Here is a 144,179-nt window from a genome sequence, read left to right as displayed (position 1 = left end):
TTAGTAGTTGGCAGGAAAAAAGACAGATGCGCAAGGGGAGAGCCAACTGTGCAACAGCCCCAACAAACAAATTTCTCTGCAGCACCTGTGGAAGAGCCTGTCACTCCAGAATTGGCCTTTATAGCCACTCCAGGCGCTGCTTCACAAACCACTGACCACCTCCAGGCGCGTATCCATTGTCTCTCGAGATAAGGAGGCCCAAAAGAAAAGAAAGTGTGAAATTATCCACTTTGGTAGAAAAAACAGAAAGACAGTATTTCTTAAATGGTGAGAGGTTGGGCAGTGTTGCTGTTCAAAGGGACCAGGGTGTCCTTGTTCATGAGTCACTAAAAGCAAGCAAGTAGGAAGGCAAATGGTATGTTGGTCCTCATCACAAGGGATTTTGAGTACAGGAGTAAAGAAGTCTTGCTGCAATTGTATAGAGCCTTGGTGAGACTGCACCTGGAGTATTGTGTACTGTTTTGGTCTCCTCCTCTAAGGAAGGATATACTTGCCATGGAGGAACTGCAATGGAGGTTCATCAGACTAATCCCTGGGATGGCGGGATTGTCTTTTGAGAAGAGATTGAGGAAACCGGGCCTGTATTCCCTAGAGTTTGAAAGAATGGGAGGTGATTAGATTAGATTAGAGATACAGCACTGAAACAGGCCCTTCGGCCCACCGAGTCTGTGCCGAACATCAACCACCCATTTATACTAATCCTACACTAATCCCATATTCCTACCAAACATCCCCACCAGTCCCTATATTTCCCTACCACCTACCTATACTAGTGACAATTTATAATGGCCAATTTACCTATCAACCTGCAAGTCTTTTTGGCTTGTGGGAGGAAACCGGAGCACCCGGAGGAAACCCACGCAGACACAGGGAGAACTTGCAAACTCCACACAGGCAGTACCCGGAATCGAACCCGGGTCCCTGGAGCTGTGAGGCTGCGGTGCTAACCACTGCGCCACTGTGCCGCCCAGGTGATCTGATTGAAACTTACAAAATTCTTACAGGGTGTCACAGGTGGATGTAGATAGGATGTTTCCCCTTGGCAGGTCAGTCGAGAACCAGGGGACAAAGTCGCAGAATAAGGGGTAGACCATTTAAGACTGAGATGAGGAGGAATTTCTTCACTCATAGGATGGTGAATCTTTGGAATTCTCTATCCCAGAGGGCTGTGGAAGCTCAATCATTGAGCATGTTCAAGACAGAAATTGATAGCTATCTAGATACTAATGACATCAAGGGATATAGGGATAATGTGGGAAAGTGGCATTGAGGTAGATGATCTAATTGAATGGTGGAGCAGGCTCGACAGGCTGAATGGCCTACTCCTGCTCCTATTTTCCCAGAGACAAGAGGGCAACCAACTGAGTCTACTTGATTTATATAAATGAAAATATTAGCCTGTGATTATCTACTTTTCTTATATTTTTCCCTCCACAGATTTTGAAATTTGCTGACAGACATTTGCATTAAGAGACGAGAATGGGATTCGAATAAATGAGGGAAAATGGGAATTATACTCAAGCAGATTTGACGCCAATAATGCTTTTAAATTTTGGAAGGTTGATTTCAATATAAAAAGAGTTAGAGAATTTAGGGAGTTACGTAATTAATGATGATAGTACATTTAACAAAATTTTTTTATTTCTTCACTATATGCTGGTTCAGTTGCTGGTTGCATTATTAAACTGAGGAACCTGGTTCAAAAGGAAGTTCTTTATTCACATACCTCTAGATTGTGTGTGGACTTCTTCTAATGCTCCTGCTTGCCTCAGCTCTGGACTCACATCTAACTCTAGTTTCTTTCCTATCTCCCCTCATGCCCCCTCGGAGCTCATCTTGTCCACAAAACCCACCTCCTACTCCCTCAATCCTATTCCCCACTAAACTGACAATCACCCAACTTCCCCTCCTGGTCCCCATGTTAGCTGAAATTGTGAACCATTTTCTCTCTTCAGGAGTTTTCCCTCTCTCCTTTAAATCTGCCATCATTGCCCCTCTCCTCAAAAAACCCTTGACCCCAGCATCCTTGCAAACTATTGTCCTGTCTCCAACCTCCCTTTCCTCTCCAAATCCTTGAATGTATTGTCTCCTCCCAAATCCTTTCCAATTTTCCCCAGAATTCCATGTTTGAATCACTCCAATCAGGTTTCTGCCCTGCCAAAGTACCAAAACAGCTCTTATCAAAGTCACAAATTATTTCCTATGTGACTGTGACAAAGATAAACTCTCGACAGTGTCATGGTCAGGTGGGAGATGACAGGGATGGTTTCCTTTTTTTCACCTCTCAAATGACCAAAGACAGCTTTTTTTTAGAAAAAGCATGTCTTTTTAGCCCCTGATTTAAGGAGGCCCAAAAGAAAGAAAGAAAGATACACTCAAGAAAAGATAGAGCTTATAAAAAGAACATGCATTAGGTATGATGATTTATAAAAATTTCTCTGTTAAACTTACTTTTCCCTGGGGCGTAGATTTGAAATGGTGCAGGCCTGTTATCTTTTCCCTTGTTCACTGAAGAAGGACTTGGGAGGTTCAGGAAGACCGATACACTGTTGCAGACTGCTCTTGTTTATATTCCAGCCAAACATCAATGGCAAAGTCCTGGTACGATTTCTCAGTTTGGGAGTTCAAGCCAATTCCAGTCTCTGCTGATATGTAGGTTAAACATGGTGGTCTTAAGCAGGGTTCTTCCTCTTCGCTGGAATAGATAAAATCCTCAATTTGAACTAATAACTGAATTAACCAACACTGATTCTGCTCCGTTTGTTCCAGAATGCACTGCCCACTTCTTTCTCCTGATTGGTCAGTTTGAATCTGGGCTGCTTTGGCATGCCTCAAGTCTGTTTGGGTTTGTTTCATAAGTTCATTATATAGTTCGTAATTTCTCTTTGCACGCTCATGCGTGACACAAAGTTGACCACACCATCCTCCTCCAACGCCTCTCTACTGTCGCCCAGCTGGGTGGGTCTGCTCTCACCTCTTTCCATTCTTATCTAATTGTAGCCAGAAAATCACTGCAATGGCTTCTCTTCCTGCTCCTGCACTGTTACCTCTGGTGTCCCCCAAGGATCTATTCTTGGCCTCCTCCTCTGTCTCATCTACATGCTGCCCCTTGGTGACATCATCCAAAAGCACAGCATTAGTTTTCACACGTATGCTGATGACACTCAACGAAACCTCATCAGCATTTCTCTCAACTCCTCCACTGTTGCTGAACTATCAGACTGCTTATCTGATATCCAGTACTGAATGAGCAGAAATTTCCTCCAATTAGGTATTCAGAAGACTGATGCCATTGTTTTCCGTCCCTGCTCCAAACTCCACTCCCTAGGTACTGACTCCATTCCTCTCCCTGACAACAGTCTGGAATGTAGCTAGTCTGTTCGTTCACTTGGTGTCACATTTGACCAAGAGATGAGCTTCTGACCTCATATTCCTGCCATCACTAAGACCGCCTATTTCCACCTCCATGACATCACTTGACTTCACTTCTGTCTCAGCCCATCTGCTGCTAAAATCCTCATTCATGCCTTTGTTACCTCTAGACTTGACTATTGCAATGCACTTCTTGCTGGACTCCCACATTCAACCCTCCATAAACTTGAGGTCATCCAAAACTCTGCTGCATGTCTTAACTCTCACCAAGTCCCATTTCGCCTATCACCCCTGTGCTTGCTGACCTACATTGGCTCCTGGTCAAGCAACATCTTGATCTTAAAATTCTCATCCTTGTTTTCAATTCCCTCCATGGCCTTACCCTTCCCTATCTCTGAAATCTTCTCTAGCCCCACAGCCCTCCAAGATATCTCTGATCCTCTAATTCTGGCCTCTTGAGCCTCCCCAACTTTAATCACTCCACTATTGGTGGCCGCTGTCACATCTCAGGCTGAAATGAATCACACTTGAAATCACAGCTTTAACTTTAACAAAGTGTTTTATTGAAGACTTTTGTTGAATTCTGTTCCCTGCTCTCACTACAGCAGCATAAACTTATCTGACATTACAACAACCCCCAGGTCAGGTTTTTTCCCCAAAGCACAAAGCTACTTTCAGTTTCCCTTCCAAGTACCATATATTCTCTAATACTCAAGCCCACACATACAATCATGACATTCCTCCCTTATCAGACCAAAACATGTCCATGATTTTTGAACATAATCACAACGCATAATTTTCATATCGTTTTATGGTCTCCTCTCGCGCCGTGGACTTCCTGTTGTCTCAGGAACTCTGGTCACCACATCAGGATTAGAAAATGTTGTCGGCCCCTCTAGAACCGATGTTTCTCCCTTCTGGATAGTCAGCTGTCTGCCTGCCAACAGCATCACTGGCTTGGACATCTGAATTGCTGGATGTCAGCTTCGTCTCAGCTCCTACATCTGGTTCATCTGCTGCTGTGTCTTTGTCACCATGATACTTTTTGATGCATGAAGAACTTCTGTTATACAGTACTCCTTCTGGTGACTGCACAGTCACACTGTTTCCCTTCTTGGCAATAACCATGGATAGCTTGGGATAATATGGTGTATCCATCTTACTTGGACTCTCCCGTCTCAGCAATACTTCATCACCTGGCATCACATCAGATTGTCTCGCTCTCCTTCTGTGATCTGCATAAAACTTTGCTGCACCCTTTATCTCAGCATCATGATCTCGAACCTCCTGCTCAACTCTAATGTCCCTCAGCTGTGGTATCTTGGTGTGTATTATGCATCCAAATAACAACTCAGCTGGGCTCTTTCCATTCATCGTGTGTGTAGTTGCTCTATACATGGTCACATAAGACAACATCTCCTTCCAGTCTTTACCCTCAGCCTGAGCAATCCTTATCCGTTTCTCTAAGGATTGGTTTTGTCTTTTTGCTTCCCCATTTGCCTGTGGCCATTTAGGTGTCACTCTGTAATATTGAATACCTGTGACTTGCATGTAATCTGCAAAGGTCTGTGAAATTAATTGTGGCCCATTATCTGAATACAAAGTGACTGGTAGACTGTGCCTTGCAAATATTTCAGGCAATGCAAACACCGTTTTCTCTGCTGTTGTAACAGTCAATTACCACTAGTATAGACTCTCCTGATGGAAATGGGCCTAAGAAGTCAACTGCAACATCCTCCCGTGGTCCAGCCAGTAACAGCGTGCTGTGTAAAAGCAAAATACTGCGGATGCTGGAAATCTGAAAGAAAAACAAGAAATGCTGGAACCACTCAGCAGGTCTGGCAGCATCTGTGGAAAATGAAGCAGAGTTAGCGTTTCGGGTCAGTGACCCTTCTTCGGAACTCAGTGTGCTGTCTACTAGTTCTAGTGGATTGGGTCTACTGACAAGTTGACATCCGTGACATGTTTTGAAAACTGTTCCACATCTTTCTCCATCCCTGGCCACCATACTTTGGTTTGTAAGGTTTGTTTAGTACCAACCACTCCCAAGTGACTCTCATGAGCTAGCATCACCAGTCAAGGCCTATGCTTTTGTGGCACTATAGTCTGTTACCTCTGAGAATACACTTCCCAATTGTGCACAGTTCATCTCGTATAATAATGTATGCTCTGAATGGGCAATTCTCCCAATTTCCAGCTTGAGTTCTCTGATATCATTCAATTCTGGATCTTTGTCTGACGCTCTTTCGATCTCTCTGGTTGCGATTGCTGTCAGTGTAGCATGAACTGCCACAAACCGCACAAATGATTCAGCTTCCTTCTCCAGTGAAGATCTGTCTGTTTGATCCTCCCTCAGTAGTCATGACAGCGAGTCAGCATGTTCATCTTTCCAGCAATATGAACAACCTTGTACTTATATTGCTGGAGTCTCAAAACCCATCTTTCGATTCTGGCACATGGTTTGGATCTGGGAGAATAAATCATCTGTAATGGCTTGTGATCCTTCATTAATTCAAACTCAATGCCAAACAAGTATGCATGGAATCTTTCACATACCCACACCAATCCTTTCTCCGTCTGAAAATATCTCCTTTCCACATCTGTCAGAGATCTGCTCGTATAAGCAATGATTCTTGGGCCCTCAGCATGCATTTGCACCATCACTGCTCCTAATCCTAATGGACTAGCATCTGCAATGACTTTCATTGGTGCTTTTGGATCATAGTATCCCAGCATTTGAGCACTTGTCAAGCTGTCTTTTAAAGCTTTGAATGCTGCTTTCTGTTCTTCATCAAATCTGAACCATTCATTATTTCTGGTTAACTGCCTCCATGGATCAGCCAGGGTAACAAAGTTTGGGATAAACCTCGCACAGTAGCTCACAAGTCCCAGAAAACTTCTCACTTCGCTGACATTTCGTGGTTCATGTGCCTCTGCTATTGCTTCTTTTTCGTCTTTGGCAGGATTGATTCCACTGTTTGTGAGTTTATGGCCCATAAACTTTATCTCTGTCATGCCCAGCAAGCACTTGTCTGCATTTACTGTAAGCCCTGCTGACTGCAATCTAGCCAATACTAATCTCAGCCTCTCATCATGTTCTTCTCTATTGGCTACATGAATAATGACGTCATCTGAAATATCAGCTGTTCCTGGGATCCTTTGTATCACCTTATGAATTTTGTGTTGGTAAGTCTCTGGTGCCGCATTGATGTCAAATAGCAATCTCTTGTCGGTAAATTCCACAATGAGTGACAAAAGTTGTCACCTTCCTTGAATCAGGATGAAGCTTCAGCTGGTGGTATTCCCATTTTAAGTCTAAATTAGAGAATAACGTGCTTGTTGACAACTCTTGAAAGATTTCATCCGCAATGGGAATTGGGTGACGTTCTCTCACTACTGCTTCATTAACCTGTCGCATAGCAACAGAGTATGATGTCACAATTTGGTTTAGGCACTACCACAACAGGACTCAACAATGGAGTTGGTCCTTCAACTGGCTCTATGTTGCCTTGGCCAACCAGTTCCTTGATCTTTGCCTCAACCTTCCCTCTCAGACCACAAGGTGTTCTGCGTACGGGCTGAGCTATAGGCTTCATGCTCTCGTCAATTGTTAATCGCACTTGGCAGTTGTGCAACTTCCCAATTCCTTGAAACACTGATCCAAACTCTCGAAGCTCCACACAGGAATTCACAGAATTCACTTTCAATCCAATGTGTAGCACCCCCAAGGCTTGGTCAGTTTCTCTACTCAGAAGAGGCTCACCATCCTCATCAATCACTAAAATTCTGCCTGCACACTCTGATCTCCAGCTCCCACACTCATTGTGAAACATCCAACAGTTTGAAGTGGGGTTTTAGATGTGTAAGGACAAAGCATTTTGACACATTTTCAAGATGTGCACTTGATCCTCTTTGTCTTCATTTCCTCCCACAGTGCTCTGCTGATGACTTTACTTTCACTGCTTGAATCTACAATAATGATCACTTCAAAACCCTCAACAATTACTACAACTTTCTCATGGTTGCTTCCATTGACAGAAAACATGTATCCACGATTGCTATTCGTGTCCTCACTCACTGCATCTTCTTCAACTTGTCTTACAGTTGTACTACTTCCATCTCTCTTTCCTTTACATGGTTTTCCAGGCTTGCCACTCTGTTTAACTTTGCTTCTGCACTTCTTGGCAAAATGGTCTCTGCCCCACATTTTATACATATCTTTCCCTTGGCAGGGCAGCAACCATCTTTTCCATAGTGCCCCAAGCTGCCACATATGAAACATTCTCTCTCAGACTTTTGCTGTTTACATTTATACATACCTGGATTCCATTGTGTCATTCGATTAACCTCACATTTTGTTGTACCGATGGTGGAAATGGGACCAAATTTCATGCTGTGAACTTGTCCATCCACTGCTTCCAATGCAGCCGCTATCTTCAAAGTGTCATCCAACGTTAAGTCACCTCTTCTTTCCAGCAGCCTGCGTCTCAATTTATCTGACTTGCAATGTTGGACCACCTGATCCATTATCTGATTATTCAGATCCATCACAACATAATTGCATCCATACGCATCTGCCTCAAAAGAGTCACAAATTGAGCTACTGTTTACCCCTCTTTCAGTCTCATTTGACGGAAAACACGCCTTTGGAATATGGCATTTGGCATCACCACATAATTGTCCTTCAAAGCTTTCACTGTACATTCATAATCTGCCTTTTCTCCCATGTCAGGCAATATCTTGAAAGTCTCCCTCACTGACCACCTGAATTGAACAGCAATCAGGCCCATTGCTGTGCTTTCTGGACCTCCATTGCCCTGTCCAAAAACAAACCACGACTGTCAGCATATGCTTCAAACTCCTCCAGCCACGTTTTCCATTTCACACTGACTGAACTGGCATCACCTGTCAGATCAAATGGCTGAATTCCCTGGACTGCAGACGTATCAGCTTCCGCAAATGCTGTGACACAATCCTAAATATCTCTAAATTTACCTCGGTGCCAACGTCACATCTCAGGCTGAAATCACACTTGAAATCACAGCTTTAACTTTAACAAAGATTTAATAAGTGTTTTATTAAAGACTTCTGTAGAGTTCTTGCTTACTGCTCTCACTACAACAGCATAAGCCTATCTGACCTTGCAACAACCCCCCAGGTCAGGTGTTTTCCCCAAAGCACAAAGCTACTTTCAGTTTCCCTTCCAAGTACCATATATTCTCTAATACTTAAGCCCACACAAACAATCATGACAGCCGTGCCTTCAGTTGCGTAGGACCTAAGCTCTGGAATACCCTCCAAACACCTCTCAGCCTCTTGCCTCGCTTTCCTCCTTTGAGAAACTCCTTAAAACCTACCTCTTTGACCAAGCTGTCGGTTATCTGACCTAATATCCCCTCATGTGGCTCAGTGTTGTATTTGGTTTATATTGTTCTAGTGAAGTGCCTTGGGACATCTCATTATGTTAAAGGCACTATATAAATATAAGTTGATGTTGTTGTTGACTGCATTTGACAAGTTATGTGAGAAAGTTGTCTTTGACTCATGCAAAATCTACCTCCTGGGTTGCATGTCACAACAAAAAAGACCCAATATGTGACTTGGCATAAACAACAAAGGATTATCCTTTTTATCTTATTGTTCACAAATAGGAAATAAATAATTTGTATAGCGTTATATTTGTATAGCAAGTGAGATAAAACAGTTAATCTGTTGTTGACAGTACTGGTTGAGGGGGGAATGTTGGCCAGGATACTAGCAGAAGCCCCTGCTTTTCTTTGAATAGTATTGTGGGATTTTTTTTACACCTACCTGAACAAGTCGATAAATAGGCTAGATGAATTGTTGGTAGTCAGAAAATAAATCTTCTTCTTTGGCCTCCTTGTCTCGAGAGACAATGGGTAAACACCTGGAGGTGGTCAGTGGTTTGTGAAGCAGCTCCTGGAGTGGCTATAAAGGCCAATTCTAGAGTGACAGACTCTTCCACAGGCACTGCAGATAAAATTGGTTGTTGGGGTTGTTACACAGTTAGCTCTCCCCTTGCGCCTCTGTCTCTTTTCCTGCCAACTGCTAAGTCTCTTTGACTCGCCACTCTTTAGCCCCGTCTTTATGGCTGTCTGCCAGCTCTGGCGATCACTGGTAACTGACTCCCACGACTTGTGATCAATGTCACAGGACTTCATGTCGCATTTGCAGACGTCTTTAAAGCGGCGACATGGACAGCCAGTCGGTCTGATACCAGTGACGAGCTCACTGTACAACGTGTCCTTGGGGATCCTGCCATCTTCCATGCGGCTCACATGGCCAAGCCATCTCAAGCACCGCTGGCTTAGTAGGGTGTATATGCTGGGGATGTTGGCCACCTCGAGGACTTCTGTGTTGGAGATATGGTCCTGCCACCTGATGCCAAGGATTCTCCGGAGGCAGCGAAGATGGAATGAATTGAGACGTCGCTCTTGGCTGACATACGTTGTCCAGGCCTCGCTGCCGTAGAGCAAGGTAATGAGGACACAGGCTTGATACACTCGGACTTTTGTGTTCCGTGTCAGTGCACCATTTTCCCACACTCAGAAAATAAATCAATGTTTTAGCAAATGCCACAATTCCAGATGTCTTCATTATAGGGAGTCCAGAAATATCACTTTACTTGAATTTCATTTACAAAATCAAATACACTCATTATAAATCCTGGCATTGCAATTCCTGTTCTACACTATAATCTCTTTATGTGCTGGAGGGGCAGTATTGTGAATGTTCAAGTATTTAAACCTTGCTTACCTCAAGAAGAAAAAAAATAGGAGCCCCAATTTTAGCTTGGCGCTTAAACGTGGAGTGCAGGGGACAATCTGTTTGGCTCCACAACCCCACCATTGTATCAAGCCAGAGCCAGTTTAACTCCTGGGCCTCATTTTAATTTCTCTATGCTGACTCCCATCCAGACCTAAAGGGAGTGATGTGGAGGCCAGTGGGCAAGAGTAGGAAATCGCAGCGCTGCAGGTGCCACCACCAGAGAGCCACGAAAACAGTCCCTGGCAAAACTTTCATGGCTAGGGGAGGGGGAGAGCCTGAGGCAAGGTTTCCTCATGGGACCAGGAGGGCAGCCTCAATGTTCCTGAAAACATGTGAGTTAAAATGACGAGGCTTTGAAATGCTGCGAAAATGAAGTGGGTAGCACCCAGCTGCGATTTTAACTCCTGCACGCACCATTCCTGCCATTAAAAAGGTTTATTTTATACCCGAGTAGTGTCTAGAGTTCTGGCGAATAAAATGATGGTTCATTAAAGGATGTAAATGGGGACAATCCAATCAACTTTATGGAGGAGATAAATCCATTTTAGTTCTGTTGGTATTGAAGAGCAGTGTGTTAGGTTTACCGTGTGTTGGTAATGCCAAGCTTTGGGGCAGCACAATCATGTCTGCTATTACTTTAGCTCCTGTGATATGTGTTTAAAGTCTGTCTGCTCAATATGGAATAACTTGCGCAATATTAGTAATTACTATCAATAGATTAACTCTATAACATATAGAATTGCCTCTGATATCTCTGAGGTTGTAATGGTATTGACAGGTACAGAATGAATTCCAAATCGTCGGAATCCCAGCAAGTTAAATTTCCAGGACCAGGAGAGAGTTCTTCAAGACAGCACTTGCATTGGAGTTGCCAACTCTGGTTCAACGTTTTCCTGGAGATTTCATTACATGACCTCCTGCCTGCAATTGCTCTGTCAAGTCAAACAGCTTTATTCTATTTCAAATATTTTTCTAACTAATAAATGTAAGTGTTCAGGGAAAATGAAAAAATAAAACACAATTATTTTAGGGCCCCCATACTTTTCCTCCCCAGGTTAATCTTCAATTCCTTGAAACTCCAGTAAAATCCTGGAAGGCTGGCAATCCCAATTTATATATCGACATACAGATAAGTGCAGAGCCGCAGTCCCAGCATCAATCTTAAAGTTATTGACTGGGCAGGAGTATACATATTCTCAAAACTGTTAAAATAACTGTATAAATTGATAAAGAGCACAAGAAATCCAAGGAATCCTTTTGAAAACCCTTTAAAGCAGGTTTGACACTGCAGGTTTGTACTCCAGGCAATGTCAATTTCAAGCATGTTTACCTGCCTCCTTAAAGACGTCTTGTTTGGATTTAGAGTCAAGCCAGGATAAAACTCCAGAATTATACTGTCCCTTTTACATCACTGTTACATATAAACTATTTCACAGCACCAAGAGAGCAGCAACATAATTGCACCCAAGCAGTCAGTTTCAATTATCACAGTGTATTGTAACTGACCACAACTGTCTGCACAAAGGAAGAAATGGTCATGTTATTACAATGCTGCATAATCATAATGACAGCACAATGTAGCAAACTCTGTATTAGAAATGCCAGCCTAGAAAATTGAATAATTCAGCTATATGACATTCTGAGAAATGAGACACGGTATTCGCCAAACATTATTTCCATCATTATTGATTTGAAAGCAAACTCGATTTTTAGGCCCATTTGTTCTGTAGCTGTCTTCAATTTCATAACATCAGCTACAGTTTTCCCATCAACAAAGGGAAAGATGAAACTGGCAGGGGAAAGTTGCACATTATCTGTGGTGTATAACAGCTAAACTTTTGGCTTTAGCAGTTGGAGTAGGGGTATTTTTAAGCAATTTAAGCAGGATCATTGGAATTTTTTTTGTTTAACTTGAACCTGTTACTAAACATGAATAGCTATTATTTAACTGAATATGCTCAGCCAAGTCTCACACAAGTATCACTTGTTTATTGTTATGTTCAGCTTAATCTCCTAAGTTCTGTATCTGTATTTGTAGTATCTTATCGCATGAGTTTTGGAGTGGCGCAGTGGTTAGCACTGCAGCCTCACAGCTCCAGCAACCTGGGTTCAGTTCTGGGTACTGCCTGTGCAGAGTTTGCAAGTTCTCCCTGTGACTGTGTGGGTTTCCACTGGGTACTCTAGTTTCCTCCCACAGCCAAAGACTTGCAGGTTGATAGGCAAATTGGCCATTGTAATTTCCCCTAGTGTAGGTAGGTGGTAGGAGAATTGAGGGAAGGTGGGGATGTGGTAGGGAATATAGGATTAAATGTAGGATTAGTATAAATAGGTGGTTGTTGGTTGGCACAGACTTGGTGGGCCGAATGGCCTGTTTCAGTGCTGTATCTCTCCATGATGAAAATATTGAAAACAAACTGAAATGTCCCTCTTTGTTTGTGCAAACTTGCGAGACATCAAAATAATTAACAAGGCAAGTCAGAGATTATGTTGGAATAGAAATATACATCATACTTTATTTGACCAAATCTTAGAAAGACAGCTTAGAATTGCTCTTTGTTGTGTGACAATCATGAAATCAAATGCTTAACAAAGCCAAGAATGAATACATACAGAAATAATGAAATCCTGTCTGAAAGTTTCCACCAGCCAGACTGGGTTTGATTTTAGCTCCCAGGTGGAAATGGGACAAAGTGAGTCTGGGATTGGTAGCAGGGACCCTTGGCCAGGTTTGACAGCCGGTCCTCATTAACATCCTGCATGTCAACTTCCCAACCAGAATGACCAGGAAACTGGAAGGAAGTAGCTGCCTGGCCATTAAAATTGGGCAGCATGAACTTGACACTGAGGACCCAGGGAAACAATCTCTGGAGCAAATTGATTCCTCCAGAAGGGGAGTTATGGCCAGGGGAAGGGTTACCATTAGGACAGGAAGATAAGAGATTTCCTTGTGGAGACTGCAAGGAAACTTGTAAAAATAAAAGTTAAGAAATGTACCAAGATAGGCCTTTTTTTTTATTCATTCATGGGATATGAGCATCGCTGGCAAGGCCAGCTTTTGTTGCCCATCCTTGATTGCCCTTGAAAGGTGGTGGTGAACCACTTTCTTGAAGGGCTGCAGTCCATCTGGTATAGGTACACCCATGGTGTTGTTAGAAAGGGAGTTCCAGGTTTTTTACCTGGCTGCTGTTCCTGGTAGGTTTGATCTGGCAGGGAAGCCACCACTACTCCTGCACTCAGGTAAAAGAAAAATACTGCGGTTACTGGAAATCTGAATAAAAACAGAAAATGCTGGAAATACGCAGCAGGTCAGACAGTGTTACGACCAAGGTGAGAGGAGTACACTGTCTTTTCTAGATCCACTTCTCCACAGGTCTCAACATCTATTCAAATGTTTATCCAGTTACTGATACAACCAATCATATGCTCTATTTTTTATCCCAGAATAAAATTCACCAACCAGGTTTCTTTAATAAAAACAAAATTATCAGTTTATTATAAAACAAGACTTGACCAGTAATGAAGCAAAGCATTAACACACCGATTAAAATATGAAAGTTCCCTTTTTAAAAATTCTCAATTACACTCACAAACACACTGGAAAACAAAAGAAATTCACTGTACAGAGGTCTGTTACAAAAAAAAAGACAAAAAATTACTTTGGTCAAATACTTGTTAATTCTTGATGAAAAAAGAAGATATGGAAGGAAGTCAGTTGTCCCTTTTTTGGTCTGGTATCTGGCTATATGGAGATGGATCATTGGGTTCATTTCAGAAGCATTCTGTTTTGGAGATGTTGTCAATTATTCTAGTAGGCTTTCTCGGAGAAATGTGGCATCAAGGTTTTTCCACCAGCACACACCTGAATCACAACATTTTTTTTCAGCTCCTAAGGAGCTATACGGCACTAGGCATTTTTTGTTCTTACGCACTGAATCTTGGCAGGATTTCTTCAAAAAGGTCGAGGAGGAGGGGAGCTGGGTGCTTTCTTTTTTCCTTGGCAGGACAACACCAACTGTCTTCAAACAGTTCTCACCACAACTAACTGAAAACATTGTCCAAGCCCCAAACAGAAAGTCATCCTCTGGTTCTCTAATCATTTTTCCCCAATTCACCAAGGGTTCTGATGTTTTTCTGAGCCCAAATCACAGGTGGCCTTCAGCACAGATGGCTTTCAAACAACATTTTGTCCTGTCAGTGAACTTGGTAAAAAAGAAACATCCATGGAATCCTTTCAGTTTTAACACAAGTCCTCAAAAAATAAAAATATTAAAAATAATGGAAGCACTTTTGTAACAACTGAGAAAAACAGAGTTAGCTTTTCAGGTCTGTGACCCAGTTCTGACGACGAGTCCCAGATCTGAAATGTTAACTCTGTTTTTCTCTCCACAGAAGCTGCCTGACCTGCTGAATATTTCCAGCATTTTCTGTTTTTATCCCCCACTCAGGCCTCAGGTTAAAATAGCAGTTTTGGCCCTGTTGATGTCATTGGGGCCCATATTTATAGGCATATTTATAGAGGATGGCAATTTAAAATTGCAGTTGGCCAGAGAGGGTCAGGAAAGAATTAACTAAGCCTCCGCTTGATTTTAACAGCTGCTCCATCTGGTACAGAGCTGCTGGCTCCTCCTGCCTTGTTGCTGCTGCCAGGCAACAGACAGCACCGAACTCCCTCTGTGGTGACAATAAAAATAAGTCAGGTCACCATGACGTTATCAGGCTGCGACTTTTGAATGTTAAATATGCCCCTTGTCTTCTTTTGGCAGGAGTCTTGCCCAGAGCCTGAATTGCTGCCGTAAATATTACAGCAGCTGGGAATAGATATAAACAGATCAAGTTAATGGGCAATAAGGTGGCAGATGGAGTATAATGTGGGGAAGAGTGAGGTTATCACTTTGGTAGCAAAAATAGAAAAGCAGAATATTTTTTGAAAGGCATGAAACTTCGAAATGTTCACGTTCGGACAGACTTAAGTGTACTCGTACAAAGGACACACAAAGTTACCATGTAGGTACAGCAAATGCAATTAGAAAGGCAAATGGCATGCTGGTTTTTATTGAAAGGGGACTGGAGTTCAAGAACAAGGAGGTCCTTCTACAATTGTGCAGAGATTTGGTGAGATCCCACCTGGAGTACTGTACAGAGTTTTGGTCTCCATATCTAAGGAAGGATATACTTCCCTTGGAGGTAGTACAGCGAAGGCTCACTAGATTGGATCCTGGGTTGAGATGGTTGTTCTATGAGAGGCTGAGTAAATTGGGCCTATACTCCCTGGAGTTTAGAAGAATGAGTGGTGATCCATTAAGATTCAGGTTGTCGTAAAAACCCACCTGGTTTACTAATGTCCTTCAGGGGAGGAAATCTGCCGTCTTTACCCGATCTGGCCTCCATGTGACTCCAGACCCACGGCAATGTGTTTGACTCTAAACTACCCTCTGAAACGGCCACTCAGTTGTATCAAAATGCTACAGAAGAGTCAAATAAGAATAAATATGTATGTACCACCCAGCATCAACCTTGGCACTGGAAACGACAAAGGCACACCCTGCCCAGTCATCTCTGTAAAGTCCTCCTCAACATCTGGAGACTTGTACCAAAATTGGGAGAGCTGTCCCATAGACTAGTCAAGCAATAGCCTGATATTGTCATACTCATAGAATCATACTTTACAGCCAATGTCCCAAACTTCTCCATCACCATTCCTGGGTATGTCATGTCCCACTGGCAGGATAGACCCACCAGAGGTGGCAGCACAGTTGTATGAGGTCAGGAGGGAGTGGCCCTGGGTGTCCTTAACATTGCTCTGGACCGCATGAAATCTCATGGCATTTGGTCAAACATGGGCAAGGAAACCTCCTGTTGATTGCCACCTACCGTCCTCTCTCAGCTGATGAATCATCAAGGGGCACTTGCTTAGCAATAACCTGCTCAGTGAAGCTCAGTTTGGGTTCCGCCAGGGCCACTCAACTCCTGACCTCATGACAGCCTTGGTTCAAACATGGACAAAAGAGCTGAACTCAAGAGATGAGGTGAGAGTGACTGCCCTTGACATCAAGGCAGTATTTGACCGAGTATGGCATCAAAAAGCCCTAGCAAAACTGAGGTCAATGGGAATCAGGGGGAAAACCCTCCGCTGGTTGGAGTCATACCCAGCGTAAAGGAAGATGGTTGTGATTGTTGGAGGTCAATCATCTGAGCTCCAGGACATCACTGCAGGAGTTCCTCAGGGTACTGTCCTAGGCCCAACCATCTTCAGCTGCTTCATCAATGACCTTCCTTCAATCATAAGGTGAGAAGTGGGGATGTTCACTGATGATTGCACAATGTTCAGCACCACTCGCAACTCCTCAGATACTGAAGCAGTCCATGTAGAAATGCAGCAAGACCTGGACAATATCAAGGCTTGGGTTGGTAAGTGGCAAGTAACATTCATGCCACACAAGTGCCAGGCAATGACCAGCTCCAACAAGAGAGAATCTAACCATCTACCCTTGACATTCAATGGCATTACCATTGCTGAATCCCCCACCATCAACATCCTAGGGGCTACAATTGACCAGAATCTGAACTGGAGTAGCCATATAAATACCATGGCTACAAGAGCAGGTCAGAAGCTAGGAATCCTGCGGTGAGTATCTCACCTCCTGGCTCCCCAAAGCCTATCCACCATCTACAAGGCACAAGTCAGGAATGTGATGGAATACTCTCCACTTGCCTGGATGGGTGCAGCTCCAATAACACTCAAGAAGCTCAACACCATCCAGGACAAAGCAGCCCGCTTGATTGGCACCCCATCTACAAACATTCACTCCCTCCACAACCGACGCACAGTGGCAGCAGTGTGTACCATCTACAAGATGCACTGCAGCAATGCACAAAGGCTCCTTAGACAGCACCTTCCAAACCTGCGACCTCTACCAACTAGAAGGATAAGGGCAGCAAATGCATGGTAACACCACTACCTGCAAGTTCACCTCCAAGTCACACACCATCCTGACTTGGAACTATATCACCATTCCTTCACTGTCGCTGGGTCAAAATCCTGGAACTCCCTTCCTAACAGCACTGTGGGTTTACCTACCCCACATGGACTGCAGTGGTTCAAGAAGGCAGCTCACCATCACCTTCTCAAGGGCAATTAGACTTGGGCAATAAATGCTGGCCTGGTCAGAGATGCCCACATCCCATGAATGAATAAAAAAAAAACTCCTCCATATTAAAAACCATTTGGAAGAAGCACTGAGGGTATCAAGGGCATAGAATGTACTCTGGGTGGGGGACTTCAATGTCCATCACCTAGAAGGATTTGGTAGCACCACTACAGACCAAACTGCCTGAATCCTGAAGGACATACCTGTTAGATTGGGGCTGCGGCAGCTGATGAGAGAACCAACAAGAGGGAAAAACCTAGTTGACCTCGTCCTCACCAATATACCCGTCGCAGATGCATCTGTCCATGACAGTATTGGTAAGAGGGACTGCAAAGTCCTTGAGGAGATGATGTCCTGTCTTCACACCGAAGACACCATCCATCGCATTGTTTGGCACTACCAGCATGCTAAATGGGATAGACTCACATTAGATCAAATAGCTCAAAACTGGGCATTCTTGAGGCACTGTGGGTCATCAGCAGAAGCAGAATTGTGTTCACCCACAATCTGTAACCCCATGGCCCAACATATCCCTCACTCTACCTTTACCATCCAGCAAGGGGAACCAACCTTGCTTCAATGAGGAGTGTAGGAGAGCATACCAGCAGCAGCATCAGGCATTCCTAAAAATTAGGTGCCAACCTGGTGAAGCTGCAACACAGAACTACATGCATGCTAAACAGTGGAAGGAGCCTGCTACAGATAGAGCTAAGCGATTCCACAACTAATGAATTGAATCAAAGCTCTACAGTTCTGCCATATCCAGTTGTGAATGGTAGTGGACAATTTAACAAGTAACCAGAAGAGGAGGCTTGAAAAACATCCTCATCCTCAATGATGGTGGAGCCCAGCAGGTCAGTGCAAAAGACAAGATGTTAAGATTGTGCTATAAGCTATGGTTTTTCTGTATATAGATTGACTGTTGAATGTACTAATAATAATCCAGCGCGTTACATAAAAGGGAAAATGATCTAGGATGTGCACAGATTGGATTCAATCATTTTTCAGATGCCACATGGATGTAGATTTTTTATTTTAAAAGAATGCAAGAGTCTTTAATCAATAGTAACATTAAAACCTAATTAATTGTAAGAAATTCATGTTCACTGTGGACCAGTTCAGGCTGCAGTAAACTTGACTGGGCTCCTGGGACCTAAGAGTAAATGTTGAGGAGAACGGGGAAATTATAAATTAATAAAGGCTTTTCGTGCAGTTAAAGTAAAAACATTGCATCCACTCCTTCAGTACCCTTATATTCCATTTTTACATGCAGCTTTACAGTGCAATGAGAGGGAGAAATAATTCCCCAAAACAGTAGTATGATAAAGATAGCTGACCTTAGTCAGACCTTAGGCCTTAGTTTGAAACAGATTTCCTATTGCTCAAACATTGTGTTTTTGGAAACAGTGACCGGGCTTCAAAGCATTATCTCCAAGTCAGTCAACCAAGCAAACAGAGCCAAATAATAACAAAATGTTACCCAGACTCAACAGCAGTCATCCCACTAGCTAGCAGGTCAGCCCATAGGAATGCATTGAAGGAAGTCAATTCCTAGTATGTCTTCCCTAGTGAATGCCCCATTTACATGTTATCTACTGTAATATGCTACTGTGGCCAAACTTCAAATTATTAGCCCTGCAAAAAATGTTTAACATAAGGATGTTCATTTTTTCATATGAAAGAAAAACTGCTTGCACATCGCTTTTGCTTTCAGTCTGATTCTAAGAGGCTGGTGCATGAGATCTGGCTCCCAACATTTATATTGCAAATAAAAACAGAAAATGCTGGAAATGCTCAGCAGTGCTGGCAGCATCTGTGGAGAAAGAAACAGAGTTAACATTACAGGTCTGTGATCTTTCATCAGGACCTAATGATAGGTCACAGATCTGAAACACTGGGGCTCAACACCAGCAAGAGTGAATCATCTCAGGGGATGGAGGCGACGGCATGGGCAGGGGCTACATGGAGGACCAGGTGAGGGTAGTCATTGAGGGAAGGGTGGGTTTGATGCATTGAGGAGCAGGGCAGGGCAGGGCAGGGTGGAGTGGAGCGTCTAGTTGTTGAATGGCTGATGTTGATGGTGAAGATGCATTTTGTCCGCTTTGGGGGTGGTGGGTGGATTAGATCAGTATAGTGTGAAGATATTTGGCAAGGGCCTAAAGGGAGGGTTGAGTGCTGTCGATGTGGGGAGCTGTGGAGAACATTGAGGGTATCGGCTAGCGGAGGGAACAGTCACAGTCAATGGGGGCATGTGGATTCTGTTGGGGGAAAAGTCAAGACTAATGAGTGGGTATTCGACAGCTTCATGTGGAGGGCAACAATGATCAGTTGGATGTGAGGAGGTTCAAGGATAAGAGTTGGCATGTCGATAGTAACGGGAGTAGGAACAGCGGGGAGGGATGACATGAATACATTGATGATTACACTGTGCATGGAAATGTGGGGAGGCTCAATGGTAATGAAGGGAAGGGTAACGGTAACATTGGGTGGGTCAAGGGTGATGGGTTCAAGCTGGAAGGTTGCAGGAGGAGGTTGGAAGGTGGGGAGACTTGCCCTGAATTCCATGCGCACTATTTTCTCCAATGATAATGGGAACCATGTGGACACTCAAGGATTGCAAGGAGAATGGGAGGAGGCAAATGACAGAGGGTGTGTCTTCTACCTGCTGTAATTTGAAGGCAGATATAAGGGAACTATTCATTGTCTTGATATTTCAGCCCACTCGCAACAGAGGGTTGAATCGCTATGCTCTGCTTATTTATTGTTCAGAAAAGCCACAGCGACATGGGTTTCATATATCCAATTTGCCTAGTACCACGGGAAGAAGAACAAAGAGAGCGAGACTAAAGAGGGCCCTTTTCCTTCAACTCATGATTCCTGAGCACCAACAACAGGCAGAACAGGAAGGTGAGGATGCTCCGAATGGTAACAACCAGGAACGACCTTATCGAAGACGGGCACTGGTACGACATCACATCCTCAGGACAAGGAAAATCTATCTTTGAATGTCAGAGAGGCAATGCCAAAGATGCCTAAGGATGTCACATGTGAAATGGTCACAGAAATTTGTAGGACCCTGCAGCATGACTTACAGATCTGTTAGCCTTACATCAGTCATTTGGAAAATGATAGAATCTATTCTAAAGGGTGTGATAAATGGACACTTGGATAATAATGATCTGATTGGGCATAGTCAACATGGACTTATGAATGAGAAATCATTTTTGACAAAACTGTTGGAGTTTTTTGAGGATATTACTAACAGAATTGATAAAGGGGAGTCGGTGGACGTGGTATACTTGGATTTTCAAAAGGCCTTTGATAAAGTCCCCCACAGGAGGTTGGTTAGCAAAATTAAAGCACATGGGATAGGAGGAAAGAGACCTGCATGGATTAAGGATTGGTTAACAGGCAGAAAACAGAGAGTAGAGATAAATGGGTCATTTTCACATTGGTAGGCTGTGACTAGTGGAGTACCGCAGGGATCAATGCTTGGGGCCCAGCTGTTCACAATATATATCAATGATTTGGATGTGGGGACTACATGTAGTCTTTCCAAGTTCACAGATGACACAAAACTAGGTGGGAATGTGTGTTGTGAGGAAGATGCAAAGTGGCTTCAAGGGGATTTGGAAAGACTTAGTGAGTGGGCAAGAACATGGCAGATGGAATATAATGTGGAAAAATGTGAGGTTATCCACTTTGGTAGGAGGAATAGATGTGTAGAGTATATCTTAAATGGTACAAGAATAGAAAATGTAGATGTTCAAAGGGACCTGGGTGTCCTTGTCAATAAGTCACTGGAAGCTAACATGCAGGTGCAGCAAGCAATTAAGAAGGCTAATGGTATGTTAGCCTTTATCACAAGAGGATTTGAATACAGGAGTAGTGAAGTCTTGCTTCAATTGTGTAGAACCTTGATTAGACCGCATTTGGAGTACTGAGTGCAGTTTTGGTCCCCTTACCTTAGGAAGGATTTTATTGCCATAGACAGAGTGCAATGAAGGTTCACTAGACTTGTTCCTGGGATGGCAGGACTGTCCTATGAAGAGAGATTGGGGAAACTGGGCTTGTATTCTCTAGAGTTTCGAAGAATGAGAGGTGATCTTATTGAAACCTACAAAATACTTAAAGGGAGAGACAGGGTAGATGTAGCTAAGATGTTTCCCCTGGTTGGGCAGTCTAGAACCAGGGGACACAATTTCAAAAAAGGGGGAAGTCACTTAGGACAGAGATGAGGAGAAATTTCTTTACTCAGAGGGTTGTGAATCTTTGGAATTCTCTACTCCAGAGGGCTGTAGAAGCTCAGTAATTGAGTATGTTTAAAGCAGAGATTGACAGATTTCTAAATACATAAGGGGATATGAGGATAGTGTCGGAAAAAGGCACTGAAGTGGATGATTAGCCATGATCATATTGAATGGCGAGCAGGCTCGATGGGCTGAATGGCCTACCCCTGCTCCTATGTTCCTATGTTCCTATGACCTGAAGCTGCTTGGCTTCAGTGGGAATCCCACGCCAGTTTCCCTCAAGGTGACTGCTGCACTCAATATGTTCTCCAGCGGCTCCTTCCAGGGATCTATGGGCGACATATGTGGCATCTCACAGTCTGTGGCCCACAGCTGAATCAAAGAGGTGACCAATGCTCTTTTCCGATGTGCCAATGATTTCATCTACTTACCTGATGACAGCCAGGCAGCAAGATCTGCGACCTTCAGCACCATTGCTGGGTTCCCTAGAGTGCAAGGGGTGATCGACTGTACTCATGTAGCCACTAGAGCTCCCTGGGACCAGCCTGTTGTCTTAGTCAATCATAAAGGCTTCCATTCTTTAAATGTACAGCTGGTTTGTGACCACAGGGGAAGAAACATGCATGTTTGCATACATTTCCCAGGGAGCTGTCATGACTCCTACATTTTGAGGAACTGCCAGCTGCCAGCAGTTTTAGAGGAACCAGTTGAAGTACGTGGTTGATGACACCAGTACATCATCCCCAAAGTGCTGCTGAAGAGAGGTACAATGTCGCTCACGCATCCACCAGAGACATAATTGAATACACCTTTGGCATGCTGAAAATGCGATTCCATTGCCTTGACCGATCTGCAGGGGCTCTTCAGTGCGTGCCACAGTGGGTGTCACAAATAATTGTCTGTTGTGCCTTGCACAACTTTGCAATTAGACATGGCAACATTCTCAGATGAGGATGACTATGAAGAGGAGAACAACAATGACAATGATGCCGTCATTGATATGAAGGCCATGGAGAGACATGAAGGGGCATCAGGGAGAACCTCATTTATGCAAGTTTCAGCCAACAATAAGCCACATCATCAAAGAATGTTGGGAGGTGAAACAATTCCCCACAGAAACTCCTTTTTATATGAGGTCTTATTCCTCTTTGCAATCTTAATGAAGTGTTGCTGCACTTTCATGTAATTGTAAGGCATGACAGTATTGGAAAAAGTTATTAATCATCAATAGGAAAATAGCCATCGTTGAAGAGTGAAGGCTAATATTCCAATGAGATATGGACACTGGACATTTCCTGAGATGCTTTGCAAGCATCATTGCATTCCTGCCATAGGCCTCCAAAAAAATCTTTGCATCTATCTGTAGCCAAGCAAAACATTGCTGAGAGTGGATCAAATTTTGCATGAAATAAAAATGTTTTCCTATATCGTTGAAATAGTGACACCATTGTGATCAAAACTGTTTCAATTTCCTTTTTCTCCCACTACGTCTAGATGTTACCCGGACATTAGCCGCTGAGGTGGAGGCAGTCTGCTCAGTGTGCTGCCCCATTGCTGTGGATGACCATGACAGGCGTCCTCTGGAGGAACGGGGCCTTGATGGCTCCATCCTACTGGGGGTCTGCAGCAATGGTGCTTGAGTACCCCCATGTGCTTGCCTGCTGGAGGGGGTCAATGTCTGGAGGGAGGACGAGATGCCGCTTACCCTGGGGGTGTCCTGAGAGGAAGGCCCCAGGGCACCTGGCATATGCTCCTCCTCCATCTGTGTACACAATGTCACCTGCCTGTCTTCCTGAGGGGAAGGAGCACCGGGAGGGATGTCCAGGTTCCTCATCCCCCTCTCGCTTAGACTCTGCTGCATGGAGCCCACGGCAACAACGATGGAGTGCAGGTCAGATCTCATATGGCTCGAGTGTTCAACCAGGCTCGCCAAACTCTTGACTGAGGAAGCCATATGCTCAAATGCCTGGGACATGGCAGACATCATGGTTTGCATGGACTCCTCCATGGCATGCGCAAAGCCACACATGACCTCAGGCATCTCCGACATATTTTCCATATGGTTTTGCTGCACATCCAGCAGATTTCTCCTTGCAACAAACAGAGGATCATCATGGGCGTGGGGCTGAGCAGGGCCCTGGTCCTCAGCAGTCCTCCAACTGTCCGTGGACCCAACTGGCACATGCTCCCTGAGCTGCTGGGGCGTGTCTGTGTCATACACACCAACTTGTGACCCACATTCTAATCTTAAACCCCCCGCAGACCGTGTTGATGTATCTGCGTTGGCAGAGGTGGAAGAAGAGGCAGGTGACAAGTGCACTCTCTGAGACATTGGTTTCATCTTCCTTCCTTGGACCACACGGCGTTCTGCTACTCGAGTGTGGGCACCTGCAGTGGAGACAAACAAACGCACTTTTAAGCATGTGCTTCGCATGAGTTCATATAATTTCCTTCAGTTTCCACATATGGCTGCAAGAGCAGAGATAACACTTCATCCTTACGCCTTGTGGTTCCTGCCTCGCCATCTCCGCTCGCACTGCCTCCATCCTCTCTCATGATCTCTGAAGCCTCCTCCTCAGCCGTGGTCAGCAGCCTGATGTCAGGGATCCCTCCTCCCATCTTAGCACACTCACACTGATTGTGGAATCGTTTATCCTGCACCAGACAGTGCAGATTTAATGACATGGCAAATGATGCATCATAACCATTGCATGCATGCATCAACATCACTCATTCTGCATTGGCTTTTGCAGAACACATCCAATCATATAAACAATGCTAATCTTCATCATTTAGTGAATGGCACCAAGACTGCTCACACATTCCACGGCATTCTTTGTGTACCCTCTGTCTTAAAGACACCAAACCATGAAAGAAATCAATGGAGCAGCCTCGCCAGGACAACTTACCCTCGCAGATCTGAGCAAGTCATTGATTGTCTTGCGGCACTGAACCCATGTTCTACGAGTTACCCCACAGTCGAGACCTCCTCCGCTACCTCCATCCAGGCCGCATTGGTGAGGCGGGAGGGTCTTCAGAATCCATCTGCAGGGAAGAGGACCTCCTGCCTTTCCCTGATGGCCTGGAGGAGAGCCTGTGGGACGGGACGCTGCCTGCTGGCTGCCGTGAGATTCACTTTGGCTGCAGGGAATATAAATTATATGAAGTTGGTGGTGACTTTCACAAAATAAGGGGGGCAAAAGCATTTTGATTCGAGCAAAAGTTTCAATTTAAGTTATTCTGAAGAAACTTACATAAAAGGAAGACTGATGCTCCTTGAAGCTATAAGCACAGAATGTTTTATATATGTGGTGATCATGGTGCGTAGGGCAGTGATGGTGGGTTTCACCAATGAAAGGCCACCCCCGCTACATGATCCCACGTGTTCTCAATGCCGTCAACACATGGCTAATTTAAATACAAAATCGCGTGGAAAATGTGATTTGCAGCGGGAGCGGAAGTTATGACAACTTCCGGTCCTGCCTTCTGGAACACTGCGGCAAGATGACTTATGACTCTGTTAACTCTGTTTCTCTCTCCACAGATGCTGCCATACTTGCAGAGTATTTCCAGCATTTTCTGTTTTGATTTCAGATTTCCAGAATCCGCAGTATTTTGCATTTATATTGCAAAATCTGGTTTCCATAAATCTGCAGCAAACTTGAAAGAAAACCATTAGAAAAGGCCCTAAAAACCTTCATTTTTATAACACCTTATCACTGCCCTTGGAGGCTTTTAAAATTGCTTTAGATGCAGTAAATTACTTACTGTGAACTACACTGGTTGTTGTTTATTGTCATTTAGGTGAACACAGCAAGATCCCGCAAACTGTTATGAGCTGCGTTCTCAATTGATCAGTTTTTGGCTGACAGAGGAATATTAGCCAGGACACCTTTGTGCTCTTCTGTAAATTGTATTACACGATCTAATTAACGACCATCAGAACCAAGTGATTGGATCTTAATTTAATCTCACATTTAAAGACTGCACCTCAGACATTGCCGTACTCATTCAGTACATGGAGTGTCATTCTAGATTATGTGCTCAAGTCCTGGATCCACAATGTTGTAAATCGGAGACACTTATCCTCCTAACTGAGCCAAGCTGGAAGATATTGCAGCATACTGATATGTTGTTATTCATTTTTCCTTAACAAGGGCATGCATGGACCATCAAATACTTTGTGACTTACCCTATGTGTAGCTAGTCCGGGCAAGGCCAGTAATAAATATTATCCAAAATAACTCCAGAAGGTGATGTGAAGCTGAGCAGATAAACAGAAACAGGTTATAAAAGGTATAGAGAGGGTGTGGAAGCTGTGATGTGTGTAACAGCCTCAAAGTTATTGCTATGGCAACAGGGTCAGATCCATATTAACAAAGATGGGGGCGAGAGCACAACACTGCAGTGATTTTAGTTTTAACAGTAATGATAGTCTTTCAAATTGTTTATCTTTAACTGTTTAATTTGCAGTATTAAACTTTTGCCACTATGTTTAAACATCAAAGTAGGCACTCAGAATTAATTTGTAATTATTGTTTCAACCTGTTCTTGCCCACAGGACTGATTTTTTCCTACCTCGACTCCTTTTTGCTCCCCCTGTCCAGTCCCTTCTTACCTAGATCTGGGACTTTTCCGATGCCTTCCACCATTTTAGCAGCTCCCATTTTCCTGGCCCCAACTGTCTCCTTTTCACTATGGACGTCCCATCCGTCTACACCTCCATCCCACACTGGCAAGGCCTGAGGGCCCTCCATTTCTTCTTTGAACAGAGGCCCAACCAGTCCCCATCCTCTGTCAGACTGAACTTGTTCTAACGTTGAACAATTTCTCCTTTGACTCCACTCACTTCGTCAAATAAAAGGTGCTGCTTTGGGAACTTGTAGGATTCTAGCTATGCTTGCCTTTTTGTGGGATATGTGGAACATTATTTGTTCTAATACTACCCAGGTCCCCTCCCTCACCTCTTTTTCCAGTAGATTGATGACTGTATTGATGCCTTTCCTGCATTTGTCCCAAACAGGAAAATTTCATCAACTTCCAATATCCATCCTTTCCTTGCTTTCACTTCGCATGTTCCATCTCCAACTTTTCTATTCTTCAATTTCTCTAAATCCAGTTCTGGGTTAGACTATTGTTCAATATCCATGATAAGCCCATTGACTCCCACAGCTACCCTGACCATATTCCACCCACCCCACTTCTTAAAAGGACTCTATTCCATTCTCCCAATTTTTCTATCTCTGTTACATCTGTTCCAATGATGCACCTTCCATGCCTGTGCTTCCAATATGTCTTCCTTTGTACTGAACTGAGGATACCCCTCCACTGTGGTTGGGAGGGTCTTCGATCATGGCCATCCCATTTCCCACACTTCTACCCTTGCCCTCAACTTTCACCCTATCAGTCAACACATTCAGCTTATCATCCTCTGCCATTTCTCCCACCTCTAGCATGATTCCACTATCAAGCACATCTTCCCGTCCCATCCCCTTTTAGCATTCTGAGGGGACCATTCCCTCTGCGACACCCTGGTCCAGTCCTCAACACCCACAACCCTTCCCATGGTACCTTCCTGTGCAAGTGCATGAGTAGAAACACCTTCCCTTTTAACTTATCCCTTCTCACCGTCCAAGGCCCCAAACAATACTTGCAGGTGAAACAACGATTTACTTGTACTTCTATCAATTTACTATACTGTATGCACTGTTTGTGATGCAGTCTACTCTACGTCAAGGAGACTAAATGCAGATTGGGTGATTCCTTTTCATAACACACCTGTGCAGTTTGCAAGTGTGACCCTGAGTTTCAGGTCATCTGTCATTTTAATTCTCTGTCCCAGTCCCACTCTGACCTCAGCCTCCTACACTGTTCCAATGAAGCATAATGTAAACTTGAGGAATAATACCTCATCTTTCAGTTAGGTACTTTACAGCCTTCCACATTCAACGTTGACTTCAACAAATTCAGATCATAATCATTCCAACCAATATTTCCAGAGGGCAGTTGTTAGTTTTTTTTTATTATTCATTCATGGGATGTGGGCATCGCTGGCCAGGCCAGCATTTATTGCCCATCATTAATTGCCCTTGAGAAGGTGGTGATGAGCTGCCTTCTTGAACCGCTGCAGTCCATGTGGTGCAGGTACACCCACAGTGCTGTTAGGAAGGGAGTTCCAGGATTTTGACCCTGCGAAAGTGAAGGAACGGCGATATAGTTCCAAGTCAGGATGGTGTGTGACTTGGAGGGGAACTTGCAGGTGGTGGTGTTCCCTTGTATGTGCTGCCCTTGTCCTTCTAGTTGGTAGAGTTCGCGGGTTTGGAAGGTGCTGTCTAAGGAGCCTTTGTGCATTGCTGCAGTGCATCTTGTAAATGGTACACACTGCTGCCACTGTGCGTCGGTGGTGGAAGGAGTGAATGTTTGTAGATGGGGTGCCAATCAAGCAGGCTGCTTTGTCCTGGATGGTGTCGAGCTTCTTGAGTGTTGTTGGAGCTGCACCCATCCAGGCAAGTGGAGAGTACTCCATCACACTCCTGACTTGTGCCTTGTAGATGGTGGACAGGCTTTGGGGAGTCAGGGGGTGAGTTACTCGCCTCAGGATTCCTAGCTTCTGACCTGCTCTCATAGCCACGGTATTTATATGGCTACTCCAGTTCAGTTTCTGGTCAATGGTAGCCCCTAGGATGTTGATAGTGGGTGATTCATCGATGGTAATGCCATTGAATGTCAGGGGGAGATGGTTAGATTCTCTCTTGTTGGAGATGGTCATTGCCTGGCACTTGTGTGGCACGACTGTTACTTGCCACTTATCAGCCCAAGCCTGGATATTGTCCAGGTCTTGCTGCATTTCTACACGGACTACTTCAGTATCTGAGGAGTCACGAATGGTGCTGAACATTGTGCAATCATCAGCGAATATCCCCACTTCTCACCTTATGATTGAAGGAAAGTCATTGATGAAGCAGCTGAAGATGGTTAGGCCTAGGACACTACCCTGAGGAACTCCTGCAGTGATGTCCTGGAGCTCAGATGTTTGACCTCCAACAACCTCAACCATCTTCCTTTGTGCTAGGTATGACTCAGCCAGCGGAGGGTTTTCCCTCTGATTCCCATTGACCTCAGTTTTGCTCAGGCTCCTTGATGCCATACCCGGTCAAATGCTGCCTTGATGTCAAGGGCAGTCACTCTCACCTCACCTCTTGAGTTCAGCTCTTTTGTCCATGTTTGAACCAAGGCTGTAATGAGGTCAGGAGCTGAGTGGCCCTGGCAGAACCCAAACTGAGTGTCACTGAGCAGGTTATTGCTAAACAAGTGCCGCTTGATGGCACTGTTGATGACACCTTCCATCACTTTACTGATGATTGAGAGTAGGTTGATGGGGCAGTAGTTGGCTGTGTTCGACTTGTCCTGCCTTTTGTGTTCAGGACATACCTGGGCAATTTTCCACATTGCAGGGTAGATGCCAGTGTTGTAGCTGTACTGGAACAGCTTGGCAATGGGCGCGGCACGTTCTGGAGCACAAGTCTTCAGTACTATTGCCGGAATATTGTCAGGGCCCATAGCTTTTGCAGTATCCAGTGCCTTCAGTCATTTCTTGATATCACGTGGAGTGAATCGAATTGGCTGAAGTCTGGCATCTGTGATGCTGAGGACTTCAGGAGGAAGCCGAGATGGATCATCAACTCGGCACTTCCGGCTGAAGATTGTTGCAAATGCTTCAGCCTTATCTTTCGCACTGATGTGCTGGGTTCCCCCATCATTGAGAATGGGGACATTTGTGGAGCCACCGCCTCCAGTTAGTTGTTTAATTGTCCACCACCATTCACAGCTGGATGTGGCAGGACTGCAGAGCTTAGATCTGATCCGTTGGTTATGGGATCGCTTAGCTCTGTCTATCGCATGCTGCTTATGCAGTTTGGCATGCAGATAGTCCTGTGTTGTAGCTTCATCAGGTTGACACCTCATTTTGAGGTATGCCTGGTGCTGCTACTGGCATGCCCTCCTGCACTCTTCATTGAACCAGGGTTGGTCTCCTGGCTTGATGGTAATGGTTAAGTGGGGGATATGCCGGGCCATGAGGTTACAGATTGTGGTTGAGTACAATTCTGCTGCTGCTGATGGCCCACAGCACCTCATGGATGCCCAGTTTTGCAATGCTATATCTGTTCGAAATCTATCCCATTTAGCACGGTGATAGTGCCACACAACACGATGGACAGTATCCTCAATGTGAAGGCGGGACTTAGTCTCCACAAGGACTGTGCGATGGTCACTCCTACCTATACTGTCACGGACAGATGCATCTGCGACAGGCAGATTGGTGAGGACGAGGTCAAGTATGTTCTTCCCTCGTGTTGGTTCCCCCACCACCTGCCACAGACCCAGTCTAGCAGCTATGTCCTTTAGGACTCGGCCAGCTCGGTCAGTAGTGGTGCTACCGAGCCACTCTTGGTGATGGACATTGAAATCCCCCACCCAGAGTACATTTTGTGCCCTTGCCACCCTCAGTGCTTCCTCCAAGTGGTGTTCAACATGGAGGAGTACTGAGTCATCAGCTGAGGGAGGGTGGTAGGTGGTAATCAGTAGGAGGTTACCTTGCCCATGTTTGACCTGATGCCATGAGACTTCATGGGGTCCGGAGTCAATGTTGAGGACTCCCAGGGCAACTCCCTCCCTACTGTATACCTCTGTGCCGCCACCTCTGCTGGGTCTCTCCTGCCAGTGGGACAGGACATAGCCGGGGATGGTGATGGCGGTGTCTGGGACATAGTCTGTAAGGTATGATTCCGTGAGTATGACTATGTCAGACTGTTGCTTGACTAGTCTGTGGGACAGCTCTCCCAACTTTGGCACAAGCCCCCAGATGTTAGTAAGGAGGACTTTGCAGGGTCGACAGGGCTGGGTTTGCCGTTGTCGTTTCCGGTGCCTAGGTCGATGCCGGGTGGTCCGTCCAGTTTCATTCCTTTTTATTGATTTTGTAGCGGTTCGGTACAACTGAGTGGCTTGCTAGACCATTTCAGAGGGCATGTAAGAGTTAACCACATTGCTGTGGGTCTGGAGTCACATGTAGGCCAGACCAGGTAAGGACAGCAGATTTCCTTCCCTAAAGGACATTAGTGAATCAGATGGATTTTTACAACAATCGACAATGGTTTCATGGCCATCATTAGACTAGCTTTTTAATTCCAAATTTATTAATTAAATTCAAATTCCACCTTCTGCTGTGGTGGGATTCGAACCCATGTCCTCAGAGAAATACCCTGGGTCTCTGGGTTATTAATCCAGTGACAATACCACTACGCCACCGCCTACCCTAGCTCTGCTATTTCCATTTACACCTCTTCTAAGCATCTTTTGTTTCTTTACTTGTCCTATTGCCATTCCCTTTGCCCATGAACCATTATCCCTTTGCATTTAATCTCGCCTGCCTTCCACCCTATCACAGATCTTCTTTTTGTTCTTTTCTCCTCTCCTCCCTTTCCCTGCCTCTATACTTGCATAAAGACTGCTACATCTCCAATTTTTTCCAGTTCTAATGAAAGGTCATTGATCTGAAACATTGACATTGTTTCTCTCTCCCTAGACGCTACCTGACCTGCACAATATTTCCAACATTTTCTGTTTTTATTTCCGATTTCCAGCATTTTGCTTTTGTATTAGTCAGCAATTATGTACGTCACATAGATAGCTGCAGTCTGTTGCAAATTCCAACATATTCATGGGTCCTGCACAATGGCACAGATAAGATGTCACACATAGAATCCTAGAAAGTTTAAGGCATAGAAAGAGGCCACTTGGCCCATCATGTCTGTGCCAGCCGAGAAACGATCCACCGATTCTAATCCCAGCTTCCAGCATTTGGTCCATAGCCCTGCAGCTTACGGCACTTGAGGTGCATTTCCACACTCCATTTGAATGTGTAGAGGGTCTCTGCCTCAACTCCCTTTCAGGCAGTGAGTTCCAGACCTCCATCGCCCTCTGGGTGAAAATGTTTTTCCTCATCTCCCCTCTAATTTTTCTACTAATCACTTCGCCACCCTCGTCACACACCTCTCTGCTAAGGTGAATGGACCCTTCACCTCCACTCTATCCAGGCCCCTCAAAATTTTGTACATTTCAATCAGCTCTGCCCTCAACCTTCTCTGTTCCCGGGAGAACAACCCCAGTCTATCCAATCATTCCTGATAGCTGCATTTTTCCAGTCATGGCAACATCCTCGTAAATCTCCTCTGAACCCTCTCTAGTGCAATTACATCCTTTCTGTAAGGAGGTGACCAGAACTGCACACAGTACTCAAGTTGTGGCCTAACCAATGAGTTAAACAATTTCAGCATAACCTCCCTGCTCTTATATTCTATACCTCGTCTAATAAAGGATTCCATATGCCTTCTTAACCACCTTATCGACCTGTTCTGCTACCTTCAGGGATCTGTGCACATTCACTCCAAGATCCCTCACTTACTCTACACCTCTTAGTATTTTCCCTTTAATCGTGTAACAGATCAAGGTGAGGTGGTATTGAGCTCTTGGGAGGTTCCATTGGATATTTGAGTGACCTTTGCACCTGACAACCTGACAGCATTCACAATGTGACAGAAATTTTTTGCCTGCAAAGCAGAATCTCCTAGGGAATTATTGGACTTCAGATTCCCCCATTTAAGCAATTCAGTGATTTTTTTTTTTCAAATCTAAGGCACTCACAACCCAGCGCTAATTTGCAATTTTGTTGCCCTGCATGATGGTCAGAGTAGACACATATTTTTATAACCTGTATTTTCATAAAGGCATTTTGGCTTAGTTTCCCCATTTTATCTCCTTCTCTTCATCATTTAGCCTGTCTGTCATTGTTCTTCACCCTTCAATATCAAAGAAGTCAGCCAATGACACTTGCATGCGAGATTGATTTAAATGAAGGATATTTGTCCAGAGTTTGTCTTATTCTCTCTGCCCCCACATCTGAAACCATTGGAAAGATGAAGTTAGGACATCTGGAGATGGGAAACGCTGCAGTGGATGACCTACGATATCTGATGTCCCCATACCAAAGATCTGAGCTTCCCTCAGAGCATTGCTACTGTACTTTCTTAGCCAGAGAAGTTAGCAGATCTTCCCAGTCAACCTGATTCACCTCAGCGTTCTTTGTTCACTGTGGAGATAAGTGTTTCTCTGAGCCCTGGGACATAAATCTGATGGTTGCATTCACCTAATTTAGCCTGTGAGCAGGTGCAGCTTCATGGGGTGGGGTCGCCGCCATGGAGAAGTGACTACTTGGAGCCATGGGGGAGAGCGGTCTAAGCAGAGAGGACCAAAGATTGTGGACCATCCAAGGTATGTGGCATGCCCGCAATCATAAGTACTGTCCCTTAGCTCAAAGGGCAAACACATGACCTGCTCCCTATTCACTTCTTGATTGGCCCTCTCTGCTCTAAAACCCATGACATTATTTCCCAATGCCTGTGTTATTGAAAGCATAGGTGGAAAACCACTTTTTGCTTGCCTGGAGGAAAATGGTACTTAACTGATACCCCTGAGCCCTCAAGAAAGAATCTGGCTCATCGCTTTTAGTATTGTCGTTACAGAGAGGCAATGTGCTTCCTTGGAATCTAGTCAGGATCAGTTTCTTTGTACAAAATTTGTAGCCATTATCTCACTTTAATTATAGCCATAACAAAGGGAAGTTTTAATCCCAAAACACCTAACTAATAAAGGATGAAAAAGTCCATCTCTATAACAATATAGATTACATTCTGCCATCTTAACTGTGTCTGTTTGTTGGGTTTTAACAGGATGAATATGGATAATAGAAACTTCAAGGGCACAGCACTTCAGAAACCATTAATTATTTTTGACTGGTTTTATGATAAAGTAAGTCTGGTTTTATTCTTATTAATATTAATGCACTGAAGTTTTTACTGTAGTTGCACTCCTTGTCTGACTGGATACACTATCTGCTATAAGATGTCTGTTTCGACTGAAGCAAAACAGAACACTGTGTAATATTCACACATTTGTACATATGACTTAATGGTGTGGTGCTATAACATGTGGACCAGATCCTTGGTCTGTGGTGAGTTTGCTGATAACAGCATGTAGAAAGTTCTACAACTAATTTCAATGAATTTAAAATTAAGACAAAGGGAAAAAAGAATATCAGCCAGGGTTCCTGCTATTGGTCTCAATCCAGTAAACTGACCAGAAACCTCAGTGAGGCTACACTTCTGTAATGGTTTCAAATATATTAGTAGAAAATCAAAAATAATGCAAATTGACAATGATAATCTCTGCTGCACCTATTGAATCAAATTCCCTTTTCAATTGTGCACCTGTGTCGGAAAAAGCTGGCCTCACAACACAACGCAAGATCAGTTCATTCACATAACTTACTGACACTGCAGCCATGCCTCTCATAGTGCACTGTGGGTGCTAGAGCCACATTTACAGGTATAGGCTGTTTCTGGCTTCCTATTGTGTGTCAGTCACTTTCCCAGTGTGAGGATTAGCAGCATGGGGCAACAGGAGCAAGGGTCAAGGGAGGGGGTGGAGAATGCAAGGGATTGGGTTTATCACACAGGGACCTGGAGGCCAGAGGTGCAAAACAAGCAAAAGTCAGAGGTGCTCAATTTTTTGCTTTATTTAAAGGCAGCCTCCTCTTCAATGCATATTCTAGTGTATTATAGGGCAGGTGCCTAACTTAAATAAAATTTAAGGATCTAAGTGCACAGCTTGGTCACTTGGACCCCTTTGTGCTTGTTGCCTACACTGAGGCATAGTAAGGATCTTGAATGTGTTATAGACCACAGGTCTCCTATTTAATATTCCAGGCAGTGTGCACCTGATGTGTTCCATCACATTGAACCATATCCATGCATGATTTATGAACTTCAGGGATTTTATTTTTACTGTGACAGATTAACACAAATGGCATTGTTTCAGTAAGTTTCATATAACGCTGTCTAGTAGAGGAATAGCTGGGGCCATTGAACACCTGAAACACTTTATTTCATTACATGGGAGTGTGAGAATGAATAAAGAACAAACATACATTTACAGAGCACCTTTCGTGATGCCCTAATGTGTTTTGTTATGACCAAGGCAGGAGTAATGCACTGTTAATTCAGTCCCACTACTCCACAAGTCATAGCATATTAATAATGTTTCCCACCTACCAGAAGTTAGCCAAATTAAATACTTTATTTATCCCCCAGAATAAAGCAGACAAAACCAGGTTTCTTTAAACAACAACAAAATTAACTATTTATTAATAAGCCAAGTTTTAAACGATAATGAGATAAATCAATATGTATGAAAAGATTTTATAACACCTTATTCTTCCTAACTCTCATACACATACCCATACATTCAAAAATCAATGGTTAACTGGTTTTTAAAAGATATTTTAAATTACAACTGTTTCTTAGGAATGATAAAATAATTAGTTGTCACAATCTGGTAGGATATTTCCAGAGCGGTGAGGTGTCCCAGAGTCAAATAGTTGGATGCCGCTTGAAGTCTGTCCAGGTGAGATTAAGGAGTGTTGCTCCACAGAATGTAGCAACTCCTCTTTTCCTGAGTCTTTTCTCTCTCTTCAGGCAGGTCAAAACCACACCTTAAATGTAGTATTTCTTTCTAAGAGATGCAAGGCTTATTTTTCAGAGAGAGTAGGTCTTTTCTCTGGTCTACGAACACAAGTCCCAGCCAGCTCACTGCTCGCTGCTCCCAGCTCCCTGGTCTGTTTCACTCTGAAAAACTGAAAACTAAAATCTTTCAACATCCAAATTACAAGGCAGTCATAAATCTTCCTGTTGCTTGGATACAAGTTTTACAGTCTGCACACTTCAAACACCAAGTGTCAGTATTCAGTGTTCACAGAAATTCCTTTTTCTCAGCTCTTAAAGGCACACAGACCTCTTAATTTTTTTTTTAAAAAAACAAAATTTGTGACAGTTTCACAGCTAACAAATTCATTTTGAAGAGTAGTCACTGTTGTAATATAGGGAAACTGGTCAGCCAATTTGTGCACAGCAGTGAGGAAAATAATCAGATAATCTGTTTTTGATAATTATTGTCTAGTCTGTTATGTTTTCGCCAGTTTACTGGATATTTTATCTATCTGATTTATCTCAGAGTAATGCAGTTATGACACTAGTTCTAAATCAACAACAGGTTTATTTACAGCACTTTTAAATATCTTAGCACTTACAAGATTTCAGTGCAATGTTTTTCTCAGAACACAGTCTCCGTTTTACTAGAACATTCCAGCCCTGTCTTTTTATTTTCAGTTTCATCAACTCTTAAGCTCCACCCATAGGCTTAAGCAATCAAACACAGTGAACGCTGATCAGTGGACAGACTAATGCAATCAAACCCAGATCAATCAAACCATTGAACACTACGTAGTACGCCAGGAGAATTCCCCTCCTATTCATCAAATAATGCCATGGGATCCTTTACATCAACTGAATGGGCTGACAGATCCTTGGTTTAACATCTTAAACAAATGATGAGTCCTTTGTTATGAACACTGGACTTTGTAGCATGATTATGTTTTTAAAAATGTGATTTTTAATGTAACGTAAAAATGAAGTCGGAGGAGACATGTGACCTCACATCAACTTTGTTTAAAGACAATACAGGAATCTTGGTTACCAGGACAACAAAGAACCAAGATGAAAGACCCTTTTGAAAAGCAGAGAGTGCAAGTTTGTAACACCTGATGGATAATGGGTTTCACTTCCACAGACTCTCAAATTATAAACAAGGAGCCAGTGGCTCTGAAAATGCAAATACAAGCTGTAATTGCTAATGCCTGGAAACAAAGGAAGGGCTGGGTGGTTCTGCTGTCACCATACTTGTGGACTCTGCATATTGAAAAGGCAAATAACTACTGACTTTTGATTCTGGATAAAGTGTACTGAATTTGAGAAATCTGTAGGATGTAAGTAAGGCTGGAAGTCCAGCGGTGGCAGCCTCAGAAGAAGAGAGAGAGTGATAACACCTGCTCTCAGAACACTGATACAATGAAAGGCTGCGAAAACTTGAACCTGATTTGAAAGTTGAGGTTTGCCGAGAAGAAAAAAGACCAACAGGATCACCAGATATCACCTTATTCAAGGAAGTCCAGGTTGAAAGTGCTCGGAAGAAGTTAGCAAAGAGGACATTGACTTTGAGAAGGTCTGGGAGATCCAACCCATTGCAACTGGGAGGGGTTTGGAACTTTTAGCTGAATAGTTATTGCTTTAAGGAGGACTGTATAATGTATAAATGTGGTGTGAGGTTTTCAAATGTTTTAATAAGTGAAGGAAAATACCTTTCTCTGTAATTTGGAGTATTAGCTACTTACAAAGTAATGTTTATTTAATAGTGCTCTTTTTTAGTTTAGTTGTTATAATAAAAGTCTTAAAACATGAAATCTCATCATGTAATCCTATAAATTGGTCTTGGGAGTTCATAGCAACATAGGGTCATAAGAAATAGGAGAAGGAGTAAACCAATGACCCGTCAAGCCTGCTCCGTCATTCAATATGGTCATGGCTGATATTGGGTTTCAACTCCACTTTCCTGCTCACTCACCCATCTACCCTGTCAAGCCCCTTGATAATCTTGAATGTTTCGATGAGATCACCTCTCATTCTTCTAAACTCCAGAGAATATAGACCCAATTTACCCAGCCTCTCATTATACGACAACCCTCTCATCCCAGGAATCTTGTGTTTTAACGTTAACGGTCTCACTGAGGTCATAATACCTCCAAAAGTGCAGCATTCCCTCAGTATTGCACTGAAGTGCTAGACAAGATTATGAGCTCAAGTACCTGGACTGTAGCTTGAACTCACAACCTTCTAGTTCAGAAGCACACTTCTGAGCTACCCAACTGCTGAAGGGTTGGGGAAATTGTTCCAGCTGCATTAAATAGGGGAGGCAGTGGTGTAGTGGTAATGCCACTGAGCTTAGTGACCCTTAGGGGATGGGTTCAAATCCCACCATGGTAACTGGTGAAATTTAAATTTAATCAATTAATAAAACTCTGGAATTTAAAGCTAGTCTCAGTAATGGCGCTGTAACACTACCATCAATTGTTGTACAAGCCCATCTGGCTCTCTCATGTCCTTTAGGGAAGAAATCCGCTGTCCTTACCTGGTCTGGCCTGCATGTGACTCCAGACCCACAGCAATATGGTTGACTCTTAACTGCCCTCTAAAATGGCCTAGCAAGCCATTCAGTTGTCAAGAGCAATTAGTGATGGGCAACAAATTCTGGCCTTACCAGTGATGTTCACATCCCAGGAAAGAATAAAGAAAAATTCCACATTCTAAATCACTTGTATATCTAGTTTTCAGAATGAGTTCAAATTTAATTATTCCATCTATATAGTATAATCAACTACCCAAGTGGATGTTTTCCAGATACAGTCATTCATTGCTGTAGAGTGATTGAGAGCAGCCTTGAGCCACTAAATCATGATGTCACACCACTGGCTGCCGGATGAAATTGTACAGAAACTGACCAGGATGTCACTAGCTTTTGCATTACTTTTTTTCTCACAGGAGTGCACAATAGCTATGTACAGCCAGAAAAGTCATATACTTAAATCACCGGTTGAAAAAAAAAGAAATGTTCTAATTAAAAAGCTTTGGTGGCACTAATAGATTTCTGATGTACTTTAGTTGCATCATCTCTGGACAAAATCATAAGTCCAAAGCAGTAAATAGCTGGTCTCAGAAGTGGAAATCACTCACTTTTAAAGTTGCTAACTGGGATCACAAATATAACAGGTATGTGGAATAGACTCCTAGTTAAAGCATTTTGTGGTGAATAACATATTTGAAAGTGAGCAGGATGAATTGCTGGTTAGGAATGTGATTGCTAGTTATAGAATGTTAGAACATGGAAACAGGCTGTCTGGCCCATCAAGTTTTATTGGGACTCTTTTCTCCACATGAACCATCTAGTCTAATTCAATTATCCTGCTTATTTCCCATACTTCTCAATAGTTCAAATAACTACCTAATTCCGTTTTAAAAGAAATCTCCAAACTCTGTTTCTAAATGAGTAGCCAGCTAAAGCTGCTGGTGGTGAGTAATAAATTAAACTATCTCAGAACACTAAAACCAATAGCAATACCCTACTGCTAGTCAGACTGACATTAGCTAGCTCAACGCAGACCAGGAATTGAATTGGGAAGAGCCTCCAGCTTCATATAACTCAGTCTTTACCAAATGAGCCGTTCAGGGAGTCATGTTTGTATATGTTCGTAGTAATATTATTAAACTCAGTCGGGCCCATCGTTGACAAATGTGGAAGTATCACAATTAAACTGAGCAATCTCCAAAGTGAAAAAGGAGAAAGAGGTTGACAATACAAGAGAAAAGAGAAGAAAACTTGCATATAACTTTGGATAATCCTACTACTGGAAATAAGTGAAGAAAAAGCAAGATTTACATTTATATAGCACCTTTCACAACCTCAGGGGGTCCCAAAGTGTTTTACAGCCAATGAAATACTTTTGCAATATATTCCTTGTTTTAAGTTAAGTACAACTGAGAGGTTAAGTGGATGCCCAAAAGCCATGTCAGCTGAAAAAAATCATTTGTATCTAAATTGTCAATATGTTCTCAAATAGTAATATTTCAATTTGATATGTACTGATGAATTTTATAGGTAACACATGTTCTAATTTTTTTAATGGTGTATTTGGATTATAGAGTGAAGCACCAATGACAGAAAGATGAAGAATTAAATGCAATCAGATAAATGCTGAGGTTTTCAATTCTAATTGCTAATCATTAGTTCCACTGACATTTTGCTTACATTCTGGTCATCTATTTTCAGCTGCTTGAAGTACAGTAATTTGAGACTAACACTGACATAATTCAACAGATTTTGGAAATAAGATCAATATAGCAAAACAACAACTTGACATAAGTTGTAATGACAGAAACTTGGGAAAATGTAATGCTGGAAACAATTCGATTTGGAAGGTGTCATTTCAAAATTCAGGTTAAGGCTAGCTGAAAGCTACAGCATATTGTAATTTCTCTGGCGTAACTTTCAACCTTAGTTTTTAATCCTCCCTTCTTGTCAGTTCTGATAGATGCCCAACCACCTAGTAAGAAAGACCTCTGTACATAAACTGCTTATATCCATTGAACAAAATGTCTTGACGAATGTAAGGAACAGAAAATAAACAGAGGGATCTGGAGGAAGCACATAGCACGGTGGAAACTCATTGGGTTCTGCTGACTTCAGTGCGGAAAGGTTAACAAAATGCAAATCAATATTGCTGTACAAAGATTCATATAAAACATAGAAAGCCATATAATATAATATAAAATAAAAACAAGAAATGCTGGAACCACTCAGCAGGTCTGGCAGCATCTGTGAAAAGAGAAGCAGAGTTAACGTTTCGGGTCAGTGACCCTTCTTCGGAACTGACAAATATTAGAAAAGTCACAGGTTATAAGTAGGTGAGGTGGGGGTGGGGCAAGAGATAACAAAGGAGGTCGAGATTGGACCAGGCCACATAGCTGACCAAAAGGTCATGGAGCAAAGGCAAACAATATGTTAATGGTGTGTTGAAAGACAAAGCATTAGTACAGATTAGGTGTTAATACACTGAATATTGAACAGCAGCAAGTGCAAACCTGAAAAAAAACAGTGGGTAAGCAAAATGAACAAACTAAGATGAAATGAAATAAATGCAAAAAAAAGATTGTAAAAAATGTAAAAAAGAATGTAAAAAAAAAAGGAAGAAAAAATAACTAAAAATGAAAGTAAAATGGGGGGCTGTCATGCTCTGAAATTATTGAACTCAATGTTCAGTCCGGCAGGCTGTAGTGTGCCTAATCGGTAGATGAGATGCTGTTCCTCGAGCTTGCGTTGATGTTCACTGGAACACTGCAGCAATCCCAGGACAGAGATGTGAGCATGAGAGCAGGGGGGAGTGTTGAAATGGCAAGCAACCGGAAGCTCAGGGTCCTGCTTGCGGACTGAGCGGAGATGTTCCGCAAAACGGTCACCCAGTCTGCGCTTGGTCTCCCCAATGTAGAGGAGACCACACTGTGAGCAGCGAATACAGTATACTACATTGAAAGAAGTACAAGTAAATCGCTGCTTCACCTGAAAGGAGTGTTTGGGGCCTGGGATAGTGAGGAGAGAGGAGGTAAATGGGCAGGTATTACACCTCCTGCGATTGCAGGGGAAGGTGCTATGGGACGGGGACGAGGTGGTGGGGTAATGGAGGAGTGGACCAGGGTGTCGCGGAGGGAACGATCCCTTCGGAATGCTGACAGGGAAGGGAGGGGAAGATGCGACTGGTAGTGGCATCACTCTGGAGGTGGCGGAAATGGCGGAGGATGATCCTTTGGATATGGAGGCTGATGGGGTGAAAAGTGAGGACAAGGGGAACCCTGTCACGGTTCTGGGAGGGAGGGGAAGGGGTGAGGGTAGAGGTGCGGGGAATGGGCCGGACACGGTTGAGGCCTGCCCATTTACCTCCTCTCTCCTCACTATCCCAGGCCCCAAACACTCCTTTCAGGTGAAGCAGCGATTTACTTGTACTTCTTTCAATGTAGTATACTGTATTCGCTACTCACAGTGTGGTCTCCTCTACATTGGGGAGACCAAGCGCAGACTGGGTGACCGTTTTGCGGAACATCTCCGCTCAGTCCGCAAGCAGGACCCTGAGCTTCCGGTTGCTTGCCATTTCAACACTCCCCCCTGCTCTCATGCTCACATCTCTGTCCTGGGATTGCTGCAGTGTTCCAGTGAACATCAACGCAAGCTCGAGGAACAGCATCTCATCTACCAATTAGGCACACTACAGCCTGCCGGACTGAACATTGAGTTCAATAATTTCAGAGCATGATGGGTCCCCCATTTTACTTTCATTTTTAGTTATTTTTTCTTCCTTTTTTTTTTACAATCTTTTTTACATTTTTTACAATCTTTTTTTTGCATTTATTTCATTTCATCTTAGTTTGTTCATTTTGCTTACCCGCTGTTTTTTTTCAGGTTTGCACTTGCTGCTGTTCAATATTCAGTGTATTAACACCTCATCTGTACTAATGCTTTGTCTTTCAACACACCATTAACATATTGTTTGCCTTTGTTCCGTGACCTTTTGGTCAGCTATGTGGCCTGGTCCAATCTCGACCTCCTTTGTTATCTCTTGCCCCACCCCCACCTCACCTATTTATAACCTGTGACTTTTCTAATATTTGTCAGTTCCGAAGAAGGGTCACTGACCCGAAACGTTAACTCTGCTTCTCTTTTCACAGATGCTGCCAGACCTGCGGAGTGGTTCCAGCATTTCTTGTTTTTATTTCAGATTTCCAGCATCCGCAGTATTTTGCTTTTAGCTTATAGAAATCCATATGCTGGGCAAGATCAATATTTATGCTGCACTCAGAAAGGTTGATCTTGCCATGCATATCTTTCCCACCAGCAACTTATCGTCTGAAAGATTATGCAATTAAAAATTTTTAAAGAAGCACAATTTTAGTTTGTGATTTTGGCCAAAAATAGAAGAAATGTATTCTTTTGTCAGGTCCACCATGCTGGATAAGGACTACAAATGAGCAGGATGTCCACCTCTCCTTTCCCTAACAACAAAGAGTTCACATGTGATAGGCTGATGACCAGGTATGACATTGAACCAGATGCCAGATTGACAATCTTGATGCTGATATTTTTATTTGTTAAGCAGGGTCAGGAAAGGTAAGGAGGGATGTCTCATTTATTTGAAAGTACATTTACAGGTTCTCAGTGCTTTTACCTGATATAAGTTTATCATGCACGTTTGTTGGAATTTTTGAGGTATGTAGTTTGTTACGACTGATGTGAGAGAAGTGCACGGTCTTTCTAGTTCAACTGCACCACAGGTCACAATATATATTTAAATTTTTTCCTAGTCACTGTTATGATCAATCATAAACTCTATATTTATCCCAGAATGATATACATCAACCAGGTTTCTTTAATAAACAATAAAATTATCAATTTATTATGAAACAAGTCTTAACCAATAATGATGCAACGCATTAACACACAGATTAAAATATAAGAGTTCCTTTTTTACCTTAGGCCCCTCATATAAATACAAATATAGATATACACACACACATCAGTTAACCTAAAAAATAAGGAGATTTACTCTTCAGAGCTCTATTACAAAAAAGACAAAAAGAACACTTTGGCCAGATACTTGCTAATCCTTGAAGAAAAAAGAGAAGATATGGAAAGATGTCAGATGTCCTTTGTTTTGTTTGGCATCCCAAGTACATGTAGACAGCTTCCTAGAGCAGTTCTTGTCTGGTGGCGTTGAAGCTCAGTTTGGGCAGGCTTTCCAGGAAAAATGCAGCAACAGTTTCAGTCTGTTTCTTACACATGCTTCTCAGAGCTTCTCAAAGAGATGGGAAACTGGCAGGCTTTTTAAAGAGCTGGAACAAGCTTTGGTGGTGTTTGGTCCCTTGGCATGTTTTCTCCGACTGCTTTTCAAGCCATTGTCCATATCCCAACTGCCTGTCCAAAGTGAAACCAAAAACATCTCAGGAGTCAAGCCTCCTGACCCCTATAAATACTGACCTGTCACTTCTTTGTAACCATCTTTCCCCAAGACAAAAAAAACCCTGCTGGGTAATTATATGAAGACAGGTGCCTTCCAGTAAGGGCTTGCTTTTTATCATTTCATGATTCTTCCAGTAGCTGTTGTTTACAAGCTCAGTCCAAATGACCTTCTAATGACCTCTTTATAAAAAAACAAAGTTCCAGCATCTAAGAACAAAGAACAAAGAAAAAAGAACAGTACAGCACAGGAGCAGGCCATTCGGCCCTCCAAGCCTGTGCCGATCTTGATGCCTGTCTAAACTAAAACCTTCTGCACTTCCGGGGTCCATATCCCTCTATTCCCATCCTATTCATGTATTTGTCAAGATGCCTCTTAAACGTCGTTATTGTATCTGCTTCCACCATCTCGCCCCGACGGCAAGTTCCAGGCACTCACCACCCTCCGTGTAAAGAACTTGCCTCGCACATCCCCTCTAAACTTTGCCCCTCGCACCTTAAACCTATGTCCCCTAGTAACTGACTCTTCCACCCTGGGAAAAAGCTTCTGACTATCCACTCTGTCCATGCCACTCATAACTTGTAAACCTCTATCATGTTGCCCCTCCACCTCCGTCATTCCAGTGAAAACAATCTGAGTTTAGCCAACCTCTCCTCATAGCTAATGCCCTCCAGACCAGGCAACATCCTGGTAAACCTCTTCTGTACCCTCTCCAAAGCCTCCACGTCCTTCTGGTAGTGTGGCGACCAGAATTGCACGCAATATTCTAAGTGTGGCCTAACTAAAGTTCTGTACAGCTGCAGCATGACTTGCCAATTTTTATACTCAATGCTCCGACCGATGAAGGCAAGCATGCCGTATGCCTTCTTGACTACCTTATCCACCTGCGTTGCCACTTGCAGTGACCTGTGGACCTGTACGCCCAGATCTCTCTGCCTGTCAATACTCCTAAGAGTTCTGCCATTTACTGTATACTTCCCACCTGCATTAGACCTTCCAAAATGCATTACCTCACACTTGGCCGGATTAAACTCCATCTGCCATTTGTTTGCCCAAGTCTCCAACCGATCTATATCCTGCTGTATCCTCTGACAATCCTCATCACTATCCGCAACTCCACCAACCTTTGTGTCGTCCGCAAACTTACTAATCAGACCAGCTACATTTTCCTCCAAATCATTTATATATACTACAAACAGCAAAGGTCCCAGCACTGATCCCTGCGGAACACCACTAGTCACAGCCCTCCATTCAGAAAAGTACCCTTCCACTACTACCCTCTGTCTTCTATGACTGAGCCAGTTCTGTATCCATCTTGCCAGCTCACCTCTGATCCCGTGTGACTTCACCTTTTGTACCAGTCTGCCATGAGGGACCTTGTCAAAGGCTTTACTGAAATCCATATGGACAACATCCACTGCCCTTCCTTCATCAATCATCTTCGTCACTTCCTCAAAAACCTCAATCAAGTTAGTGAGACACGACCTCTCCTTCACAAAACCATGCTGCCTCTCGCTAATAAGTTCATTTGTTTCCAAGTGGGAGTAAATCCTGTCCCAAAGAATCCTCTCTAATAATTTCCCTACCACTGACGTAAGGCTCACCGGCTTATAATTTCCTGGATTATCCTTGCTGTGGAATCTTTTCAGTTTTTAAAACACAAATCCTCATAATTTAACAAAAAAAATGGGAGCACTCGTAACAAGTTCTATAACGAACAAAAAAAATGAGAGGATTGTATTTAAAATTGTGAGAATCTCATCCTTTTTTTCCTATAATTTGCTGTCATATTTCTTTCATGTGTAAGTCTCGCCATATCCCAATGATTGCACTGCCACAAAACAAAAACAGCAACACCCATTTTGCCAGATGGTATGCAATAGAATTTGAAACCAATGACAGTGAGACTGCACTTATTTAGGTATCGATGTGATTTAGATCTCTGTGAATTGAAACCATTGTGTTACAATGCTGTGATATCACAATTTATTAAATAAATGTAATTTAACAGCCAATTTTCATTGATGGAGATAAACAAATATAAGCACATTTAAAGGATTACTAGCTTCATACAAAAGTGTTTGGTAAACTTTTCTTTTTTGCAAAAAGAATGAAACAAAGATCATGATTGCATGATTGAGATTGAGTAATTTCCACATGAAAATATTGTGATGCAAATTATTTTTACCTTCCTTAAGCAAAAAAAATATCCTCTCCAAACTTTCCCTCCACTCCTCCCCATAGGTATTATTTCCCTAATGGGATAAACTTCCATTGCTTCCAGGCACCCTTCATATTTCAATACCAGCAGGTTATCTAAATGGCAACATCACAATTAAACACAATCCTGTTCCTTATCCACTGTCTACAAATGGACAGTTCCTTAAGGGGTTGTTGTATGGGAGCCGGAACCCTGGTAACTTTTTCATGCCTAATCTAAGATCCTGATGTCAACTGTTGCACATCTAGTTCTGTGAACTGTAGGTAGCTTATTCAGCATAGGTGGGGGACTGAACAAAAAATGTTTAAATGAACACTTTTCATATATACAGTGGGCTTTAAAATTTGACCCTGTAACACATACATCTTAATATTGCCTGCTGCTCAGTGTGAATACCTATCTTTTCAAAGGCTTAGTACAATTTAAATTGATGAAAATAATTGGAAAATCTTAGATTTGTTATAATAGATAGCAAATACAGAAACATTGCAAATACAAAATGTTTCATGAGGCTAATATGCTGAAATGGGGATAGAGCTTCTATATTCAATAAAAGGCACAGTGGCGCAGTGGTTAGCACCGCAGCCTCACAGCTCCAGGGACCCGGGTTCGATTCCGGGTACTGCCTGTGTGGAGTTTGCAAGTTCTCCCTGTGTCTGCGTGGGTTTTCTCCGGGTGCTCCGGTTTCCTCCCACAAGCCAAAAGACTTGCAGGTTGATAGGTAAATTGGCCATTATAAATTGTCACTAGTATAGGTAGGTGGTAGGGAAATATAGGGACAGGTGGGGATGTTTGGTAGGAATATGGGATTAGTGTAGGATTAGTATAAGTGGGTGGTTGATGTTCGGCACAGACTCGGTGGGCCGAAGGGCCTGTTTCAGTGCTGTATCTCTAATCTAATCTAATCTAATCTAAACCCTTCTTAACATTTACAAAAGTTAGTAAAATGGAGGGTGAAAATGCATGCAAAAACAGCCAATCAAGATACACCTGTAATAATAATCCTCTAACGCTCCTTACATTCTGAATGAGGCAACTAACCAAAAAGTTAATTTGTCCAGTTGTTCAGCGAGTAATAGTTAAGCAATGACAATTAAGAAATGCTCATTTACCCACAATGCCCTACGTATTCCCTTTCTTGTCATGGCACATTTATCGATCCAGAATCTAATCGGCCCAGTCGTACCTTTTCTGTTTCAACTGCAATTCTTATTTTTCGATTAAGTTGCATTTGAAGCAGGGAAATAACAATGCGTAGAGAAGAAGCAGTGTGTATGTGGTATAATCCAAATGGCTGCATATTTTGTCTCAAGTATCATTTTGAGGAGGGGGGTGGTGGTGTTGAGTCCCTGTAATAAGATTACTGTACAGAGAAAGTAGGTGCTTAAATCAAGCAAATAGATAAGATTGGAGAAATTGGATTGTTTCCACTGGCATACATCACTATCTGCCCTTTTGTTACGCCCACTAATGACAGGTGTAGCTTTAAATTCAATACTTACCTTTCAATTGCCTCATTCTCCACAGCTAAAAAGTCTGCACCAGTTCTTCATGATTAGCCTTTAACAAGGCTGTAATACGAAAAAAGCTGACTTTAAAAAAAAACTTTGCCAATTTTTATGAATTCATTCCACTGAAATCGCAATTAGAGGAAGGGTATTAATTAGAAATAAAAGGGAAATAAGGCCAACTGAGATTAATTAGGTTAAAATAGGACAGACAGTACTCCCTTAAAGAAACCAATCTGGCATCATCCTGTGGAGAAATCCCACGATCTTGTCTGCCATCAAAGGCTTAGCTTATCTAAAACTGTCCACTGTTTAAAATAAACAGTGAAAAATAGAACTTCATGTAATTTGTGCAGCATCTGTAGTTTATCTCGAGCATTTCCAGTTTGCAAAAGGATGTTACTGGCATCTTGGAACATTTGTGTTGCACATTTTGTTTCGATTATAACTCCACAGATGTCGACCTGATGTATGGTTTTTAGGCTGTGCTTTAGCTCTGCTTTCTTTCCCCTTTATTTTCTCTCCTCTTCTTCTGAAGGCAGTGACTCATGCTAGAGTAAAGTTTCGCAGGCTCTGGGAGCTCTGCAGTATCATTCCCAAGTGGTAGTTCTTCATATATGAGCTTGTGCAGCCATTTTTCTAACCAGGAGAACAAGTGCACGTGCAACTATCATACCACACAGAGAAAGATGCATATTTTTCCCATTATCTCATAATCAATGGAAGCATGTGCAAGGTTGCATTTATATTATTGCTTAGGGAAATCAATAAAATGCAGAGCAAAAACTCTAATTCAATTGTTCTAAAACATTTTACATATATATATATATATATATATAAAAGAGAGGCAAAATACTGTTATCAATATATCAAAATGACTCAAAGGCTCAGCTGAAGCTTCATTTACAAAACACTTGGATTCCCAAATGAAATTTGCATTGCACGAAAGTCTGAGGAGGCAAAGGTCTGAAGCACACTCTCAGGATACAGACAACAGATGTGATTGTGGGAGTGCTGCTTATGAATGATACTCAGCAGAGTTGGGCTGTAAGATGCTGAACTAAATTACATATGGCATGGAAAATGATAAGGCTCCAGCTCAAATAACTGAGGAGTTTGTGAGCTGTATAAAGCTCTGTGGGGATAACTTTCATCTGCCTACTGCCCTGCCCATGCTGAAAACTACCAGCATAGGACTGAGGAGGCCCGAGGCCCCACATAGCCAACGCTCTAAGACAAAACAGATGGAAACATTATTTAAATACTTTAATTGGGGACCCTGAAGTAATTTTTGGTTACCAATGGACAAAGTGTGCCAAACATAGAGTGGCCCCTTAAAGAAACCACTGTGGATCAGTCCAAAAAGATAGCAAAAACCTCTGTGCTACAGGCAGCTTGCCAATTAAATTTGAATAAGGCCTGATGGTGAAAATGGATCAGGCTACTGCCATCAAGCAGATAATTGTTCGGCCCATTACCTGCCTGATGTGTATTTTATAACTGATCTCCATGTGTTGAGTTCATAATAGCCAAAGGTGGGTGATGTATCAAGTGGATAATATAGTTCTGCTTGGCTTTAATTTTTAAAGAATTATAAACTTATCGGTAGCTGCTTTTATTTTTAAGCGACCAAAATGTGAGTCTCCACAAACGTGAGCAAAAATTAGACACTAATAAAGAGTATGTTAAAGTTATTAACTTCAAAATAATTTCTTCCAGAATGTCACCTAAGTGTCAGTCACAAGTCTGGTTTGGGATCAGCAATTGCATTAAACGGAACATTATGGGCTGAAGTTTACCAGCCCCTCGATGCCATGGGTCATGATGGGGAGGCCCATAAAATGCTAGTGGGAGCAGCCCGCCATGACCCACAACACCGTGAAGACCCCGCTCGGTGTGGCCCCCACCCCCAACTTGCGGGGCCTTCATTAAAATATTTAAATAAGCATTAATAAAATTCAAATTAACTTACCTGCCGACGGCGGCTGTCCCATGTCGATTTTATGGCCAAGCAGCCGCGAATCGCTCGCCTTCGGAACTCCGTTGGAGTTGGAAGGTGAGACACTGGTGGGGAGGGGGGGAGGAATAAAATTATCAGGGCAGGAAGGATGGGGGAGTGGGGAAAACACCTTTTATTGGCTGTGAGGATGGTGGGAAGGGGTTGAAGGGCAAATGTGAAAAGGTTGGGGGGAAAGTTCAGGTTGGGAATAAAATAAGTTTTCTGAACATAGGGCAATGAAAAGACCATTGGCAGGGGGTTGGGAAAGGGTCTCCATCTTCTAATTATTTATTAAAAGCAAATGAAATCTAATATTCCTTTAAAAATGTAAATTTTTGCTAAGGGCTTGAAGCCCTTTACGGGTGGCACTGGCTACTGCGCGGTGGCGCCGGACACCGTTGCCGGGGACATAGTGGCTGCCCCCTCTACATCATCGGAGCGGCCGCTCCGCCCCCTCCATTGAAATCAGCCCCCGCGCGTTAATATCGGAAGGCCCACTTCTTTATTTATATCTATTTCTCCATGGAGTTTAGTGAAGCCAGGCATTTTGGCTCCTTAGATGCAAACTATAAGGTGAGTTTTCCAGTTAACAGTATGATTGGAGCTGGCATAAAGCAAGCAAGCGAGAGCCAGGAAATGAGGCAGGATCCTCGCTTGAATAGTGCATCATTAAATCTTCCAGCTGGCCTTTTAGAATCATGGAATTTACAGCATAGGGTGCCATTTGGCCCACTGTGCCGGCACCTCCACCAGTGCTGCTGCCTCTCCAACTAAAGCTGCCCATCCTAATCCCATTTCCCTGCCCTTTCCTGTATCCTTTTATATTCTACCTTTTAGAATAGTTAGCGAATTCACTTTTAGGTGACCTAAACTACTCTCATATTCTGAACATTGAAGGCCAGTCATATTCTGCATTGCTCAGGAACTCTGTTTTTATACTATATTGTTGGGTTTTTCATTGCTACAATCTAAATTCTTAAAATGGGTAATAAATTATCTAGGACTCTCTATGTGAATTTGTTGGAGGCAAAAGGAAAGAATGAAAAGAGGGATGCTAGGCAGATTAGTTTGCACCAGAGGTGGAATACACACACAGACACACACATGCACACACACCGTTATGACCCCGAGGTGGGAGGAGTGCAGTGTTTTTTCTAGTTCCACCTCTCCACAGGTTACAACATATATTTAAAAGTTTATCCAGTTACCAATATAGTCAATTATAGACTCTACTCTTTATCCCAGAATAAAATACACCAACCAGTTTCTTCAATAAACAACAAAATTATCAGTTTATTATGAAACAAGACATAACCAGTAACGAAGCAAAGCATTAACACACAGAGTGAAATATGAAAGTTCCCTTTTACCTTAGCCCCTCACACTCACTCACACGCACACACCCATTAACCGGAAAAAATAGAGATTTACTTTTAGAGCTCTGTTACGAAAAAAGACAAAAAAAATTTATCCAAATACTTGCTAATTCTTGAAGAAAAAAAAAAGATATGTGAAGATGTCAGTTATCCTTCTTTTGGGTTTGGCATCCCAAATTTGTGTAGATGGCTGTCACTGGGATCTTTCTCTGGAGCAATTCATTCAGGTGGCGTCGAGGATTTATCCGGCAGTTTTTTCCAGCATCTCAGGAGAAATGCGGCAACAGGGGTTTCTAGCATGCCTTTCAAGATGAATGTAGCATCAATTTCTCTATTTCTTACACTCGCTTCTAAGAGCTTCTCAAAGAGATGGAAAAACTGGCAGGCGTTTCAAAGAAATGGAACAGGCTGAGCTAGGGTTTTGTTCTTCAGGTTGATTTTAAAACTCCAACTGACTGTCCAAAGCAAAACTGTCACAAATAGATGAGAACCCCCTTGTAAATTGTGTTTTGTGCACTTGGGTATTAATGTCAACCACCATTTTATACAGCAAGTTAAGTTTTAGCTGTGTTCCACTTGTTAAAATAGAGGAGGGAGATCATGTGGTACAGCTTGTCCATGAAATCCCTATCCAACAAGCCTGGACTTGAAACTGTAATAGTTTGAGGGTACAGCCTGTCTTCAAACCCACAGCTGCCTTGTGCCAAAGGACACACTTCTCCCTGAGACCTCTCTGAAAGAAGCAGACTGTCTTCAAGTTGCATTTACTTCTCTCTCTACACATCACAAGCTGCAAGAAGCCATAAAAATTAAATAAGTCACAGATGGCGAACAGCGAAGAAAATTAAAGACACAGTCGACAAAAATAGCAAGAAAACCTACTTTCTGTTAACTTCCTCTCCATCTAAGGAAAAGGTGAGTTCAGCAAAAATCAAACTACCTCCATTTACATCTGGAAGTGCAAAGAAGAAGAAATTTGTAAGAGAAGAGATATTTCCAACAGTTCCTCCCCTATTCGGCATTTCTAATCAGTGATCTCCAATTTTTGGACTCTTTTGGATAATTTTAACAGACACTAGTTTTAACTGAAATCCATATTTGTTAGTAGTTAAGAGAATTTTCTATTTAATAAATGTCCTTGCCTTGTTATGCCTTTAACCTTTCCCTGAATGTTTGTAAGCATGCATGGTGAAGTTAAACCCCTTTCCGAGTTTAAGAGTGTGTTAATATATCCCTACTTCTTTGTTTTAACTTTAAAAACCATGTTGTTGATGTGGTCATTTATTATTAGGCATTTAAGGGAGGGAATAAAATTCAATCACTAATCTATTTACGGACAGGTGGATGAAAAAATAGGGAAATTTGTTCAGAGAAACAAAAAGATTAACTACCTGTTCATAACAAAGCCAAAACAATATCTCAAGAGTCAAACCTCCTGACCTCTATAAATCTTGACCTGTCACTTCTCTGTAAACATCTCCCCCAAGTCAAAAAGCCCCTGTTGGGTAATAATCTGAAGACAGGTGACTTCCAGTAAGGGCTGTTTACAAACCATGTCCAAAAGACCTTATGATAAAAAAAACACAAAGTCCAGCATCTATGGAATCCTTTTTTCAGTTTTAAAACACAAGTCCTCAAAATTTAACAAAAAATGGAAGTATGTTCATGACAACACACACACACACAAATGTGACAAATCTGTCACCATTGGCTTAGTGGCAGCATTCATGCCTCTGAGTCAGAAGGTTTTGGGTTCACAGTCCTACTGCAGAAACTTGTGTACAAGGCACAGTGTGGCTTTCGAGCAGAGAGATCCACCATTGACATGCTGTTCTCCCTTCGCCAGCTACAGGAGAAATGCCGTGAACAACAGATGCCCCTCTATGTTGCTTTCATTGATCTCACCAAGGCCTTTGACCTCGTCAGCAGACGTGGTCTCTTCAGATTACGAGAAAAGATCGGATGTCCACCAAAGCTATTAAGTATCATCACGTCATTCCATGACAATATGAAAGGCACAATTCAGCATAGCGGCGCCTCATCAGACCCCTTTCCTATCCTGAGTGGCCTGAAACAGGGCTGTGTTCTCGCACCTACCCTGTTTGGGATCTTCTTCTCCCTGCTGCTCCCACAGGCATTCAAGTCCTCAGAAGAAGGAATTTTCCTTCACACAAGATCAGATGGCAGGTTGGTCAACCTTGCCCGTCTAAGAGCGAAGACCAAAGTATGGAAAGTCCTCATCAGGGAACTCCTTTTTGCTGACAATGCTGTATTAACATCCCACACAGAAGAGTGTCTGCAGAGACTCGCCGACAGGATTGCGGCTGCCTGCAACGAATTTGGCCTAACCATCAGCCTCTAGAAAACGAACATCATGGGACAGGACGTCAGAAATGCTCCATTCATCAATATCGGCGACCATGCTCTGGAAGTGGTTCAAGAGTTCACCTACCTAGGCTCAATTATCACCAGTAACCTGTCTCTCGATGCAGAAATCAACAAGCGCATGGGAAAGGCTTCCAGACTGGCCAAGTGAGTGTGGGAAAATGGCGCACTGACACGGAACACAAAAGTCTGAGCGTATCAAGCCTGTGTCCTCAGTACCTTGCTCTATGGCAGTCACACCTGGACAACGTATGTCAGCCAAGAGCGACATCTCAATTCATTCCATCTTCGCGGCCTCCAGAGAATCCTTGGCATCAGGTAGCAGGACCGTATCTCCAACACAGAAGTCCTCGAGGCGGCCAACATCCCCGGCATATACACCCACTGAGCCAGCGGCGTTTGAGATGGCTTGGCCATGTGAGCCGCATGGAAGATGGCAGGATTCCCAAGGACACATTGTATAACGAGTTCGTCACTGGTATCAGACCTACCGGCCGTCCATGTCTCTGCTTTAAAGACGTCTGCAAATGCGACATGAAGTCCTGTGACATTGATCACAAGTCGTGGGAGTCAGTTGCCAGTGATCGCCAGACCTGGCGGGCAGCCATAAAGGCGGGGCTAAAGTGTGGCGAGTCGAAGAGACTTAGCAGTTGGCAGGAAAAAAGACAGAAGCGCCAGGGGAGAGCCAACTGTGTAACAGCCCCGACAGCCAATTTTATCTGCAGTGCCTGTGGAAGAGTCTGTCACTCTAGAATTGGCGTTTATAGCCACTATACTGCAATCTGGCTGAAATGACCTTTGCATGTTAATCAGCACTTTTCTCCTCTTCCCAGATTTTTCAAAATCCTTTCATAAGCAATTAGATCCATTAATTATTTCTTTGAACCAGTAGTTTGTATATTTTGTACTCATAACCTTTACCTGCTGTTCTTGCCTCTTCTCTTCACCTTTGTTTTTAAATTCTAACCTGAGTCTCTAACTCAAACATTAGTCTCTATTTTCTATTTTCAGATCATGATGGACCTGATGTGGATTCTCAGAAATGTCTCTAGTTATTACTGATTATCAACTCTTGCAGTTTCTCAAATCTAAGTTTTGAGTGGGTCTATCCCTGTAAAGGGTCATATCATGCACGCATCCCTATGTGTCCTGTCATACATGTTGCAACATCATGGCTTCTGGAGATCAACCACCTGCTGTCTCTGGAGTTAATGCAACAAAAGCACATTTTTTCCTATTATTTAAAACTTTCAGATCTACCGTCTTATTATGGGTAGCGCATATAATCTAGTGAAAGGTGTCCAATTCCTGGCACTTTAGTGTTGAGAATGCATCCTTTCCATGTTCTAGTGTTGTGTGTATGTCCGTGCCCTCTAAATATTCTTGTTATTATCGTGGTAGATTTGGAACCAGCTTCTCATGATGCAGAACAGATGGAGAAGACATTGGCCTGGATTTTTGTTGTCAGTGGCAAAGGGACAATGCTCATAAAAGCAATCCATTAAGGTCCAACAGGCTCTAGAGTGTAGATTCCCTCTTCTCCAGCATCAGTTTCAATTTGGTGCATTCTATAGAGGATCTGTGATGTCCAGCAACAGGGCAGGTAGCATGCAGGCCAATCAGCCAATCAGATTAATGAATTCTCACAGACAGCAAAGCATTACGTAAAAAGCAAGGCATATAAATCTCATTTTAATCATTGTACAGAAAATGAAATAATTATTGAAACAGGCACATGGGATTAATGGAGAAATATAAATATCAGAACAAAAACTTTTTAAAAATAATAATTTTTATTTTATTTAAAATCTGCAGTTTTCAATTGTTCCTCTGAAGGGATGAGATACCAACCTTTAAAAATTAGTTTTTCAGGCCCAGGGAGGTTGTGCAAAAGTAATTATGACTTAGTACTCTGTTAAAAACTCATGATTGAACAAAGCTTAATATTTGCATTGAATTTATGATGAGAATAGAGTGTAAATAGTTGAAATTCATGACCAATGATTTCCAATGAGTCCATCAGTGAAGACTGCAACAGCAGGGCATCTCTGGCAGCAACTTCTGGATTTCCACATTTAACAGTGCATATGCAGACACCAGAAGGTGCTCACAGTTTTACACAGCCTCACCGTTAACACCACCATAAAGTTCCAGAAGCAGTGCACATCCTTGGAGAGAGATTGCAGGAGTCCACCTCCAGCATGAGTGCCATGATATCTCAGGCCTTTGCACCTCCATGAAAGAGTGGCACCTGCATGGATCATCAGACTTGGCAGGCAACTGAGTGCATGCAAGCCCTCACCAATGCCCTTCACATTCAGTCTGCCCCTTTAAATAGGATGGAGGGAAGCCTTGCCTTGGCCATTCAGCCAGCCACTGGCAAAACGTGATCACCTGGTCCACTTGGAAGAAGGTCTTCTTCCAGGAGACTGCAGATGTCAGCAACTACCTGAGCCTCCTGAGGCACTGTTGCTTAGTCATGCTGAGAAGGTTGATCCTTCATCTCCATACCATGCTGGCAGTATCACCTACTTGGAGCTGGAGCTCTGTGTCCATCCTCTCTGTCCTGTGGAGTGGCAGGTGGCTGAGGAGAAGGTAGCTGCTGCTCCTGCTGCTGCTGGTTTTGGTGTAGCTGCTCCTGTGTTTCTCATCAGAAGTCTAGGGTGGAGTTGCTTAAGCTGCTCCCCTGCTGCAATGAAGGCTAGCAGCTGGCAAATGCAAATCAAAGTGAGAAAAGTTGAAGATAACAGAAATTACCTTCAAAACATTGGAAAACACCTCTAAAGCAGTGAAATCACACTTTCAGAACAAGTCTTGTGAGCAAAAGCCTTTCAGCTAGGCAAAGAAGCAGCTGTCCTGTTTCAGTATTTAAAGGCTTTCCACCATGTCACTTTCATAGTCATCAATCCCCTTTGTGCTCGTGCCTTGTTGACCCTGGTGAGTTTCAGACAGCTCGGGAATCCCGTGCACTGACAGTTAAAGCCAGAATGCAAGGTTAAATTATATGTTAAATTGTCTTTTTACATACTTTACAAGTGTCAGTTGTGGCTAAGTTAGAAGCTCTTGCCTCTGAGTCATAAGGTTCTGGGTTCTAGTCTCACTCTGGGGCTTAAGCACAAAAATCAGTCTAGTATTGAGGGTGTGCTGCACTGTTAAAGGTGCATCTTTCAAATGAGATGTTAAACTGAGGCTGAAACTGCTGACTTTGGTGGATGTAAAGGACCTCATGGCAGCATTTTGAAAAGAGCAGGGGAATTAATACAGAAATGAGCGCGATCATGTCAGGTTTCTGACACAACAGCATTTTTTGATGTTTTAACCCTTCTGGATGCACTGACACTCACCCCACCCACCATACACTTGCAGGTTAAAATTCTGCCCAAAGTCATTCTCAGTGGGATTAAGCACTTAACTGGCCATGAATGTGAATCCAGTTCTCTTCATTTATAAAGAGCCAGGCTTGACCTTTATTCTATCAACTTCCCCCCAATTATTTTGTCCAGGAATAATTCCCTCATCCCACCATGTACAGGGGAGACCTTCAGGTCTCAACAACAAATTAAGATAAGGGATTTTAACTTATCCCCAAATCCCTGCGATTATAATTGTAAAACAGGAAATATTTTACATTCCCTCAAATTGATCTAGCCTGTTAGAATATGAACAAAGAAATTCTATTAAAAACATGGCCTCTCCAAATAGAACATGATTATCTGCTAATAAATTAAACTATTTAGAAAAGAAAACACTTCGAACTAGCAAAAACAAACAACTAATAGGTAAAAAAAGGATAAGGACAATTACTGCATAGCCCAGGAATCAACAATCAAGAATAAAAATCCATAAGTTAGACTAGTGTCTAAGAGACAACAATTCTTGTTTGATATTCAAGATTTTATTCCTTTGATCAAAAGTGAACTGTTGGATTCTGCCTTATATCACATTTTCAAAATTTATATCTTCCTCCATTATTACATTGGGACAACTAATATATCAGTACAAAACATTGATATTAATACAATTCCATGTTTTAATCTGTTCAGTCCAGTATGTTATCAATATCAATAACTGGTATTCTGTGCAAGTAGAAAGCAACAACAATTAAGACAAAAGCAAAATACTGCAGATCCTGGAAATCTGAAGTAAAAACAGAAAATGCTGGAAATACATAGCAGGCCAGGCAGCATCTGTGGACACAGAAACAGAGTTAACGGCCGGAATTTTACCCCACCCCAATGAGCGGGACGGTGGAGGGGGTGATGTAAAATGAAGCAAGAGGCTCCGGGAGGCCTTCCTGACCTGCTCCCACCTCCGCCGCCCTTTACATAGGGCGTGGGAGCGGGGGTGGGGGGGGGGGTGAAAAACGGCCCACCCGCCCCAGGCCAATCAAGGCCCCAAAGTGGCCGCTTAACGACCACGTAAGGGCTTTCGCCCACCTCCACACGGATTTTATGCGTGGCAAGCGGGGGTCCTGGAGGGTGCCCAATGGAGGGCCGCCTCCGCTACTCCAATCACCCCCAGCACCAAACACACCCCCCTCTTACCACCAACTGACCACCCTTGCCTTGCTGGGGCCCGACCGATTACCCCCAGTGAGGCAACCAAAACTTACCTTAACTCCCGGCTCCATTTCTTCCTCTGTGGTCGGCTGGGCTGCAGTCCCAGCAGTGGCCACTGCTCCCAGTGGCGCTGTTGCGACTAAGAGCTGCCGGCCCATTGATTGGCCGGAAGCTCAGTGAGGCGGGACTTCCTCCCTCAAGCAGGTGGAAGTCCTGCCTCAGAACAATTAAAGCCTTCTGACCCGTTAAATATGGAACGGATCCCCAGGCAAAGCGGAAGTGTGTTTGCCACCGACTTTTCAATCGTTGGCCTGCACCCGTCCGTCCAACGTAAAATCTCGGACAACGTTTCAGGTCGATGGCCTTTCATCAGAACGGGGAAAAGTTAGAAATGTAATGGTTTTAAGCCAGTGAAAGCGGGGAGGGTGGAAAAAGAATTCCAAAGGTGCTGCCTGACTTGATTAGTATTTCCAACATTTTCTGTTTTTATTTGTAACAACAATTAAGTTGATCTCAACCAGTGAATCTGCATAACCAGCTCATTTATATCAAGTTTTCCTTAAAATACTAATGGCACCGATCTGATATTTGCTGCACAACATATAACATAAACAAGACGTTTGAATCAGGCTAGCAACAAATATGTACGAACCAGCCCCATAAGAAATTGCCATTTAAAGAAAAGGCTATAACTATAACAAATAAGAATCAGGAGAGACAAATTATAAAACATGTAATTATTGCACTTTATTTTGCAGGTCAGATTTCTCTTTGTGGGAACTGATTCCCATTTGACCATTCTTGATTCAGTGAGTATTACTTCAAGTCCTACGGTGCAATGCAATAGAGATAGCTGATTTGTTGAAAACCTGACATTATGGGCCTCAACTGCAAGCTGTTTCCAATCTCCGTTACACTTTAAATGGAGAGTTTCCATCTCAAGATTAAGAGATTAAATCAAACATGATTTAACTCCAGCCAAGTGCCTTCCCAGTGTTTATTCTTGGCTTTCGCTGAGCATGTTAAGCTAAAGTTTTCCAAATAGTCATGGAAAGGCAGCTATAACTCATCAGCCTACAGCAACACAGTTTATTGCAAAGGTTTTGGACCAGATTTATATGCATTGCTTTGAAACAGGATGCATTGGCTGGCTTACATCTGAAGACATCAATGGGCCCAATTTAATTTTTTTGCAACAGCATGGATCTATTTTTGTGATGAGTATCACTAAACAGTAAGAAACATAAGCCTGATCACGCCTGTTTTTTAGGCACCCAATGACCTTCTAAGCCTCCAATATGGCGGACAGGAAGCGCACTCTATTTAAGAGGCAGAAGTGTGGCATCTATCATATTGGCACATGCTAAAAAATAGGGCACTTGCCTCGAATAGGCGTTAAGCCCACTGATTATGCAAATAAGGGGCCTAATGCCTGTTTGAGGCCTGCAGTGTGATATTGCATTTCCCTAAAGCCAGCAGTGCTAGCTGCATTCAGGAAAACAAGGTCTATAAGCAGCCTAACAGGTTCTCCTTAAAGGGACTACTACAGGATTTTTTTCAAAAATATACTTTATTCATAAAAAAAATTTGCAAAAATACATTATAAAATAGTTCAAAACAGTTCAAATTTCACATTTCGGAAAGGACAATAGAGATAATATTTGTGGGAACATGGGAACTGATTCCTTCAATACAGAATATGAGTTTCCTTACAATTCTTGCCATTCCATTTTACATGCAATGTACATTGGCATTACATAGCAAAAAGCATTTTGGTGCATACCGAGGGGTTTTACCTGGGTTCAAGATCCTCCATATACTATGGCCTGTCTCACCACCAGCCAAGCACCATCTCGGTGTTTGAAAGGGACTGCTACAGGATGCCACCAACAAGGTAAGACTGTAAAATGTAAAAAGCTGAATGTGGAGCTGGGAGTAGCAGGAATGGTCCTCCTGGCTCCACGTTAAAGTCACATGCCACTGCCGGCCACCGCTTCCACCACTAACCCCCAGCCCCCCACCCACCCAATTGTAATGTTGTTTTCCACCCCCCACCAATCACTGCCAGCACCCTCCCCAATCAGCACCATTGCACCCTCCCCATCTCCATCATTTCCCATCTCCCCATCTCCAGCGATGTCCTTCTTCCAGGCGAACCCCTCACCAGGTCCTCTTCAATATCTTACCTGAAGTCTGCTGCTGACGACACAGTGGCCCTATCTTTGAGTCCTCTTCTCTGACAAGCTGCCTGAGGACAAGTATTAGGTGTCTACAGCTTTCCAGTTCAATGATAATTAGGCCCAAATCCCAATATTAAATGCTTATCCACTTAAGTGCAGAAATTATCCCATACGCCCCCTGTACACCCCATTCTTGGCAGTCCTCCAATTTCTAGGCAATTGTGTATTTAATATTTAGAAATAGTGTGGCGCAGGCAGATTTGATTTCATTGCTCTTTGGGACATGTTTTGCTATTTTTACTTGAGTGTTTGAAGTGTGAGGCGTTAATTATCGAAAGACTTTAACAGCAACTTTAACAAGACCGGTCACCTCCCCGTCACCCAGCAATCTTCCCGGGAGTGGAACTGGCCAATGACCAGTGGCAGGGGTGGCTGTGCCATGCGGGGAGGATGCCTTGTAAAATGAGGCACCCTCCTTGCAGGCTTGTGGGGGTGGTTCCTCCTTTGTGGGAAATTTGTGGCCCACAGAGTACCCCCCCGGGAACAATTTTACCTCCTGGGGCACCCATCTTTCCGGACTGCATGACCACATCCCCAGACCCCCTCTTCGAGGTCTTCTGGACTGGCCCCGGTGACACCGCCTCACCTACCTCTGTTCCAGGATTCCACGCTGGGCCTGGGTCCAAGGCCTCTACAGTACCGGCAGTGGCCACTGCTCCTGGCGGCGCTGCAGATACTGCTGAGCTGCTGGCCCTCTGATTGGCCGACAGCTCTTTTTTTCATTCATGGGATGTGGGCGTCGCTGGCCAGGCCAGCATTTATTACCCATCCCTAATTGCCCTTGAGAAGGTGGTGGTGAGCTGCCTTCTTGAACTGCTGCAATCCTTGTGGGGTACATACACCAACAGTGCTGTTAGGAAGGGAGTTCCAGGATTTTGACCCAGCGACAGTGAAGGAACGGCAATATAGTCCTAAGTCAGGATGGAAGTGGCTTGGAGGGAAACTTGCAGGTGGTGGCGTTCCCATGCATTTGTTGCCCTTGTCCTTCTAGGTGTTAGAGTTCACGGTTTTGGAAGGTGCTGTCGAAGGAGCCTTGGTGCATTGCTGCAGTGCATCTTGTAGATGGTACACACTGCTGCCACAGTGCATCAGCGGTGAAGGGAATGAATGTTTGTGAATGGAGTGCCAATCAAGGGGCTGCTTTGTCCTGGATGGTGTCGAGCTTCTTGAGTGTTGTTGGAGCGGCACCCTTCCAGGCAAGTGGAGAGTATTCCATCACACTCCTGACTTGTGCCTTGTAGATAGTGGACAGGCTTTGAAGAATCAAGAGGTGAGTTACTTGCCGCAGGATTCCTAGCCTCTGACCTACTCTTGTAGCCATGTTATTTATATGGCTACTTCAGTTCAGTTTCTTGTCAATGGTAATCCCCAGGATGTTGATAGTGGGGGATTCAGTGATTGTAATGCCTTTGAATGTCAAGGGGAGATGGTTAGATTCTCTTTTGTTGAAGATGGTCATTGCCTGGCATATGTGTGGCGCGAATGTTACTTGCCACTTACCAGCCCAAATCTGGATATTGTCCAGGTCTTGCTGCATTTCTGCACGGACTACTTCAGTATCTGAGGAGTCACGAATGGTGCTGAACGTTGTGGAATCATCAGCGAATATCCCCACTTCTGACCTTATGATTGAAGGAAAATCATTGATGAAGCAGCTGAAGATGTTTGGGCCTCGGACACTACCCCGAGGAACTCCTGCAGTGATGTCCTGGAGCTGAGATGATTGACCTCCAACAAGCACAACCATCTTCCTTTGTGCTAGGTATGACTCCAACCAGCGGAGAGTTTTCCCCCTGATTCTCATTGACTCCAGTTATGCTTGGCCAAGGAGGCGGGACCCCTGTCTTTAAAGGGGATTCTGCCTTCTGAAACTTTGAATTAAAAAGACCAGAGGATCGCTCCGGGGAGACATGAAAAGGCAGAGGCAAGGTTCCCCTCACCTTTTTGGCCCGGTGCCAGGAGCCCCACTTCCAACACAAAATCCAGCCCCTGGTTACTATCCAGTACCTCATGTTAGAATGTGTGCACTTACATACATAACAACAGTCACTGAACTTCAAAGTTTTCAAATGTTTGGAAAGACATAATAAGATGCTACATAACTACAAATCTTCCTTCCTCATCTGACATCCAACACTTTCCAAAGTGTACACAAAGAAAAACATTTTAGATTGCAATGTTAGCCACCAGCTCCCAAACAGTAGCTTCGCTCAACAACCCCAGGCTGGGAACCAGCAGAATTAGCTTGACACTTAACCCAGTATAAAAGCAGCCTTTCCTTTTCCTGCTGGACACTGCATGTCTGGTGAGAACAGGGTTGGACTTAGCTATGATGCCCCCACGTTGAATGATACACTGATACTAGCTGTCTAGGCTCACACATGAAAAATGCTCACTTGGCTGAGGTACCTGAGATCTTCCAGTGCCCTTGGATTCCGATCGAAGTGAAAGCTAGTGTCTCCAAGAGGGATCATTGAAAATTAAAACCTCCTGTATCTAAAAGAAAAAAGTGAATTGGACGTTCTAAAAGTATTAAAATATATTTTAAGAATTTTTGAAAATCAAGGTGGGAAGAGCCCCGAAACACTTGCAAGTGTGGTGCTAACAGTGATAACTTCAGTGGTTGTACCTTATACAAATAGGTACACTTCCTATCCCCAGGACAGTAAAATCAGTGGCTGTACCATGAGCTCATTCTGTAGGAGCTGATTTTCCGCCCCAAAGGATGTGGCCAGGAGTTGCTGCCATCCTGCTTCGTGTAACACTTTCCATCGGCAATCCCAGCTGCAGATTGTATCCGATGCGAACAGGAATTCTGGTCTTGTGGGAAATCAGGACTTCCTGCCCACAGCACAATAGTTCCCTGCAAAAGTGAAGCAGCAGCACCTGAGCTGTAGCTGGGCCTAGCCATAAGACTGTCATTTGGCACAGTGGGGTAGTGGGAGGGCAGGGATGGGAGCTGAACATCACCGCAAATTTAGAAGGGAGCTTCACGGACAAGGGTGCCCCCCTGTGAAGATTGATAGAGTCTCTGTGAGTAAGGGAGGGGCGTGGAATACAAGGGGTATAGGACAGTCAGTCTTCAAGCAGCTTTAGCATCAGTGATGGTCTGTTTGGTATGTTGAATGCAGATGAACTCAAATGTTCCCTATTTTTCCTTGTAGATCAAAATTCTATCAATTGTGAAATAAAAAGCTATTTAACAATGAACTGATATACACCATTTTTTATGTAATAATTCAACATGTTCCAAGGTTAGCATGCCCCAGACCCCAGAGAGATGTATGTGTCAGTGTGGGGGGATGTCGTATTTGGAGTGCACATTGTTGTAAATGTTCTGCCTGCACTCTGTCAGTCCCACTAATAAATTACTGTGGCCTAGCCACAGCTTTTCATTGTAGCAAAAACTGATTATGCAGCAACAAATAATTCTACCGCACAGCCTAAAAGAACCATGGGCTGAATTTTAAGGAGCCATCGACATCGGGATCCGTGGAGGGGGGGGGGGGGGTGGGGGGGCGCCTGAAGATGGTCCTGGGTGAGACCCGCCACAGACCCGCTCGGCGACGGTGCCCCAATTAAAATATTTGGATAAATTAAAATACCGGAATTAATTAATTTCACGGTGCCTCTTGATGTCCCACTGCGGTGATGTGGGGATGCTCGCTGATGATTGCACAATGTTCAGCACCATTCGTGACTCCTCAGATACTGAAGCAATCCGTGTAGAAATACAGCAAGACTTGGACAGTATCCAGGCTTGGGCTGATAAGTGGCAATTAACATTCGTGCCACACAAGTGCCAGGCAATGACCATCTCCAACAAGAGAGAATCTAGCCAGCTCCCCTTGACATTCAATAGCAATTACCATCACTGAATTCCCCACTATCAACATCCTAGGGGTTACCATTGACCAGAAACTGAACTGGAGTAGTCATATAAATACCGTGGCTACAAGAGCAGGTCAGAGGCTAGAAATCCCGCGGCGAGTAACTCACCTCCTGACTCCCCAAAGCCTGTCCACCATCTACAAGGCACAAGTCAGGAGTGTGATGGAATACTCTCCACATGTCAGGATGGGTGCAGCTCCAACAACACTCAAGAAGCTCAACACCATCCAGAACAAAGCAGCCCGCTTGATTGGCACCCCATCTATAAACATTCACTCCCTCCACCACCGACGCACAGTGGCAGAAGTGTGTACCATCTACAAGATGCAATGCAGCAACACACCAAGGCTCCTTAGACAGCACCTTCCAAACCTGCGACCTCTACCAACTTGAAGGACAAGGGCAGCAAGTACATGGGAACACCACCACCTGCAATTTCCCCTCCAAGTCACACACCATCCTGACTTGGAACTATATCGCTGTTCCTTCACTGTCGCTGGGTCAAAATCCTGGAACTCCCTTCCTAATAGCACTGCGGGTATAACTACCCCAAATGGACTGCAGTGGTTCAAGAAGGTAGCTCACCACTACCTTCTCAAGGGCAATTAGGAATGGGCAATAAATGCTGTCCTGGCCAGCGACGCCCACATCCCATGAGTAAATAAAAAAAAAGGTCTTCACCCCGGCTGCCGGCACTGCCGCACCTTCGGATACCCGTCTGGGGAAAAGAGGCAGAAATTAGGGGATAAGGTTATCAGTGTGGGGGTGGGTGAGGAAATGGGGTCAAAGTAACATCATGGGGGTAGGAGAGGGGCAAAAGAGATGTGTTTTTTAAAAAATTCCATTTAACTTTAAATATTTAAATTTCCCGGTAGGGCTGACTGCCCTTTAAAAAGGGCATTAGTGCCTGCGCACAGGCAGCTGACGCCATTGCTGGGACGGACAGCCTGCCCCCTCCATGTGATTGGGGGGGGGCACGGCCCACCCTGGCTATTTAAATGAGCTGCCGCGCTTGGAATCGTGGCAGCTCTTTGACGTGCAGCTCGCATGGGTGGGCCACCATCGCTGCTGATTTTGGCGGTGGGCTTATAAAATTCAGCCCTATAAAGCAAAGCGTGCCGTGATTAAAACAGATCTTATCAAAACAGTAGTTTGGTTTTGAAGTACATGCGGGGTTGGATTCCTTCTGCTTGCAATAAATTTTATCATGAAAATGGCCAAGCTAAAGTATCAGGTGCTAAATCCCTGCGCTTCAGAAATTTAATGAAAATGTTGGATTCCCATTTTGGACTCATGTTGACATAATGGGCTGGATTTTAAGGTGCCCTCGACGTTGGGATCCGTGGTGGCGGGGGGGAGGGGGCAGGCCTGGATGAGGCCCCGCCACGGACCCTGACAACGACAGGGCCCAACCCGATCCTCCCGGCAGCGGCGAAGCACCATGTCGGCCTCCCACTGCTGGGTGACGGGACCACAATTTGAATGGTCAAATCAATTAAAATTATTAATTTAAATATACGCACGCCTCGTCTTGAGGGCCCACTGTGATCTTCGGCCCAGCAGCCGGCACTCCCGTGCCTTCGGTTGCCCGTCCAGGGAAACAAGGCACAACACTGGTGGGGAGGGGGAGGAGATAAGTTTATCAATGTGGGGGCGGCGGGGCATGGGGCCAAATTAACATCATGGGTGTAGGGGATGGTGGGCAGTGTTGTAATTTAAAGTTTGTACTGTTTGGCAGAGGGAAGATCAGATGGAAAATGTAAGTGCTTTGGGGGGGGGAAAGGGAAAATAGTTAATTTAATTGCAATTGGGGGTGGGAAAGGGGCAAAAGAAATGTGTTCATTTGATTTAATTCAATCTACCTTTACATAGTTAAATAAGCTGGTACGGCTCCCAGCCCTTTAAAAATGGCATCAGCGCCTGCGTACTGTATGCTGACGCTATTGCCAGGGATGGACAGCCCACCCCCTCCACGAGATCAGGGGCGTGGCCCACCCTGGCTATTTAAATGAGCTGCCGCACTGGAGCGGCTCTTTGGCGTGCAGTCCGCCCCATTTCTGAAGCTCGCCGCTGAGATCGGTGTCGAGCTTATAAAATCCAGCCTATGAGCCCAAATCTGGATAGGAGGTATTTCAGGATTTGAGTACTTAAATAGTGGCTTTGTTAAATACACCACTGTAATCTGACAATTTCATTTTTGGTTGGAAATGACTGCTGGATTGGCAAAGAAATGCAATTGTGTGTGACTAATTAGCACAACAAGTTCAGTTGGAAGAAATAAAATTTCCCTTTTTTGTAGGTTTTATTTATTCCAATGGAATTAAATACAGAAGCCTTGCCACTGTAGATACTGGCGGGCCCTAACAATTGTTCATGACAGTCCAAATATAAGAACATCACTGCATGATGGGGTCAATATTAACTTGTCAAAATCAGCATTAATGGGGTGGTAGCCACCTCAAAATGGCCTTTGGCAAACTTACCTCCCCAGTAATACTGTTACTCTAGACATCGTCATTCTTACCGGGGCCTACTTCTGGTGACTGAAGCCCTCACAAATTGTAGGCGAAAGGCAAAATATGATGTACACAAGACCATAATTGCTATTTTAGGACAGAGCTAGTCCAAATGTGAGCCATGCACTGTCCAGTTGTTTTGTTGGTGGTAACATCAAAGAGGTAAGTTTTAAATAATTTTTGCGAGCCCTGGAGGAGCAGGAGTATTACTCTTGCCCCCACAAAGAAACTCTGGAAAGCTGCCACCCCAAGTTTTCACACCCACCCACGCCACCATCCCAGCATTTGTGTCCCCTGCCATCACCCCCAACAGCATTCACAAACCACCCCCACCCCTGGTCTTACTTATCTTGCTGGGTATGGAGGGGGGTTTGGTGAGATGGGTCCCCCGAGTTCAGAAAGCTGTATCAGGACGCACATTCGATACCTGCAGCTCACTGATTCAATATAAATGGAACCCAGGCCTCAAAATGGTTTCATCCCCTTTGCTGTTTAGACGGATGGCCGCCAAACAGTTAGTCTCCTCCCATCTGTCTCCTTCACTACTGCAGCAGCCAAATTCTCAGCTTAATGCTTTTAACTATTCTCATTTAACGAAGCATATTAAAATTGTATTGTACTGATGTATCCGCTGATCTTATTTTTCCCCATATGCATTTTTTCGTATGCTTCCAGTGATTTTTTTTGTGATGGCTGGTAGGGAAGATTAATTTAAGGTAAGAACATTTAAAACCATTAAGCAGAAGAATGGAATAATAACAGGAGGCAGACAGTCTGGCAACAGGCATGGATTTTCACCACCCAAGCCATGTATTTTGTCCACTTCTGTTCGTTAAAGTGCTGCACAATATAACTGAGCGAGAGGTATTTTCACCGGAAGGAGGTGATGCCTCCAAATGCTTTGGCTCAGATTCTGGCTCCAGGTTCTGAACACACACCGGATATAACAAGAACACAAAATATCAAATTCAGTTTATTTGCAGCTGTGTTTTTCTGCTTATTTATGCCTCTGTTTTAACTTGGCTTAATGAGTGATCTAAGCAGGTCAATAGAAACAACTTTTCATTTTACACAGGCCCGACATTTGCAAACTGGAGGAGTGAGTTACAAAAAGCAACATATTGCAGATGTTGGAAATCTGAAACAAAGACAGAAACTGCTGGAAACACTCAGGGGGTCAGACAGCATCTGTGGTTGATGTTTAGGGTATAAATTCTTCCCCAGTTTGTTTTGAGGAAGGGCTTGCATCTCTACAAAGGCATTGCCTGACCTACTGAGTGACTCCAGCAGTATTTTCGTTTTGGTGGCGAGATATTTGAAGAATGAAAAGGCAGGATGCTTCACCCTTCTAACGATAAACGATGACAATTATGTGGAAAATTACCCAGCCAAAGAACTTTCTGTGAAGTGAAAATGGACTGAAAAGTTAGACAAAAAGCACAGATTCTAATGTAACCCAGTCACAGGGCGGCACAGTGGCGCAGTGGTTAGCACCGCTGTCTCACAGCTCCAGGGACCCGGGTTCGATTCCGGGTACTGCCTGTGTGGAGTTTGCAAGTTCTCCCTGTGTCTGCGTGGGTTTTCTCCGGGTGCTCCGGTTTCCTCCCACAAGCCAAAAGACTTGCAGGTTGATAGGTAAATTGGCCGTTATAAATTGTCACTACTATAGGTAGGTGGTAGGGAAATATAGGAACAGGTGGGGATGTTTGGTAGGAACATGGGATTAGTGTAGGATTAGTATAAATGGGTGGTTGATGTTCGGCACAGACTCGGTGGGCCAAAGGGCCTGTTTCAGTGCTGTATCTCTAATCTAATCTAATCAACTGGAAACTGTTATTACATAACTTAAAGCTGCATAATAACATAATTTTAATATTATCTTACTTAAAATCACCATTAAATATTGAACAAAAGTAACCAAAATCATCACTTGGGATTTTCAGATGCATGTTATTTACTCTGAAATGGAAGATCCCTCTTACCCCCACCCACCCCCTCCTACCCTCACCTCCAGGGAACTTGCTTCCAATTGCTGGTGTGCTGTGCAATGACATCATGGTTATGAGCAGTAATGTCAAAATAAAATATAATTCCTTTAAATTGAATTTTGTAAACTATCCATTTTAATAGCTGTAAAACAAAATCAATTTAAAGCAATACTTTTGCTGGCGAAATTAATTCTGGTGAATACTGTGGATGTGAGATAAAATACATTGTACAACAATATGCCTTTAACGTTGTCGAAACATTTTAATATGTAGACTGGGCTAAGTTAGGGCAAAAATTGTTACAGCATCTTTGTTCCTGCGAACAGTCTTGTATATAATGCAAAGCACGCTTTTGTAGAGATTTAGCACACAATGTTAAAACTGGGACAATTAAACAATCAAATCATTGAATTTCTTTTGCAGCTTTCAGAATGTTCTCTAGAATGTAACTCCTCCAAAATTGTTTTGTTATTGCAAATTTCTAATTTATGGAGTGTAAGAAATGTAAATGCTTCCTTTTTGATTGCATGAATAGAATAATTGAATCTGATGCTTATTAATCACATCAAAGGCTCAGGACAATCTACAGTTTGCCTGTTAAATAATCTTCCTCTGCAGGAGGTTTGATGTTGTAGCCTACTTTGGTAAGAGTGGATAATGTGGGACAGTCCCCAAATGACAAGTGCTGTTGATCTCTGCCATATTACTGTAGGCAGTCACTGAGCAAGACCCTGGTGTATCTCCACAGAGTGATGGAAAATCAGATGGAGAGGCATCCTTTGTCTGCTCTCACTCAAGAGTCACATTCACAGTGGCCCAGGAGCTGGTCACATGCCAATCCTTTTACCATAGACGATGCATGGCCCAGGAGAGGCCAAGGGACTGGGAACTAAATTTTAAAAAATGTGCTTTTTGGAAAAAATGTCTTCATGTAAATGAACTTGGACACTTTTTATTTATTCATTCACAGGATGTGAGCATCACTGGCAAGGCATTTATTGCCCATCTCTAATTGTCCTTGAGAAGTGGTGGTGAGCTGCCTTCTTGAATATAACTGAATGGATTGCTAGGTCAATCAGAGGGCAGTTAAGAGTCAACCACATTGTTGTGGGTCTGGAGTCACATATCAGTTAGACCAGGCATGGATGGCTGATCTTCTTCCCTAAAGGACATAAGTGAACCAGATGGGTTTTTATGACAATCAGAAGTTACATTTTTACCATTACTGATGCTAGCTTTATATTTCAGATTTACTTAATTAATTGAATTTGAATTCCCCAACTTCTGTGCTGGAATTTGGACTCATTTGCCTGATTTTAACTCACTCAATACCCATTCACTAGACAGTGTTAAAATTGGGCCCTATGTGTCTGGATCATTAGTCCAGGCCTCTGGATTACTAGTCCAGTAACATAAGCACTATGCTACTGAATCCCTATTATTAATCCAGGTCCTATTAACTATTAACCCAGGTCCTAGAAGGTACTGCCCATTGCATAAAACTGTTCCTAATTTGGCACAAAGTGGCAATTTCTCTGAGAAGTCATGAGGTGGCTGATGCAGGAAATGGAAACATTTACATTGGTAAATAAAGGGATTGCTCTCCTGAGATTAGCGTTCAGGCATATTATTGGATAGTGCAGAGGGATCTGGCTATACTATATCAGACCTAGGGTCACATGATGGTGGCACTGAGTACCTAACATGGAAAAGTATTTTGTTTCCTAGAACTGGCACCTCTCACTTTAACAAGCTCAAAGTTGAACTTTCTTTTCATTACAATTTTACAAATTTTAACAAGTTGATTGTCCTACTCAAAATGGGTGTCCTCATACAGGAATCACAAAAAGTTAGCATGCAGGTACAGCAAGAAATTTGGAAGGCAAAAGGAATGTTGGTCTTTATTGCAAGGAGGAATGGAGTATAAAAGTAGAGAAGTCTTGCTGCAACTGTACAGGCTGTTGGTGACACCACACCTAAATACTGCGTGCAGTTTTGGTCTTCTTATTTAAGGAGGGATATACCTGCATTGGAGGCAGTTCAGAGAAAGTTCACTAAGTTGATTCCTGGGATGAAGGGGTTGTTTTATGAGGCACAGTTGAGCAGGTTGGGCCTATACTCATTGAAGTTTAGAAGAATGAGAGGTGATCTTTTGAAACACATAAGATTCTGAGGTGGCTTGACAGGGTAGATGCTGAGAGGATGTTTCCCTTGTGGGGGAATCTAGAACTAGGGGGCACAGTTTCAAAATAATGGGTCTCCCATTTAAGATGGAGATGAAGAGAAATTTCTTCTCTCAGAGGGTCGTTAATCTTTGGAATTCTCTACTATAGAGAGCAGTGGAGGCTGGGTCATTGAATATATTCAAGGCTGAGTTAGACAGATTTTTGATCTTCAAGGGAGTTGGAGGAATAAATGTGCAGAGTATTTCTTAAATGGTAAGAGATTAGAAAGTGTAGATGTACAAAGGGACCTGGGTGTTCTTCTCAATAAGTCACTGAAAGCTAACATGTAGGTACAGCAAGCAATTAAAAAGGCTAATAGCAAGAGGATTTGAGTACAGAAGTAGTGAAGTCTTGCTTCAATTGTATAGAACCTTGATTAGACCACACCTGGAGTACTGTGTGCAGTTTTTGTCCCCTTACCTTAGGAAGGATATTATTTCCATAGAGGGAGTGCAACAAAGGTTCACCAGACTTGTTACCGGGATGGTGGGATTGTCCTATGAAGAGAGATTGGGGAAACTGGGCCTGTACTCTCTCGAGTTTCGAAGAATGAGAGGTGATCTCATTGAAACCTACAAAATACTTAAAGGGATAGACAGGGTATATGTAAGTAAGATGTTTCCCCTGGTTGGGGAGAGTAGAACCAGGCAACACAATTTCAAAATAAGGGGGAAGCCACTTAGGACAGAGATGAGGAGAAATTTCTTTACTCAGAGGGTTGTGAATCTTTGGAATTCTCTGCCTCAGAGGGCTGTGGAAGCTCAGTCATTGAGTTTGTTTAAAGCAGAGATCGACAGATTTCTAAATACAAATGACATAAGGGGATATGACATTGTGTGGGAAAAAGGCATTGAAGTGGATGATCAGCCATGATCGTATTGAATGGCAGTGCAGGCTCAATGGGCTGAATGGCCTACTCCTGCTCCTATGTTCCTCTGTTCATATGTAAAGGGTTATGGGGTGGAGGCAGGCAGGAAAATAGAGTTTAAGGCCACAATCAGATCAGCCATGTTGAATGGTGAAGCAGGCTCAAGGAGACAAAGGGCCTACTCCTGCTCCTATGTCTTATGTGAACCTTATCTTAGATAATTTTCTGAAACAAGTGAAAAATGTAATATTTGATTAACTCCCATAGTGCAAGCATTCCTGTGATTACCCCTTGTAAACGGAATCCTATTTGTAAACCATTGAAGCAGCAGTCTTATTGTGCAAGCCCTTTGTTACCGTAGCTTTAGGTTTCACAACTTTAGACATACTTACATGCACCATGTAATGATTTATCAAAAGCTATGAACAACAAATAATTCAAAAACAAGACAGAGGGCAGGATTTTGCAGCTAGGCCGCAGGAACCAGTGGCGGCATCAGAAGCGGGTGCTGCTTCCACTTGGGCATTCAGCAGGCGGCCAGCCAATTAACTCAGGGGAGGAATGGGGGTCATCCAATTGAACTGCAGAGGCGAGATGCAAGGCAGTGAAGGCAGAGTCAGGTGATACCGTGACAGGTGCTGTCACCATATTTAAAGGGCTGCCAGTCCTGCATTCACTGCTGCCTGCTGCCAAGGATACTCTGACTTACTGGCTGACTGCTGCTAAGGATCCTCTGTCTGACTGCTGCCTGTGAAGGAGCTGAACGGAAGACTGCAGCCAGAGTGGCTGAAGGAAGACCCTGGGTGCCCTACGGTTCAGCAATCCTCCCTGCAGGTTCTCCTCCAGGCTTCAAGGGCAAGGCGGGAGGCCCTGTTCCCCAGGGACGAAAGGAGGAGATGCGCCCGCCTGAACAAGCATGCCTGGATGGAGATTGCAGAAGAGGTCAGCAGCCATGAGGTCACCCCACAACCTGGATACATTGCTGCAAGTGGGTGAATGACCTCATTCAGTCTGCCAATGTGAGGACCCCTTACTATTTTTCTCTTTGGGGCTTGCATATGGCAACGCGACAGATTGTGCTTGGTGGAGAGGGAGTGACAACCCAGGCAGTGGAAAAGGAGTCAGGAAGTGGCATTTCCTGCTAGAGGCAGGGCTGCATCTTGGCGAGAGGTGCCCGTCTGCCATTTCTGACCCACAAGGTCCCTCAAGAGTGGCCGCATGCAGGAGACATTGGTGTGCCCCCATCGTGGACTGCTGGGCTGACACCAGCATAGGCATGATGCTTGTCTCCATGGGGAAACTAACAGTGTTCTTTCTTGTGCTTGCTGGAGAAGACAGCACACAACAGTAAGGAAAGGGCCAACACCGGTGGAGGGGTGTTGTACCTACACATCCTGACCCCCATGGAGGATGAGACCTTGGAGCTAGCAGGGCACCAGGGCGGCCGCACTATCACTGATGACAAAGCAGGAGTTCCACCCAAGAGGGTGAATGGACAAGTGGAGGGACACAAGGGCACATCTGGCACACACAAGGTATATTGCTCATGTGTCCACTACTGGACACCTGGAGCACCACTGTAGGGACAGTTGGGATGGGGAAATGGGAAACCCTTAATCCTTCAATGTATCTGTTCTCTCATGTAAGTCAGAGTCATGCTGAAGCTCCAAGAGCTGGAGAAACCAGGGGCCAACCAGCTGACACTGAGGAGGAGGAGGAGGGATCCTCAAAGGGTGCAGCATCACATCATTCCCCCACACTTTCCATCAGCGCAGATACTCTCACACTGGTGTGTATCCATTTGAGATTAGATTCAGGATCACAACCTGATAAACACAGCACGGATGAACCTGAGAAGCTAATGGAGGCAGTGACAGCTGAGGCCACTGACAGTTGGAGGACTGTCAGAGGCCAAGCTGATGCTGAGCTCCAGGCCAATGACTTGCCTCTGGAGTCATTGGCAACACGACAACAGCTGGAGCTACAGCGTGAAGTGCAGGAACATCTGGCGGATCTTCCGAGGCTATGCGCACCCATGAGCGGACGATGGAGGAGTCTATCCAGGCCATGAGTGCTGTCATGTCTCTGGCGTGTATGTACATGGCTTCCTCTATGGAGAGATTGGCGGCCCTCATGGTGAGCTTGATCCAGCAGACCACTCAGTGGATGCTGGAGATGTATGTAGATCTACATGCCATCACCTTGTCCATGAGCTCTATGCAGCAGTGGCAAAGCGAGAGGGGAACGAGGCACCTGGAATCGCCACCAGGTCCTCGCACTTCTTAGGTCAACAGGAAGGTATATGTGTGCCGTGCAAGGGAGGAGGAATGGCTGCTTTCTGCATCTGGGGGCTCCTCTCAGGGATCTCCTGGTGTGAACAGTGGATCCTCAGCCCCTCTGCCAGTGACACAAGCGCCTCAAGTAGTCACAATGACAGAGGAAGGTCCTGCTCCTGTGCAGAAGCCCTTCAGTATGCAGGGGCCCTCCAGGCCTCAGGCAGCCAGTGGACAACCACCAAAGACATCCCAAGCCACACTACAGCAAGATCAGCAGACTGCTGCCACCTCAGCTGCAGCTCAGAGGAGCACCTCATAGGAGCATTCATAAGAAAGTTAAGAACACCTAGCTGCACTTGGGATTCATGGGTGAATAGAATACGTAGATGTCAAGCCTCACGTTTGTTGTGCCATGTAATAAAGGTTTCATGCACTGTTGTTGCTTCTCCTTCCAATTCTTGTTGCCCTTTGAGACCTTAATGAGCTTGAAGTAATGCACTAGGCCACAACTGGGCAGCTGCTCAGCCTTGCCACTGTGCGCTGTGCACCTGGGTGCTGGGCGATGGAGTGCAAAATGAGGGAGGTGACAACAGGACTGCATAAAGGTTAAGGCTTTATTGGAATGTTTCTGAAAGGGCATAAGGGTCACAAGAAACGTATGTGTAGTAGCACGTCCCGAGCCTCCCTTGTGCGTATCTCATTGCACCTTGCCTGTGGTCTCTGGGGTCCTTCATCTTGCATCACCTGGTCAGCTGCCTCCTCCACATGCCTGTCATCAAAGGAAGCATTGTGACCCACGAGATCCTCATTGTTCAAAGCCTCCACCCTCTGCATTACCAGGTTGTGCAGAGCACAGCAGACCACTACGATATGTGAGACCCTCCCTGGGGCACACTGAAGTGCTCCAACAGATTGATCAAGGCACCCAAATAGCATCTTCAAGAGAACTATGGCCTGCCTGATGATCACTCGGGTTGGCCTGTGGCAGGTGATGTACCTCTCCTCTGCATCCAAGCATTGGTTCCTCACAGGCGTGAGCAGCCATGTCTTTAGTGAGTTGCCATAGTCACCCACTATTCATCCCTGAAGGTGTGCGGGAGCTGGAAAAGTTGTGGTATCTGGCACTGTTCGAAGTATGTAGGTGTTGTGGCTGCTTCCCGGAACTGTGCACACACCTGAAGGATCCACTTTCTGTGGTCACAGACCAGTTGAACATTGAGTAAGTGGAAACCCTTTCCATTGATGAAAGCTGTTGGCTGGTCCATGGGAGCTTTGATGGCTACATGGGTGCAGTCAATGACACCCTGCATCTGGGGGAATCCAGCAATGGCCTCAAACCCAATGAACCTCTCTGCCTGACTGTCTGGATCAGTGTGGTAGTGCACATAGCCGCAAGCCCTCTTGAACATGGCATTAGACATCTCCTTGATACACCGATAGACTACGGACTGGGAGATGTCTCCAGTGGATCCCTGGAAAGAGTCGGAGGTGTAGGAATTGAGAGCCGCCGTAAATTTCAGCGCCACCGGCATTGGGTGGTCCCCATGTCCCATGGATCTCAGCTCATCCTGCAGCATGGTGCAGAGATTAGTGACGGCCTCCCTGGAGAGGCACAGTCTTTGCTGATACTGCCGCTCAGACATCTGGAGATAATTGAGCCTCAGATGGCGGACTGTCTCCTGGAGATAGTCTCTTCTGCATGCAGTGTGTCCCTCTGTGCCCTTCTCCGGCATGCCCACCCTAAGGCTGGCCCTCTTGCTGGTCCTGAGGTTGTTGATGTGCCGCTGCCGGTGTCTAGATCTCTCTCCCTCTCAGATGCTTCTTCTCCTCAACAGAGTCCCCGAAGCCTTGGTGGATGAAGCCCATAGCAGGTGGGCTCTCTCCTAGTCTTATCCAGATGGTCACCCCACTTTCACTGAATCGTTCCTTTGGAGCATATGCCATGGCCCCTGTGTCACCCTGGCAGCACACGTCCGAAGTGCTGGCATTTTTTCCCCCTTTCGCCATCTCGCAAAGCCCTCTGTGCACCATACTCTCTGTCACTGCACACTGTCTCTCGATGGCTGGCTGAGAGAGCCAGCGCTGGGCTCCCACTTCCTTACCCACTCCTTGAACCAGGCGAGGCTCTGAAGCCCTGTGATTCCCATGCACCATCAGTAAAATCAAAAATGCAGCATTCAATTCCAGTTAATTAGCCTTTTAAATAACTTAATTGCCCAGCCGCTGCGTCGATATGTGAATACCGCCCTCCATGTCTCATGTCGTCGGTAAAATCCAGAAACAGTTCAACATGTTCCATGCAGATTACACGAAACCACCCCCTTCTAACTCTGCCTCTGAATACGTTCTAAGTGACCCTGTAAAATCCAGAAAATCCAGCCCAGATATTTTTTAATTCCCTTTTCTGAAACATTTTCTCCCTTTCCTTCTTCCCCCGATGGGACTGAGCTGTAGTCAGGGTACAGTCCACAGGCACCTGGCATCCTTTGGTAGTTCACCCGTGTCCATTATTCATATCAGTCTTGTTAGTAAGTGCTGGCTGATTATTCATCCATGAAAACAACAAAGTCAGTGATAATTCTGTCATCACCCAACAGACGCATATGCACACCTCTAGAATGAACCTCTGTATAGAAAGAAGCCCTGGTTAATTTTCCCCTTCCTAGCCCTGGATCAGTAGGGTCACTTGTAGCATCCCTACAACATCTCATCTGAGATCAACTAACTAATATACATCAAGGGTGAAATCTGGGATTTTCCTGATCGATGTAGCCGCTACTCAATGTTACATCAGGGGAACTAATACAGCAAACTTTATAGAATTACTGAAAAGAACTGCTTATATATTTTTGTACCAGCCCCTTTAAGAGATAAGATTTATATTTGGGCTGTGCAACAGATGCTGAGTGAATGTTTCCTTCTGTTTTCACAGACACACATTCAGCAATTTAAATTGTATGCAGAGATTCCATTTTTGCCTCATGCACACTGTGCACAAGAAATAAGGCAATTTAAATATTGAAATGAATTTCATGTACATTTTGTCTCCAGTTATGGCCATTATTCTGAAATGTGCACATGATGCAAGTTACCCCCAACGGATACGGGCTTCCAACAGATTATTTTTACTCATGTTTTATGGATAATTTCTCCATACGATCAGGGAGTGGGCTTTTAATCAATTTTTCTGCAGTCTATTTCTGGCAGAAATGTTTTTTAATTGAAGTCCCCTTTCCAGTGCGTGCCAATCTTGCTCAGTTCCCTCAGGCCTAAATTGCACATAGTGAACAGGAAATCAGGTGCATTGTGTAAACACAATCAATTTGCATTTTTTTTCCAACCAAGGGTTTGACTCCAAAGGAATGTTCTTGACCTTTGCTCTAATGATCATTCTTTAAGTTTGAGCGTAGACAGTGAGTGTTGGTACAATATTTGATCATGGAAGACATGGTATCTGAGCTCCAACCTATCCTCACTCAATGTTTACATGTGAAACAGACCCCGGATGGCAATGAGGATGAAGAACTTGGCTATTTTTCTCCTTTCTTAGCCTGACAAAGAAATTCTGAAGCTATTTGTAATGCAGTACAATTATCGTGACTGAGATCAGCTAGCTCATCATAGACCAGTTGCATTGACCCACTGAGTCATCTGGGAGATTGCTACATATTTTATAATTTACTTAGGAACATGGGAACAGGAGTAGGCCATTCAGCCTCTCAAGCCTGCTCAATTAGATCATGGCTGATCTGATCTGTACTTCAACCCCATTTTCCCACCTTAGCTCCATATACCTTGATACCCTTACCTAACAAAAATCTTGGAAGCTCCAATTGTCCCAACATTCACAGATTTTTAGGAGAGATTGCTATATTTCTACTACCTTTTGGGTGAAAAAGTGCTTCCTGATTTCCCTCCTAAATGACTGGGCTCTGATTTTAAGCTGTGTCCCTTCATTTTTGATTTCACCTGTCAATAGAAATAATTTTTCTTTATTGCCAACTCATACAGACTGAACAAATACAGATTCTATGCACAAGTACATGGTTAATCAAGGTGAAAACACCAGTGTCCATGAATGAAATATAGAGCCACAATTCCACACACTAGGAACTGGATTTTCAAGTAGGGGTCGGGAACAGAAAATGGAGACCAGTTCCGGGTCCTGCCCCCGCATGGTGCTCCAGCCAATTAAAGGCCAGGGAGTGGGCTTGTTGTCCAATCAGGGATGGTGGGTGGGCTCCCGATGCCAATGAGAGGCCCGCCAGCACTCAGAGATCAGTGGCTCCACCAGCCAGTGTGGGGGCTGCCAATGAGACAGCAAGTGGAGGTAAGTTATTTTTATTTTTAAAAAAGCCATAGCTGACAGGCCCTGGTCTTAGAAGGACAACCCTTCCAAGGGACGGCTAATGGTCAGATTGCGGCCATTATGGGTCCGGGGGGTGGGGGAGGTGCAGGTCCCTCGCTTGATCCATCAGCCCCCCACCCTCCCAGTTTCCCACCCTGAGCCCACCACGTAGTCCAGACCAACTTGGGTTGCCCGTATTGCCGACTGGAAATCCCAGTCAGAGCAGGAACGGGGCCTTAACAAGCTCCTTAATTAACAATAATTAGTCTGAATTGGCTGCAAGCTGATTGCAGGCAGACAGCCATTCCATCCCCGAGCCTCCCTCATTCAAAATGGATTGGGATTAGGATCACGGCGGCAAACCGGCACTGAGGACGGTGGCGCCAAATTGCATGTCCACCCACCTCTGATCCAGACCCCGACCCTTTTAAAAATACAGCCCTGGGTTTGTATTTTTCAACTAACCATGAGACCATCAAACTGTCATTGTGGATCGGGCTCCTGTTATAGAAACTGCCCGACTGAAATCCATGCAAAGGATATCTAGGCAGTTTCATTACGGGTGCCCAACCTACAGTGAGAGTTTTGCGCAGCAGCAGTCAGTTGAAAATTACCCTCTACGTTATTTGGGTTTTCAATAGGGAAAACAGTGCTTTGGGTCTATCAAAGCTGCTGTGCTCCAGTACCAAGACAAGTGTGCAGCCTGCCTCCACTTCCTCTAACACTGCAAGGAGAGCACCACATAGAAATTGCTGAGCGTGGAGGCCACTGTGTCATGCAGAGCAGGGAGTGGATCATTGAGGTATCTTCCTGGTGTATCTATACACTGTTTTCCTTTCTGAGCATTATGTTAATAATGGCACTTTAAGCCAAATGCCTGAGACTCCTTTTTGATAGCGGGACATGAAAAATGGTATGAGGTAATGAAGAAGATCAAGGGTTCTCAACAGTGACGACAAAGCCTTTGGGCAGATGTGCTTCCTTCATTGGTGGTAAGAGTAAGTGAATTGCTCACCTGGAGAGCCGGAGCAGACACGATGGACTGAATGGCCACCTTCTGTGCTGTAACAATTCTGTGATTCAGTTCTGTGGGCTGTGTCTTCAATGGATCTGTGAGCACAGACACCTCAGAGCGACTTGCATACCATGCCCTTCATTCTGGGTCAGAGGGGCTCAGTTGAAACGTTCCTGAATCAAATCATCACTGACATTCATGGCATCCTGACGAGAACTTTGCACCCCATGCCATGCCCGGCCCCCTCCCTGTGAAAATGGAGCATCTCAGTGTTCTGCATCCTCCACGTCAAACTCCTCTTCCTCCTCCTGCTCCTCATCTTCCTCCGATGAGTTGTCTCCTTCCAGGTCCTCACCATCCTCAAGGTCCACACCTCTCTGGAGGACCATGGTTATGGAGAACACAGCAGACCACCGTAATGACCGCAACCCTTCCAGGAGTGTTTTGCAGAAGGCCACCAGCTGACCAGTCTAGGCATCGGGAACTAAAGCCTGGCTCAGGTATAAAATTAAAACCCAACCTGGGCCCGGACCAACCACAGCCAACCAGAACCCGACCCGGGCCCGAGTCCTTCAATTATTTTTCATGCCCAACCCAACCCGAAAATATCAAATATGTTATTAATACAGAAAAATAAAATAGTGTCAAAATGTAGATTAAAAAGAAAACAATACAAAACAAAACCTGACCACAGCCAACCCGAGCCCGACCTGACCCGAACCTGAATGCTGGACACCGCATATAGACCCAACTGGACCCAATCCCGACACATGTAGTCAGGTTTGGTCGGGTTTGGGTCAGGTAGCCAGGCTTTATCAGGAGCACATCTTGAGAAGCCGATGGCCTGCTGAATGGTTGTCCTAGTGAGCAGGCCGCATTGGTTGTATCACCTCTATGCCTCTGTTTTGGGCTCATAGAGGGGCGAGAAGCCATCTCTTCAAGGGATATCCTTTACCCCCAATGATCTATCCACAGACTTTGGAGGTTCGGAGTGAAGAGCTGCGGCAGCCTGGACTGGCAGAGGATGAAGGAGCTATGGCAGCTGCCTGAGCGTACACACTTGAGGCTCTTGTTGCATTCACAACCCAGCTGTACGGGAATGGAAGCTCTTCTTGTTGATGGATCTCACTGGCCGGTCACTGGGTGCCTTGATGGCCACATGGGTGCACTCAATGATACCCCGCATCTAGGGGAATCCAGCAATGGTGGCAAAACCTAATGCCCTCCGTGCCTGTGAGGCCTCATCTGTTGTGAAATTAAAACACAATCCAGCCCTGGTGAACAAGGCATCAGTGACCTACGAGATGCAGTGATGTGCAGCCATTTGCAAGGTGCCACCAAAGTCCGCAGCTGATCTGTGGAAGGACCCAGAAGCAAAAAAGTTCAAGGCCATTGTGACTTTGATGGTTAATGGCAGGGCATGGTAACCAGTGCTGTGAGGTGTGAGGCCTTCAGCGACGAGGGCACAGATCTCTGTGACCATCTACCTGGAGAGTCACAGCCTCCTGCAGCACTGGTTCTCGGTCATCTCCAGATTACTCTGCCTTCATCAGTAGATCGTATGCTGAGGGTATGGCTTCCATGTCCATCTGGCCCCTTGCCCCTCTCCCATGGTCTCCTGATGCCCGGAGCTATGCCCTTCCTGTGGAGTGTGTTGCTCCTCATCGCACTGGGCCCAAAATCTGAGAATCAAGCCCCCATTGCCAGCTGCAGCCTTCTTTGTGGTCAGGTTGCTTCCCAATTGTGCTTGACAGCCGTGCCCCCTGTTCTTATGCCCCTTGCAATGCTAGGAGGGTGGCGACCCCCTTCATTGCCGGAGCACTTACTGCCTACTCTTCCCGCCAGCTGTACTGCACCAAGAGCACCTGTCTTCCAATGGCTGAGTCCCCCTCTGCGCCGTTAACCCTTTTATGGGTCTGAGGTAATTTCCTGTGGCGGCTAGGACTGGCTCCCCACTGTGTACCTGCCTTCACCTGGTCCGCCCCAGACAGCGCGTGCAGTCTGTGTGCCCCCGTGAAAATCTCAACACACCCCATTAACAAGCTCTTAGTGAGCTCTCCAACCACCTTAATTGGCCTTAATTGGGAAGTGAGTGGGATTGCAATGCTGCCCTCCTCATGCCCTGAACATGGATAGCACCAGGAACAGCATTGGGCAATTGGCACGCCGGCTGGCACTGATATCTTTGTGCCCTATCTGTCACTGTTGGACACAAAAATTCAGCCCAAAATCATTTGATTTTTTTGAGTTTGAGTCAATACCAAGGAGCATTTACTTTGTGAACTTACATTGGATCATAGGAACAGGAGTAGGCCATTCAACCCCTCGAGCTTATTCTGCCATTCAATAAGATCATGGCTGATCTGTATTTAATTCCATCCACCCACCTTGTCTCCATATCCCTTAATACCCTTGGCGGGCAAAAATCTATCAGTCTCAGATTTAAAATTATTAATTGAGCTAGCATCTACTGCTTTTTTGGGGAAAGAGTTCCATACTTCCAACACCCTTTGCATGAAGAAGTGTTTCCGAACTTCTTTTCTGAATTGCCTAACTCTGATTTTAAGGATATATCCCCTTGTCCTTGACTCCTTCTCCAATGGAAAAGTTTCTCTCTATTTACTCTTTTCAAAATCCTAAAAATCACCCTTTAACCTTCTATATTCCAGTGGAAACAAGCCTATTTTATGTAATCTCATAATCTAACCTCATGCTGGTGAATCTGTGTTGCACTCATCCCAATGCCAATATATCCTTTATAAAGTGCAGTACCCAGAACTGCACATAGTACTGCAAATGTTGTCTAACCAGGGCTTAGTATAGCTTTAGAAAAACTTCCTCCATTCTAGTTATTTTTTGTACCTGACTATTACATTTTAGTGAACTCTACATGGATCCTTAACTTCTTCAGAGCTCCTAACTTTTCACTGTCTGAAAAATATTTGGATCTATCCTTTTTTGGTCTTCACACAGGGATAGTAAAATCTTGTGATCTGCCAATATCAGAGAATGTAAAGTGCAGGATAACTCTAAAGTCGGTAGACGTCAAGAATCAGGAGTGTTAATTCCGTGACAGATTGGAGCTGACGGGCTGAATGGCCAACAAACAGTTTTCAGCCAATATCAATGAGCAACAGGGCATGAAAACTGTTAAGATGGCGAAAAGGCATGGGAGAGGTATGTGCAAAAATATCCTTCTGAACTGGGTGGGAGTAATGTTCAGCTTTACCACCTGGTTAGTAATCTGGTGGAGTAGAATATCATTGAACCTTTAAAAGCGATGTCAATCAGGTAGGTTCAATAAGGGACAGGCGATCTGCTGTGCCAGATTACTGCCCAGGCGGTGAAGGTGAAAATTATCCCGTTGCGCTTGGAACAATTTTTTTCTGCAGACTAAATACTTCTTGTGGCCTTAATCAATAATAAACATTTTTCTAAACGGATCTTCCGAACAGGTCACTTGATCATGTGGCGTTTTTACCACGCCATTTTTTTAAGAGTGTGAGGTTATTTTCGTTTCATGTTTTTTTTTGTTGGATCAATGGTCTGAATTCTACATCTTGCAAAACCTTCCTCAGTTTACATTTTCAGAATTAATCCTTATAAAAAGCTTGATTCTCCTCCTTTCTTCAAGAATTCAGGCTTGATTCTAAACATTTACTACTGATTATTCAGCCTTTCAATCAGCATAGGCATATAAAATCATAGCTTAGTTGAATTTGTTTAGGAAGCCAAGATGTCTTGCCGATCAGGCGAAAGAGAATAAACTTTGCAGAACAGGGTGCGGCAATCTGAAAATGCTGGGAATTACACTTTGTGCCAAAAACTTGTGTCATCCTTGCTTCTTCATCATGTTACTTCTGCAGCAAGTAGCACATTATAAACAGGTACCACACCAGCAGAATGCACACAGTCACAGATCTGCCCGAACAGATGCAACGAACAGCAACTTGATAGATTTAAATGAGCAAAAAAGAAAGCCGTCAATACTTCAGCATCTGTCATCCTCTCAACTAACTTCAAACTCCTGTGTGACAGTTTCTCTCCTCTCCTGGTTCAGACGACACACAGGTTTACAGCAGCATAAGTGAATCAAGCAAACAGCAGGTGATGATATGTGAAGAATCAATTAGCACCCCTTCTCTCCTCGCTAATGCACCATCTGAGATGGAGATTTTGATAGCTGCGTGATAGAAGCTGGCTTGTTTATTTGTGGTTGGAGTTAGAGAGACCAGGTGGTCATGATGTGTCATTGCTCACGCCCAGAGGTGAGAAGTTGGAGATACAGATAGGGAGTCGGTGAGGGAGAAGGCCAGATCCACCCAGGGATCTGAAGGCAAGTGAATCAATAGTTAATCAGCAGGATATGGCAGAGACAGAGGAACTGTGCTTGACAGTTCTCATCTTGCAGGAAACTGGGCAAGTGGCTTCAAATGGTACAGAAAATAATGCAGAGATGAAAGGCAGGGCCAGCAGGATGAAGAAATTTGCAGGGTGTGTTAACCTAAGATAAATGGATAATATAAAAAAGCACAATTATAGTTAAAGTTCATTAGTACAAGATGCAATAATCTTAACATTAAAAAAAATGTTTTCTCAATATACTATGTGTTATAAAATCGTAAAGCTGTTTATAAGGAATATACTTACAAATATGCTACCATCAGAGCAGATAGGAAATTCTACCTCTGGAGAAATTAGAATCCAAAAAGGTTACACCAGTACATTTGCTACAAACATATAAATCAAAGGAACTTCTTTTCCATTAAGTTAATTGGTACTCTGGAAACAGTCATGTTAGAAAAGAAAGACATGCATTTATATGGCACCTTTCACAACCTCAGGACTTTCCAAAGCACTTTACACCTAATGCAGTATTTTTGAAACATAGTGACTTTTGTTCTGTGGTAAATACAGCAGCCAAGTTGCATACAGCAAGGTTCCCCCAAAAAGCAATGTGATAATGACCAGATAATTTGTTTTTGAGGGACAAATATTGGGAGAACTCCCTCGCTCTTCTTCAAAAAACTAATCTGAAATATTACAATCCATAGGTAATATGAGTTAGTCCACATCAGAGCACAGAGTAACAATCAGCAAATTTTCATTTATTGAAATAATTTTTAAGTTTCCTGTATCCTTCTTACAGAAATAATCAGAATAACAGTCGACTTTACAAATTATATCAAGTATCTGTGGCCCATGGGTTTGGGATGTTGCCTATGTAAATGAGTGCCACAGGTGCAGGTTGTAGTTCAGATATGATGTGAGTGCTTCAGTTTCTGTAAATTTTATTTTACTGCTTACAAAACAGGTTATTAGTCAATTTCAGGAATATTTACTTCATTGATTTGCCTGGCTTTACCAGCATGGGTTTACTGAGAGTGACAAACAGAGGTGCCATTTAAAGCAGCGCAGAATTGGCTAAACAAATGATTAATCTTTCAAGAATTAAAAATGTTAAAATAAATAAATAATTGACAATGTGGTTGAAAAAATGAAGTAAATTAGAAATCTTGCTCATGCCGATATTTTTCTTTTCAATCTCTTGTGGTACTTCAGGAGAGATAAGATCTTGATTATAAAGCACCTGCCTACCTTAAATAAGTATTATTTAAATTTATATAACTACTTGGTACTTATCTCAGTTTTTGAATACAGGGATGCCAGTTTTAAGGTGTTTTTTTTCTTAGTGTCTCTCTACAATGGTCACAGCTAAGAGGATAGACTGCTGCCCTGCTTTCAGGCCTCTGACCATGCTCCTCTGAACTGACCACTAGGAGGCGCACAAGAGCACCTCTTGATTTTCTCTCCTTTCCTACTTGGGACTTCCCCAAAGCAGCATGGAAGAATTGGAAATTTTGTTAGTGGTCTCAGGCAAGAATATCCTTTTTACATATTCCAATATGATTCTTATTTATGCCATGTGCTTTCATTCTAGATGAGTCGTTTACATTCAGTGGTTTATGATTCTCACTAATAACCACCAGAGATAAAAAGAAACGCTGCTGAAAATCTGAAATCAAAAACAAATAGAACTTCTTTTGTAGCACATTGGTGATTTGTGACAGCATGTGGCTGCCAAATGCATCAAATCCATTGATGTGAACATCAGACACATGAATCATTGTATAGGGCACTCGGCACTGAAACCATAGATGACAATCAAAAATGTCAATAAAATGAAAACATTTTTAAAAATGCTGAAAATTGCATATTATCCAGTTATTTTATATGACAAGAGTCTATCCATAGAATATGGTGAGTTTATTCACTGAGTAGCTGTACTGATCCGTAAGGTCCCAGATTAATTCCCTGGTGTCCACTTAACCAGTGTGACAGTAAGGGTGCTACAGTTGATCTCAGTGCTCCTGTGTTAGGGAAGAGAAAGTCAGCTTGCGATCCTGCTCCTGGCTGCTATCAGTGACTCCTGCCAGAATTGTTCACGTGTGGATATTGCATACAGCAAGGTGAAAGGCCACAGCCAAAGACTTGCAGGTGATAGGTAAATTGGCCGTTGTAAATTGCCCCAAGTGTAGGTAAGTGGTAGGGAATATGGGATTGCTGTAGGGTTAGTATAAATGGGTGGTTGTTGGTCGGCACAGACTCGGTGGGCCGAAGGGCCTGTTTCAGTGCTGTATCTCTAAATAAATAAAAATAAAAAATAAAATAAAAATAAAATATTGGGTGAAGACAGGATCTGGCTCCATTATGATGCTCCCTGCGGCCAAACACTCACTGGCAAGAGTTGCATGGATCAAGGACACATGGGAAAGCTGCTGGAGGGTGACTAGTGCCTATGGAACCATTCCCCACTAAGGATTCAATGGTATCAGGAGATGAGTGGAGAGAAGGAAACTGGAATTAAAGAATGCATGATGGGGGCCAGTGGTTTAGTCACATCCTGCCTACTATAACTCACTCTGCGCTCATGAGTTGTGTGGTCGAGACAGCAACACCACTCAATCATTAATTTCCTATAATCACCAACCCCAGCATGAGTTCTTTGTATGTTTGTAGCACTAAATGAAATCTCACAGAAATCTGTGGGATGTTTTATTTAGCAGGCTTTATGGGTACTCATAATGTTCAGGAAGACATGTAAAAACATTTTAAATTAAAAAAAAACAGTGACTGTGGAGCTAGTAATTCACCTGGTGATGTCATTGCACCACAGGAATGTTGAAACTTAAGGAGGCTCCACCTTCCATTCAGTTCAGTGAGAAGTGGAGTTGCCAAACAACTTTATTTAAACTTTGTGTTGCATCTAGATTTAGCAGCAAAAGGGAAAAACAAACGAGATCAGTGTGCAACCACACATCTGGGACTAATTCCTATCATTTGACTGCTGGAGCTGGAGAGTAAAAGTATCAAACTAGTTTCCTAGATACTGTTTTTTTTCATCTTTAAAATTCATTTATACTGTTTCTTTTAGTGCTTTGTGAGAGAGTGGACTTCAATTTTGCTTCCTTCTCCCCCCTTTTATTCTGCATTTTCTTTCCAGCTTAATACCATTTTTAGATTTTTCGTTGACTATTACATGGCATAACAGGAAGAAACATGGCACGGTGTAGAAATTCATTTCAGGCAATGGTGCAAAACGGACAGTATCAGTTCAGCTGCCTGTTACATGCAGCACCTAATATTTAATTTCATTGACTGCAATGGAACTATCAAGCACTGCCTATAATGGGGGCCAATCCGACACCGCCCATTTTGTGCATATTGTGCCTGCGATAAATTTCATCCCTTGGAAATCTTGGAGGAATTGCACGGTAGTACCAATGGACAAACAGCAGGTTTCCTTTGGTATAATGGGACAACAACCTTCATTCAGCGAGTGATTTATTCTGTACTTGAACATCTATATATAGGGGAAAGAGTTTCAGGAGCTAACAATATTTAAGGAGGAGTTTCACAGAGTCTAATTATAATATTGGGGATGGCTGACAATCCAGTCACATCTCTTTAATGCTACGTACAGTGTGCTCTGGTAGGAAATAAGCTACTATCGTCAAATTCACTGGTTATCAAACTTAGCTGTACTGAATCCAATACAATACACGGAACGTTCTCTGCAATCTTGCCAAATAAGATGATACTAGCAGACAAGGACTTGTAGAATATTGAAGATGCTTATGGTAGCAATTAAGAATGAGTTTCCTTGAAAAATCCTATTCTTCGACCAGATTTTCTAGCTATATTTACATCTTTGTTTTCCACATTATAGACCAGCTGCAGTTAACAAGCTACATAGCTGAATATCTGTAATTGAAGTAATCTGTATAGACTAGAGGTAGGCAGGGAACTTTCTTATCAGAGTTCTTGACTTAACCATCCCCACGCTGAACATACCACACTGTTTATTCACAATGTTGTTTCATCTCTGTCTGCAGTGATTCTTTTAATGCCAATCTCTCAGATGGAATACACCAATCTTTTTACAGCAAAGAATAGAATGACCCAGGAATTGCTGGAGCTGCACATCTCATGGCGAGCTCTGTAAATTGGAAGTTTTATTGGAAATTTAAAATATATAATTTAAGAAATCTCTAGGAACAATTTACTTCCTGCAGGAGTGAGACTCCACAGCTTCATTGTTCCCTTCCTGGGCCTCCAAGATTGAGTGGCATGTCAAGACTATGAATCACGTAATTAACAGCATCCTTAATACATGAAATTGTGTATCTCAGTCAAAAAGCCCTAAATGACTGCAGCGAGATTAATTCATATTCTAATGGTAATTTTTTTCATTTTTTTCTGAGGCTAATGGCAGAGCAACACAAATCATGGGGAATTTGTGGGGAATTGGAACTCATAGCATAACTCTCCCTTGCCACAAATTTCCATTTGTTCATTCACTAATAACAGCTGTGAACTTGCCATTATTAGTTCAGCAATTTCTGAACCAATATCACTTCTGATGACAATCACTGATCTTTGATGCAAAAACAGATTAAGTGCAAGCATAAATTACCAAAGGACTCTTGCATAATTATGTCTGTATTGTATCCTTTGGTAAAATTGTGTATCTCAGTCAACAGCTATGTTGTGCTACACATTCAGGGCCCCAAAACACTCCTTTCAGGTGAAACAGCAATTGACTTATACTTCTTTTAATTTAGTATATTGTATTCACTGCTCACATTGTGGTCTGCTCTACAGTGGGGAGACAAAATGAATACTGGGTGATCGTTTTGCTGAACATATCCATTGATTCCGGAGGCATGATCCTGATCTTCCTGTCGCTTGCCATTTCAATTTTCCGTCCCAGTCTGTCTGGCATCTCCACCATCGGCAAGCAGAACATTAATTGCAAGTGAGCGTAACATGACAACTCCTCCTTATTCAATATTGTTTCCATGCACTTTGATATGATGGGTAGTTAGCAGGATTTGGCTTTCATTCTTTTTTCTGGATAAGTGCAATAAATTCTGTTTTCTTCTCAACTGATCAAAACCAGTTGACAGGAAGACCTGAATTTGATGAGTCAAAAAAGCTGCTAGTTCCTCAGGTAGTTCTTAGACAATATAGGCACCCAGTTTCATGGATCAACCCTTTGAAGTAGACGTTGCCTTAGAATTTCCATTTGTAGTCGGGATCACTAGCAGAATAGGCCTTCCATCTTCCCTAGCAATGATCCCCTGACCTCAGCTGTGGGCGGGAGGCCTTAGTTGACTTGGGCGGGACATCCACCTCCTTGAGGCAGGAAGTCCCGCCTAATGGTGCTTCCGGCCATCAGCGGGCCAGCAGCTCTTAGTCCCAGCAGCGCCACTGGGAGCAGTGGCCACTGCTGGGACTGCACCTAGCCATTGGCAGCAAGAAGGAACGACGGCCACCGAAAGATGGTAAGTTTTTGGGGCGTCGCAGGGGACAATCGGCCGTGCCCCAGCGAGACAAGGGGGAATGGTTGGGGGGGTGCGGGCGGGTAGTGTCATGCAGTGCAGGTGGTTGGGGCTTTGGGGGCAGCCCTCATGGAGCACAAGGTGCCTGATCAGGATGGCGCCCCCGATCACCCCCCCCCCCCACCCCACAGCCCACAAAAAGGCCGCCAGGTTTTACTTGGTGGTGTTCTTGGTGCCTTTGCTGTCCCGCTGCCATGGGTAAAATGCCAGCGGTGGCAGGAGGAGGCCCTTAAGTGCCAGTTAATTGGCTACTTAAGGGTCTTGAGTGACCTGGAGTGGGTGCGCCATTTTTCACCGCTGTCACCCAGTGTAAAATTGCATCGGGAATGGCCCCTCCCCACCTCCCATTCAATTGTACAGCCCCCCCACCCCCCACCCCTGCTACCAGCACGCTCGTTGTGGGTCATAAAATTCAGGCCTGTATTTCTGATCAAAGGCTACTTTACATGTGGTCAGCAGACTCCCTGGCCTCTGCCATGGGGATCACAGCAAAGCAGGGGCAGAGACTAGCTGCAGAGGCTTAGGGACCTGCCGTTGGAGGAGGAAGAGGCAGCTACCAAGCTACATTTTCTGTTGGGTCTCATGCATGGTCACTCTGACAGCACTTTCACAAGCCTTCCTTTCACGGAAGCCTCAAGGCTCCCTCTGCCAACATTAGAATATTGGTTCCTGACAAGCCATTTTTGTATCTAGTGTCCAACCAGGGCAAATAATAAAAAAAATATGGTGTAGGCTGTGTTTCCTTCATTTCCATATAGTTTGCAGGTAGAATCATAGAATCATAGAAATTTACAGCATGGAAGGAGGCCATTCAGACAATCATGTCAGCACTGGCCGACAAGTAGCCATTTTCAGCTCTTGATCTGCAGCATTGTAGGTTACGGCACTTCAAGTGCATATCCAAGTACTTTTTAATTGTTATGAGGGTTTCTGCCTCTACGACCCTTTCAGGCAGTGAGTTCCAGATCCCCACCACCCTCTTGGGGCAAATATTTCTCTTTGAATCCCCTCTAAACTTCTTACCCTAAAGCTATGCCCCCTGGTTATGGACCCCTCAACCAAGGGAAATAGGGCCTCCTGCTCACTCTATCTAGACCCCTCATAATTCTATACACTTCAATTAGGTCTCTCCTCAGCCTCCTCTGTTCCAAAGAGAACAACCCTAGCCTATCCAATCTTTCCCAATAACTAAAATTCTCCAGTCCAGGCAACATCCTCTTAAATCTCCTCTGTACCTTCTCTACTGCAATCATATCTTTCCTATTATGGGGTGACCAGAACTGCTTGCAGTACTCTAGCTGTGGTCTAAATAGTGTTTTATATAGTTCCAGCATAACCTCTCAGCTCTAAACTCACAGCTCTTTTAGTCCATGCCTCGGCTAATGAAGGCAAGTGTCCCATATGTTTTCTTGACCACCTTATCTACCTGTCCAGCCACCTTCAGGGATTTGTGGCCATGCACTCCAAAGTCCCTCTGTTCCTCTACACTTCTCATTATCCTACCATTTATTGTGTATTCCCTTGCCTTGATAACCTTCCCCAAATGCATCACCTAACACTTCTCTGAATTTAATTCCATTTGCCACTGTTCTGCCCACATGGCTAGTCCTTTCATATCTTCCTGCAGACTACAGCTTTCTTCTTCATTGTCAGCCACAAGGTCAAGTTTTGTATCACCTGCAAATTTCTTAATTATACCCCCTACATTCAAGTCCAAATCATTGATATGTACCACAAAAAGCAAGGGACCTAGTACTGAGCCCTGTGGAACCCCACTGGAAACAGCCTTCCAGTCACAAAAACATTAATCAACAATTACCCTTTGCTTCCTGCCTCTGAGCCAATTTTGCATCCATTTTGCCACTTTGCCTTGTATCCCATGGACTTTTACTTTTGTGACAATCTGCCATGTGGAACCTTATCAAAAGCCTTGCAAAAATCATAGACTACATCAACTACACCACTCTCATCAACCCTCCTTGTTACCTCCTCAAAAAATTCAATCATGTTAATCGTACATGACCTTCCCTTTTCAAATCCGTGCTGACTGGCTTTGATTAATCCATGTCTTTCTAAATGAAGATTTATCCTGTCCCACAGAATTTTTTCTAATAATTTTCACACCACCGAGGTTAGGCTGACTAGCCTGTCATTACTCAGTCTATCTCTTTCTCCCTTTTTAAGCAATGGTAAGCTTAAAAGTCCTCTGGTTGGGCACATTTTGTGTCACTGGGACTGCCTCTGATAAAGGGGAAAGATGGTTGTCTGGCAGAGCATGTTCCCAAACACATTTTCGGTCCCCTTTGCCCTAGTTTCAACAGAAAAGCAGCAGGAAGCCCACACTATCATGTTATCTTAGCTCAGTTGATGCCCTCAATGCAGCCCAGCCTCTACCAGTCATGGACGAGCTGGACATACAGCCAACCAAATCGGAACTCAGTGATGCCATTGATTCTCTAGCCAGCGGAAAAGCCCCTGGGAAGGACAGCATTACCCCTGAAATAATCAAGAGTGCCAAGCCTGCTATACTCTCAGCACTACATGAACTGCTATGCCTGTGCTGGGACGAGGGAGCAGTACCCCAGGACATGCGCGATGCCAACATCATCACCCTCTATAAAAACAAAGGTGACCGCGGTGACTGCAACAACTACCGTGGAATCTCCCTGCTCAGCATAGTGGGGAAAGTCTTTGCTCGAGTCGCTCTGAACAGGCTCCAGAAGCTGGCCGAGCGCGTCTACCCTGAGGCACAATGTGGCTTTCGTGCAGAGAGATCGACCATTGACATGCTGTTCTCCCTTCGTCAGATACAGGAGAAATGCCGTGAACAACAGATGCCCCTCTACATTGCTTTCATTGATCTCACCAAAGCCTTTGACCTCGTCAGCAGACGTGGTCTCTTCAGACTACTAGAAAAGATCGGATGTCCACCAAAGCTACTAAGTATCATCACCTCATTCCATGACAATATAAAAGGCACAATTCAACATGGTGGCTCCTCATCAGAGCCCTTTCCTATCCTGAGTGGTGTGAAACAGGGCTGTGTTCTCGCACCCACACTTTTTGGGATTTTCTTCTCCCTGCTGCTTTCACATGCGTTCAAATCCTCTGAAGAAGGAATTTTCCTCCACACAAGATCAGGGGGCAGGTTGTTCAACCTTGCCCGTCTAAGAGCGAAGTCCAAAGTACGGAAAGTCCTCATCAGAGAACTCCTCTTTGCTGACAATGCTGCTTTAACATCTCACACTGAAGAGTGCCTGCAGAGTCTCATCGACAGGTTTGCGTCTGCCTGCAATGAATTTGGCCTAACCATCAGCCTCAAGAAAACGAACATCATGGGGCAGGACGTCAGAAATGCTCCATCCATCAATATTGGCGACCACGCTCTGGAAGTGGTTCAAGAGTTCACCTACCTAGGCTCAACTATCACCAGTAACCTGTCTCTAGATGCAGAAATCAACAAGCGCATGGGTAAGGCTTCCACTGCTATGTCCAGACTGGCCAAGAGAGTGTGGGAAAATGGCGCACTGACACGGAACACAAAAGTCCGAGTGTATCAGGCCTGTGTCCTCAGTACCTTGCTCTACGGCAGCGAGGCCTGGACAACGTATGCCAGCCAAGAGCGACGTCTCAATTCATTCCATCTTCGCTGCCTTTGGAGAATACTTGGCATCAGGTGGCAGGACTATATCTCCAACACAGAAGTCCTTGAAGCGGCCAACACACCCAGCTTATACACTCTACTGAGTCAGCGGCGCTTGAGATGGCTTGGCCATGTGAGCCGCATGGAAGATGGCAGGATCCCCAAAGACACATTGTACAGCGAGCTCGCCACTGGTATCAGACCCACCAGCCGTCCATGTCTCCGCTATAAAGACGTCTGCAAACGCGACATGAAATCCTGTGACATTGATCACAAGTCGTGGGAGTCAGTTGCCAGCATTCGCCTGAGCTGGCGGGCAGCCATAAAGACAGGGCTAAATTGTGGCGAGTCGAAGAGACTTAGTAGTTGGCAGGAAAAAAGACAGAGGCGCAAGGGGAGAGCCAACTGTGCAACAGCCCCGACAAACAAATTTCTCTGCAGCACCTGTGGAAGAGCCGGTCACTCCAGAATTGGCCTTTATAGCCACTCCAGGCGCTGCTTCACAAACCACTGACCACCTCCAGGCGCGTATCCATTGTCTCTCAAGATAAGGAGGCCCAAAAGAAAAGAAAGAAAAAGAAAAAAGAAGAAGTTGATAGCATCTTACCTCTGAATCCGAAGGTTGAATATTTGAGCCCCACTCAGGGAGTTGAGCACATAATGCAGGCTGACAATCCAGTTCAATGCAATACTGAGGGAGCACTGTATTATTGGAGGTGCTGTCTTACAGATGAGATGTTAAACTGAGGCTCTGTCTGCTTGTTCAGGTGGATCACAGTATTCCAAGAGCAGCAGCAAGTTCTCCCAGTGTCTGGCCAACATTGCTCCTTCAAGCAAAACATCAAATAAACAGACTGACTGATCATACTGTTTATGGGATCTTGATGGTTGCCTTGCTTACCTACAGAACAAGTAGCTACACTTACAAAACAAAAAGTAATGAATTGGTTCAGAAGAACTTTGAGACATCTTCAAGATGCAATAGGGCATTATATAATGTCTTAATTTTAAATCAACTGAATATATTGCTGAATATGTGCTTCTAAGGCATTTTTGTCTCGAGAGTTAATGAAGCATTACTCCTGTTTGGAAAGGTCAAAATACTCCCCTGGTGCAGAGGCTCATTTGACAGAAGTGCAGATCAGGGAATTGGACATGAGGGTGCACCCGATTCACTGCACACTTAATTGTCTGGTAATTCATTAAGGAAAAGGTGATAATGCAGCACTGCATACCTTTCTCCTTTGCTTTTCCAAGGTGAAAGCTTTGGCTTTGTCACCGTAAAAGCTATTTTGTGTTAACGGCACCACAGATGGATAATTTCAAAGAAATAATCCTCACTTTGCTGAAAAATTGTCCAAGTCCCTTTTGACCCAATCCTTCATGTGCAATACAATAATCCCATAACCAATGTCATGTTATTCTGCACATTGAGTTCTATGCATATGTTACATCACTTCTATAGTGAAATAAATGGCATGTACCTCACCATTAGTATTTTGGATTTTAAACTGTCATACAGTATTTTGTTGCTTGTAGATTTTTTGTCCACTACATATTGTTTTGAATTGGCTCCACAATTTCAGTTTTGGGGTATTAATGAGTGACCATTCATTACTTCATTTTTATCATAATAGTATGAAGATTACTATTTTCTTTCCCCCACCCTACCACCACCCCCCTGAAAAAAAAAATTGTAAAGATAATGAAAAGGGATTGGACAGGTGTTTGGAAATGTTTTCAGTTCACTCACAGAAGATAGTGGAACTAATTCTGCTATTTTTTGATTTTTATTTTCCTGGCTCTGTTCCTTTTATTGATTCAATATTCTTTAATCCTCCCCCTGTGCTCATTCACTTCTGTTTAAATAATTTTTCTGCGATGTTGTATCAGGTTCTTCTTCTCCCACTTTGTTTTCTTTTGCTAAGTGTCTTTCTTTTTCATACTTGAAGTAAACATGACAAAGATCGATACACCTTTGCTGTCCATCTTTGCAGCAGGAACAGAAAAAGATATTCATAATAACTAAACACACTGAACATGGGGAAGGGGATCCAAAATTGAATAAATCAGCACCCATAACGTGAATTGGGTTTTAAAATGAAAATAATTGTCCAGTGTTGTTCCATTGACCTTTTAACCTCCAGTGATGACATTACAAAGGTCATCTGTTATTGAACAAATATACAATACAGCACATAAGTCAACAACAAATGTTGAGTATTTAGCACATATCATTGGAGGCAAATTTCTCCCAGCCTTTTGTAATTATGATCCAGTACAATATGTCATTTGTAATAGACAGCATTCTTCAGCAATAGCATGGATTATTTCACTGTGTATACATGACACTGCCTCCTTAAAATAAAATTGGTACACACAAATTACTTATTTCTCAAAATAAATGGAAAGTATCCAATTTTGAACTGCACATACTTAGAACTTAGGAATTTAAATTTTTGAACATGATTAACTTGTTTATAGTAATAGGAGTTACAACTAAAGATGTCTGTTATGCTTTCAGTAACTTGCTATGTGCTCTTGGTACAAAAAAGCCAAGTGTTATGAGCTTCACAGGGTGCAGGGTCATTTTCAGGCCTCACAATGTTGCTTCTCCTGCTCTGTTATCCTAGATTGCCATGTCTGGAATGCCCAGACTATTGGTCTTCGGAACAACTGGGGCCTCGTTTCTGATGGGTTTAGTTGTATTTATATTAGTAGCATTGTAGGGTATTCTAGAGAAAGTCTTAGACTCTGGCAAAGGTTAACTAACAACTCTTTATTATTTACAGTTACTATATACACTCTCTGCAAGCCACCTAAGCTAGCATCCTTCTTGCTGCTATACCTTCTTCTTCTCAAACCTATCTCGTGTGACTGTTACATCATCGCTCATACAGTGAGAGGGGTCTTTCTCACTGTCTTCAGTATTAACACTTTACAACCTTATAGTACATCCCCAAGTCTTTAGCCAACATTTTTCCACACATATATACATTTATGACTTCTGTACTACTCTTTCTCCCTCCAAGTCTCTGACTTTACAGATTCAGTCTCTTCGGAGGTTTGACAACTCGCCCCTATCTGGTTGTAATCTGTCTGGGACAATCAGTAGTCTTCATAGGAAGTCTGGGTTGCTGACTTGGTTTTTCGTTTCTACAGGTTGTAGTATTTAGTTCGGTTTGGGTTTGTTCATCTTCATCTGGATCTTGCAGATGGATTACTGGCTGTCACTTTTGCAGAATAGGAATGATATTCCTCTGATCCCTTCATATGTTCCCTTCATTTGTTCGTATAACATACGATCGCTGATAGTTCTCATGTTTATGAATTACTGTATCTACTCAGTCCAGGTCACGTATCCAAACTTATTGCCCATTGTTTAATTTGGGTAAGCTTCTCACTCGAAATCTCCTATTGTAATTCTGGGTTTGTTTCCTTCTATAGGAGTTTTCTTTTTCTCAAACTTCCTCATAGTCTTGAGACTTCAATCCAGGCATTAATGAGGTAATACTGGAAGCTGTATTCTTAGCTTCCTTCCCATTAGTAATTCTGCTGGTGATAATCCGCACAGCAGTGGTGTTGAACGATAAACTATAAGTGAGATAGGAAGATCTTCATTTATCTTGAGTAAAGATTTTATGGTTCTCACACCTCGTTCTGCCTTGCCATTGGACTGTGGCTACCTCGCTGAGCTCGTAAGATACTGAAAGCGCATCTTCATGGCAAACTGTGTAAAACATTCGTTCACGAACTGTGGTCCATTGCCTAATAATATTACATCCGGAATTCTATGTGTCACGAAGATATCCGTAAGGATTCTGATAACTAAATTGGTGGTCATAGAATGTCATCATTGGATTTCTATCCACCTGGAAAAGTGCTCGATAATAATGTTACCTGATTTCCCACCAAACATGAATAAATCCATGCCTAGCCTTTGCCAAGGCCTAATTGGAAATTGGGTAGTCAACAGCGGTTCGCGCTGTTCTGGCCTCTGTAAAACTCATGTCTGACAGTTGTTGATCATGGTATCAATATCCTTAGATATCCCAGGCCGCCATACTCAAAATTGTGCCCTCACTTTGCACTTAGTTATACCCAAATGGCCTTGGTGTAATCGATCTAAGATATCGGATCTCATTGAAGTAGGAATAACAATTCTGTCGCTGTAAACTATTAAGTTGTCAATTATGTCAAAGTATTTCCTATACTCATGGAACGCCTTCATTGTTCTCCCTCCTGGACTTTCTTGTGGTCACCCTTGAGTAAAATATTGTCTAATGCAAATGCACTCTTCATCATTCCTCTGTGCTTGTTATATTTCTCGTAACTTCTGTGTGCTTGCAGGCCAATTTTGTGCTGTGTGTTGCGAGTATGACTCTATGTCACATACAAAATTCACGTCTTCCTCTGATGGATGATTCACAGTTGCCCTCGATAACACATTGGCTGACAATTGGAAGCAATTATTTACCTTTGTTTTCTTGACTTCGGCTACCTTTTCAATCAACTGCAGTTCCAAGCATGCATTCCTGCTCAGTAAAGAAAATTCTTGATTGTGTAAGGTGTATAAAGTCTCTACCAGTTGTCTTCTTTTATACTAAAAAGTTGCTTGGAGTTTGCCTTTTACTCACAGTTGTCTCCCGACCGGACCATGCAATTGTATATCTGTCGGTTGCAGGGAATGGCTCTTCTCCCATGGCTCTTGATCAGACAATACTGTTATACTAGCCCCTGTATCAAGCTTAAAATTCATGAGGTGTCCATTCTGCTGTCCAGAAATCTTGATCTGGATTATTGATTTCTCCCAAGAACTCTCCTGGTTCTTCCTCTTATTGGTATTGCTGTACTTGATTCACTGCTGTTCGCGTGAAGGTCTTCTGCTTTGTACCTTTAAGTGAAGAAATTTTGCTGTGGCACATCTTCCCATAGTGTCCAGTTTTTACACAATTGAAACACTCAGTTTTACTTGCAAGGCACTGCTCTCATCTGTGGGTCTTCTTGGCTCCACAACATTGGTAAGGTTTTCTTATTTCATGCTCCTTCTCACCTGTATGTTTTTTTCTGTTCCTCAAAGTATTTCCCTAGCTTTGGCTTAATCAGTTGGACGGGCATTGGACTCCTTCTCATCCATGTCTTGTCTTCAGCTTGTAGGATGTCCCTATTCTGTTGCAAACTTCAGCCTGTCTTGCAATTTGAATGGGCTTTTCCAGTGTGAGGACTTCCTTGGATTGCAAAAGGTCTGACAAGGATTCATCCACTATGTCGACGACTATCCTGTCTCTGAGTAGTTCTGCCTTTAATTCACTGTATTCACATCCTTCTGCCAATCTATATGGGTCATTAATATAGGAATCTATAGATTTGCCAATCATCTGCACCCACTTATTAAATTTGGCTCTTTCCAAGATTTTGTTGGTATGGAGCTTAAAATATTTATCAAAGGCTTGGAGTACCTCTTCGAATTTATCAGTAACCTTGTTAATTCCTTGTCGGACAATTACGTCATCCACAATCGCACCTACTGAATACAGAAGGCTGTTTACTTGTTCCACTTCAGATTTTGTATGGAGTTGCAAAGCGATTCTAACCCTTTGGAACCTTTTTCCCCATGATAGCCAATGTTTAATCTGATAGGGTCCCTCTTGATTCTGGAAGCTCTCAGGCATTCCCAATATTGTATCCATATTGCTTTCGTAATAGACTTTTTTGGGTGTTCCCCTTTCTTACAGAAATTCACTTTGCTCTTTTCCAGGCTTATTTACCTTAATGGAGGTGTCCCAGCTGTTTTCTAGAGATCCCCACTGTTTAAATAGGCTTTAGGGTTTAAATATGGTTTAAATAGGTCTTAGGGTTTTCCCTTTTGTCTGAGAAATTCACTTTGTTTTTTTCTTCAGGCTTGCTTGCCTTAATGGAGGTGTCCCTGCTGTTTTCGGGGGTTTCCTGTGCTTTTTAGAAGTTCCCGTGCTTTTTGGGGGTTTCCCGCTCTTCACCCTTGCATTCAGCCCTAGTGAAGGATTGGGTTTTATCCTGTTATTGCCTTCTTCCTGAGCATGATGCCTTAAGAAAATTACTGCAAGCTTTTCAAATGCTTTTAAAGTGATCCCTGACCATTGGTGTTGTAATTCACCCGATTGCTGGATTCTACTAGCAGGCCACAACGCTTCTGTTCTGTGATGCAGCCTACATTTCTGTGCTCTGCTTCACCACAGCTGTGGAGCTGTTCTGTAGCTAAGTAGTTTTCTTACAGTATCAGGCCAGTATTTATCTTTAAACTTTTTTGTTGTTCACCTGCTGTTTCTTCTAAAGTTAATGAGGTCTTCCAATTCTCCCGGTCACTTTCATTGCTGTTTTAGAGAGGTGGAGAGCATTAGAGAGGGAATTCCAGAACCTAGGGCCCAGGCAGCTGAATGGTGGCGTGATTAAAATTGGGGATGCTCAAGAGGACAGAACTATAGGAGCACCGATATCTCTGAGGCTTGTAGGGCTGGAGGTGATTACAGAGATAGGAAGGGCTGAGGCCATGGAGGGATTTGAAAACAAGGATGAGAATTTTAAAATTGAGGCATTGCTTAACTGGGAGTCAAGCACAGGGGTGATAGGTGAACAGGACTTGGTGTGAATTAGGGCATAGGCAGCAGAGTTTTGAGGGATGTCTTCCAAATTTAGAGGGTAGAACATGGGAGGCTGGCCAGGAGTGCATTCAAATAGCCAAGTCTAAAGGTAACAAAGGCATGATGAGGGTTTCAGAAGCAGAAGTGCTGAGGCAGGGGCAGAGTAGTGCAATGTTAAGGAGGTGGAAAGAGCTGGATTCGTGGTCAGAGGCTCATCTTGGGCTCAAATATGACACCAAGGTTGCGAACAGTCTGGTTCAGCTTCAGGTAGTTGCTAGGGATAGAGATGGAGTCAGTGCCTAGGAACGAAGACAATGGCTTCAGTCTTCCAATAGTTAGTTAGAGGAAATTTCTCCTTGTCCAATGCTGGATGTTGGACAGGGAGTCTGACAATTTAGAGACAGTGGACGGGTCGAGAGAAGTCGTTTGTGAGGTAGAACTGGGTTTCGTCAGTGTGCATGTGAAAGCTGATGTGCTTTCAGATGATGTTACTGAGGGGCAGCATGTGGATGAGAAATCAGAGGATCACAGGACATTTGCCCACTGTTTGCAAATGTTCATGCGGTTACTTTAGTCAAGTGTCTCAGTACTTGAGCAATCCTAAAATAATGTAAAATAATTATGTCACAGTACACAAGTTTTTTTTAAACTAGATAATTTGGACAGAAATGTTTTAAAATCCTGTTTTGTAATCATTTGTTATGTGTGCCACGATTGAAATGTCCAAGGGCAAAATGTATGACAAACTACCCATATATATCAGCAACTTTGCATAGGTTGCAGGGAGCTATTTTGTTGTAACTGGCTGGTTTGTAATTATGCCACATACTATCAAAGAAACTCAATTTAGAATGTAAAAAGATGAGAGAAAGGGCCTTTTTATACAGAACTTTGGCAAATGAATTTACGCCTGCTGACTGTGAGGAAGCTGCATCATTTGTATTGCTCTCGCCAGTTAGGGCATCTCCATGGAGGGAACTTTTGTTAGTTTTACAACCAGTTCCTTTCATTTATATTTTCCATAGTGCTCAGAACACAAAGCACTCAGCACAAGATGGACATTTAACACTGAAACCTAATTGGACTCTGGGCCCTGGCACATAACAAGCTTCATAGTTATTTTATATTGACGTTACTGGTATTTATGCATGAGATTCCTGCCTAAATCTGACAGACACTTCATCCACTGCCAAAACCAACTCTGTTAAAGTTGGAAATCAGGAGGAAATGCAGCCACACTCCATTCCCGCATAGAGGGGAAAGTTAATATTCCCCACCTTTTCTGTTTTATTTTCGATTTCCAGCATTTGTAGTTTTCCTTTTTATTTGTTATAACAGGTACTAGTTATCTATTACTTTACACCTAGTTGTCTCACTTGGTAAGGTGAAAAGTCTGGGGGACATAGCCTTGGTGAAATTGTAGCTATTACTGAGGCTCAGACACTAAGCACATTAACTGCTATTAAACAGTTTAAAAATGTTTGTTTCTAAACAAAAACTCCCAGTTTAGCATTATTTTATGCAATATTTAAAAAATGCTTATAATATTTTAGTTTGAGATATCCCCAAACCGTGAGCAATCTAGTCTGAGATCTAGAATTTGTTTGTAGTTGCTCCATTAATTGTCTATGAGGAACTGCAGAATTAAAGGTTAATAGTTATAAATTAACCACATCTGGGGTGGCACAGTGGTTAGTACTGCAGCCTCACAGCTCCAGCGACCCGGGTTCGATTCTGGGTACTGCCTGTGCGGAATTTGCAAGTTCTCCCTGTGACTGTGTGGGTTTCTGCCAGGTGCTCCAGTTTCCTCACACAGCTAAATACTTGCAGGTTGATAGGTAAATTGCCCCTAGTGTAGGTAGGAGAATGGTAGGGAATGTGGGATTAATTAGGATTAGTATAAATGAGTGGTTGTTGGTCAGCACAGACTTGGTGGGCCGAAGGGCCTGTTTCAAGCTGTATCTCTAAAAAAATAAATATAATCAGTTGCAGTGTCATTACAGGCTCTGCCAGCAGAATTGTTTATTTTTAATTTTTTCCCTCTCCACCAATATTTCCCCCTCCTCCCAAATTTCTCCATTTACTGATGCAGTCTGTCCAGGCCCTTGCTGACAAAACTCCTTCCCTACCTGTACAGGAGAGCTTCAGCTATTCATGCGGAATGTTCCATGTTTGTAATGGCAGTGAAACCAAACATAGACTCATATCTGTGCTTCCAATGTCCTTTAGCCAAAGACAACAAGATTGCTCTGTTTACCTTGGAGTTTGGCTTTCTGTTGATCTTCGAAAGGTCTATTAATTTACTGCTGGATTGTTGCATTGTCAGAAATGCAGTCCTGCAGATGAATGTTCACAATATCACAAGATAATTACAGATCACAAGGGCTATTCTGCTAATTTTAATTCCTGATGTAGAGAGATCCTAACACTCTTCCACTGAAACGTCCAATTTTTTATTAAATGATTCCAGGGCTTTTTTTTTGCCTCCATTGCTGTATCTGGAAGTTTACTTCACATGTTGGTCACTGTGTGTGAGGAATAGAAATGACCTCTCACTAGTTTGAACCCATGTCCCCGAGTTCTTCTTCTACTATTTAATTTCAAGTAATATCCCTCTGTAACTTTATCAATACCCTTAACAATCTTATATGCATCTAAGATCACCTCTCAGTTGCCTCTCATCTAGGCTGTAAAACCCAAGGTTCTCCAATCTTTCTTCATAACTCAGGGCCTGAGACTCAGTATTTGATTTGATTTTTTGATTTAGAGATACAGCACTGAAACAGGCCCTTTGGCCCACCGAGTCTGTGCTGACCATTAACCACCCATTTATACTAATCCCATATTCCTACCACATCCTCACCTGTCCCTATATTCCCCTACCACCTACCTATACTAGGGGCAATTTATAATGGCCAATTTACTTATCAACCTGCAAGTCTTTTGGCTGTGGGAGGAAACCGGAGCACCCGGAGGAAACCCACGCAGACACAGGGAGAACTTGCAAACTCCACACAGGCAGTACCCAGAACTGAACCCGGGTCGCTGGAGCTGTGAGGCTGTGGTGCTAACCACTGTGCCACTGTGCCGCCCTTCCTCTGGAGTTTGAATGTTTCTCGTGTTCCTGATGTCCATAACTGGAGATAGTACCCAAGGTCTGACTAGAGCACTATACAATTTGATCATTATCTCCTCTGACTTATACTGTTTGCTCCATTGTTCAAGATATCAGTCAACATATATGTTTCAAGAGCTTTGATATGTTTCTGAGAATCGTGATGAGGTGCAATATAAAGATGAGCCTTTCTTTTTTATATGGCATCTACATTATACTTTCCTTCGCTCACCTACAAGCACATTGAAGGATAATTCAAGAACAGACTGTATCTAATGCATATGTGGGTAAGACTGACTCTTTTATTGTTGAATTTGTCTCAAAAGACCCTGTAGATGACCCAAAGCAAAATACAGAAGATTATATTCTTCTTCAATTTCAAAAAAAAATCCTTCAACTTTAACCAGTTAGACACTGAGGCATGTGTGACATGCACGCTTGCCATAACTTTACATTATGATATGAGTGTGTTAACATGCTGCATTGGTCCAGACTAGTGGAGGAAGTGTAGTTCCAACAGCAGGTTAAGAGACCCATACACACAAAAAAATCAGTCTCCAATATTCTTAGTCATATATAGACCATTAAATTTACATTCACAACCCCACGTGTCTGGAGTTGATAGCACTGGGGTTACATAAAAGCACTAACAGTTGCTGCCTGTACTCTGAAATCCACAATGTAAACAGTGAATTCCAGAGCACCAAAAGTCTGGCATATTGTAGAATTGCTTGCAGTGGAAGCAATCCTGTAGCATAAACATAATAAAGTTGTTCCTCAGTCAATGTTGATTGCCCTCACCACTATTCTCTGTGTCCCATTCACACCCAAAGGTCCTGAAAAAAACTGTGAATTCCTATTGATAACGATGGCAATCCCTGATAGCTGTGGGGTCAGTTAAATGGTTATTGATGCCTCCTTTTCAATTTCAGTAAAGGATCCTGTCCTACACTTACTAGAAGTTGCAGTGCTGTGAAAAGTTGCATTCCCATGCTTAATGAAACTCAGACTTTATGTGATCAAATTTCAGTGTCTCCACTCTTTGGCAGTCACACTAAAGCCTCATAACATTTACGTGGGAAATAATGAATTCAAATGGAAAGTAGAGGGTGGTGCTGTTTGCAGGATACTTGGTGCTTCAGAACTGGATGTTGAAGAATCAGTCTGACAACTTAGAAATAGTGGTGGGGTCAAGAGAGGTGGTGAGTGTCCCAATTTTTTACTGCATTACTTGGCATAGTATTGAGCTACGTAGATCCCCAGTTCATTACCAGTCTGTGTAAGTTATCTGATCTCATCTTGAGTAATGATGGAAACTGTTAAAGTAGCCTCAGTACCCATGGGCCAGGGAAGAGAAAAATAAACTAGCATTGCCTCTCATACTCACTACCCTGTTTTTAATGTCAGCTGGGCACAAGGTACCACTCCTGCCGCTTCCCTCCATATCTCTAGCCTACTGGGTCAAACTTCCTTGAAAGCTCCCCCTTGCCCTAGCCCTGAACTCGTATCTTTCTCTAGTTTCTCTCCAATCCCGCCTCTTTCCCTCTCCAAGCTCATCTTGTCCACGAGACCCACGTCCTGCTCCCTCGATCCTCTTTCCACTAAATTGCTGACAATCCAGCCTCTCTTCCTGGTCCCCATGTTAGTCGGTTCACTCTCTTTAGGTACTGTCCCCCCTTCCTTGAAATCTGCCATCGCCTCAAAAAACCAACCCTTGACCCCACCATCCTTGCAAACTACTGCCACATCTCTAATGTTCCTTTCCTCCCCAAAATCCTTGAATGTGTTGTCGGCTCCCAAATCCATTCCCATCTTTCCTAGAACTCCATGTTTGAATTCCTCCAATCAACATTTCTGCCCCGCCACAGTACCGAAACTGGTGTTATCAAAGTCACAAATGACATCTTATGTGACTGTGACAAAGGTAAACTGTCCTTCCTCTCCTTCTTCACCTGTCTTCAGCCTTTGACATGGTTGACTACACCATCCTCCTCCAACGCCTCTCCACTGTTGTCCAGCTGGGTGGGACTGCACTTACTTGGTTCCATGCTTATCTATCTGATCGTAGCCAGAGTGTCACTTGAATGGCTTCTCTTCCTGTTCCCGCACCTTTACCTCTGGTGACCCCAAGGATATATCCTTGGCCCCCTCCTATTTCTCATCTACATGCTGTCCCTCTGTGACATCATCTGAAAACACAGCATTTGTTTTCACATATACACTGACGACTCCCAGCTCTATCACACTCCCACCTCTGTCAACTCCTCCACTGTTGCTAAATTGTCTGACTGCTTGTCCAACATCCAGTACTGGATGAGCAGAAATTTCCTCCAATTAAATACTGGCAGGACTGCAGCCATTATCTTCACTCCCTTCTACAAACTCTGTTCCCTAGCAACCGACTCCATCCCTTTCCCTGGCAGCTGTCTGAGGCCAAACCAGACTGTTTGCAACCTTGGTGTCATATTTGACCCAGAGATGAGCTTCCGACCACATATCCACGCCAACACTAAGACTGCCTATTTCCATCATCCGACCCTGCCCCTGCCTACATTCATCTGCCGCTGAAACCCTCGTCCATCCTTTTGTTACCTTCAGACGTGACTATTCCAATGCACTGTTGACCAGCCTCCCACATTCTGCCCTCTGTAAACTTAAGGACATCCAAAGCTCTGATGCCCATGTCCTTACTCATGCCAAATCCTGTTCACCCATCACCCCTATATTTGCAGACCTGCATTGGTTCCTGGTCAAGCAACACTTCAATTTTAAAATTCTAATCTTTGTGTTCAAGTCCCTCCATGGTCTCACCTCTCCCAATCTCTGTAATCTCCTCCGAGCCCCACAACCCTTTGAGATATCTGCACTCCTCTAATCCTGGCCTCTTGAGCATCCCCAATTTTAATTGCTCCACCAGCCTTCAGCTGCCTAGGCCCTAAATTCTGGAATTCCCTCCCTAAACCTCTCTGCCTCTCGATCTCTCTTTCCTTGTTTAAGATCCTCCTTAAAACCAACCTCTTTGACTATGCTTTTGGCTACATGCCCTAATATCACCTCATGTGGCTCAGTGTCAAATTTTGCTTTATAATGCTCCTGTGAAGTGCCTTGGGACATTTTATTACATTAAAGGGCTATATAAATGCAAATTGTTGCTGTTGCCTCTTAAATCAGAAAGTTGTTCCTTTGAGCACACGGGAGTTTAGCACATAAGTCTAGGCTGATGTTTCAGGGCAGGGGTGAGGAATTCACTTCTCAGAGGTGCTGTCTTTTAATTGAGATGTTAAAGCATCTGCTTATTCAGGTGGATGTAAAAGATTGCATGATCTATTCAAAGAGCAGGGAATTCTCCCGGCTAAGGTTCCCTAATTACACTGGAACCCCATTGTTACACAGGCGTTTAATGCAAATCTCTCACTGGAACAAATGTGTTTCCTAGTCTCACTTGAAGCCCCAATATAATTAACAACAGAGCTCAAACTTTGGTTAGTTGAAATCCTGGTAACACCTATTTTGCTGGCTCTTAGGAGCTTGCAATAATGAGCTCCGTCTGTATTTTGTGCTGTGTTTAAAATCTACTACAGCACTCAAAAGGTTAATTTTCCTTTTAAAGTTAGATATAAAGGATAGTTTTTTTTCTTGCTTAATTCTGATATGTGACCAGTCAGTAATCAGTCAGCAGCAGCTGATAAATGTAAAGTAAATGATTCATTTTGAGGTCAAAAAGAAACACTTAACTAATAAACCAGAAGATGGATTAATATTTTTAGAGTCGAACTATATTTTTCATTGCTAGAAAAGCAAGTAACAGTCATGGAGGGGGAGGGGGTAATGGACTGACCTTGTCTTTAGTTAACTTTAGGTCTTTAAAAAATGTGTCTTGAGCAGGGACAGGAAGTCCCCTAGCAGACAGAGTGTCTGCAAGCCCGTAATGTTTGGCACAGAGGAACACTCTGTTCAATGCCACCGACAAGGAAGAATTCCAAACAAAAAAGCACAAGACTCCGGAAAAAGGAGGAAGAAAATTGGGATCTGACTCCTACAATCGCACAGAAATGCTCATTTTTATGTTCCAAGAAGTTAAGACTTTGAAGTCTTGAAATCAGCTGGGGATTCTCAGTAAGATTTCATGCAGAGCTCTGATGAGTTTAGCATTTTTTTTTGCAATGATGATTTATACAACAATTCTGCAGACTAGCAGGCAAAGTATTTGTTGGAAATTTACCAGATTCCTACCTGAAGTACTGAGAGCAACAGCATTCGCCAGATAAAGCTATAAAAATCAAAACACAGCAGACTTTGTTCTTTACATTAACAATATTTTAAGACACTTCAATCCATTTTTGCCTAGGAATTGTATCTGAATTTACCTCAGGGAGATGATACACTAACGTTTAATCCTGGGGTGGAATAATTGCAGTTATGTGTACATTATTGCTCTATCAATCCTGATTTAAAGTAGTACTGTCTGGTTTATGTGGAATTATTTCCGTTGTTCCTGTTTTACAAAATGAACACATTGATGAATTGGAAAGCTCAGAGAAAGTGAATTACAGACATGTTCTGAACTGGCAGAGCCACACATGGTTCAATAATTGTGCTTTCATCTCCTCCATTAATACACTGTGTTTCCTGGGTATCTGTGGTTTGGTAGGAAGTTCTGACCAATTTGAAATTCCATTCAAAGTACCCTTTATTTTGATCATTTGACCAATATTAACAAGGATTCAGATAATCAAACTACTAGCAACAGCCTTTTTAACAAAATGCACAGAGTTGCCATGTTATGAGCCATATGAAGTTTGTGTTCCATCTGCAGTAGTTTGAAATATTTCATTGATGTTTTAATATTCTTAAGACTAAGATACTCCCTCCCCTGTTGGATTAAGGAGCAATATACACTAGGGCAGAAATTGGTATGCATTGTGCCCACTTTTTGGTATGAAACATTGCATGCATCGCTGAACGACTTAGCAGTGGGATTTGACTCAATTTGTGGAAGCATTCAACACACTGCTAAGTTGGCTAGGCCCATATAAAAGGCTCCCAGCTCCACAGTACTCTTGATGGTCATTGCCGGCTGTGATCAGCCCCCTCCTGCTGTCGCCCCCAGACCCACCCTCTTGGGACTTACTCCAGGGCCGCTGCCAGCGAGGCAAGCAGCCCACAATTGAATTCTTCCATCAGCTGAGCTGCCTGAGGAGGTGGGACAGGCACCAGTAGCTTCCTCCGAGTATGGAAATGAGGCTGAAAGCTCAATCCCTGGCAATCCTCAGGCCTCTGTCTTCAGTTTCTAAAAATGGCCTAGAGAAATTTCTATGCCAGCATGTGCTGGCCATGCAGTCCAGACTAAGGAGGGTATACACCTGAAATATCAGAACCTGTCTTTTCTCTTTAAAGTTCCTGATTGACCTGCTGCATATTTTCAAAATATCACACGATCTGGGTGGATCACATGAAGCTTTATCAAGCCCCTTTCTCATCTGCCAAAATTGCCTAATACTTTAGGATCATTTTGGAAAGCAAAGATAACCCCTCACTTTTTTATCGTTACTAACCATCTTGTTAAAATCCTCTCCCCTGTCTCCTCAAAGCCCCCCTCGAACAAACGCAAATTGCTCATGGACTTCTTTGTTACTAAGATTGGAATTATCTGTTCAGCTACGTCTCCTTCCCTCCCCTCATCCACCAAGCCAAACCCCCTCTGTCCTAGCCCTGAACCCACATATTTCTCTAATTTCTCTCCTATCTCCCCTTATATCCTTTGCAAGATCATCCTGTCCATGAAATCCACCTTCTGCCCCCTTGACTCTATTCCCACTAAACTGCTAACCATCCAACTTCCCTTCTTGTCTCCCACACCAGATGATATTGTAAATGTTTTCCTTGGGAACTGCCACCACTTTCAAAACCACCAGCATCACCCCTTCCTGAAAAAAGCCATCCTCAACTCCTCTGTTCCTGCAAACACCCACCCTCCAACCTCTCCTTTGTCCTTGAACATATTGTCCTTTCCCAAATCTATGACCATTTTTCTCATAACTCCATATTTAAATCTCTTCAATCAGATTTCTACAATGGCCACAGATGAAACAGCACGAAGTCTATCATGAATTTCTTTTTCTTTATTTGTTCATGGGATGTAGGCATTGCGAGCTAGGCCAGCATTTATTGCCCATCCCTAATTGCCCTTGAGAAGGTGGTGGTGAGCTGCCTTCTTAAACTGCTGCAATCCATGTGGGGTACGTACACCCACAATGCTGTTAGGATAGGAACTCCAGGATTTTGACCCAGTGACAGTGAAGGAACGGTGATAAAGTTCCAAGTCAGGATGTTGTGCGATTGGAGGGGAACTTGCAGGTCGTGGTGTTCCCATGCAGCTGCTACCCTTGGCCTTCTAGATGGTAGGGGTCGGGGATTGGAAGGTGTTGTCGAAGGAGTTTTGGTGAATTGCTGCAGTGCATCTTGTAGATGGTACACACTGCTGCCACTGTGCGTTGGTGGTGAAGGGAGTGAATGTTGAAGGTTGTGGATGGGGTGCCAATCAAATGGGCTGCTTTGTCCTGGATGGTGTGGAGCTTCTTGAGTGTTGTCGGAGCTGCAGGCAAGTGGAGAGTATTCCATCACACTCCTGATTTGTACTTTGTAGATGGTGGACAGGCTTTGGGGAGTCAGGAGGTGAGTTACTCGCCACAGAATTCCCAGCCTCTGACCTGCTCTTGTAGCCACAGTATTTATGTGGCTGGTCCAGTCGAGTTTCTGGTCAATGGTAATGTCCAGAATGTTGATAGTGGGGAATTCAGTGATGGTAATGCCATTGAACATTCAGGGGAGATGGTTAGATTCTCTCATTTGAGATGGTCATTGCTTGGCACTTGTAGAGCCTGAATGTTACTTGCCACTTATCAGCCCAAGCCTGGATGTCGTCCAGATCTTGCTGCACCTGGACACGGGCTGCTTCATTATCTGAGGGGTCGCAAATGGTGCTGAACATTGTCCAATCATCAGCGAACATCCCCACTTCTGACCTTATGATGGAAGGAAGGTCATTGATAAAGCAGCTGAAGATGGTTGGGCCTAGGACACTACCCTGAGGAACTCCCGCAGTGATGTCCTGGGACTGAGATGATTGGCTTCGAACAATCACAACCATCTTCCTTTGGTGCTAGGTATGACTCCAACCAGCAGAGAGTTTTCCCCCTGATTCCTATTGACTCCAGTTTTGCTCGGGCTCCTTGATGCCATACACGGTCAAATGCTGCCTTGATGTCAAGGGCAGTCACTCTCACCTCACCTCTGGAGTTCAGCTCTTTTGTCCATGTTTGGACAAAGGCTGGATTGAGGTCAGGAGCTGAGTGGCCCTGGTGGAATCCAAACTGTACATCAGTGAGCAGGTTATTGCTGAGCAAGTGCCACTTGATAGCACTGTTAATGACCCCTTCATTGCTTTGCTGATGATTGAGAGTAGACAGATAGGGCGGTAATTGGCTGGGTTGGATTTGTCCTGCTTTTTGTGTACAGGATATACCTGGGCAATTTTCCATATTGCCGAATAAATGCCAGTGTTGTAGCTGTACTGGAACAGCTTGGCTAGGGGTGCAGCTAGTTCTGGAGTACAAATCTTCAGTGATATTGCCAGAATGTTGTCATGGCCAATAGTGTTTGCAGTATCCAGTGCCTTCAGCAGTTTCTTGATATTAAGTGGAGTGAATCGGATTGGCTGAAGACTGGCATCTGTGATGCTGGGGACCTCAGGAGGAGGCCGAGATGGATAATCAACTCGCCACTTCTGGCTAAAGATGGATGCAAATGCTTCAGCCTTGGCTTTTGCACTGATGTGCTGGGCTCCCCCATTGTTGAGGATGGGGATATTTGAGGAGCCTCCTCCTCCTGTCAGTTGTTTAATTGTCCACCGCCATTCACAACTGAATGTGTTAAGACTGCAGAGCTTAGATCTGATCCATTGGTTGTGGGATCACTTAGCCCTGTTTATTTCATGCTGCTTCTGCTGTTTGGCATGCAAGTAGTCCTATGTTGTAGCTTCACCAAGCTGACAATTCATTTTTAGGTATGCCTGGTGCTGCTCCTGGCATGGTCTCCTGCACTCTTCATTGAACCAGAGTTGGTCTCCTGGCTTGATGGTAATGGTAGCATGGGGGATATGCTGGGCCATGAGGTTACAGATTGTGGTTGAATACAATTCTGTTGCTGATGGCCCACAGCGCCTCATGGATGCCCAGTTTTGAGTTGCTAGATCTGTTTGAAATCTATCCCATTTAGCATGGTGGTTGTACCACACAACACTATGGTGGGGTGTCCTCAATGTGACAAAGGGACTTCATCTCCACAAGGACTGTGTGGTGGTCACTTCTGCCAATATTGTCATGGACAGTGTAATGAGAAGCTTTTTATGTTGCCTGGCAGTTCTCTGGAGAGCAGAAGTGAAGGTGCAGCACCATTGTGCTGTTGCTGGGTTTCCAGAGTGTACTGTTTGATACTGGTCAGAGTCTGCGAGCAGGTTCTGGTCCTTGAAGATTTCCCCTTGGTAATGCTGTTGTGGATAGTTATGATGTTAAGGTCCTTACACACTGGTAGTCCTGCCACTGCTGGTCTGCTTGTGTCTACTAGGTCGAATGTTTGTGATTTCCAAGCCGACTTGCCATATCTGCATCGTATTGTTACAGTGCTACTGCAAGGGATGGGTGACCGTTGTATGCAAATAGTTTGGCAGTTATCGGTTGTATCATTGATCCCTAATGTCGCTGGTACATATCTTTGAGGATTCAGACTGGTAGGATATTTGCACTAGCACCAGTATCAATCTTGATCTTGAGTGAATGCTTGCCAACTTTCTTTGGGCACATGATGTTAATAGTGGTGAAAGCTTCCAATTGTTTGACTTCATTGTTTCAGGTTCACAATGTGGAATGCCTTTTTGTCTTCTGTCTGAGAACTACTTCTCTCTGAATCTTGTCTCAGGTCTGCTTCTCTGGTGACATCAGTATCGGCTTGCGTTTATACAGGTCTCTGGTGCTTTCCTGGCTGCTGTTGCCCTGTTGTCTGTTCATTTGCGTCTGACTGTGACTTCTGCCTGCATCTTTGGAGCCAGAATTCCTACATAGGCAGGCCCAGTGTCCTTTTGCACTACATGCCTTGCACAGGTCACATAATACAGGGCAATTTTGCCATGAGTGGGACAGACCGCACTGACCACATAGCTTGCTTGTTCTTTTCGACCTGGTTCTGGTGCCGATACTGTTGGCTACACTAGTGCTTGCAGGTGCTGTTGTCCAGCTACAATGGCTTCATATTTCCTGCCATCTTCCAGCAGTGCATCCATGCTGTGACCTTTTTCCCCAAGAGGTCTTTCGGAAATGCTTCGATGGGTGTTGATACAATTACCAACTCCATTATTCAGTCTGACAGCTCAGCGCCTGAGAAGTCACATTCATTGCCTGTACTTCAGCATCTACTGACAAACTGGTCTATAGATTCCTGTGGCTGTTGCCTGTAGGACATCAATTCCAGGCAGTGAATTCTAAACTTCACTCATATAATCAGAGCTGATTTTCCAGCACTTTCAATATCTGTGTGGGATCTTTCGGGTTCTCTTCAGCTATGCCTGAGGTATTGATTATGTGTAATCCCTCATTTCCAATTGCTATTGTTATTTTTACAGCCTATTTTTCTGATTCTGCAATTAATTGGTCTGTAAAGCATAATTGCATTCTCTGTTGGAACAGTTTGAACTCGGATAGGATATCCAAGGCTTTCCAGTTCATGTTGGGAAAATTGGTATCCATTTTCCTGCTGTTGCTTTAAAACTTGCTTTAAGACCTGGTTCTGTGACTCTGTACTGACTTCTCTTCAATAAAAAACCCTGTTCTATGGACTGGCTGGTTTGATTGACAGGGAGTAGCGTGTCTGTTTATCTAGCTTCCAGCATACTATTCTGTCCATTTATACAGCTATGCAATAGGTATTTCAAGTGCTTTTTTCACTAGGGTTTGTTTATACAGCTGTTCAAGAGGCAATTCTTCACACTTGAGTAGTTTTATGAGTTTTTTAAAAAATTTCGGCTGAGTGAATGAAAGCTCTTCATGCTGGAGTGATTTAATGGGTTTCTTTTTATAGCTTTAGCTATGAGCTGTTTGAATGGAGGATTCCTGTGCTTTTTGCTGTTGGATGCCTCCTTAATGGCGTGGACCTGATCAGCATGGAGGAGCCTTCGAAAACAATCGATCAGCCTAAGATAGGGATTGGGACTTCCCTGTTTTTTTTACTGAGCCTTTGCAAAAATATCAACTTTGCAAGCACCTCAAAGCTTTTTTTTAACTGGGGTTCCTGTACTGACAGCAGACTGACTCACCCACTCTCACAGTGATTGATTTGCAGCCTGTCATTCAGCTCTGTCTTCTACAGCTGCAAGTGAGTTTTTTTCCCCTTCTTTACACTGTTTGGGCCAGTGTTTCTTTTAACTTTCTCTCTTTTGGCTGTAGGTAGTTTTTAAAGCTATTTTCCTGTGGTCTTCAATCTTGTATTTTGTCTTCTCGCCACTGCTGTCACCATATAATGAGAAGCTTCTTATGTTGTCTGATGCAACATAAATGAGGTGCGTGGAGTTCAGTTGATTGATGATGTCAAAACAGGTTTATTAACAGCTAACAAGTATTTAAAGCGCAGAGCTAACAATTTGCAGAACTTGCCTCTTGGTGTTACAGTAGCAGAGTGAATCTGGCAAGTAGTCACGTGACTGCACCCTGGCAGGTAGCTTTTTGCATACTAATATCTTAAAGGGACATCACTCTTAAAGGCAATCACACAACAGACAGATGCGACTGTGACAGATAGATTGGTGAGAATGAGGTCAAGTAGGTTTTTCCCTCTTATTGGTTCCCTCACCATGTGCCATAGACCCAGTCTAGCATTTATGTCCTTTAGGACTTGGCCAGCTTGGCCAATAGTGATGCTACCAAGCCACTCTTGGTGATGAACATTGAAGACCCCACCCAAAGTACATTCTGTGCCCTTGCTACCCTCAGTGCTTTTTCCATTTGGTGTTCAACATGGAGGAGCACTAATTCATCAGCTGATGGGGGGCAGTAGATAATAATCAGCAGCAGGTTTCCTTGCCCATGTTTGATCTAATGCCATGAGACTTCATGGGGTTCAGAGAGTCAATGTTGAGGACTCCCAGGGCAATTCCCTCTCAACTGTATACCACTGTGCCGCCACCTCTGGTGGGTCTGGCCTGCCAGTGTGACAGGACATACCCAGGGATGGTGGTGATGGTGAATGATATCCTCTGTTTCTTTGATCGTGGTGCATTATCCCTCTCCGTCCTCCTGCAGACTTTTAACTTGTTGACCACACGATTCTACTCAAACGCATTTCTTCCATTGTTCATCTAAGAGGGATTGTCGTCATTTGGTCCCACTCTTACCTATCCGATTATAGCCACAGCACCTCAAGAAACTGCCTTTCCTCCTGCCCCAACTCCGTTAGTTTTAGCATTTCCCCAGGGCCTATTCTTGATCGACTTCTCTTTCTCATCTACATGCTGCCCCTTGGCAACATCATCCAAAAATCACAGTTAGCTTCCCTATCCATGCTGATCACATCTGTCACATCACCCACCTCTATACCTGCCTCAGCCCATTGGCTATTGAAGCCCTCATCCATGCCTTTGAAACCTCTAAACTTGACATTTTCAATTGATCCCTCACTGGCCTCCCATCCTGAACCCTTTGTAATCTTCAGCTCATCTAAAACTATCTGCTGCCTGTATCCTATCTCACACCAAGTCCCGCTCACCTGTCAATCTTGCCCTTACTGACTTACTTTAGCTCCTGGTCCCCAACATGTCCAATTTAAAATTCTGATCCCAAGTTCAAGTCCTTCATGGCCTTATACATTCCTATCTCCATAATTTCCTTAGTCCTACAAACATATCCCCACCATCACCAAGAACTGTCCATTCCTCTGACTCGAGCCTCTAATACATTTCTCATCCCCAACCATGGGTGGCTGTGCCTTCAGCTATCGAGGCCCCATGAACTGGAATTCCCTCCCTAAGCCCCTCCACCTCTCCATCCTGTTCTTCTCCTTAAAATCCATCTCTTTACCCAAGCTTCTGCTCACTCTTTCTAATATCTCCTGCTTTAGCTTGGCATTCATTTTTAGCTGATTACGTCTCTGTAAAGCACCTTGGGATGTTTATCTACATCCAAGATGCTATATAAATGAAAGTTGGTCAATTTTACTTTTCCCTTCTGAGTTAACTGAAGAGAGATATAACAGTCCTTTGGGCCTCCAGTGAGAAAAAGCAGTTTAGGATCTTGGTCTTGATAGCTCGGAAAGTACACTGGAAATGACCACCTGAGCGAGGTAATAGGATATTGCTGCTCTTTGTGGAACCACACCTCAGAAAAAGACAATCTCTTCAGCAGACCAAAAGTAGTGAAAGGAGAACCTTGAACTGAAGTACCATTTTACTGGCAAAGGTACAAGAAGAGTGCTGAGGCTCACAAGAACGGGGAGGTGAGCAGCAAAGCTGACAGTCAGACTGAGAGTACCAAAGAGAGGGTCTGGGGGGCCACAAGAGCCAGAGGTGAATGGGGAGGGCTGAGATGAGTTGGATTTCTGGCACAGCTGAAAATAGTCTGAAGGAATGCAGGAGGTGGAGGTCCAGGGAGAAAGCTGAGGCATATAAATAAAAGACTTTAGGCCCCTGTCTGGCATTACAACATTATTGCAGGGTGGAGGTAAATAGGGAAGATGACAGGTTATTCATACTATTATTAAAAATATAATTTAGATTAAAAAAATAAAAATTTAAAAGCTTGTCTTTAGAAATGTAAAAATTGAAAATGGACAAGATGGCGATAGAATTGAGACAAGACCACAGTGCCAGATGGTGGCTACAGCCTGCAATTATATCATGCCAGGCGATTCTTTACATAGGAAAATTGCCATAATAAATGTCTGCATACCATTTGAACATTGCCAACGTTGATATAAAAGAGGCACCAGAAATTCTGATAGCAGGAAGTGCACACATATGCAAACTTTTTCATATATAGACATATAAAGCTACTGGGGGTGATGGGAAAAGAGGTTGTCTCACTGTGGTGTATCCATCTGATCCCAGCTTTGAGCTTAACTTTATAGGACCCATACTTCAATTTAACCCCCCACCCCCATCCATCCCCTACCCCCGCCATGATGTCTAAACCAAATCAAAAGTCAGAATGAACACAGATGCTCCCTACTGTTAAGTGGTTGATTACTAGGCTCTAATAAAAATTAAACCATATCATATATTTTATAAGATGGTTTAATTTTTATAAGTGCAGTCTTTATTGTGGTTATATTGCATCATCTGTTTCTATTTACACTTGATTATAAGCATGTTTTCTATCCTGTCCCAAGTGTTTTCATATGAGGATGTTAGTCCTGATACTTTAGTTTCAATGCATGTGAACTGACTGTTCCAAATAAGAGAATAAAAGTATTTTGTGCCAAAGCGGGTTACTGTATTCATAGCATGAATCTACTGCCTGATTAATTTGAAGCACATGATATGACCAAACTGTGTTTTATTTTTTATTTTTACAACTTCTGTCATCCATCACGATGTTCACTGTTTCCGCAGTAACTTCCTACTTTATGCTGCAAAACGTTGGCAACAAAACAACCTGCCTCTGTGTCTGTTTTTTAACTGGTTAGTGGTCAAAAGCTTTTCTGTTTTATGAGCTTTACCTGGACTGTATTTCAACACATAAACTTACAAAAACAATCCTTTCAACAAATAGAAGAAATGTGAAACAGTTCAATTTAGGGTCAGAAAACTGAGCTGCTTAAATGTCACAAAGCTCAAGTTATGGATTCATAAAGAGTAGATTTCTGCTGTGATTTGCAGTATTCCTGAAACATGCTTTGCAAGAGCAATTCGAGCAAGTTATGTTAAATGTTGTAGCTGATGTAAGTAAAGCCCTTATGAAGGTGATTTGACAAGTATACAATGTAGTACTGTACTCTAAATATATTTGATTGGTGCTGGTGTCTATATTCAAATAACAGGCTCCCATGAACCAAGATGCAGAAACTATTTTTCTTGTGATATAAAAGACAAGAAAGTGCTAGAAATAAATGCTAGAAATAATCTCAGTATCTGACTTTAAAAAAGGACAAGCTAACATTTGGCTGAGTTCTGAACCGGAAATATTTATTTTTGATGTGGCGTTGAGCACCAATTGGTGAACAAGTCAATTGTAATTCACGGTTTTTGACAATGAAATAATCCATTTGTTTCAGTGAATATATGCTAAAACAGTGTTAGATAGCACAAATACAATTTGAAAACAATTTTGCGAACCCTGCCACTTCCATGAAACGATGAGGGAAGACATACAGTAATACTGTCTCATTTTTCATAAATGAATTGGTGAAGATTTAAGTGCAGTGAATAATAATATGTACTGTTGGAAGCACAGGGTAGATCACATTATGATAACTTTCCCCCAATACCACCTGCTCCCAAGTAGCAACTATCTGCTGGTAGTAACCCTGTTCTCATAAAAGAGAGTAATAAATCTCCATTTTTTTTGGCACTGGTGCTAAACATGTTAGTTGCCAACATTGTGCTGTTTCCTATCATCACAACAGTCAGAGAATCCTGTCTAGTGTCTCATTTATTTTTTAACTGTAGCCACTGAAATAGTTAAGATGAACTAGTGAGTGTGTCAGGGAAAAAATACTTCCTTGAACTTCAGTAGTTGTATCAGTAATCACATTAACTACGCCCAAACAACAGGAAGGTTAACTTGTTTTAATTACCAGGGAGGCAATGAGTAAAAAGGCGCAGAAGGGAAACTGCATTTTGACTTACTGAGGTTGAAATATTGAGTTCAATGAGCAAACTGCATCTTTAATCAGGGTTGAGTCAATTGCTCATCTCTCAGTCAGTTTGCCATAACAAAAAAATGCATAAGATAATAGGGGTAAAGATCAATAAACACCGAGTACAATATACCTCACTCACCTTATCATACTGTAATTCCAGCTCAGTAAAAATGAGACATTATTTCTGATTGAGACTCAGCCGCAATTGGTGACAGACTGCTTCCAACAAAATAATGCCCTGTACAATGTGAACACATGGCTCTGTTGGCATTCATGTTGCTGGAAGAAGTCTGTTGGTTTGAGATTGTAGCCAAATTATGAATCAGGAAAGATTTCACTTTTCATACTGTTACGCCAATGTGCTTTGTTGAATGATAATTTTCTTTAATTCACTGACTGGAAATCTGAATTTATATTTTTTTAAAAGACAATTTTAAAGAGGGAAGCTGCCAGCAAAGTCATCCTTTCAGTTTAAGATGATTACCTAATTAGTAACACTGTCTCCTACACTGCAATGCTTGTGAAGAGAGAGAGAGACAAAGGCTGAGATTTTATCCTAGGTGGACAGGAGCCGGCCATCACCAGGCCTGGGAATCCGACCCATATTTTGCGGATCCCCGGCCTTTAATTGTCCTGAGGCGGGATTTCCACCTGCTTGAGACAGGAAGTCCCGCCTCATAGAGCTGCCAGCCAATCAGCGGGAGCGCTGGCCACTGCTGGGACTACAGCCCAGCCTATAGAAGTAGATGTCAGGATGCCCTGGAACCAAGGTAAGTTTTTGTTGCCTCACCAGGGTGATTGGTCGGGCCCCAGCGAGGCAAGGGTGGTCAATTGGGGGAATGGAGGGGGCGTGTTGGATGTGGGAGTGGTTGGGGCAGTGGGGGCGGGCCTCTATCAGGCACAGGGTGCCCGATCATGAGCCCCCCCCCCCACCAGGCCATCAGACAGCTGCCTGCTTTTGTCAGACGGCTTTTCTCGGGCTTGGAAAGCCACGGGTAAAATCACCATGGCGGAAGGTGGTGGGACTTAAGTGGCCGTTCATGCACCAGTCAGAGATAATGTCAAGCTCAATGACTGGAAGGACTCCTCCATCATCTGCGCCAAATATGCCTGACCTCTCGCTGCAGCTGCAGAATTTCCCGTGATGCTGGCAACACTAGAGGCACGTCATGAGCCTGGGGCTCAACATGGGCCTGGCCTCCCACAGTCCTCCAACTGTCAGAGACCTGGGCTGTCACAGCCTCTGCCAGCTACCCAGGTGTGTGTGCTGTCTCCACCAGGTTCTTTGTCTAAATCTAACCATGAGCATTTCCCATGGACATGCGAGTATCTGCGCTGGTGGAGGATGCAGGAGTATGAGGTGACGCTGGACCCTCTAAGCTTCCGTCTTACCCCTCAGAATTGGCAGGCTCTCCCACAGTCTTGGAGGCTCTTCCAGTAGGCACTGCTTAACCTGCATGAGAGAACAGAGACATTGAAGGGTCAAGGGCCTCCCTTTCCAAAATAACACATGCCCCTCCATTGGAGAGCCCTTTAGGCACCGGATGCCTGATGAGTTCCATGGCACCATAGCTGCAGCTGCACCCTTGTGCTCCATAGCGACCTTACTCATTGTCTTGGGATGGTGCCCCTGTCTCTCCGTTCACAATGCTCCGTCAGTTCTGCGGTCCAGCTGGCTCCATCGCCTCCCCCTCTATTGGAGTCAGGACATTGAGAATTGGCATCCCACCACCGGTCTTGGCCTGCTCTCTCCAATTGTTGCAATCTTCTTCTGCAGACAGAGGGATGAATGCTGTTCGTTCCCAGTGAGAACAATCCCATAGGTTGGTGGCAGTCCAGCTGTTACTAGTAGGGACACACAGATGCCTCCTGCATCCGGCCTCTTTTCGGGGACCTCGCGAGGGTCTGATATGACAGTGTGCTTTCAGGGCCATTTCGCCATGCCTCAGACAGTTTGCCTGCATCCCTGACCCTTTGCCCATGTCTGGGTGGGCGCTCCCTCTCCACCCAATGCACCATCCTGCTTTGCCAGATGCAAGTCCCAAGAGGTGAAGACATTAGGAGGTACTCACTTTCACTTCCTGGATGAGGTCACTGAGCCACTTGCAGCACTGTATCGAGGTCCTTGTTGTGACCCCACAGCTGCTGGCCTCCTCCACAATCTGCAGCCAGGCCTGCTTGGTCAGGCTCCCAGCTCTCTTCCTCCCACTCTAGGGAATAAAATCTCTCATCTTTCCTAACAGCGCTTAAGAGCATCTGGAGGGAGGTATCACTGAAGCGTGGGGCCACTCGGTGTCTATTTTCTGCCAACACTTTGCAGCCATTCTGAACTCTGCATCTCCTATGACTACAGACAGCAATATTGACTGTAGGGCTAGCTGTCCTTTAAAAATGGTGTCAGCACCTGCCGCAGCAGCAGCTGGTGCCAGCATCTCTGCCTCTGCCCCTACTACCAACCAGTTAATTGGTCAGCCCCCCTGCCTCATTGCTCTTAATTGGCTGGCCTTCACTGGATTGCATGCGGCCAGCCGCTGCTGGCCTTGATGTGCCATACACCCGCTTCTGGTTCCGACGGTAGGACTGGCGTCGCCAAACAAAATTTGGCCCATCGAGTACAAAGGCAAGGAGGTTATGACAAACCTTTACAAAATGCTGATTCAGCCTCAACTGGAGTATTGTATTCAGTTCTGGGCATTGCCCTTTAGGAAGGGTGTGAAAGCTTTAGAAAGGATGCAGGCAAGATTTATGAACGTGTTTTGAGAATAGATAGGAGAAGCTTGGGTTGTTCCCCTTAGAGAAGAGAAGGTTAAGAGGAGATTTGATAGATGTGTTCAAAATCAGGAGGGGTTTAGACAGAGTAGATAGAGAGAAATTGTTCCCATTGGTGGAATGGTTGAAAACCCAGAGGACACTGATTTAAGGTGATTGGCAAAAGAACCAAAGGCAACATGAGGAAAAACTTTTTTGCGCAGTGAGTGGTTGGGATCTGGAATGCACTGCCTGAAAGGACGGTGCAGCCAGATTCAATTGTGGCTTTCAAAAGGGAATTGGATAAGCATCCGAGGGGAAAAATTTGCAGGGGAAAGGGCGGGGGAGTGGGACTAACTAAATTGCCCTTGCAGAGAGCAGGCACGTGCTTGGCGGGCCCAATGGCCTTCTTCTGTACTGCAATCATTCTATGATTCTGTGATTTGCTTCTTTACTTAATTAGCTCCATTTTGTCTTTTTGCTTTGTTCTGAAATTAGAGTGCCCTTAGTTTAGCTCTATTTTAAAAATCTCTAACTCTTTCACCTTCACTAGAACAAATGTAAATCTCAAAGTATTTGAAATTATTGGGAGGGCTCTGGTGCCTTGGGACCATTTGACAAAGAGGGCAGTGGTTTTGGTCAGCATGAAACAGTTTAAGCTGTTTCAACAGTAACATACCTAGATGGCAGACTAAAGATGGCTGTATACCATGACAAGTTTTTGGAAATAGTTTTGCTAGCTTCTGGAAGGCTGTGAACAAAAAAATACAAAATAGAAGGTCTTCAAAAATGTGCCATCGAAGTTATCCCAGATGATCAGTCAGCTTGTCCAGTGTGTTATCAAACTGAAATTAGCCTAATTTTCTTACTCTAAAACTGCAAGCCAATGGCAGTTAACAGTAAATCAACTATAAGTGGATATCTGACTGAGTGTTAATTATTGTGCCTGGCAGTTGCCTGACCAATTGTAACCAGTGTGTTTCTAAAAGAGAAATATCTGCTCATGCATGGAGCTGTGAGCACAGAGTTGGGGGAGTCTGCTAAACAGAATGACAATGGAAATTTGGTGAGAGTGCGAGGGAGGTGCTAAGTAATTTAAACCAAGGGGCAACAGTAAATAAGTAAATATATATAAATACATAATCAGGGTAATTAATTAGATCTCGGGGGATAAAATTAAAATTAACTCAATAGAGGATACCAACATTAAAGGAACTTTATGCATTACATAAAAATTTGGTATACATAAATAATAAATAGGAAGTAAGAGGACACTAAAATAAAGATGTTAACAGTCAAGGGGAGTGTGGGCCCTATAAAAACAGATGAGGTTAATATAGCAAATGAAAATAAGGAAATGACAAACTTGTTGAATAATAACTTTGCGTCGGTCTTCACAGTAGAAGAAGAGGATAATACGACCATATGAATTAGGAGCATGAGTAGGCCATTCGGCCCCTTCGAGCCTGCTCCGCCATTTAATAAGATCATGGCTGATCTGAATGTGTACTCAACTCCACTTTTCCACCTATCCCCCCGATACACTTTGACTCCCTTGTTAGTCAAGAATTTATCTAACTCAGCCTTAAAAATGTTCAATGACCCTGCCTCCACCACTCTCTGGGGAAGAAAGTTCCAAAGATTCATAACTCTCTGAGAAAAAGATTTTCTCCTCATCTCCATCTTAAATGGGCGACCCCTTATTTTTAAACTGTGTTCCCTAGTTCTAGTCTCTCCCACAAGGGGAAACATCCTTTCAGCATCCACCCTGTTAAGACCCCTCAGGATCTTATATGTTTCAAGAAGATCACCTCTCATTCTTCTAAACTCCTGTCCAACCTTTCTTCATAAGATAACCCCCCCAACCCAGGTATCAGTCGAGTGCACCTTTTCTGAACTTCCTCTAACGCATTTATATCCTTTCTTAAAAATGGAGACCAAAACTGTACACAGTGTGGTCTCCAGATGTGGTCTCACCAATACCCTATATAACTGTAGTTAAACATTGCTACTTTTATATTCCATTCCCCTTGCAATAAACAGCAACATTCCATTTGCCTTCCTAATCATTTGCTGAATCTGCATACCAACCTTTTGTGATTCATGTACCAAGACACCCAGATCACTCTGTACCTCAGAGTTCTGCAATCTCTCTCCGTTTAAATAATATGCTGCTTCACTATGCTTCCTGCCAAAGTGGATAAGTTCACATTTTCCCACATTATACTCTAACTTTTGTCCATTCACTTAACCTATCTATATCCCTTTGCAGACTCCTTATGGCTTCTTCACAACTTACTTTCCTACCTATCCAAGTCATTGATATAAGTTGTAAATAGTTGAGGTCCTAGCACTGATCCTGTGGCACTCTATATGCCTGACATTCCTGACAAATCCACAAGACCCAGGAACTGGGGATAAAAACTTACATTTAACAAATCAATGCTGGCTGTTAGCCGAGGCATTTTCAAGGGTTCATTAAATTTATTTTGAATTATGGAATCTTTCTCCCTGTTCTTGAACAAAGGTTTAAATGGCTACTCTCCAGTCTCACAGCATAATTCACATAGAGGACTGGCCAAGGATTCTTTCAAAGACTAGAGTAACGCTATCATAATTTAGTGACCTATCCACCTTGCGTTCTGCTCATTTTTATTTGAACTACTTCCTTTTCTGTAGTATGTCCAACAATAACAGTAACAACTTGCATTTATAGGCTGCCTTTAATGTAGTTAAAACATCCCAAGGCACTTTACAGGCAGAGTCAGGCAAAGACTAACACTGAGCTGTAGATAGAGGTATTAGGACAGGTGACGAAAAACTTGGTCAAAGAGTCATCTTAAAGCAGTGGATCTCAAAGTATGGTCCGCAGACCAGCAGTGATCCATGAGGGTCCTCCAGGTGGTCCACGGGCTGATCCAAAATGCAAGTCACTGATGTACAATGCCACAGCCAAGGCCATAAGAGAGAACAGGCCAGAATCCACATTCCTATCTCTCACGTGATGCCACACAAGCAGACCGGCTCCAGCGTATGTGGCACGAGTCGTCATAAGCACAAGCAACAACAATGTAGTGTTATAAACAAGATTTGTATTGCTGTTGATTTCATTTGATTAATATCGATGTAAGATAACATATTAGAATGTTTGAAATAAAGGTGTTCTCTGGTGGTATTAATGTTTATAATATGAAAATGTCTATACTTTTGTTTCTGGTATGAATTAATAATTTACTTATGATAGTTAATAAAAAAATTAATGCACATAAATTTATTACATTTAGTAGGGAAAAAGCAGCAAAATATTTATAGATTCCATAAGTTCCCATTAATTCTGATGGTAGGAGAAGTGAGGTTAGTTTTGCATTGTTCTACCAAAGAGCCAGTACAGACACAATGGGAATTTCTATTCTGGGATTGGGACCCCGACATTGCGGTCACTTCCGGGTCTCGACCCTGCACTGTGTCGACAAAGCTCACATATTGCAATTTCAATATGTGAAGCTGGTAATTGACTTATAGTCATGTTCACTGCCCAATTGGCAAAAGTGGATGTGGGCAGGAGGCAGGACATAGGCAGCAGTGGGCCCAATTTAGAGGGTGTGCAGCAGCCATTGCTGAGGTTGCCATTCGTCCAAAGAATGGAAAAAGGAGCAGAGCAGGGGGAAGTGAGAAGGAAGGCCTCCCATGCCAGGGCAGCTCCCTGTTTTTCTGACGACTCACTGGAGGTCCTGCTGGAGGCAGTGACTGAGCACAGAAACATCCTGTTCCCTGTCAGTGGCAACAGAAAGCCTGCAAGGCTCACTAAGGCGGCATGGCTGGAGGTGGCTCACAAGGTCAGCAGCAGAGGAGTGGTGAGGAGGAACTGGGTGCAGTGCAGGAAATGCTTCAATTACCTTCTCAGGTCTGCAAAGGTGAGTCCAAAGATAGACCCAGATGACATGCCTCCTGGCCACCAGTCATCAGAGTGTAAAAAAGAGGGACATCCTGAGGGCACATAGAGATCCTTACCATTGGAGAGAGGTGTGCCTAGCAGCCTTGATGACTCTGAAGCATAGGTCAGAACCATAGTGATGTTGGACAGGAGGCTGGAGTGCAGACTGCAACATCTTATGTGACTGAAAGGCTGCGTGTGGTGAGAGAGAGGCATTGTTCTAACTTGATCTTTCTTCACCTTGCCAGCCAAGCGGGAGTTGAATGCCAGGGAGAACAAGAGGGCACACCTGAATGCTGGGGTACCACAGTTTACATCGCTGATGCACTTTGAGGAGTTAGCCCTTGATGTGTCCAGAGTGTCAAGCCACTGGGACGTTGGGGATGGAGAAACGGGAGTCTGCCATAGACAAGACGCAAACATCTCAATACCTCCAGGTTCAGGGGATGCATGGCAATACTCCCTGTGCAATGAGCTGTCAAAATATAAGAGGTCATCTCATTATTTTAACCAGTGTGTGCATCTGTTGACTGTCCTGAGCTCTCATCAACATCTTCTCTATGTCTCCCCACAGTGCCAGCTGCAGAGGGGCAGGAGCCCACACAGCGCCAACAAGATTCCGAGGAATCAGAGAACAAAGACACCTCGGAGCTTACACCATCACATCTTTCTTGTGCACCCTCAACCAGCACAGATGCTCACACTTCGGTGGGTCCTCTTATGTTGTTAGAGACGGTGGCACAGGTTGAAGCTCACATAACATCAGAGCAGAAGGAAACGGGGGAGGCAGAGTTGGCTGTGGCCAGACACCCTTGGAGGATGGAGGATACAGGCGCAGCCCTGCTCAGCAATACGGAGATGCAGAGCCTTGGGAGTCACGAAACGGGCAGCTTTTTTTTTCTACCTGGAGAACCAGCATGAGATATGTGCCCACATGTTGGAGATACCTGACTAACTGCAGAGTCATGAGGTGAGAATGGAGGAGTCCATTCATCTCATGTGCTCTCCAATGATTCAGTGCTTTGAACACATGAGCTCCTCCATGGAGAGAATGGCCAACCTCATGGATAGCCATATGAAACATTACTCAGAGTGGATGCAGGAACAGTGCACTAACATGCACGGAATGCATGCCTCAGCCTGTAGCATTGATGAGTTTGTGGCGCAAAGAAGCATGGAGTGGATGCCAGCGGCTCCCCAGCTGGTGATTCCCTCTTGCGATCAAGGACATCATCAAAGGGCTGAGGTGGCGACAGATGGCGATGAGGGGGCCATCCTCAAAGGACTTCATCATCATCATCTGCCTCTGTGCCCCTACGATGGATGAGTCATCTGTAGAGTTATGCCCTGTGACAGAGGCTGCCCCTGCAGTGATGTTGGCACAGCAGCTTTTGGAGGTACCCCTGGGCACATCCACGATGAAGCTGTGTGGCCTTGGCATCTCAGGCCCAGCCAGGCACTAGCGAGCAGACTACCTCCATTTGATCCTCAGCCACAGGGGGAGCACTTCATAGGAGTGGACATGAGCGCAGGCCACCTTGTCGGTAATGTCACGCTGTGGGCCACTTGGGTGTGCCTCTTGTGAATAATATCACACTGTACTTTGATAAAGGACTGGCCATGTTGTAGCACTAAGGCAGACTTGTGTGTCTTCATTTCATCATGGTGACAGCTGCCGCAAACCCTTGGATAACCCTCAACAAGGACACATAAGTCAGCGACCATCTGCCTCGACAGACGTAGCCTTCTGCAGCACTGGCACTCTGAAATGTCCAGGTAGCTTCTCTGTTGGTGGTAGACCCTCTAAGGGCTGAGGTGGCGACAGATGGCAATGAGGGGGCCACCCTCACATGGCTCTGTCATCATCATCTGCCTCCATGGCCCCACCAATGGATGAGGCATTTGTAGAGTTATGCCCCTTTACTGATGGTCTCATCTTCATTGCCTTCCTGCCCCTCATTCCTGACCCCGTGCCCCTGTTGCTCAGGGGTCTGCTTCTGCTCCTGGAGATGCTGCTCCTCATCACTAGTCAATCCTAGCTGGGAGTAGCTTAATCCAGTTCCTGTTATGGCCTTCCTTCCTTTCTATTGGAATTATTGGAATGTCCATTCTTACTGAGCCCCCTCTCATGAACTCATGAGGCCCTTAATCAGAGGAACCTGTTGAACCCCCCACCCCCATGCCTGCAAAGCAGCACCCCCCCCCAACCCCCACCCCAATCCCAATGTGCTCTTGTCAAGAGCGAGGAAATATGACAGATAATTCTCTTGACTCTGTGGGACTGGTTGTCTTTTCTGAGTCTTCCTCTTTAATGCAGCCTCTTGCTGCTGCCCTGCCATTATGATCAGCTCCCCACTTTGTTTGCGCCTCCTCCTCCTGGTCATGGTTCGGACCTTGCGTGGATCCCATGCCTCCAAACAAAAATTCAAAACTGGCCCTTAACGAGATGACAACAAGCTTGTTAAGTGGCTTAACTGGCTGTTTCGTGATGTCAGGTGGCTTGGCACATCTGGTTCTTAGTGGAGCTATTTAAACATGGAGTGTGACAGTTTTGCATTGGGAAACCTGCATGTCAACCTGAGGGTTGGATTTAAGTGACCACCCATCCGGAGTCTGCCTTCGCAAACAAACAAAAATCCCATCCATAGAGCTGAATTACCTCCTTCTAAGCTGTAAATCTAAATATTGGGAAGACCAAAGCAATTGTCCAGTCCCCACCACAAACTGTTGTCTAGCTATTGACTCCAACCCTCTTCCTGGCAACTGTGTGAGGCTGAACCAGGCTGTTTGCAACATTGGCGTCATATTTGATTCTGTGATGAGCTTCCGCCCACATAACCGTGCTATCACTAGATCCACCTATTTTTACCTCCATAACATTGCCTGACTTTGTCACTGCCTCAGCTCTTCTGCTGCTGAAACCCTCATTGCCTTTGTTACGTCTAGACTTGACTATTCCAACACACCTCTGACCAGCCTCCCATGTTATACTTGCCGTAAATTTGAGGTTATTCGAAATTCTTTTGCCTGTATCTTTACTCACACAAAGTCCTGTTCGTACATCACCCTGTGCTCAGTGACCTACATTTGTTTCCAATTAATAATGTTTTGATTTAAAAATTCTTGTCCTTATTTTCAAATCCATTCGTGGCCTCATCCCTCCCTATCTCTGCAATCTCCTCCAGCCCCAGAATGCTCCAATGTATCTGCATCTCATAACACTGATAATCAGGTATTTACACATAGCAGATCCTTTACGATAAAAAAAATGCATTGTTTGATCATTACAAGGATATTCAGTAAGTTAAAGTAGTAAGTATGATAACATCCAGGGCTTCACCTTGGCGTGTGCAAACCTGCCACATAAATCCATATCCCTTCCCTTTGGAACGTGCCAGACAGGTGTCCGAAAGCATACCACTGCCCTGTCTGCAATTATTTGCTTCACTTACAAAATCCTGGCTTGAGGCTATAATCACTGTAGACTGCAAGCCTCTTCATTTCATGTGACTTTCTAATACACAGGCGTACACCTATTCTCTATTGTGTAAGCGAACATTAAACACTAGTGCCTGCAGCTGTTACCATAGTGCCATGTTAACTCTGTAAAAGCCATGTTTCCAAATTTTTTTTTCATACACAGAATATATTATTTTATTTGTAGCATTTTTAAACAAATTTTAATAGGCTGGTTACCCTACATATCTTGTGCTGCTGCAAAGTGATTTTGGCTTTGCATCAAAGCAAACTGTGCAGGTTAACAAAGTTGCTGAATCAAATTTCAACAAGCGGTGTGAGACTCCCTCCTCAAGATAGCTTCTCATGACCTGAACTGCAACAACAAATGTTGCAAAACAGAAGTTATAAAATCTTTTTTATATTGGTAATGAGTCGTTTGTCCCATCCGCTCTTTGTCATAACTCTGAGTGAGTATGTGTATAGTCACAAGGAATAGGTAAATTTTTTTCAAGATGTAGATCAATGCAGATCTGAAAGTATAACTTGGGTTTGCTGGTTCCTTATCACTTAGGCAAGTAATAATGTACAACTGGTGCCTATAGAATTGTAAATGGCCTAGAAAATCAAGCAGCTCATCAGTGAAGCCGAATGGAAGATCAGGCCATGGCGACACCAACCATGGGCCTCGGGTAAGTGGTTAAAAGGGACCGGAATGTGGGACAATTAGGAAAGGGGGGCCAAGCAGGTTAGTAGGTAGCAGTGATCGTTGGGTAGGGGGAAGGAAGCAGTGATGATAGTGGTGAGGAACAATGACACGTGTGCTTTAAATGTTTGGCTTCTCCCAGCTCCATGTTTAGCACTTACCTTGTTGGTTGTGTTTGAACAAATGGACCCCAAGCAGGTGTTGGGCCCCTTATTTGCATATGTAAAGGGCCTAACACTTGTTTCAGGTGAGGGCACTACACACCAATTTATTGGCCTTTACCAATATGGCAGGCAGCACACTTCCGTCTCATAAGAGTATGCGCTTCCTGCCTGCCACATTATACTCTCAGGAGGCTGCTTAGTGCTACATAGTAGAATTTCTAAGCTTATAATTCTTTCAATGGTCATGTAACTAAATGAAGAATAATTCAAAATTATTCTTATGGGAACCTGAGGATTCCTTGAAATCAAAAAGAAGACTTAATTCTACTGAACATTGGAAAATCCAAAACCAACTTTCCCAGCCCACACCATAAACTTTCCGCCTTTGCCATTGACTTGATATCCTTTCCCCACCTACTCAGACTGAACAAGACTGTGTGAACCTGGACATCCTGTTCAATCCAGAGCTGACCTTCATTGCCCACATCATATGTACCAACAAGACTGATTACTTCTACCTCTGCAAAATTGCCTGTCTTTGTTCCTGCCTCAACCCTTCCACCACTGAGACATTTATCCACACTTTTGTCATTTCGTAATTTCAATGTCCTCCTTGTTTGTCTTCCATCCACCATAAGCCCCAACTTGTCCAAAACACAATTGGTCTGTACTTTATCTTACACTAAGTGCTACTTGCCCATTGGCCCTTGTCCACCCTGACCTTTTACACTGGTTCCCTTTCTCTTAGTGCATTGAATTTGAATCCTCATCTTTAAATCATTCCATGACCTTGCCCTACTCATAACACACTCTATTCTCCAATCTTATCCTCCTGTATCCTTTGGTTCTCTGGTGCTAGCCCTTTGTGCTATCTTCCCTTGTCCCATCATTCTTCAGCTGCATTGATCCTCTTCTCTAAACAGCCTTGCTAAGGCTCTCTGCCTCTTCACTTCTCTCTTTTAAGCCAATCTTTTCAACCAAACATTTGGCCATTTCTTTGAACTCAGCCACCATGCCTCAGCACTCCTTTTTTAATTCATATTGCTTTTTGACTTCCCCTTTGTAAAGCACCTTGGGATGTTTTCTGAATTAAGGACACTATAGAAAAGCAAATTGTTTATTATTGTTATTGTTTAGTAATCAGAATGCCCCTTAAATAGTAATGATGATTAAAGTTTAATCATTACAGACAAGACAATAACATATGGACTGTAGGAATCACATCTAAATTCAACATATTTTGAAAGTTATTGCCAAATTAATATTTCTAAGTTGGCTGGAAAAATGTTATTGCTGGAGAAAATAATGAAAGTTAGCTAATGTTTCCCTGCTAAAATGGCAGATCTAATAAGTTCAGGTCATATGAAGTTTCAAGGAGAAGATCCATCTGTGTGCTAAGCATACCAAAATGATATTATTTCTAAATTTATGATTTTGCAATATTTTCCACACAGCAGAACCTATTCTCTCTCTGCCTCCCACCCCACCCCATAAAAAGAAAATATATGAGGATAAGTATTATTGTTGGGGATATTAGCAGACAAAAGTTTAACATGCCCTAATGACATTCCTTTGAATGCTTTTTTAAAGGAGGCATTAATACAATTGAAATAAATGATTGTTAGTAAGAAAAATTAACTTCTTTGAGGCCACTAAGCACACCATGTTTTTTTTAAACTTTTTAAATTCTTATCAATGCTCAACTAAAAGAGGTCTTCATTGTTTGCAGGTTGAGTCTTGTAGTATATTATGTGTAACATCCTCCAAACATCAAAAATATGATTCGCAGAGGCATGTTGGAGCTTAGTAAATATTGAAAATTCCATACTTCAGAGGCTGAGTTGAGGCATGTTTTTGGCTCCAAGAATGTGTTTAAAATCGAGCAAGACGCCACTTTAAAGTGCAATAAGACAATTGAGAGTCATAAAGCCATGTATGAAATAGTTGCCTTGAAGCCATCTCAATTAATAACAATACAAATATGTGCAGCAGGTACAGCCTAGCATGGGTGGGTTCATCAGCAGGTGTTCTCTTTTAGGGCTGTTTAGACAATTCAGATCTGTGAGTAATGCTTTAGGACAAATCAAGAACTGCTGCACCTGCCTGCTCAAAATGCAAATGAGAGTGAGCACGCTCAAGCCTGCCTGAAGATAAATTATTGCACTGTGGTGTGTTCGGTCAAAAATTGGGTTGGTCAGGAATGATTCAATCTTACAGCACAGGTACATCAAATAAAAAAACACATATGATTGCAGACATGCTAGATGAACTCTGATAAACTCTTACAATAAAATTCAGATAAAATACTATCATGATTACATAAAGAAATGCTCCAATGTGCTTGCAGGATTCTATATTCATATGTCCCAGATAAAACTTTATTTATTGAAAGCTTTTTCCACACAAGAAATGACAGAAGCATAGTTAAAAATAAATTGCCCTCCTCTCCTCAGGCATCTTTTGTGAGAATACACTTCAAATGGTGCGGATAACGTTTGAGTACCTCATCAAGTACCCATTTTTCATGTCGGAGTTTGGACCTCAAGGGCTGAGTTTTCATTCTGGGATTAGGACCCCGACGTTGGGAGCGTTTCCGGACCCCAACCCCGTGAGCATGGGTTCCTGATGCCCGATGTGAATTTCACTGTGCAGGCCAATTAGTGGCCAGGGTGCGTGGTCGCTGTCCAATTAGGGGCGATGCAGGTGGGGAGTAGGCGGGAGAGCATTGAGGCAGGTGTGATTTAGAGGCGAACCGGCAGCCATTATTGTGGTTGCCAGTTTAGTGGGAATTGGAAGAAGGAGGAGAACAGAGGCCAAACAAAAGAACAGGCACACATCAAGGGGGCGCTGTGATTCAGCAATGCTTCCCTTGAAGTTCTTTTGGAGAATTCTATTCCTGGAGTGAGATAGGAGAAGGCCAGCCAGCCAGACCAAGCAGTCATGACTGGAGTTGGCAGAGGAAGTGAGTGGCTATAGTGTGCTGAGGAGGACCTGGATACCATGCCACAAAAACTTCAATGACCTTCTGAGGACCGGCAAGGTGAGTGCAATGCTGCACCCCGATGACAGGCCTCCAGGTCTGTAGTCACCAGCATACACAAGAGGTGAGGGCACGCAGTCCTCCAGGACAGTCAAAACATGTATGCCCAGGAGCATTACAGAGCCCTGGGCAAAGCTTACATCACTAGTAAAGGTGCAGGAGGCAACACTGAAGCTAGTAACATCACATGTTAATGCAGCTGGAAGTGGGGAACTCTCACCCTCTTGACCTTGCAGGAGAAAAAAAGCACATAACCCCAGAGAAATGGCTCATTCATGGTGGAATACCACAACTAGTCATTCTGATGGCCATAGAGGAGGCAGCCCCTGACTTGGCCAGGATGGCAGTGCTGGAGGGAATGGACAATGGTGAGATGGGAGTCTGTCCAAGACAGGGTGAAAAGATTTGATCATTTCCAGGTGATGAGGATGGAGCACCCTCCTCCCCAGTTTCAGTAATGCCAAAGCTTTAGCTCTAACAGCCTGCATCAGCTTTGCAAAGCAACTGCAGACAGAGGCGATTTAGCATAACCACCTTCTTATGTCTCCCACAGGGATGGATGTGGAGGGAGAGTGAAGGCAGGCCAGAGGGATACCTTGGTCATCATCTGGAGAGGAGGAGGATGCAAGCAAGGCTGCACCATCACACCAATCAAATGTATCAAGCACAGATACACATACCTTGGTTGGGCACTCACGCAATCTTAGAATGGGTGACACAGAGTGAGCAACATTTCATGAGTGAGCAGGAGGAGGTGAGGGAGACAGAGGTAGCTGTGGACAGTCCCAGTTGGAGGATGGAGGAGAGATACAGTCATGCTCAGCTGGGTGGAAATGCAGAGCCTCGGGAATCACATACAAAGCGAGTATTCCTGGACCAGCAGTGGGAGATGTGTGCCCACATGTCAGAGTTCCCTGAGGTGGTGTGGAGTCATGTGCACAGAATGGAGGAATCCATTCAGTTCATGTGCCCTGTCATGTCTCGGAGTTTTGAGCACATGAGCTCCTCCATTGACAGAGTGGTTAACCTCATGGAGAGCCATATGCGGCATCACTCTGAATGTATGCAGGAGCAGTGCACTGACATGCACAGATTGTATGAGATATTCTGCAGCATTGACTGGTCAGTGGCGCTAATGGCACAAAGATGCATGGAGTGGATACCTGTTGCGCCCCAGATGCTCAAGTGCACCATCAAAGAATCGAGGTAATCAGAGATGATGTTGACGGGGTCATCCTTCACGGGGCCCCATGATCAGCATCCGATACCTTGGCCCCTCTGACAGTGGACACATCTACACTGCAAGGCCCTGTGAGAGGCTGCCCTTGCATTGTTGCCAGTGGAGTACCCTTTGGAGGTGCATCTATTGGTACCTCCAAGACAAGGACGACTGTCACGAGCATCTTAGCCGCAAGCAGACCTAAGTGAGCAGGTAGCCTCCACCTCATTCCCAGCAACAGGGAGAGCACCCGTAGGAGTAGTCGCCAGTGAAGGCCACTGCATGGGAATTGCACATTGGCGTTCACTTGGGTAACGTGTTGTGTTTGAGTAAAGTTGTGAAAACTCAATATAATGGATATGGTGTTGTTTGAACCGAGACCTGCATGTTTCCATTCTTTGATGAAATCAAGACATAAGAAGGAAGATATGGGGGAGCAACGCAAAGGTTTGTGCTTGGGGTAAATGAATGGGCAGTGGTGACTTGTGCCTCATTCATTGTGGAGAGCAATGGAATTCTTCTGCATTGTGCATGGTGGATGTGCTATCTTATTCAGATAAAGGTGAGTATCGGAGCCAAGTATTTTCCAGGATGAGGCATGCTCAGAAGAAATGTTCCTGGTTAAGAGCTGCCCAAGATTCCCTGCCATCCTGATCAATGTCTTGACCTCTGATCCAGCCTTGCAAAGCATCGGCACTGTTGTTCACTGCCTGCTGTTCCTTCTCCTCCTTCTCCGAGGAATTGTGCTGCTCCACCACTTCTCCGTCTTCGAGGTCCACACCTCTCCGGAGGGCTATGTTATGGAGAGCACAGCAGACAAACACAATGCAAGTGATCCCTGAGGGAGGGCACAGGAAGGGACCTCCTGACCTGTCAAGGAACCGGAAGCACATCTTCAGAATTTCGATGGCCTGCTCGATGGTGGTCCTGGTGATGAGATGGCATCAGTTTCAGGGCCTCTGTGCCTGTGTTGCAGGATCTCACATCAGTGTCAGTAGCTGTCTCTTCAGGGGATGTCCCTTGTCCTAACAGCCATCCATGGAGTCTCTTGGGTGCCATGAAAAGCTACGGCACCTGTGATTGCCTGAGGATGAAGGAATCATTGCAGCTGCCAGGACAACCTACATAAAATGCTTGCTGTGGTCGAAGACCAGCTGGACATTTATGGAGTGAAATCCCTTCCTGTTGAAGAATCTCCCTGTCTGCTCAGTCAGGGCCTTGATGGCCACATGGGTGCAATCGATGACCCCCTGCACCTGAAGGAAACCAGCGATGGAGACAAATCCATTGCCTTCTGGAATTCTATGTTAGGCATTGCCCTCTCGAGCAATGCATTATGCAATGTTGGGCAGCCACTTGAGAAATGGCCAGGTTAGCAGCTGATCCTTTGAAAAACCCAGATGCAAAGATGTTCAGAGCCTCGGAGACTTTTATGGCTTTTTATGACGTTTAGGGCGTGCCCACGAGACCTGCTAAGCCTGAGGTGATCCCCAATGAGGGCTCACAGGTCAGAAACCCAGTTGCCTGGATAGGGCCAATCACCTGCAGCACTGATGCTCTGATAGTTCTTGGAAGTTTGGTACACCGTATTGTGAGGTTATCACCTTTTCCGAACCCCTTGTTCCTCACCTCTTCATCCCTCATGATTTGCAACTGCAGCTCAGGCTGCTACCCATCGCTGCTCATCTCCAATTCGGAGTAGCTAATCCTCATTTGCAGAGATGGCCTTGTTTGCCTCCAGCTGCACTATGACTGCCTCCTGGACCCCCCTGCTATGCATCCGTGACCCCTGCAGTTTCATGCCACCTCCCCCCAACCCACAATTGTCCCAGCGCTCACTTATCAAACTCTCAGGGAGCACTGATAACGCGATGGCCACTGTTTGCCAATGCATGAAGTGATCCCTGAGCCTTCCCCTTCTTATGCAGAGTTCTGACAACAGACTTGTCCATGACTGGATTCCCCACTGCCATGCTGCCTCCTCCTCATGGATGGGCCGGAGACTCTCTGTGTTTCCCATGCTTTCTTTCAAAGATTGCAAACTACCTTTCAATGAGCTAACAATTAGCTCGTTTGCATGTGAAATTACAGACCCGCCATTTTTGAGCACCTTGCCGCTTCCGGCTTCCCAACTCTGTTTCAACAATCACAGTATGTCAGAACCATGTTGGGTAACAGTCACACCTCTCAGTGACACAATCTGCCCACCTCCATTCTCACCTCGGCTGTCCGATGTAAATTCATCCCCAGGTGTCACTGAGCTATTTTACAATGGATCATATTATAGCTGATCTTGCACCTGTTCTCACCCCATGTACACTAAAGCCTGGGTATCCGACCCGAACCCGACCAAACCCGACTACATGTGTTGTGTTCGGGTCCGGTCGGGTCTATATTCGGTGTCCAGCATTCGGGCTTGGGTCGGGTTGGGTTCATGTGGGCTGCGGTCGGGTTTTGTTTTGTATTGTTTTCTTTTTAATCCACGTTTTGACGCAATTTCATTTTCTGTATTAATAACATGTTTGATATTTTCGGGTCGGTGTTTGATATTTTCGGGTCGGGGTGTTTGATATTTTCGGGTCAGGTCAGGCATGAAAAAAATTGAAGGACTCCGGCCCAGGTGGGGTTCGGCTTGGCTGTGGTCGGGTCGGGTTTTAATTTTATACCCGTGCCAGGCTTTAATGTACACATACAATTTTCAGCAAAAGTCACTAATCAGGACTAAGAACTATGAAACCAAATATATGCTTGGTTTAGTTCAGTGTGGATCAGTGATAGAAACCATTTTGGATAACTGATTCCCACCAATATATCCTGGAGTTTTCTAGGTTGGAGGATCTGTAAAAAAAATAATTGGTGTCCAATTCTTCCCTTTCAAAACCCAAAATTCTCCTGTTCCTATTCATCCTGAAATGCTCATGCACTGCACTGGTAAAATCATGATGTGATAACATATACAGGTGACATGTGCAATGATGTAACTGTTGCAATGCGAGTGCAACCCGGACCAACTTCAGCGCTAAATTTGGGAAGAAACGGCAACTTGAATAAGTTCACTTGTTGATTTTACTGGTTGTAATGCCTAAAGCCAATTTAACAAGCTTCTGCCTTACTGAATAGGCTGAAGTGTAACAACTGAAAGTAGAAACAAAATGTGCTTTTTGATCACCGACAGCTAAAGTGCGACCAACGAAAAGTTGACAAATGCATGAGGTGTATGAAATTGCCACGGATCACACGAGGAGGAACCTTGTTCAACCTTAAAAACAGAAAAGTTTAAAAAAAGAGTTTGTGAACACTACAATCCTGGACCTGTTAGTCTCTTGCTTTGTTTTTTGAGGTTTGGTGATGTGCAAAATAAAATCTGATTTACTCTGAATTTTGGATCGGTGTTTTTCTCCTATATTTTTTAAAAAACGGAGTTTTTAAATCAGCAATAAGAACTGACTTTAAAGATGGTTAATCGGGAATAAAACTTGGTATCTTCCGGGCCGTAGATCTTAGTGCAATGTGGTCCGATAGAAATTGCTGACTAGGCACAAGTGTGGCTCCAGTGACTGTGTTTAGCCACATGCATTAACTTTAGTGGCAAACACCTTATACACTCTCACACGATGCAGGTAAATGTACTTCACATGCATATATTTACTTAACCAGCATATATCACCATTCAGTGATCAAAGAAGTTAAGTATTCAAAATCAAAAAACACTTACACATGTGTTCATCTTACATCTTTCATCTTACCTTTCATCTTTACGAACAAATGTTAAAAAATGTTGAAGTATGCATACATACACTGTGAATATGAGTATTGAGATCACATGCCCAATAGTAATACCTATCACTCAAATTTTATTTACTGATCAGAAATGCAATTAACAATATCTGGATTCCAAGTGCAGATCCTGGCTATCTTTTTGAACAACACTGATTAGTATGAGAGCAGGAAATGCATTTGCCCATTAGGTCATCTACTAATCTAGACATAAAAATGATACAAATACTTAGATCATGGGTTCCAGTAATATACTAGTGCAATCCCTTCCCCTTTCAGCATTCTAAAAGGACCCCTCCCTCCATAATACCCTGGTCCAGTCTTCAATCCCCTCAACACCTGCTCCCTTTCTCATTGCACCTTCCCTGCAAGTGTGGGAGATGCAACACATGCTTTTTCACCTCCTCCCTCCATCCCTCCCCACTGTCCAGGGCTCCAAACACTCCTTCTTTCAACATAGTATATGGCATTTGCTGCTCATGATGCAGTCTCCTCTACACTGGGGAAACCAAATGCAAATTGGTTGACCGTTTTGCTGAACACCTCTGTCAGTCTGCAAGCATGATTCTGAGCTTCTGGTTGTCTGTCACTTTAATTCTCTGTCCCACTCCCACCCAAATCCCTCTGTCCTCAGTTTTCAAAACTATTCTAATGATGCTTGAGGAACAGTACTCATCTTTCAATTAGTCACTTTATAGACTTCTGGACTCAACATTGAGTTCAACTACTTCAGGTCATAACCATTGTTTCCAATATTTTGGATAGCAGGGCCTGGAAATGATTCTGCAGTTGCCATTAACAGCTCCTCTAGGCCCAACTTTTGCTTCTTTACTTGTCCCATTACCATTCCCTTTTGTCTTGCACCATCATCCCTTTTGTCATTTCATTTCTCCTGCCTTCCACCCTATCACAGACCTTCCTTTTTTGTTCTTTCCACCCTTCCTCTTTCCCTGCCTCTGTACATACTTAACAACTGTCACATCTCTAGTTTGTCCAGTTCTGACATAAGGTCGTCGGCGTGAAACGCTAACTCTATTTCTCTCTTCAATGATGCCACAAAACCTGATGATTATTTCGAGCTTTTTCTGTTTCTATTTCATATTACCAGCATCTGTAGTATTTTGCTTTTGCTGTAGATATGTTTGGGTTTTGCTGAGTTGCTTCATGCACCACGAAACACCACTATAACGTCAAGACTATAAAATCATTCTCTGTGTGAAAATATAAACTGTTTAAACATTTGCTACTTATTGAGCCATACCTCAACACACTGTATCGCAAGTACAATCCTATGTCTGAATCCTGGGTGCATGTGATATAATTGTGGATATATGATCCGCATATTCAATGCACAAAACAGTCAATTAGAAAATGTATCTTGTTTCAAAGATAATGCTGGTCTGTATTTGCTGAAAGCCATGTGAAACCATGCTGCAACCAAACAGTGGGTTGTGAACTTTCAAAGCACATTTAGAATATATTTGTATGGTTTAACTCACTATTTTACAGGGTCAGAAATGCTCTGATACTAGCAGCAACACTACAAGACTACATGAGATGTAAAACGAGAAAAAAAAACCCTACAGTATAAACAATACCCAATTTTCCATTTTTCAAACATATGCCATTATTGGTTGTTGCCCATTATGCGGGAAAGGGATCAGCATTCTAATTGGGAAATATTTCAGATTGAAAAATAAGCTGTTGAAGACCATTGTTCTCTTTTAACATCTTATTTAAATACTTGTTTTTAATTACGCAAAAGCAGATAGGAGTTGAGTATTTTTTCACTTGGGGGTTGTCAGGCACATTAGTGCCAGACCTTCTGCCAAAATTTGTGCTGCCACCTCAGGAGGAGAAAATTGGCTTCAATATGTTTGTTCTCACTGACAACAGTGGGGGTATAATTTCAGAAAGCAGCACATTCAAATAGCATCCTTCTGATTTTCAGAAGAAATGAACATTTTAATAAAAGTATACGATATATAGAAGATTCAGATGGGAATTACAAGGCTGGAACACTGCTGAGGGGTTTCAGATGACATCATAAAGCATATCACCAAAGATTCCGCAATTTAGAAATCCCAAATTGTGTTTGTCTTGTAACTTCCTTGTAGCTATGTGTTATCATACATAACACATAAAAATGTAGGCGTGCTTTGTGTGTCTGTACCTGCATGCCTCCGTGATTTTTTTTTAATTGCCTGTACAGCCAGTTCTGACAGGAACAACAGGGCCTGTCAGTAGGACAGAAGTGCTGCTATATAACTATATTCAAAAGTGAAGCTTGAGCAGTTTGTGCACATATTAGATCACAGGTTTTAATTCACTTGAAAATATATATTCTATGTACTCTGTTATTGGCTAACAATATTCTAGCTGTAATGCTGAAGACTTGCATTCCAGAACAAGCCACACCCTTAGCTGAACTATTGCAGTACAGCTGCAACACTGACATCTACCCGACAATGTGGAAAATTGTCCAGGAATGTCTTGTCAATAAAAACAGGAGAATGAATCCGACCAACCAATTATGGCTTAGTGATAGTACACTCACCTTTGAGTCAGAAGGCTGTTGATTCAAGTGCCTCCAGAGACCTGAGGACATAATCTATGCTGGCACTTCAGTGCAGTATTGTGACAGCACTGCACCATAGGGTGCTATCTTACAGAGGCCCCATATGTCCACTCAGTGGGACATAAATGATCTCATGTCACTTTTCAGAGAAGAGCAGTGACATTCTCCTGGTGTCATGACCAACATTAACCCAACAACCAACATTATAAAATGCATTATTTGGTCATTATCTCATTGCTGTTTGTGGGACCTTACTATGCCTCTACATAAGTACAAGATCCTTCTTTTTTTCATTGGCTTACTGTATTGGACAGTGTTATTAAGTAGCACTTACTCAGCAATAATCTGCACACCCATGCCCAGTTTGGGTGCTGACAGAGCCACTCAGCTTCAGACATCATTACAACCATGGTCCAAACATGGACTCAATAGTTGAATTCCAGAGGTGAGAGTGACTGCTCTTGACATCAAGCCAGCATTTGACTGAGTGCACCAAGAAGTCCCAGTAAAAGTCAAGGCAATGGGATTCAAGGGAAACCTTCTTCAATGGCTGGAGTCCTACCAAGCACAAAAGAAGAACCTTAGGACACCACTGTAGGAGATCCTCATGGCATCGTCCTAGGCACAAATATCTTCAGCTACTTCATTAATGACCTATAGTCCATGATAAGTTCAGTGAGGGGCTGTTTGCTGATGATTGCACAGTAATCAGCTTAATTCTTAATTCTGCAAATAATGAAGCAGTCCATGCCAGCAGGCAGCAAGGCAGCCAGGCTTGGGCTAGTAAGTGGCAAGTAACATTAGTGCGACACAAGTATAAGGCAATAACCATCTCCAATAAAAGAGAACACATAACCACCTTCCATTGACATTGAATGACATTATCATCGCCAAGTCCCCCACAGTCAGCATCCTGTGAGTCACTATCGACCAGAAACTGAACTGCACCTGCCACATAAATGCTGTGGCTACAAGTGCAGGTCAGAGGCTGGGATTTCTGTGGTGAGTAGTTCACCTCCTGACTCCCTGGGTTGAATTTTCAAAACCAGATTGGGATTCCGACGCCTGGATGATTTCCGGATGCCAACCCCACACCTGAGCTGTGTGGCTAACATGACATGATCTTCAAATGCCAATGCCCTAATAGGTTAGAAAGTGAGCTCGGCACCCAATAAGTGGCACCAAAGGTCTGCAGGAGGCAGGAGCTGCCTGAAGAGCACGAGGGCAAAGGCAGCGGCAGCCATGATGGGGTCTACCGTTGCCTTGCAGATGAGAGCAGGCAGCTCCTTGGAGGGACAGTCGAATAAATAGGTGTGGCTGCGCTTCCAAAGTTAAAAAAAAACGTCCTGTGCTTGACTTGGCTCAAGATCTCCGTGGGCCCAAAACATTTCATCGGACAACAATAAGGTCTGTCCCCTGCTCGCTGTGAGCCCGACAGCTGTGCACTATTGTGCACCAGACCAGTCGGGCCTGCTGGAATTGCAATTGAAAATTATGGTGCAGACCCCCGCCCCTCCCCCCAACTCCGCTGGCTCCTTAATGAGCTCCTCCATGAGCTTAATGGGCCCTTAATTGGAGCCGAGTTAATTCCCTGTTCCCTCCCCTTACCCTCACATTGCAAATTGTGGACTGTTCCAGAGGCACCATATTCCGGAGACAATTTCCAGGACAGTGATTTTCAAATCGTGTCCACACCAGATCTTGACCTCACAGTCCTTTGAAATTCCCGCCCCGTAAAACCTCTCCACCACCTACAGGGCACAATTTAGGAGTGTGATGAAATACTCCCCACTTGTATGCTTGGATGCAGCTCCAACAACACTCAAGAAGTTCTACACTAGCCAGGACAGAGGAGTCTGCTTGATTAGCCCCCATCTACTGTCTTAAACATCAATCCCCTCCACCATCAGTACAACATGGCTGCAATGTGTACTGTCTGAAGGGTGCACTGCAGCATCTTTCCAAAGCTTCTTAGCAGTACCTCCCAAACCGCTGATCTGCACCACTAAAAAGGACAAAGGCAGCGGGTGCATCAGAACACCATCACTTTCAAGATCTCCTCCGATTCACACATCATCCTGACTTGGACACATATCATCCATCGTTTCTTCATTGTCGTTGGATCATAATCCTGGAACTCCCTACAGAACGGTATAAAAGCAGCAGCTTCACTACACAAACTCTAGCTGTTCAAAAAGGAGGCCCACTACCACCTTCTCAAAGGAAATAGGGGTGGGCAACAAATGGCAGCCTTGATAGTGACATCATATTTAGATGTAGAGATGATATAGACTTGGTGTTACAGCTCAAACCGTTTCACTTTCTGCATTCAGATAGTTCCCAAATGAATTTGGCATTGCAACATATATATACACAGCAATGACTCCCCCAGTGGCTCAATGGGTTTCTCCAGTGAGTGTAGTTTGCAACATGTACACAATATTTACAGGTGTAGAGTCAATTGTTTCCTCTTTAATGGTTTATGTTACCCGTGAGGATCCACTGATTCTTTTTCAAATGAAATATTAGCAGCAGATATCAATGCACACAGCTATGAGATGCATTAAATAAGACAATAACAGGCTATTCCTATGACTCTGGAAACTTACCCAGTGGATCATTGCTTGTACATCTCAAGAAGGTCCAAGGTCTCAAATCTGCAATGTGTTAGCTGACATCAACCAGGCCTGCAGCAGGGGCAGCTACAATTGGCCACACTGCTCCGAGTTTGGGGAGGTTAAGGTTAGGGTTACTATCCATGTGAGTGCTGCTTGAGTGCACAGAGTGTGAAGACAGAGCTTGGTGAGTGAAGGAGTTCAGTGAAGAAGGGCTATAAAAAAATTAAGAAAAATTAATTTAATTTTATGAATTAACACAATAAAAAAGGATAAAGAGCAGGCCTGTGAGGGAACTAATAGTCTGTGGGTTCTGAGCTGACTGGCAGCGTTCTAAGGAAAATCAAATGTAACGTCAATGGGAATCAGGTAAGTGGTTGGTAGGTGAGTATTTTTCCTTTTTTTCCTTTCATTTTCAACTCCTGGTATTCATTAGTAGCAGGGTTTATTTGTAGTAGGAGGGTGTACTTGTAGTAGCAGGGTTTATAATTTAATAGTTAGAGGAATGGCAGGGCTGCTCCAACCTCTGGCGTATACACCCTGTCCAGAACTCCAGGACTCTTCTCATGTCCTGGATAACCATATGTGCAGGAAGTGTATCAGTTGCAGTAGCTTGAGTTCCAGGTTTCAGAACTTGAGCAGCAAACTGGAATCACTGAAGTGCATCTGTGAGGCTGAGAGCTATATGGATAACATGCTGATAGATGTGGTCACCCCGCAGCTTAAGAGTATGCACAGAGACGGGGAAAGGGTGACCACCAGGTAGTTTAAAAGGACCAGACAGTGAGTGCAGGAGTCCCCTGAATGCGTCTCACTCTCCAACTGGTATTCTAAATACTGATGAGAGTGATGGTTCATGTAGGGAGTACAGCCAGAGCCAAGGCCATGGCACCGTGGGTGGCTCTGCTGCACAAGAGGGTACAAGGAAGACTGAAAGAGCCATAGTGATAAGTGATTTGATAATTAGGGGAGCAGATAGGTGTTTCTGCGGCCGCAAACATGATTCCAGGATGGTGTATTGCCTCCCTGGTGCCAGGATGTCACTGAGCAGCTGCATAGCATCCTGAAGGGGGAGGTTAAACAGCCAGCAATCGTGGTCCATGTCGGAACCAACGACATAGGTAGAAAGAGAGATGTGGTCCTGCAATCAGAATTTAGGGAGCTAGGTAAGAAATTAGCAAGCAGGACCTTAAAAGTAGTAATCTCTGAAATACTCCCAGTGCCACATGCACGTGAGTACAAGAGTAGGAGGATAAGACAGATGAATGCGTGGCTAGAAAATTGGTGCCGGAGGGAGGATTTTAGATTCTTGGGATATTGGAATCAGCTCTGTAGAGGCTGGGCAGGTTGCATCTAAACAGAGCCGGACTGATTTCCTTGCGGGACGTTTTGCTGGTGCTGTTGTGGAGTGTTTAAACTAGTTTGGCAGGGGATTGGGGACCTGAGGGTAGATTCAGTTGGGACAAAATCAGAAATGAAATTGGAAGGCAGAAAATTAGTGCATGAGTCTGGAAGGCAGAGAAAACAAAGGTTAGAAAATAAAAAAATGAGCTTGGCAATGCGCAAGGGTATCTATTTCAATGCAAGGAGTATAGCAAATAAAGCAGGTGAGCTGAGAGCACAGGTAGACACGTGGCAGTATGATATAGCTATTACAGAAACATGGCTTAAGGAGGGACAGGACTGGCAGCTCAACGTCTTGGTTACAGGGTTTTCAGATGCAATAGAGAGTGGGATAAAAATGAGTGGGGGTCGGGTGGCAATTTTGGTCAAAGAAATAGCTGTAAGGGGGGATGATATGTTAGAAAGATCATCAAATCAGGCCATATGGATCGGGCTAAGGAGCAAAAAAGGGGCAATTACATTGCTGGGAGTGTACTATAGACCCCCAAACAGTCAGAGGGAGATAGAAAAGCAAATATGCAGACAAATTTCAGAGAAATGCAAAAATAATAGGGTAGTAATAGTAGGGGATTTTAATTACCCCAATATTAACTGGGATAGTTTTAGTGTGAAAGGAACTGAGGGAGCAAAATTCTTGAGATGCATTCAGGAGAACTATTTTGCCCAGTATGTCACAAGTCCAACAAGAGAGGGTGCAGTTTTAGACTTAGTTTTAGGAAGTGAAGCTGGGCAGGTGGAAGGAGTGACAGTGGGAAAGCATTTTGGTGGTAGTGATCATAATTCAGTAAGTTTTAACATAATTATGGAAAAGGACAAAGTTGGAACAAGAGCTAGAGTTCTCAATTGGGGCAAGGCCAATTCTACTTAGCTGAGGAGTGATTTAGCAAAAGTGAACGGGAAACAACTACTGGAAGGTAAATCAGTGTCAGAGCAGTGGGAAACATTCAAAAGGGAGATCCAAGGGGTCCAGAGTAAACATGGTCACACAAAGAGTAAGGGTAGGATGGCCAAATCTAGAGCCCCCTGGATGTCAAGGAGCTTACAGGGTAAGATAAGGCAGTAAAGGAAAGCTTATGTCTGACACTGAGAACTCAATACCACAGAAAGCTGAGAGGAGTATAGAAAGTGGGGGGGGGGGGGGGGGGGGGTGGTGAAACCAAAAAGGAAATTAGGAAAGCAAAAAGAGGGCATGAAAGAATATTGGCAAGCAAAAGCAAAATCATGGTGAACCCAAAGATGCTTTATCAATACATTAAGAGTAAGAGGATAACTAAAGAAAGAGTAGGGTCCTTAAAAGACCAAAAAGGTAACCTACGTGTAGGGGCAGAAGATGTTGGCATGCTTCTTAATGAATACTTTGCATCTGTCTTCACAAAAGAGGGGGTGATACAGATATTGCAGTTAAGGAGTAAGAGTGTGAAGTATTGGATTTGATAAACATAAGGAGAGAGAAAGTATTAATGGGATTAGCATCGTGGGAAAGTGGATAAATCACCAGGGCCAGATGAAATGTGCCCCAGGCTGTTAAAAGAAGCCAGGGAGGAAATAGCGGATGTTCTGACCATCATTTTCCAGTCCTCACTGGATACAGGTGTGGTGCTAGAGGATTGGAAGACTGCTGACATTGTACCTTTGTTTGAAAAGGGAGAGAAGGATAGACCGAATAATTACAAGCCAATCAGTCTAACCTCAGTAATGGGCAAATTAGTGGAATCAATTCTGAGAGGCAGGATAAACTGTCACTTAGAAAGGCACAGATTAATCAAGGATAGTCAGCATGGTTTTGTTAAGGGAAAATCGTGTCTGACTAACAATTGAATT

Source organism: Heterodontus francisci, chromosome 16 (assembly GCF_036365525.1).
Source record: "Heterodontus francisci isolate sHetFra1 chromosome 16, sHetFra1.hap1, whole genome shotgun sequence".
Classification (NCBI taxonomy): domain Eukaryota; kingdom Metazoa; phylum Chordata; class Chondrichthyes; order Heterodontiformes; family Heterodontidae; genus Heterodontus; species Heterodontus francisci.
This window is presented reverse-complemented; position numbering follows the sequence as displayed.